The 139,946-nt window shown below is 49.0% G+C and overlaps 8 protein-coding genes across 15 annotated transcripts in view; 4 read left to right on the top strand and 4 right to left on the bottom strand.

The window, feature by feature from the left end:
- Window positions 1-19,577: 19,577 nt before the first annotated feature.
- On the top strand, window positions 19,578-34,723 carry WNT4 (Wnt family member 4). Of its 2 annotated transcripts, none has more exons than XM_054294435.1 (5): window positions 19,578-19,714; window positions 30,765-31,000; window positions 33,054-33,185; window positions 33,553-33,695; window positions 33,900-34,716. In XM_054294435.1, the coding sequence occupies exons 1-5, from the start codon at window positions 19,638-19,640 to the stop codon at window positions 34,365-34,367; spliced, it is 1,056 nt and encodes a 351-aa protein (XP_054150410.1). In that variant the 5' UTR covers window positions 19,578-19,637; the 3' UTR covers window positions 34,368-34,716. The 2 variants fall into 2 exon arrangements, with proteins under 2 accessions (XP_054150410.1, XP_054150409.1); XM_054294434.1 differs by lacking the exon at window positions 19,578-19,714 and adding an exon at window positions 19,831-20,249 and having other exon boundaries at window positions 33,900-34,723.
- Window positions 34,724-59,329: 24,606 nt separating this feature from the next.
- On the bottom strand, window positions 59,330-95,929 carry CDC42 (cell division cycle 42). Of its 3 annotated transcripts, none has more exons than XM_054294465.1 (6): window positions 91,186-91,268; window positions 78,402-78,542; window positions 73,768-73,840; window positions 70,782-70,891; window positions 70,489-70,686; window positions 59,330-64,841 (listed from the first exon to the last, which is right to left on the bottom strand). In XM_054294465.1, exons 2-6 carry the CDS (start codon window positions 78,504-78,506, stop codon window positions 64,752-64,754), a joined length of 576 nt encoding a protein of 191 aa, XP_054150440.1. In that variant the 5' UTR covers window positions 78,507-78,542; window positions 91,186-91,268; the 3' UTR covers window positions 59,330-64,751. The 3 variants fall into 3 exon arrangements, with proteins under 3 accessions (XP_054150440.1, XP_054150441.1, XP_054150439.1); XM_054294466.1 differs by lacking the exons at window positions 59,330-64,841; window positions 91,186-91,268 and adding exons at window positions 65,306-66,314; window positions 95,910-95,929; XM_054294464.1 differs by lacking the exon at window positions 59,330-64,841 and adding an exon at window positions 65,307-66,314.
- CUNH1orf50 (chromosome unknown C1orf50 homolog) lies at window positions 95,047-99,673 on the bottom strand. Its single transcript, XM_054294463.1, has 4 exons — window positions 99,329-99,673; window positions 98,351-98,437; window positions 95,910-96,041; window positions 95,047-95,246 (listed from the first exon to the last, which is right to left on the bottom strand). Exons 1-4 carry the CDS (start codon window positions 99,671-99,673, stop codon window positions 95,055-95,057), a joined length of 756 nt encoding a protein of 251 aa, XP_054150438.1. The 3' UTR covers window positions 95,047-95,054.
- Window positions 99,672-107,710, top strand: P3H1 (prolyl 3-hydroxylase 1). 3 transcript variants are annotated; one of them, XM_054294460.1, is made up of 15 exons: window positions 99,672-100,154; window positions 100,544-100,696; window positions 100,865-101,054; window positions 101,523-101,654; window positions 103,679-103,818; window positions 104,510-104,599; window positions 104,710-104,762; window positions 105,124-105,245; window positions 105,422-105,549; window positions 105,666-105,761; window positions 105,876-106,026; window positions 106,512-106,629; window positions 106,819-106,894; window positions 107,060-107,200; window positions 107,277-107,710. In XM_054294460.1, the coding sequence occupies exons 1-15, from the start codon at window positions 99,672-99,674 to the stop codon at window positions 107,388-107,390; spliced, it is 2,187 nt and encodes a 728-aa protein (XP_054150435.1). In that variant the 3' UTR covers window positions 107,391-107,710. The 3 variants fall into 3 exon arrangements, with proteins under 3 accessions (XP_054150435.1, XP_054150436.1, XP_054150437.1); XM_054294461.1 differs by lacking the exons at window positions 106,819-106,894; window positions 107,060-107,200; window positions 107,277-107,710 and having other exon boundaries at window positions 105,666-105,801; window positions 106,512-106,601; XM_054294462.1 differs by lacking the exons at window positions 106,819-106,894; window positions 107,060-107,200; window positions 107,277-107,710 and having other exon boundaries at window positions 105,422-105,565; window positions 106,512-106,601.
- A 1,391-nt stretch (window positions 107,711-109,101) lies between these two features.
- On the top strand, window positions 109,102-111,530 carry CLDN19 (claudin 19). Its single transcript, XM_054294452.1, has 4 exons — window positions 109,102-109,324; window positions 110,203-110,367; window positions 110,600-110,687; window positions 111,063-111,530. Exons 1-4 carry the CDS (start codon window positions 109,102-109,104, stop codon window positions 111,217-111,219), a joined length of 633 nt encoding a protein of 210 aa, XP_054150427.1. The 3' UTR covers window positions 111,220-111,530.
- Window positions 111,531-116,502: 4,972 nt separating this feature from the next.
- Window positions 116,503-121,259, top strand: LOC128949558 (claudin-16-like). The gene is made up of 6 exons (XM_054294432.1): window positions 116,503-116,544; window positions 117,897-118,069; window positions 119,086-119,188; window positions 120,129-120,293; window positions 120,443-120,634; window positions 121,162-121,259. The coding sequence occupies exons 2-6, from the start codon at window positions 117,905-117,907 to the stop codon at window positions 121,257-121,259; spliced, it is 723 nt and encodes a 240-aa protein (XP_054150407.1). The 5' UTR covers window positions 116,503-116,544; window positions 117,897-117,904.
- Window positions 121,260-123,222: 1,963 nt separating this feature from the next.
- Window positions 123,223-133,001, bottom strand: YBX1 (Y-box binding protein 1). Of its 3 annotated transcripts, none has more exons than XM_054294430.1 (8): window positions 132,694-133,001; window positions 132,287-132,350; window positions 128,514-128,547; window positions 126,367-126,456; window positions 125,844-126,146; window positions 125,411-125,490; window positions 125,043-125,320; window positions 123,223-123,593 (listed from the first exon to the last, which is right to left on the bottom strand). In XM_054294430.1, the coding sequence occupies exons 1-7, from the start codon at window positions 132,848-132,850 to the stop codon at window positions 125,074-125,076; spliced, it is 975 nt and encodes a 324-aa protein (XP_054150405.1). In that variant the 5' UTR covers window positions 132,851-133,001; the 3' UTR covers window positions 123,223-123,593; window positions 125,043-125,073. The 3 variants fall into 3 exon arrangements, with proteins under 3 accessions (XP_054150405.1, XP_054150404.1, XP_054150406.1); XM_054294429.1 differs by having other exon boundaries at window positions 123,223-123,598; window positions 132,694-133,000; XM_054294431.1 differs by having other exon boundaries at window positions 123,223-123,598; window positions 125,043-125,308; window positions 132,694-132,999.
- Window positions 133,002-136,457: 3,456 nt separating this feature from the next.
- PPIH (peptidylprolyl isomerase H) overlaps window positions 136,458-139,946 on the bottom strand; it is a 10,291-nt gene continuing 6,802 nt past the window's right edge. Inside the window, exons 8-10 of the mRNA XM_054294433.1 lie at window positions 139,416-139,456; window positions 138,159-138,247; window positions 136,458-136,573 (exon numbers count right to left, since the gene is read on the bottom strand). Coding sequence (XP_054150408.1) covers window positions 138,179-138,247; window positions 139,416-139,456 — 110 coding nt within the window. The 3' untranslated portion in view covers window positions 136,458-136,573; window positions 138,159-138,178. The remainder of the gene's footprint in view (window positions 136,574-138,158; window positions 138,248-139,415; window positions 139,457-139,946) is intronic.

Genomic DNA, 139,946 nt, shown 5'->3' with positions numbered 1-139,946 from the left:
GGGGCCTGGGTGAGAAGATGCTATGTGGCTGCAGTTCATCACCCAGTCCCTGCTGAAGAGCTCATGAAAGTCGCTGGCTGACACAGTTGGGCCATGGTGCCTGCTCATCTGCCAGGCATCCAGACAGATGAAATGAGCTGTAAGGAGACCCAGGCAGATAAATCTATCCCAAACAGCTTTCTGAGCTGACCAGCAGGCCCTGGCAGAAAGCAAGGCTGACAGCAGCTGAAGGGTCTGTCCTGAGCTTCCTTGGAGCTTTTGGAATTCCAGAAGCTGGGATAGGAGAGCAGAGCTCACAGCTGCAGAGAAGGATTGCCTCTTACAGTTGGGCAGAATGCAAAGAAGGGCAATGGCAGCCTTAGTGGTGGGGTAAGAGCAAGAGCAGCCTGTGCTGGACAAGAGAGGCAGGAGAACACGAACACGTGGAATGGAGCCAGCTGAAGATGGACTATGGGAAAAAATGAAGATTTGTCATTGCAGGTGTAGGCAAGGCAGGTGGGATGGGTACACACCCAGCCCTGCAGGAGGAAAGCAGTAGGTGAAGATGGCATTGGGATGGGTGATGGATCAGTGATCTTCCTGGGTCCATTTCCCAGTGAGGTGCTGCCCTATTATCCCTCCTATCTCATGTCCACCATGATGTAGCTTCTGTCATGAGCAGGGCTGGATTAGAAAGGCAACTCCCATGACGCCGGAGGCTGGAGGATCTCTGTCATGCATGCACCAGAACAGAAGGTTCTCTGAGCTGCCAGCAGATTGGAAGCTCTGTGCTGCAAGTTTTGAGCTATTTCTGAGATGGCAAGCCCAACCCAGAAGAAAACAAACCCCTCTCGCCACTTACAGATCCCAAATCCAGACAACTTTCCTGGGGTCTAAGCAGAGACAGCATCTCCCCAGGGGCTGAATTTCACCCCAGAGGGAGAAAGAACCTCTGAGGCTGGGTGAAAGTTAGTGGTGCTCCCCAGGGCTTTTTCCACTGAGCTTCCCACATCCAGAACCACAGCCAGCTTCTTCATGCAGCATCTCTTCACAATGATGCTCCCCTGAAAGAGCCCTGAGCTCTTTCCCCCAGGATTATTCATGAGAGTCAGTTGGACTCAGACTCAGAGGTCAAGGCCCCCTCAGATAATTCTAAACAAAAAGATAGAAAGCTGGAAAACTGGGCAGGGAGTTTTCTTTTAGAAGATATCCCTCGTCAATAGGCCCATGGACAAGCTACACAACGACATTTCCCTTTCCTCTCCCCTGCAGATGAACAGGTGCACAAAAGCCTCTTCCCTCAGCACACTGAAGGAAAGCAATGCCTATGGATCTGCCAAAAGATGTTTTTGGAATGGTCCTTGTGCAGCATTTTGGCAGTGGAAGAAGACTCAAATGGCTCTCAACAAGAGGGAAATGAAAAGAGAAATTGGTGTGACCAGGACAAAAGGTGTTCAGTGGGACAGTTCAGTCTTGGGAATATCTGATGGCTCTGGAGCCAGCCCTGAACAAAGCAGAATGGAAGCAGGCCTCCTCTGCACTGGCCATGAAAACGGACCTGGTGAACAGGGCTGGGGAGTTCACATGAGAGCATCCCTACTTTTGTGTTCCACAGCCATTACCGTGGCCATGGAGATGGTGGAGTGTGTCACCTGGTCCCTTTCTACTCATGATCTCAGGCTTGTGTCATACCTCCCCATCCACACACTGGGGCAAGGATGCTGCCTCACAAGTATGTGACCTTCTCTTCAGGCTCACTCTAACACAGCAGCAACACCAGCACCAGTCCTGCATCACCAGCTCTGTTGGCTAGGCGTCCAGTGTTTCCTCACACGTATCTGGAGGCAAGTCACTACCACATGGAACAGGCAGGGCCCAGGACAGAGAGGCACTCAGAGCGGATTAGATTTGAAATTGGGTTAATTGCGCCTTTCCATCATTTATTTAGCTTGGGATAGGTCCAAAACACATGAATGAAATCCCCCCATGCACACTACACTGCTGACAAGCGGATATTGCATCTGGTTTGAATATGGCGAGTGGCTGCAGAAGCAGAGACAGTGTGGATGTGCTTGAAATACAACACACACCTCCTCCTGCTTCCAGCACCCATGGACCATGTGCCTGCAGTTACATCATGCTGAAAGACCCCACCCTACATCCCCAAACTTTCTCCACCATCTTCACATGCCATCATCTCAGGCCACTGCCAGCCTGGCCCACATCCCTGACACTGCTGAGGAGTTCATAACCCTGGCCAAAAGCCAGGAGTGAGGCACGGAGGAGGAGGAGGACAACCCCTCAGAGCAGTAGGGGGTAACATCCATAGGATGGCTGTGGATAACACAGATGAAATGTCGACCTTCCCTGGAATTGAGAAAAATTAGGAGGGGAGATATAAAGGGAAAAGAAAGCAGGGTGGATGCCACAGTTTTATTTCTCTAACCCTCCCCAGAGCCCCCTGTCAGCCCATGAGCAGTGATGTGTCATCACTGTGGGGGCTGCATGAAAGCACTGGGGCCAATTTGTCCCCAGGATGCTGAGGCTTGCTTAGAGGAAGGTAGAGCCAACGCCAGGAGAATTTCATCAGAGGAAAGTCACCTTTGGCCTGATGTCAATGGGTGCAAGGTGCTGAGGGAACACTCTGGGGCAGCACCAAAGAACAGAAGATGCTCTTATTCCCCCTTTATTCTCACGCTGATCTGCAGTCACCACAGGTTAGGGATCTTGTAGGGGCTCTGGTGAAGCAAGAGACCCACCAGGACTCTGAAAGGCTGCAAGAAGACATGGGAGTTTGCAAGAGTTGCCTGCATAGAGCCCCTTGGCTCACAGTGCCAGGCAGCTGCTGGAGGCGCAAGAAAAGCTGCTTGGTGAATGGGAGGAAGGATGTTTGACAAAGGGGCAGCCTGGCAGTGCTAAGTGCATGCAATGCTTCTCTTTCTTGGCTTTTCAGGAGAAAGATGGGATAACACTGGCCTATGTTTAGGTGTCCCACATACATTCTCATTTTAGTCCATCTCTCAGGAAAACATGTCCTCGAGGTGCAGCAGTCACTTTGCTGGTCCCTGTAGCGGCACTGTGCCCAGAGGACCAGGGTGGAAACAGGCTCCAGCCATGAAGATGATGGACGTGCACTGGTTTCCCTCCCAAGCGCTGCTTCTGGCATGTGCCCCCAGTCTGCCCCTCCCTGAAAGCCTGGCTGCCTCCTCTCGACTCCTCTCACCACGAGCACCTACAGAAGACACAGATGGAGAAGCCAGAGGCTTGCAGCCCAGTGGTGTGTGGTCCCAGCCACTGCCGGGGGGACAAAGGGATTCCAGCAGTAGCCATTAGCATCTAGTGGTAGGTTTTCTCCAGTTCCTACCATGGCACAGAGAAATGCCAAGGTCTAGGCCGGGAGAGCTACATAGGACCCTTGCTCCTCCTTGCAGAGCAGCAGAGCCCTGATTTGCACAGGTGTTGGGCACCATCCATTCCCAGCAGCCTTCAGGGCTGTCACGATCACCCAGCCCATCCCAGGATCTGGCCTTTTTTCCTCTCTTCTTTTATGAAGACTTTATTTTACAGCTTGTTAATTTGTGCTTTTTTGAGTTTTTAACAAGGATCAGGGGCCAAGTCCTCAGGCAGTTCACTGGCCATGAGAAATCCCATTTGGTATCATATAAATTATTTCAGATATTATTAATATTGCATCTATTGTGTAAATACTGACTAAATGTTTGAAAAACACAAATAAATACGAGCTGAGCTGATGGCTGGAGCAGCTGCCTATGAGCTATTCTGGGCCCCCAGGGGGAAAGAATCCACATTTTAAACTAATGTGTAAATATGTAACCTGCCTCCATCCCCCACCACATCATCGTGAGCAGTCCTTGGAAGCGGCCCAGTCCCTCAGCTGCATGGCTATGATTTAACAACAGCTATAAATACATCTCATCCACTGGGCAACTGCACAAACAAGAGCTCACCTGGCAGCAAGAAGTCATCAAAAAGGCTCGCATGTGAGACCACTGTGTATGAATGGGTGCATGGTGAGGGGTGATGCTCAGTACTAGTCCTTAAAGCGTCCCCTGGGTCCTGGACCTCATCAGCCCCATCTCAGGGACCTCAGTGTTGCATGCCAGAGTCAAGTATGAGCTAATGGGCCACCAGGACCAATGAAGATTCTGCCTCCAAGTCCTGAGCTTACTTTCCTGGGGTAAATGCCTTCACTCATTTGCAAGCTTTTTACTCTGTTCCTCATTGTCGCAAGAAAGTCAGAGTCCTCCATAGTCATGGTCCTTCATCACCACCCAAAATTCCAGAGCAACATGCCCTTTGTCAGAAGGATACACCCAAGGACTGGGCCCCCACATTCCATGGCCTCTCAGCTTCGGATGCTGGGAGTTTCCAGCACTTTCTTGCAAGTCTCCAATACCCCCTGGGCTCCAATACACCCAGGGCTGTCTCTGAGTGGAATGAGGAACCCTGCTAAACCCTTCCCCACCCAAACCAGTGGCACTGTGAATTGTACTCCTAGAACAAAAAATGGAGCAGGGAACCACAGGCTGCAGGTGAGGTAGAGGAAACAGCTCACATCCCTGGGCTTTACCTTTGATGAACATGGGATGATCCTGGTGTAGTACATGGTAGAGATAATTCATGCTATTAATGTATAGAATATTGTAAGATCCAAGCTATGTCTTTTGACCACCCTGGCTGGGAGCAGAGTCTTATTCTTATTCATCCAGTTCCGGGACGTTAAGATAATATCAGGTTCTTTAACCTAAGAATGGAATCTTCCTGAGTGATGATCACTGACTTCCCTGGAATGCCAGGACCACTCAAGAGTGATTTTGCACTTCGAAGAGAAGATTGCATCTACCATGGTGATCACCGGTGCCACCCTGTTACATGTGAATGCTGACGACTTCTCCGGAGTACTCTGACAACATCCAGACACCTGGATTGGACTTTTGTCTGACTCTGCACATGTAAAGCCACGGTTCTGCATGTGAAGAGACACAAAAGAACATTCGGTCATCTCTGCCTCGGGCAGAATAAACTGTATAAGAACCCGCTGTGGGAAGCAGCACTCATGAACAGGGGAGACTGACATTCAGGTGTCAGGTCCATGTGTTCTCCCAGCGCCGATCCCGGGCTCAATGCTGACCCTTGCCTGTGGTGGTTTTTGCCAATCGAAATTCTGTTTTGCTGACAATCTAATAAATCATTGCTAAATTTTCTTATAAATTTGGCTCTCAATTTGATAACACTGGTCTTTACTTAGTATGGTTTGTGACCTTCCCAATCTTTTAAATTGGATTTAACCCACTTCCACTACTCAGCAAGGTACAAATACCTCTGGGTTAGTCCAGAGCCACAGAGCTGCTGCAGGGGACAAGAGTTGATGAATTGGCCACGAGTGACAGTGTGGGGAAGATTTCCTCCTCAGAGGATGAACAGCAGCACAGCAAATGTGCGAGGCTGCATCGTGGGCTCTGTCACACCAGACTGCAGAGAGAGGCATTGGCGGCCACTGGGCCCCCAGCAGCCTGTCCATGAAGGGGAGGGAGAAGACAGGATGGGCCAGGAAGATGTGAGTCAGGGCAATAAGGTCATTGCAGTGGGAGCCAGTCAAGACTCTCCTGGGAGAAATGCCTGTGTCCTAAGGCAAAACAGGAGATTTAATGCCATTTCTCTTGAGGAAGGTGAAGATCACAGTATGGCCGGCATTTCCAAAGCTTCAGGTACTTTTCAGGCATGGGATGCCAGCTCTGTCTTGGTCACAAAGAACAAAGCTAAACTCACATGATCCCTGCAGGACCAAATGCTGCAGAGAGGCTTTTCCAAACTTCTCCTGCCTCCTACCTCCTCTCTGGCACATCCGGAAAGATGATTCCACAATAATTTTCTTAAATTTTTTCCAGGTCCTGCAGATCATACTAGTGCAGTGTATACTCTTGAGCTTGAAATCTCCCAGGGCCCACCATGGCCACAGACTTCTCCACCACGTCTGACTCCTCCAGCCCCCTGCAGTTTCTAGAGGTGTCCGGACTCAGCCTAGCAGGAGCAAAGTCCACCCCACCAACCCCTGTAAATAACACGTTTTGGCTCTTATCTGTCACATCTCTAAGGCCTCACATAGGTCCAGTGCATCAATGCATCCAACAGGGACAAGCAGATGAGGGACTAGGGGAGGGTAGCGCAGGATCAAGTTGTACATCAGGGCTCAGCTTCCTCCCTGTAACTACAGATTAAAACAATAAACTCCAAAGGACCCAGCCTTTGGCAGGGACTATGAAGAACCAGTGTTTGACTGGCCCACAGTTCACAGGCACACCCAAATAAATAGCATTGTTTATAAGGACTGAAAATTAAAAATTAGGGGCTGTGATTTTCAAAGTTCCCCAAGGAGCCCTGACATTGAACTCCCATAAAAATTAATGGTATGAAATCCCAGCCTTGCATTTCTCTGGAGCGATAAAAAGAGCATTCATTGTGCAATCAATTGCTGAAATTAATAATAATTTATACTAAAGAATTCCTAAGTAATTTCACTGCTATGGACAGTTTCAGTTAGCAATAAATATACTAAATAAAATACCTACCATCTGAGTAGGAGAAATTACTGTAAAATTCAGCAAATTAGCTAAAACAATGCAAAGTAATTTCATTCCTTATTTTCTGCTGGGACTTGAAGCCACCCATTTAAATTCATGTACTCTAATTTGAATTTTAAGTTGTTTTTCCTTTCAGATGCAAAACAAAATTTGTGTGGCTGATTGAAAAACCTATAAGGAATATACAGGTGTTCCCATGTTTTTTGACAAAATCATGATCTGTCAGTCAAACTTCACAGACCACTGCTTTTTGCAACAGCCTTGGGTTTGGCCAGAGGAACACATAACCGGGGAGATGTTGATGCCAAGACTTTAGTCTTCCCTAGAGATCTTTGCTGCATTTCTGCATGTTTGCATGCACCTGCAGATGCCAGGATCCCCCACCATTGCCTCTCACCTGTGAGAGAATCATTCAATTTGATATCAGTCAGCTTTATCAGGCCTTTTGTGTGGTTTGCTGAGGATGAGATAACTGGTGCACAGGATTAGATATGCCACATGAAACTCCTCCACCAGAGACGTGCCGTGAGGTCAGTGGATCCCATCCAAGCACACACACAAACGCGTGCTCTTCAAGTCCCACGCCCACTCACATCTGCCTTGTCCATGCTGTCCGTGTTCAACAGGAGAACACCAAAGCCACAGATGCTCCACTGACACTCACAAGCAGCCAAAAGGGACACATCTCACCCCATCCTCAGACCTTCATCTGTCTGAACAAGCATCTGCAAGACACCCTCTGCATCAAGTTCCATGGTTCCAGCCTACATTCTTCTCTGAACATCCCATTCTTCTCCTCACTGCATGTCTATAGCTGGGATCACACCTCTGCCTTCACTCAGCAGATGGACCTTGCAGGCATGCAAAAAATTTCCTCATTTCCAGACAAACAGAAGATCATGAGCATAATTAGTTATAACTTTCATTCTCTTTTTGGGGGAATTTGATCCTCAACATTGTAGCTTTCAAAGTTGGTTGAAGAATTAAGCACTGATCCCATTACAATTTAGTAGGAATCTTGTTCCATCCTCTGACACTCTGCCCCACCTTCAGGCCTCAACAGAGGAGTACACCCAGGATCAAACCAGCTGTACCGTTAGAAGATACTGCAGCCCTCAAGGAAGATAAGAGCCCTCAAGGAAAGGTCTGCAAGCAAAAAGAAGCAGGAGGCTGCAGCTCATGAAACCAGACATGCATACAGCCTGGCTATCCCATACTAGTGACACCTTTTTAAAGAGATGCCATAGTAAAAGGAAAGATAAAGACAAAACTCTAGAAACTCTTCCTCCCATTTGAGCAATTTTTGGGCCTTCCCCACAGCTCATATCCCACCATACCTTATGCCCACTCCACATTCTGAGCAGACCCAATACAGAGTTTCCAGGATTTTCAGATCTGGAAAATGCCAACCAACCTCCAAAGTCAGACCAACGATGAGTGGGAAGAGCAAAGAGGAAGGTCAATGCATCCCACACCACAGCCATTGGCTTCACCATCAGAAGTGTCAGAGAGTCTGATGTGCATGTTTCAATGCTGTGGTTGAGTGTGAGCTGGCTGGAAGCAACACTGGCGATGGAGGTCCACAACACCTGAGCTGGTCATGGCACATGCTAAGCACCTGGTCACTGGGCCACCGAGTTTGCCCCCCAGGTGGCCGTGGCCAGGTCCTGTTCCATGTGGCTGTGTCCCCCTCTAGTGGCGTGTCCCAGCCAGCACGGCCCCGGCCAGCGTGGCGAGCCAGGCGCGCTCGCTGTGGCATGGTCACCATGAGTTCGTGGCGCCGTGACTCAGGTCCTGCACTCGTGGCAGCATGCACAAAAAGGACCTCCAAGAGGACACGCACAAAGAGGACCTCCAAAAGAACATGCTGCTGCTGCTCCATCCTCCATCAGTGTTGGCAGGGCAAGGCGTTCCTGGAGAGAGACACTGGTCCATGAAAGCGAGCAGGATGTTCCCAACTCCCCCAAACCTCTCCAGAGCTAGACTAGGAAGGGCCGGAGGATGGCTTGAAAAATCAGGACAATGCTACAGATACCAGCCAGAGGTACCAAAGTTTGTGATCTTCCCTGCCTCTCTGAAGGCCTTTTTTTCTGGGAGGAATGGGATGATTAAATGGAATTCTCTTCTGGCAAGTGCTGCCAGCAGATGGAGGGATAAGTGCCTGCTGCAAAGCCAAGAAGATGCCTCTTCACCCAAACAAGGATGTAGCACTCTTTATCACTGTTAATTTGGATAGATTTACTCAGCAGTTCTGGTTTCATTTTTTCCCTATCCACAGTATCACAACAGGGCCAGGATCAAAACTTATATCCTTGCTGCATTTATGGCTGTTGATTGTGTTTAGTACTGAAAAACACATCAGGTCTGGCTCCCTGTTAGTTGTGTGTGCTGTGGGACATCACTGTTTCTACTTTCCTAAACATTTAGTTGTTTTCTCTGGCTGATTCTCTTAAACAGCAATTCTTTCACACCTTCATGTTTCCATATATCCTGGTAGAGTAAAAAATGAAAACTGCCCTGGTTTGCCCAAGAGAGTTCAACAGTGTGGAATAAGTATGATGTTTCCTTTGGTGAGAGAGTAGACCCACTCTTGGTCTTGAAATGGTGCTAAAGCAAGTGACCATAACAGCCCTAAGAGAAGATGGGACACGCTGGGAATCTGCTAAGCATGCTGGACTATAGCCAGAGAGTTAAAAATTCAACTCACAAAAATGTGCTTCAATTTCTTTCTTAATTGGGGGCCTCAAACTAAGCACCCTCAAACACTTAGCATCAGAGGGTCCACTGAAAAGAATGCTGTGAGTGCTGCAGGCCCTGTTCAGTCACCATAAGGCTCTTGCCATCAACTCCTGCACCTCTGGAGAGGAACTGCTTCGATAACAGTGCTTCAAATATTTCTCAATTTTCTTTAAAAATAGAAATTCCCCAAGTGGCAGAAATCAGTAATCTGAAAAATGAAGAAATTACAAAAAAAATGCAGTTTGTCAAGGGGGGAAAAACCCTAATACTTTTGAGCATTTTTCTACTGATTTCAGCAGGCCTGAGTCCACATTATTCAGTCTGTACTGCTCATCTCAGCTTGGTAGAAAGCCAGAGAGATGGTTAAACATCTTCCCTATCATTTTCCCTCAATGCTAGATGTGCCCCAAGATATTTCCTGAGTCATGTAATATTTGTAGGCTATATGAGGCCCATAACTTTGTTCTAGGATGGGAGATGACCCATATATCAATGTCAACATCTACAGCTGGGAGTCCTTTGAGATTTCTGAGTCACCCATGGCTTCATTTACAAATTCTGGCATCAGTGACAGCAGTTCTATGGGACTGGATCTCTGCGTCTTCTGCTCTAACTTCCCTTTCAGAGACAACCGGGGAAAATGCCTCTGATCAGCAAGTGGTTCACAAATCTTGCTTTTGAGTCCTCCTCATAAGGGCTGACAGGGGTGAGCTCATCTCACCCACTCATACACCAAAAAAAAAAAAAAAAATCCAGTCTTTGGAACTTTGGCATAATCTTCTCTACAGCTTTGCCAAGCCTTGCGACAGCCCCTGCGAGAATAATGCGTGGGGGACAGAAGAAGGGGCCAGCATTTCACCATGGGTTAACAAGGGAGCCTGGATGATTATCTTACAGTTCACATCCATTCTTCAGGTAATTACATTATGGAAGATGTGTCAAACCCTTTGTGGTGGGCTGTCCTGCATGGGCTTCCCACGGTGTGCTGGGGATCTGTCTTTTGCAGGATGATTCATCCTCTAATCACAGCAAAGGACACATCTGAGGATCACTAAAGGATCCAGCAGGCCTACAATATCCTCTAGGCTATCAAGTGTTTCAGAGACAACGGTGGAGTGTTGCACATCTTAGCATGGCATTCCCATCGGAGAGCTCAGTGTCCCCAAGGCCTTCCTTCCCCTATGTGTTCTGCTATTTCACCCTCTCTAGGAGAAGGAATAGCCACCCATTTGGGGTAGGTACCCACTGGGGTCCAAAGCTAAAGGATACTGAACAAACCTTGGGAGAAGAAAGATGGCCACCTCTCAGCTTCGGTTACTAGGTTGTTTACTGTGCAGAGGGTCAGGACATAGCACATTTCCCTTGATGCTGAGCATCTGCCTCAGAAAACATCTGTGTTAGGGAAATCCTGTGCCCATAACATCCCTCTGAGACACTGCTTACCCAGACATCTAAGGGTGATGGGAAGTTTACATCCTCCATCTCCACTGCTGGACTTCTGTGCCATGCCTTTGTGCTCCTGACATCTCTTCTTCATCAGCTGTGACTCCAGAGCATCTCTGCTAGCATGTTCTGACTTGCCAATAACACCCTGGCAGGGGTCCTGCATTTCAGCATTCAGTGATCCACCCCATGGCTTGGACATTTTGCCATCTTGGAAACCCACAATGCTCCTCAGTCCAGGGCACAAATTCCAAATGTAGTCCCTTGGATGGGAGAGGACATTTGGTCCAGCAGGCCTAAAGCGTGTCTAGTTCCTCTGACACAGCCACCCTTCCACTGGCATTTGCCCAGAAGCCCCCAAGGAGTTACTCTGGAGGTGCAGCTCCCCTCATCAAGGAGACACAGTGTTGCTCCACCACCCATCACCATCCATCACCATCCATCATCTGGTCACTGAGTGCAAGAAACACAGGTACATGGACAACACCATCTCCTCCTTTTCATCTCCTCTCCACTTCCACTTGCCCATGGCTTGTCCCCCAAACATGTGGAGCTTCCTTGCTCTTTCCTCCAGCAGTTTCATTCTTTGTCACTAACCTGAGACTGTAAACATATGCCTTTCTGATCCCATCTCCTCCCAAAATTTCCTGCATCTGAGCCCCTCTGCATTTTGTTTCCCTGGTTCTCTGGTATTTATGACCTACCTCTTTATTCTGCTCTGGAGAAATCCCCATGCTGCAGAAGTCAGCTGGACAAGCTCCCTGTGCTGCAGCAACCACATTGTCTCTAGAAGTATTCCCCTTAGCAGGGGACAGGTGATGGATTCATCATTGCCAGTGTAGGATGATTTCTCATGCGACATTTTCCTGAAGTTCAAGCTGGATTCACAGATCATAGATCATACATACATACATACATACATACATACATACATACATTCACTGAGATATAGACAGAGATTTATTGAGATATATATGCATCATCATAAGTCAAACATATACAACTACCCACAACCATAATTTGCTTTAACAGTCCCATTCCTGCTGATCTCTGTTAGGAGTTTTTCTGATGCACACCTGCCTTAGGAACTTAAGAGCCCCTCTAAATTCAACATGCAAAATGACACACATCTGACTGATTACCTGTCTCCCATGTATCTCTTGCATCTGCACTTTTGAACTTCTGATCTGCAAATTCCTACTTATGCGGAGTCCACAAAAAGTAACTCATCAACCTGGAGTCTGTTATCAGTACAGTTAAGTTGCTTTAGAAGGGTCCGCAATGCCACAGGAAAATTTTTCAGACTCAGCAAACCGAAGCAGGTTGAAAATCACTGACCAGAGGTTTTGGGATTCTAGAGAATGTCTAGGATTATTTGGAGGCTCTGCACTTTTAGAGCTGAAATGTTAATAAGAAACTATTGACATTAGTTGGGATGAACACTGCTATATTGACATGAGAAGGAAGCACAGACTGAGGGGGAAAAAAAGGTCAGTGTTTGACAGGTGGGATAATGAATCGTGTTTTTATGACCAATGCAAAATGCAGTGGTTGCGTTGCTATATACAGTCCACCAGGTAAACCGAGCCACTGTGTTTCCTTTATTTCAATTAGCTACGAGTAATTTGCTGAGATATTCAGGGTAATGTGTAACTGAGAGGTTCTGAGGGCTGTTCCCAGCCTACGGCTACAGAACCTGACACCTCTAAGCAATGTGGAACATTTTTAGCCTCTGCTGGAGGCAAAAACTGAAAGTTAGACAGCACAACAATAATTCCTCCCCAAATTGCTGGGATGGTTTCTGCCAGGTCCTTGCCCCACAGCCACGCAACCTGGGTGGGAGCTGGGGTAATGAGGCTGCCTGAACGCCCTGGGGGAGGAGGCTGGTTGCAAGGGGAGTCTGTGCGATACCTCCTCCCAGCCTTCACAACCAGCTCCGGCAAACAAGCAGATCATGTTGGCGTGGAAAATTTGTCCAGTTGTCTCTGATCACAGAGTGACTTTTGTCAGATGGGAGAGCAGCGGCTGCCTTCCTACATGGGTGTTAGGCAGCTTTTGTGTCTGGTCTTCTGCACACCTCCATAGAGCCATAAAACTCTACCTTTCTTCCCTGCTATGGACATTTCAAGCTTCACTGATTAGGTTTGCATTGTATGTAGCTATTAAAGCCAAACATTTACAGTCCTTCCAGTTTTGCAGGATAATTTCAGAAGCAACAGCCCCAAAGAAATCCTTTTCTGTAGTTGAATAACCTGATTTGTAAAAAGATTTTAGCAAAAAATCTGGGCTATTCTGATTTCTATGTGGCTTCCCTACCTTCCTAAGAATAATTGTGCCAAATCCTCCAAGACACAAGATAAACACAGTGGTTTCACTTTATTATAACAAACAATAGATTTTTCAACGCTGCCTCACCAGGTCTCTCATACGCCTTTGTCTCCAAAAGGTTTTGTTTTCATCATTTTGCCACCATATTTACGTAGAAATGCACTGGACAGCTGAGGGGATTTTACTGTCTCTTACATTTCCTGTTCTATAGTTTAATTAGTCATTTCTGAAAAGAACTTTACTTAAAATAGGAGATTTCCCACCACAAGAGAAAATTAAATAGATGAGCCCCAGACAGCCAAACGCTTCTGCAGGAGCTTCATTCTTGATGAGCGTCAGGAGCAACAAGGACTTGGTTCAGGAATCAGGTTCAATTATCAATTGCATTTTGGCAAAGCAGCAGGCTCAAACTTGGTATGAGTGCAGCAACCTGTCCCTTGGGTATCTCCCAAAGCCCAGCTCTGCTTCTTCCTCCCAGTCAGGAGAGAATTCCCTATCCACACACCTGCATCACCTATCTGACACCAGCATGAAAAGTTGTACAGCCAGCACCTTGCTCCACACACATCCTCACGAAAGGAACAGACCTCCCAAAGATGCTGCTCATATCTCAGTTTGCATCCACCACTCATGGTGGATGCAAACTGAGCCAACGGAAAAGATGGTTCTACAGAAACACTAGGACCTCTTGAAGATGCGAATGGAGGGAGAATGCTGTCCCCATTTAAAACATTCACCAGTCAGGGCAGGGAAATGCAGCTTGATGTCCTCCAAACATAGCCATGCTCTGCTCTAACGCCAGTGTCTTGACATTTATCTGATAGCCAAATACAGGAAAAACTCTGTCCTTATTGATATTTCACATGGCTTTCAAATGGCTTGGCCAATGCAACTCTTCATCCTCTTTGCCAAATGAAAGAGGAGGAATTTACACATGGACAAGCAGAAACCTTGGATGACAAGCAGCAGAAGAATTTGGTCCTGGAGTTCTCCACTGGCCCAGACAAGTACATTTGTCTCTGTCGGCCCTTGTCCTGGGACAAAGCTTGGAATTTCTTTCCAGGCATAGTTTTTATTGCTTTCAGAGATTTAGAAGATTTTCTCCATCAGTATTTTATTCACTACCAGTAGACCAAATAATCTAAATCAGCACCTGTCTTTTCAATGATTTTCTTCTGCTCTTTCACACCTCTGGTTTGTATCCCCAAAAGGCCATGTCTGCATTACAAAAGCAGGCAAGGGAATCGTGGCACCGAGGGTGAAATGGCATGGAGTTGTTGGGGAACATATAGCAAAGCCTAAAATAAACTGGCCTTACCTCTCCTGTGGCTTAGGACAAGATATCCCTTGCTCTTTGCCTAGCCACTGTCTGCAACGTACATGTTGGCAGGGCCAAAAGCACACCAGCAAGAGCACCAACGGTGCAAGGAGAGAGATGGAGCAAGACACAGCCCTATGACCTCCTTGGTCACACACAGGAAGAAAGATGTGGGCATTACTTAGGCTGAGCACCTTGGCAATGGTAACGCCACCTGGGGTGGTTGTAGGTCTCATCGCTCTGGGGAAACATCATTGCAGCCTTCCAGTCCTTACAGGGGCTTATAAAAAAAGAGGAAGAATAACCTTTTAACACAGCAGATAGTGACAGGACAAGGGGGAACAGTTTTAAACTAAAGGAGAAGAGACTGGTTTATATATTAGGTAGAAATTCTTTACTAAGAGGGTGGTGAAGCCTGGAACTGATTGTCCAGAGAAGCTGTGGCTGCCCCATCCCTGGAAGTGTTAAAGGCCAGGTTGGATGGGGCTTGGAGCAACCTGGGATAATGGAAGGTGTCTCTACCCATGGCAAGGGGTGGAATGAGATGATCTTTAATGTCCTTTCCAGCCCAAACCAGTCTGGAATTCCATCATCTGCCACATCTGCTGAATGTGAAGATAAGCTGAAGATAACTCCACCACAAGTCATGAACAGTCCAAGGTGTTCACCCATGCCCTGTCCTCTCCTGACCATCCCTAGCCTGGAAGACCCTTTGCGGTCCTGGTGGCTTCCATCCCTCCTTTCATCCTGCTCAGCCGAGCATGGCTCTCCCAGCTCCCACGGTGGGGGATGAAGTCTCAGTGCTCTTAAATGCCTGGAGGTATAATGAGCACTGGAAAGGAGTGAATCAGGGTGTTATAAATCCAACCAGCCTAAAATCTCATTTTCTTCCTGGGCAGAATGAGTAGGGCAAATGTAGCTGTGAGCTGTCACTCCAGTGTCAGCTGTCTACATGTGCACTGCCAGGCCGGCACCTGGATCAAGGTTTGTTAGCACTGCTTGGTGTGGATGGCACCCAAGTGAGTGGGGAAATCGGCTGGGATATATTTTAAATGCCAGAATCTGGAACTGTGATAACAATCTCCTCTGAAAATAGTACAACCCAGGGAACAGTTCATTCACAGACCTGTGAAAAAGGATCTATCTGATCAGTAGAAAAGTTGGTTCTTTCTGCAATTTTATGGTTTGAAGGCATTCACAATATTTGGAGATGCTCTTAACTTCCCTCATGGACAGCACCCACAAGATCACCATAGCCACTCATTTTTCCCAGAGAAATTTTGATGGTGTGTTCAGAGACAACATCCAAAACAAAAGTCCCTAAATCCCAAGCCACTCTGTATTTTTTTCAGTGCCCTATTTGACAATAAAATTGGAGGAGTGAATCTTACCAGCCTCAGTGCCAGATTTCAGGCAATGCCACTGAAGATTTATTTTAACTGAACACCTGCTTCTGAAGACTCATACAAATATATGCACATTCCCAAGCAGGCTCTGGAATAGGTATGGGGCTAAAAGCATCCTGCTGCAGCTAAAAAGGCTGGTCTTGATGTTCCAGTGGCCACTGTGATGTGTCGAGCTGCCCAGCTGAGCAACTGCTCGCTCCCTGACTGTAATGGACTGGACACAGCTCTTTTGTCAGAGCAACCTTCATGTTTGCAAGGCTGCTTCTGATTGTGAACTGCAGTCCCATACAGTCCCTACTCTAACCAGTCATCAGTGCCACTCAGAAATGTTTGTGTAGTTTGAAATAAATTTTATCAGAAAAAATACAGGTTTCTGTAAAGGAGTACAACTGTCCTGTATTTTCTGGCATGGAGGCTCCCAGAACAACTTCTCCTTTCTCCAGGACAGGATTACTACATGTACTGTTGCTAAAGTGTCCAATAGGTATGTTCCATTAAATCCAAAATGGAATTTATTTCTATTCAGAGCCAACTCCCACAGCCTCAGATTCACCCATGAGTTAAGGAGAACTTTTTCTTGCAGTTCTTCTCCCACCACATGGTAGAGACTATTCTCTAAATTGTAGAGTACTCTACTTTCAATCCCATTTGGTAAGCCCATGGGAATCAGAAACGTGAAAAGAACCTGTAAAATACCTCTCATAACCTCCATGACTGATAGCACCGGTCAGATCCAGAAAATGAGGAAGAGTGCTACCTGCCTGCACTTACTCTTCAGAGTAGTTTGTATTTACATCACTTATATCCAGAGCCTGGCTACAATTTTGCATGGATTTTTGCATGCTTTGTTGCTTTCATATTGGTCTCTGAGTTGAAAACCCCTTCCTGTTACCACTGCTTGCCCTTTGCCTTGCCTGTGATATGGTGATGGTAATTTCTTTTTGAATAAATACCCACCTGGGCAAGCCTTGGGGTGCATTTCATTCCTCTTCCCATCACTGAAATATTTTCACATCAAAGAGAGTCTCCTTATCTAATGGAAGTTAGATGTTCATTAAGCAACACACAGTCAGTAACAAAGAGCGTTGCCTTGCAGCCTGGAGTAGCCAGCAGGCACTGAGCCCCAGCCCACACTGGCAGTGACAAGGGGCCTTCATCACCAGCTGCTGCCCTGAGAGGAGGACACAGAAGGGGCCCTGCTGGCCAAGAGGCCTCTGCAGCAATGCACAGGCCAGGAGACCTGCTGTGTCCCTTAAACATTCCCTTGGAATTGGGTCTTCCTCTCTTCCAAATCAGCTGGGCTTTAGGTTTTTAAAGAACATAGCATCTTCTGAATCAGAGGCCAAAAGAACCCAGCTTCCAGAAAGTGGTAGGTAATGACCAAGCAGTGTTTCATGGGCATCTTTGAAAAGATCAAGGAACCCACACCCTTGAAGTGAGTGCCCATTTCCATATTCTGTCCTCCATTCACACTCATCACCTCCTCCACCCCAGAGACTGTAAAATAAACACCCCTCATGTCCTGGTGCACTGTTACCATCTCCACAGGCAGCTCACACTGCACTTCCTGTCGGAGTGACTTACTCCAGAGGTGTTTGCATCTGCCTCCCCTGTGGCATGGGGGTACCACTCATCAGTCCATGGACACTCTATCCTCAGTGCATCCTGTGGATGTGACACTCTATCCCCAATGCACACTGTGACTGCTGCAATGGTCTGGCTTTCCTGTTCTCCTGCTGGTTAAGTCAGGACAGTCCCCTCTGTTCCACCTGCTACAATGGAAACAGGACCTGAAGCTGCTGCAGAACTAGGTGGACATGATCTACAACTCCTCACCCAGGCCAAGAGAAGTCTCAAGAGGTCCTCCAGATCAATGTCAAGCACCCACTGCACCATCCTGCCGCCACAGCTACCCCAAAAAGAGCAGCAGGGTGCCCTGAGCCTGCCCGCAGCACCACCAGCCCTGGCACCAGGAACATTTCTGCCAGGAGCGCTCCGTGGGCTGCAGATGTCCATGCCAGACAGGACCCCAGGATTCATGCCCACCCCTCTGGCTTCTGTCTGACATTTCTCCTTGGAGGGGAACAACACATGAGAGGCCCAAAAGTATGACGTTCCCATAGACCCACGTGGCTCTGGCCAGCCAGCCACAGTCCTCTAACCTCTCATTCCCCTTAGCCTCTCAATTAGTTCTTGCCTTCGTGACAAGTTCACTCAACACCCTGAGCAATTAGAAGCCAGAAGGCATCAGCTTTGTCTCAAATGATGAGCCAGATTAATCAGCTCCAGTTGCACTGAATTACCCAGACAGGGCTCACGGCAACAACCTCCAATTCACCAGCAAAGCAGCCAGAATCCCATTTTCACCCAGGATAATCAGCAAGGATGTGAAAGCCAGATGAATGACTAGGTGAGGGTGGGCTGCTGCCTGTCAGGAGCTGGAATATAAGTCAAAGCACTTTGAAATTAAATCCTCACTTTGACAGGGAACTAATGCAGAGATTTTAAAGTAGGTGTAATAAAGTTAGACAGGCATATGCAGCCTAGCGCAAGTTGCCGTGCTTTGAATAAGTGTGCCCCAGCTACAGGAAAACGGAGTTTGAAAAGACAAAGGGAATCTTGAATAGCTCCAAACCAGCTTGGCAAGATTTTAGAGATGGTAGCAAGAGGTTTTAGTAATGGACCTAAGTAACAACATTGTCAAGAGGAGATTTGGTGCACAGTTGTGGCTGCCTGGGATCTTGGATTTCACACCAAGCAGCCAGCTCATGTTGCTCCTGGCTTTAAATTAAGTCATTTATGCCGATATGGACAGACAGGGGCATAGTGGATGGAGCAGGGATAGGGATCCCCACCACACCTCTTGTTCTCGGGGTGGTTAAGACATGCTGTTAGGAGCTCTTGGGATTACTCAAGAGTTGACTTTTCCAGAGGTGAATTTAAGCCTTGACATTTGTTCAAGCATCACCCTCCATCTGCACATTCTAGAGCCTGCCACCAGCCACTGGCAGCTCTCCACGGGGCAGCCCTTATTGAGATGCCAAGAGGGTTTGCAAACTTGTCCCTGTTCCATCTCCAAATGCTGTTCTCCTGATAGAACCCCCACACAGAACCCACCCAGACCCCTCTCCTTAGTTGCAATTTTCAGATGCACTTTGGTATTTACAGTGAATTCTCAGAAACTGGAATTTCGGAAATCACTCCACGTCAAAGGGGTGTTTGTTGAAGAAGGCAGCCTGGGCCATGCACTCCAGGCAGCGCCAGGACATCTCAGAGCTCTGCTGCTTCATAGCGACCAGGAAATTACCCCAAAAACATCAAATGCGGAAGCCCCCGCCCCTCCCCTTTGCGAGGTTCCCTCGTCTCTCCCCGCACCCAGAGAACCCACCCAGAGGTGCCGCTTGGCGGGTGCAGCAGCAAGGTGGGGGACGCTGGCGGATTCCCCGCTGCCCTCCACGTCGCCGGAGAAACTCCCAGTGCCCTCCCTGCCGGGGGAGCCCCTGGTGCCCTCTCCGGTGCCCTCCCCGCCACCGGCCCGCCCCGGGGATGTCCCCGGCAGCGAGTCCCGCCCAGGGAGCGGCGGAGCCGGGGCGGCCCCCGGGGCTGCCTCCGCCCCCGGCCCGCCTCCGGCCCCGCCGCTCCATCCCGGGACGGGCCGGCCGCGCTGACAGTCGGGCTCGGCGGCCGCCGCGGGAGCATCAGCCGGGCAGCGCCCGGCGCTCCTGCCCGCGCCCACCTGCGGCGGCGGCTGCCCTGGGCGCGGGGCGGCGGGGGCGCTGCCGCCGCCGGCTCCGCGTAGTCCCACCCCGCCTGCCCTCCAGGATGAGCCCTGAGTATTCTCTGCGCTCCTTGCTGCTCATCATCCTCGCCACCTTCTCGGCCAACGCCAGCAACTGGCTGTGAGTAGCCGCGGGGCGAGAGGGGGAACGCGGACGCGCCGCAACTTGTTGGAAGCCCGGGGGCGCGGAGCAGGTGCCGCGGGGTTGGGCAGCACCGGGCGCGACCCCCGGCAGCGATGCTGCTCGGTCCCCGGCCGGGCACAGGGCGCCCGTCGCCATCGCGTCCGTGCCCTGTCCCCGCTGACCCTTGCCGCCGTGGCGGTGGGCTTGCAGCCCTCATCCGCAGGCAGGTGGGCGGCAGGGGATGCCGGCTCTGCCCAGCCGCTCAGCGGCGGAGTGTTATCGCGGTTGATGGGAATGGGGCTGGTTATGTAGCCCCGTCCCATTTTTTGTCCTTAAGTTATGAATCCGGATCACACCGGGATCACGGGTGGAGGTCAGGACGTCGGGTCGGAGCGGGGCCTGGGTGTTGGCGAGATGCCACGCGAGGGCCAGCGGTCCAGGGGAGGATTTGGCAGAGCGGGAGCGGCCAAACGTGCTGGGCCCGGGGATCTGCAGCGAGCAGGGCTGCCCACGCCTCGGCCCCCCATTCCCGGTAAGAGCACGGGTGTCGGGGGGCTGTTGCACGCCGCAGAGGAGCCCGATGACATCGGGAACCCGCTGAACAAACACTGAAATAATGTGTAAGGTAAACAGGGGCGGAAATCGTTCTGGAAAATTCCTACGTGTTTGCCAAGGCGGTGGGACTACTTTCTGAAGAGGACACCCCCCCCCTTTCCCCCTTCCCGGGTCAGAGGGGATGGAGCATGACAACACTTTCCCACCTAACTTTGAAGGAAGGCATCGGTTCTTCCTAATAAATCTGCTTGGTGGGAGATGGTGCTTCCCCCGCTTTGCCGTGTTGCCGGCTGACGGGAACTAATTCGTTCCCGTGCACGCACCCAGCAGACCCGCTCTCCGGCTGAGGAGCGTGGGCCGCCTCCATCTCACCTTCATGGATTTCTCTCGGCAGGGGCAAGTACACCACACAGGTTAAGGAGTTCCCAGGACTGTCAGCATGAAAGGTCCTGAGTGTCGTGTATCCCAAACACAGGTGCTCAGATGGGCACACATCCCCTGTGCAAAGAGTCCTCTCTGCATCCGGATACAGCTCCTGCCTTTACATTTTGACTTGCTGGAGGCTGTGGGATGTAGGTGTTTTTTGGAGGATGCTCACCAATGCCTGGGGAAAGTGCCAGGTCAGCCGCACTCTCCAAGTGTCCTGCCTGTGGGAAAAGGTGCCTGCCTAGGATGCGTTAGTGCTTAGTCCTTCTCCCCTCCTTCTTTGCCAGATGGAGCGATTTGCATGCCGCACGTCTCTAGCAACTAGTGGGTGGATCATAGCAGCTATCAAGGTGGTCTTTTAAGCTGTCATGCTTCTGGTGAAGGTATATTGGGAACTGTGGGAGTGTTTTTCCTGCAGGAAGAAAGTCCTGCTGAGGAAGCTCTGTGAGATGATGGCAGATCTCTAGAGAGGAGCAGCTTCGGCTGCCCTGGGACGGGCACGGCGGAAAGTGGGGATTTCATGAGTGAGGTCGGCAAGCTGCCCCGCACGGATGTGCAGAGGTGGGACTCCCCTCGGTCCCCGGCGCCGCACGCAGCTGGAATAGGATTTGGGAGGCGAGGCGGAGTGGTGATTCGCCGCACTAGTCAGGGAGGGCTGTGTGCAGCCGTCCGTGCTGGCAGAGCAAGGGTGGGCGCGGGGGGCTCATTCCTGCCAACAGGGGAGGAAAAGCAGATACATTTCAGTGCGTTTCAAAGGAAGGGGGTCAACTTTTTTTGATGTTGCAAATGTATCATGATAAAAGGATCGTCCCCCGCTCAGTGCTTTTTATTCTTTGCCTTTAGGATTAAGACAATTCCCATTGTTTATCTTCTCACATCAGAAACAAAGACTGCTGGAGGCAATAAACAGAGTTAGAAGGATCCCAGGAATTATCAGATATTCGAGGAATGAGTGTGCCTCATATGTCTTCACGTGTGTGGGCTCAGCATGCTCGGCGTTATCCCAGGGCGCTGCCAGCTTGTGCCCAGCACACGGGATGGACCCAGCCTCGCCGGGCACATAGTTCTGCACAGAGGTGTGTGCACGGAATGGCAGCGTGCAGTGAAGTTTGCTTTTCCAGAAACCTGCTGGATTAGAGATTAAGCTCAGTTGTGAGGTTTTTTTTTCTCTCCTCCTAAAGCTCTAAAGCTTCTTTCGACCTGTACAGACTCGCATTCCCCCAGTGCTTTGGAGATACGCTGCTTGCAATGCTTGAGCTAAGGGTTTCTGTAAGCCTGACTCTGTGGGGAAAGCACTTGTTTTGGCCAGGCAATGAGCTGCTCCATCCAGTATAAAAAGGAGATGATGTAGGGGTCTCTCAAAGGGATCACTCTGCTACAAAGGCCATTGAGCTGGAAGGGATTTCCCAAGTCTTTTCATTAAACAAACCAATCTACTTTCTCCCTGGTTAGGAAGCAAACCTCAGGTGGTTTTTATCAGTGTTTTGAGTCTGGGGAGTTGCTGCTTGTTGCCTATCCAGAAAGCCTTTGTTCTCCAAATCTGAAGAGATACTCTGTTCCCACTTTTTGTGAAAGCCTCAGGCTTGCTCTTCCTTCTGCCTTTGGAGGCTCTGATTTGCCTCCCGCCTCTTCAGGCAGAGGTTTGTAAATTAAATAAAGGGCTGTAGACAGAGCCTTTTACATCTTGTTGGCTGTGCGCGGGAAGGTCCCTCTGGCTTCTGCCTTATCTCTTAAGGAGTCCAGGGCTGTGCTTTTTACAGGGGAAGCAGATGAGTTACTTTTCAAAACAACTTGCACTTCGTAGACACTTGAACCCACATGTGCAGTGATGTGGTTGAATTTGGAAGCAAGGCCTCTTCTGCTCCAAACTCATCCTGATGCTGAGGGTGTGTCATAGAGACTTCTAGCCAAACAAGCATCATTCCACAGCTGGCACAGGACTGCCAGGCTTTGGTTTTAGTCCAGTTGTTTAGTTAGTTAGTTATTAATTTATTTGCCTATTTTGGAGAGAAGGAAGTCCATGTGAAAAAGTGAACTAGAAAGTGTGCAAAGTGGGTTATGGATGTAAGCATCCACTAAATGCATGAGGCACTGGGGCCCACAGCCTTGCTCTCTAGCTGTTCAGAGAGTCTGAATGATGAGAGAACAGAAACAGAAAACATCAGATACAACAGAGTAGGGTCCTTTAGGGGTGAGACCCCTGGTTATCAAACTATCTGGGAATCATTACAGCCTCTCTCCATTTTCTTGTAGTTAAAACTGGCTCTGGAAGAGGCTCTCAATATGGACATGCTTGGTCTGAGATATGGTCATGCCATTTTAGAGCAGGGTGTGCCACCAGCAGCTCTGTCTACCCATTCTTTACAGGGATTTAAAATCTCCATCTGGGCTTGGAACTTGGCTTAAAGGGCCAGGAGCACAGATGGGCTTTTAAAACCTTAAAAAAAAATATGAGTGCTCTGGGAAAGCTTGAAGACATTGTGAAGGTCCAAACAAGCCTGGCTAAGCAGCTGCTTTCTAACCACTTCCAAGGGCTGGTGAGGAAGAGATAAAAGGAATTTGGATTTCCCTGGCCTCCTTTCATCAGAACATCACAATGTGCTTTCGGACAGGCGGCCCAATTCTCTGTGCCCATCTCTGCCAGCTTAGGAGTAGGGATGTCGCAAGAGCAGCCGGAATGCTCGTTTTATTTGGGTCATTATGCATTGCAGAAGATTTGAGAGGAAGCATGCCTGGGTCCTGCATTGCATCCTTCTGGTTTTAAACCAGGCTTTATTTTTTCAGGTGAGTCTCCACAGCTTTGATAGTGGGGACAGATCACTTCACCTGGATCCTGACATAGTTTAATTTTGTACAACATTCTTTGCATTGCCATTGCAATGCTCTGTCTTTCACGTGGTGAGGAACCGGTTCAGTATTTTCCCTTCAGATGCCATGCTGCCACGGCACAGATTTGGCAGGTGCTCTAACGCAGAGCTGTTCCTGCCAGTCTCCACTCCCTTCTCCATGCTGCATGGTTTCTGCTGTGAGGACAGTGTCCGGAAGGTTCCCTGGTCACATCTGAGCTGGTCCCAGCAGCCAGGGTGGTGAGTTGCACCATTTGGGTTCGATGAGGAATTTCCTTCCTTTGAGGGGTGCTGTGGGTTGGACAAATGGCTCTCCACTTCTGAGATGCTCAGGGCTCCTTTGCATTGCTCTGGGAATCCTGTCAGATCCACAAGATTGGTGCATGAACCTATGGAACCTGTTTCCAAGGCTGTGAGGTAGGAAATTGAAACTGCTGGATATATATTTTAATTTTTATTTATTTGTAAGTCTTGCCACTTCTGACAATACCAGCTAATTTTATCTCAGTGATGAAAATGGACTAGTTGTGGGTTGCACCCTGCAGGTTGCACCCAGTAGTCCTGGCACTGGACTTCCAAACAAGTTTGGCTTGTCTCTGAGCAATGGTCCTGTCTGGCAGACACCCTTCAGGGCTGTGTTTGCCAGGGTGTAGAAGGGCCCCGTGCTCTCTAGCTCCTCGGTGGTGATGGGCATTTCTGTCTTTTCCTAAGAAAGCCTCAAGTAAAATTATACCCCTGTCTTTCACAGCAGAACCTAACTCTAGGGAGGATGGACAGGAAGGAGATAAAACCACTCTGCATGCCAGGCTGTGAAGAACTGGATAAGCTCCAAAAATGAGCAACTGCAAGAGGCAGGTTTCTTTTTTGCAATGGCTTGATGTGACTCCATGAATCAAAACTGGACTTTTGCACGGAAGCAAAAAAGTGTTTATGTTACTTTGCTGAGAGCTACTGTCTTGCTTGATTAATTCATCCTTGTAGATGTAGAGAAATGCATTACAGCCACTCTCTTAAAATTATGAAATTGCTGAACAATCCTGGAGGTTAACAGTTTCTAGAAGATTCTTCTGTATTTCCTTACAAGTGCAATGACACTGGCTCTTACAATAATTGGTGATTTTTTCTTAAAGCTTGAAAACTTGCAGTCATCCAAGGCTGCTTGAATGGTAGACTCTGCTCTGCATATTCAGTGCAGGTAACCTCAGTGCAGGTAACCAGGCTTTCCCTGCCCAGGGGTGTCTGTCCCCAACACCTGTGGGTGAGCCCTGGCAGCATCCTCCAGGCTCTCCTGGAGCTGCTGCCATGGGCTGTTGCACTTCACAGCCAGGAAGCTGCCTTGCAGGATCTGGCTGGCTCAGCAGAACTGGAGCCAGTATTGTGCTTTCATGAAATTACTTGGGGAAAAGTAATTGAGTCTCTTGGCCAATGGAGAGCAGCCTGGGGTCTGTTGAAAGTTGGGTGAGATCAAACTAATACTGTCGAAGGCTTTTTGTGTCACATATTTGCAAATTCTGATCAAAACCTTAAACTCATCAGATTTTCCGCAATGAGGTCTAGCCTGAAGCGCTGCAGAAGTTGGCCGGCACTTGCCTCCCCTTGCAACAAGGCCTAGGTGTTGTACCTGAATCCAGGAGTAGCTTCTATTGTCTTATAAAGGAAGTAAAGGAAATTTCTTACACATTGAAAGCAGATTTCCAAAAGAGATGCTGTTCGGGCTCTTCCTAGCTTCCATCCTGCTCTGCCCCATTAAAAAGGGGAGATTTTGCCCCCGTGTGCTCAGAAAGCCAAAAAGCAGCACTGGCTCAGGACCAGCAGCTGGCCATCTCACTGTCCCCAGTCCCCAAAGACTTGTGAGGGGGGAGGTGAGCCACCACCAGGGGCTGGGACGTGGGTGTTTGCTGGGTGCACACGGTGTTAGATGCAGGGTCCAAGGATGGGGGACAGGAAGTGTAGACTCACCCTTGAGGTAAGGGATGGAGGTATAGGCATAGCACTGCCTCCTCCTGGGTCACTCTCTCCAGCTGTTAATTGGAGGTGAAGAGTAGGTGTGAAAAGCAGGTTTCAGCCAAGAGATGGTGCCCTAACTGTGACACGAAGGACTGAGGCAGACCGCTGTATTTTTTCCAAGGAAGAGACCAGACAGGTTCTCAGGTGGTGACTTGTAAATCATAGTTTACACTTAGAAAAGCAGGATGTGTAATCCCAGGAGGGGAATGCCTGGTCCCTAGGAGGGCCAAGTCTGCTACAGAGCCAGCAGCTGGACAAGGGCAACCTTGCAGGTCTCCTGCAAATCCTGACAGGAGCATTCCCAAGCTGGCACGCTTGAGGAATCATGGATGTGGTGGGCCCTACTAGCCTGGAGCTGTTGGAACACGGAGACTGGCACTCAGCCCAATGTGGGACACCATGAGAAATCATGGGAGCTGTATGGCCTGCATAGAGCATCATCTGGCCTGCCAGACTGAGACATCTTTCCATGGCTTCACTCACCCTGCTTGCTAGGAGAAAGCAACAAGGCAAAGATAAAACACTTCTCTGTATCTGCAGGATGGCTCCTTGTAAGGAGCCATAACACTGGTCAGTAACTCTCCCTGCATGGATATATCTATGGAGACAGATAGATGCGTGCAGGGATGCATGGGGATTTTCCATGGATTTTTCACATTATAAACAATCCTTTAGTCCTTCCCCAGAAGAAGCTTGCCTGCTTGAGCTGACTCAATCCTTAGGACAATCCCAAGTGCTGACTGTCCTTGCACCCTCAGGAGGAACAGATATGTTCTTGCTGACCCCTCCACAAGCACAGGGGTGTTTGCTGCCTCTCAGACAGGAGCAGAGCTGAATCATCTTCACAGTTTAAGGTTTGGACAAGCTTTTTGTGGCCTTGGCCACTCAACCTTGTGGGAAGGTTGGGTATTCGCTGGGCAGGGTGAAGCTTCTGAGCCTGATTTCAGAACATGTATTGAGTGGTTTATCAGGGATGCTACTGGCCTGGGTCTGAAAATTATCATCTTCAGGAAAATATTCCCAAAATGAGACAATACTAAGAGTTCACACTTGAAACTCATTTGTTTGGAAAAAGGAAACACTAGGGATCTCTGCTTTCTCCAAGGTACCCTCTCTGACCCACTTCAACTGAGCATTTGTCAATGACTGAAATTCCCACACCTTTCCATGGCAGGGAATCTTCTCCCCTCTCCTCCTCGCTCTATCTGCCAGATGCTATGGCTCTTTCAATGTCTCCTTGTCATTTCACTAATTAATCTTCCTCATGGAAGTATTATCATAATTTTTATTTAAGCAGGGCTTTCTGACATCCCCCACCTTTCCAAAGCTCACTGAATTTGAGATTTACTTATTTGCCATCTTGCAGAGTGCATCAGCTGCAGCTGCCTTAATTATGGGCTTCAATCCTGGTCTCAATACTTCAGATGGGAAAAAAGAATCAGTCAGTTTTCTCCTAAATCAATGACTCTTAAGAGGGAGTCTGTTGTGCAATTGACTTGCCTGGATTTAAAGGCGGGAGAAAAGAAATATACAAGGCCATGATGAAGCAAGAAGACAGAACTTTAAAAAATGGTGCGGGCAACAGCTCTCCTCTTGAAACATTCTTTGCCCAGTCTTGGAAAAGGAAGAAAATACGCCATTGTTTGAGTTTGTTTTCCACAAACAGGGCTGTTTTGAGGCTGTATGTGAGACTTAAATTATAACCTAGAGCTCTGCATAGCAATCGAGATGTGATGTCACGATGGAGGATCTGCATTGAGACTTCGTAGAGGGCAGGAGCTGTTTGTTGCCTTCCTCCTGCTGTGCCTGTCTATCTCTCTGTGCAGGTAGACAAAGGCTTTGGCTGCAGATTCTACCACTTCAGCCCAGGGAAACAAAGTTTGGAGCAAAGTTCTTGTTAATGACCAGACAAAGCGCTACAGTCAGGTTTCCATGGGGACCGTGGGATGCTGCAGATGTGTTTGGTTCCTGACAGCCTTGGTGCTCCACAGGCCTGAGAAACATGAGATGGAAGCACCTCTGAGTGCTGATAAGGGCAGAGCATGTTTCCCAGTTCTTACCTGACTCTTCATCTGCCCCAGAGAGGGGAAGGGGATAGGGTAATTCCTACCTGGTGCTCCTGAATGTGGTGTGATGAGATGCCATGTGAGAGCCTCAAAGCTGAGGTCCTCCAGCAAAGTCCTTCCTTAAATCCTTGCCTCAGCTGCTGGATCCTGAATCAGGGATCAGGATGTGAGCCTCCTCCCCATCAAAAACCTTGTCTTTTGGAAAGCAGTGATAGTTCTCCTGGATGAGTAACAAACTAGTAGCATGACAGGGCCACGGCATTTTAGGCACAGTTGTCTCCATCTCCACAGAGGGGCTGGCAAACATAGGCCAAGGAGGGGTGATAGGACACAGGACCTGTCAAGAAGGAGAGAGGCCAGAGCACTGTTCTGGATAGTTTCATCTTATTTGTCTGCATTGCAAAACAAATTACCAGACCTGTTCTTGAGAGCTGTACCTATCTTTGAAGCATCCTTGGCCTTTGTTTTATAATCCTAAATAGCATTAAATGTGAGTTGGGGAGGCACCTTATCAGGTGCATCTCCTTGGAAAAGCTTGAAAGGCTTTTGTCACACTTCACTTTATGCATGCTTTGAATTTATTACTGCACATTGCCCAGAGAATCTCAAGCTGGGAAATATATCAGAAAAGGAGATGATGCCCCATCCTGAGCAGAGCTGATAATAATGCAGATGCTACATCTGTGTCATAGAATTCTTCCACCAATGTGTCTGCACTCAAAGCAGGCACTGACTCATCTGTAGGACCAGTCTCACTGGCTTTGAAGGAGCTGCTTGCCTGACATGATAAATGCCAGGCAGAGGGGGAAGCCAAATCAGCACAAGGAGTTGGTACTGGAGATAGATTCTGATTTTCTTGGCTTCCAGGCTCAAAGCTGATCAATAACCCACATTGTCTGGAGCTGAATCTTACCACTCTGCTGTGTGTCATCTTCCCCATGCCCAAACTGGAATGATGGCTGGACCTGGGAGGGGACAGCTGTTACAGGCACCCTGTGTGTGCTCAGCATTCAACATCCTCAAAGCTCCCAGAGGTGGTTTGGTGCCTTCACACCAGGTCAGCCCAGAGCAGCAAGATGGGAGAACAGCAGTTGTTGCACTCCATGTCTGGGACTGCACCACAGGGCTGGGGACACCCATTGCATGGTGTGGGGGCCAGCAGAAAGGTGACAGTCCTGTTTCACCACAGTGGGTTTTTCAAGCCACCTGGTTACATCAGGTCCTGTCTTCTGCAAGCAGGGCTGTCCCCTTGGAGGAGCAGGAAGCCTTGGGCAAAGATGATTTGCTGGTATAAAGGCTCTAACAGGCACTTGAATCTGAAACCCCAGCAGCCTGCCTCTTCCCACTGTCAGAGAAGCATTGCCTCCATGATCATACACAGGGAAAGCTGAATACTTTTGACATCTCGCCACGCAGACTCCCCACGGACACCATGAGCCAAGACAGCTTTGTCCCTGGCTCCCACGGCCCCCCCCAGTTGTGAGCATAAAACCAAGCTGGTGAATAATTCTGCTGATGCACAGCAGAGAAAATCTTGTTTTCCCCTCCTGGGGCAGACTGGCAGGGTTAATGGGAGGAAGAGGCTGTGACAACTTGATTTTGTGGCTTAAGTCAGCAGATATGGCTCCTGGGACACATGGGAACAGGCAGGGAGCAGGAGCCACTTTTGCACAGTCACTTCTCGAAGACAAGCAGGGCTTCAAAAGAAAAATCCTTTGCAGGATGTTGCAACTTGGGAGGAGGAGTTAAAAAAACACACAAACAAACCCACAAGTTCTGTAGGGCTGGGAAATGCAGAGTCAAGGAATGAAGTTTCTAAAAAGCTCAGTAGTTGCAGCTCTTGGTGCAGAGAAGGTAGCAGTGTGAGACAATGCTGGCAATTCCCAAGGACACTAAAGCTCAGTGTGGATAGTGGATGGATGCAAGTGTGAGTTACACCTGTCCCATGCAGGGGACCCTCCATGTCCACAACAGGTCAGGGCTCCACTATGGCAGCGTCATCTGAAGTGGCTACCAGCAGCCACAGGAAGGAGGGAGTCTCATGTACACCCCTGCCAACACAGTCACCAGTAGTTGTAGAGGATATTGAATTCTCACACAGCCTCATTGGAAAATCTGACTGGGACTATCTTAAGCTCCTTCTGTGTTCCAGAGGTTGGGGCAGGAGGATGGAACTGGGAAATGGGCAAGCATGGACACCATGCCCACAACACAACAAGGGGTGGGAGGTTGAGTTACTAGGATGTGCAGCAGGGACCATCATACCCACACACTGGACAAGGAAATGCTGAGAGGTATTGAGGTGCTTGCTCCTCAAGGAGTTTGCTTCCTCATTCCCCTAATACTGACACCCAAGAGCAGCTCTGTGACTCTTACTGCTGAGGATGGCACTATGGAAAGCAGAACACATGGTCCCCTCCACACAGGGCCAGTCTTTTCCAGATCAGCAAAGACCTCATGGCCCTATTCACAAGCTGGGCTGGTGGAGGAAGTGCCCAGCCTGTGCAGTTTTGCCCTGGTAGGTTCCTGATTCTGCTTCCTTGCTTCAAATCCTGCTTGAATCCCAAGCAACACGAAACCTGGCAGCTCCCAGAGGCCATCCCTGCCTGTTGGGGTCTGGGGCAGCTAAAAGCAGCCTCCAGGAGGGAAGTGGTTGGGGGGGCAATGTTTGCCAGTTATGAGCACACAGCCACGCTGTGGGAGCACTGTGGCAGATGGAGCTGGCAGCCAAGTGCCTGTCCTGCTTGTTTTGGCTGACTTTGGAGACCTCTGGCTTTTCCTAGTAGCACTTGGATATGCCAATACTCAGGAGACCTGACCAGGCACATTCAGACAGCGCTGAAAATATCTTCCTTGCAGGCAACAGAGGCAAAGGGGAGCCAACAGCTGGACTCCCCAAGAGACAGGAACTAGGCTGCAGAGGGACGGTCGTTTTGCTTGGGCTTGTTCTCTGTCAGCCCGAAATGCATCCTGCAGAGTCACTGCTGTGATACATTTAAAGGTGACCCAGATGGGCAGCAGGTCTCAGCTGTGGAGGGGGTACTAGGTTCAGTCTCCTTGCTTTCTGGAAGGCTGAACATGGGTCCCAGATGAATATGGGCTCCCCCAGTCCTTGCCTCCTAACCTGTTGTGCTGGTGTCCTGGCAGGTACCTGGCAAAGCTGTCTTCAGTAGGGAGCATCTCTGAGGAGGAGACCTGTGAGAAGCTGAAGGGCTTGATCCAGCGCCAGGTGCAGATGTGCAAGAGGAACCTGGAGGTGATGGACTCGGTGCGACGCGGAGCCCAGCTGGCCATTGAGGAGTGCCAGTACCAATTCCGCAACCGCCGCTGGAACTGCTCCACACTGGATACCCTGCCTGTCTTCGGCAAGGTGGTGACACAAGGTGAGCTGGAAGGGACGTGTCTGGGGTGATGCTGCTGGGGGAATGGCTAGAAAAGCAGCCTGGTGGGCTGCAGGTGGGATTTTGCCTGCTTGCCCCTGAACCAGTGGCTATATAATGTCAGGAATGGCCCATCCAGTGTTGGATCTTGGGGTGGATGGGTCCCTGTGCACTTCAGTGGGGCTCTATTCAGTTTGCTGGGTACAGCATATTCAGACTCCTGCTGCTCCTCAGCTCTCCTGAACTTTTTCCACACCAATTGACAAGGACATGCCAAGTTTGAACAAAGGTCCTAAAGTCACCCTGGTCTCATCTCTTCCCCACCAAAGCTAGGAGCTCCACTCCATAAAGCCATGAGTGCATTTACTCAGTCTCTTTCTGGGCAGTGCTGAAGCAGTGACTGCTGCCAGACTGGCACATGGCCACTCTTGAGCAGAGTATCAATGGGGGCAACTGTCAGGAGGATGGGTTGGTGCTGCCTAGCATGGGAAGAACATGTGGCAGCATCATCCCCCACCACCAGCCTTCAGGGCTGGATATGGCCAGGGCAGCCCCCAGCTGCACCCTGACTTCCCAGAAGCACAGGACTGTAATGCTGTGGAGTGAGGATACAGAGGGGAAAACCCCTCTGCAAGCCCTTAAGATCACTGAAGCATCGCTTGCCTCCCCTCAGGTGCTATCTCTGCCTCCCCTCAAGCACTATCTCACCTCCCATCCCAGGACTCCTAAACCAAAGCATCCCCCTGGCTCCTTTTTTGACTTTCCTCCCCTCAATGCAGGGGTGAAGATCTCTTCTTGTGAAGGTTCAGGGACTGGAAATACCAGAAATACCAGAAACTAAAAGTCGTCTCTTTTTAGGCAGCCACAGCACAAACCGACCAACATGATCCTACTATTAACCTCGATTAACTTGGAGGCAGTTCAGTCCCACACTGGCTGGGTCCTCCCCAGCCACTGCCAACTGGGCCACCAAAGTCTGGGATGCGACCACCAAAGTAGCTGCCCTCTCTCTGACTGGCAAGCTGAGCGATGCCTGCTCACAAGCCAATGCCCCTCTGTACCAAACATGGGACCACCCCAAATGCCAGCCCTCCTTGCTCAGAAATGGAGGGTTTGTGCCCTCAACCAGCCTCAGAGGATAGTGGGCATTGTGTGTTGCTAAAGCTGATCCCTGCCCCTGCTACTCTGTGTGTTCATGCCCAGGAATGCGCCCAACTTCCCAAACAAGTTTTTCTCAACCATGTGGCACCACATAGGTAGACACAAAAACTCGGACTGCACTGCACCCTGGACACTAGTGGGGTTCTGTGAGGTGCTTTGGGAGCAGAACAGGGTTTTGCAGGGTAGTTTGGGAGGCATTGCAAGCTACACAACCCTGTGAAAGAGGATGGCAAGGATCTGCAGCTGCAGGGAATGTTCCTGGATGTGGAAAGCAGACAGGGCAGCTCTGCCATGAAATCTTTCCTGCATCCAGAATAGATGGATGCAGGAAAGATTTCATGGCAGAGCTGCCCTGCAAGCACAAGGCAAGACAGTCTTCCCATATAAGCTAGAGCTCTGCCCACATTAGCAGTGCAGCCTCTGTCTCTCCTAGTGCTAAGTTTTATCATTCATCCATCATTCATATTTTTAATGTTGTGGGGCAGTTCCCAGCTTCTTCACTATTGCAGAATGGGCTCTCACTTCTGCAAAACATCTCCCAGCACCCAGGGGTCTCTGATGAGTCAGGTCCAGGCTTGGCACTAAGCAAACAGCATCCCCGGGGGTGGGGACAATGAGGGTCCTGCATGTGCTGCCTCTATCTTAGGAGGAAGTGACAGAGCAAAGGGTTTAGCCTGATAGCTCTGTACAGCGTGTTTTGCCAAGACCTGTCTTTCAGACCAGATTTTCAGGGGAGTTTATGTGCCACACCATAGTTAAGAGGGGAGAGGAGAAGAGATACATGTGGCAGTCTACCAAGAGCCTTTGGCCGCCGGGCTGCATTGCCTCCAGAATTCCCGCTCATGTTGCCTCAGACTTTGTGCCACCTTTCCCACCATGGTTTGTGCCATTGCAGGGACACGAGAGGCAGCGTTCGTCTACGCCATCTCTTCAGCAGGGGTGGCCTTCGCCGTGACCCGCGCCTGCAGCAGTGGCGAGCTGGACAAGTGTGGCTGTGACCGCACAGTGCAGGGGGGCAGTCCACAGGGTGAGTGTTTGAACAGGGAGCAGCTGCAGCTGTATGGAGACGCAAAGTAGCCAAAATACCTGCAATTCAAACCCACTCTCTGAAGCCATCCAGAAAAAAGGGAAAAGTTTAAAAAAACAAAATGCTGGTTAGTTCACGTGACTGCCTCAGAAAGACACCTGAGTGCATCACCCACTGGACTGAAAACATCTTGTCCATGTGTTCCCTAGGGCCACACTCCCTAGCTTCCCCTGGTCCCGTGTGGCGCAGACTAGTAGGCAGCAAGACAGAGAGAGGGCAGGCCAGCTGGATTTTAGGAAGAGTAGGGCTGGAGAGTTCAAGCACTACGGGGTGGCAGTACCTGTCTCATCTGTGCTCTCTGCCTCAGGCTTCCAGTGGTCAGGCTGCTCCGATAACATCGCCTACGGTGTGGCCTTCTCGCAGTCCTTCGTTGACATCCGTGAGAGGAGCAAAGGGGCCTCTTCCAACAGAGCATTAATGAACCTCCACAACAACGAGGCAGGGAGGAAGGTAATGGCAAGGAGAGAACCTAGGCAGCTGGCACCGCTCTGCAGCATCCCAGCCATGGCTTGAGCCATTTGGGCTTCTTTTAATCCCATACCCACCCAGCAGTGTTTTCTGCACAGCGTTCCCAGGCCCTATCCATTGCACCCTCCCTGCTATGTCCATCCCACACTGATCATCCCATCTTGTTCCTTGGGTCTGTTCCTGCAGGCGATCCTGAACAACATGCGGGTGGAATGTAAGTGTCATGGTGTGTCAGGCTCATGTGAGTTCAAGACGTGCTGGAAAGCCATGCCCCCCTTCCGCAAAGTGGGCAACGTCCTCAAGGAGAAATTCGACGGTGCCACAGAGGTCGAACAGAGCGAGATTGGATCCACCAAAGTGCTGGTGCCCAAAAACTCCCAGTTCAAGCCACATACAGACGAGGACCTCGTCTACCTAGACTCCAGTCCTGACTTCTGTGACCATGATCTCAAGAATGGGGTCCTGGGCACCAGTGGACGGCAGTGCAACAAGACCTCCAAGGCCATCGATGGCTGCGAGCTGATGTGTTGTGGCCGTGGCTTTCACACGGACGAAGTGGAGGTTGTGGAAAGGTGCAGCTGCAAATTCCACTGGTGCTGCTCCGTCAAGTGCAAACCCTGCCACCGGGTGGTGGAGATCCACACATGCCGGTGATGCACGGGGGAGGGCACCCACCTGTATCCTCTCTAACTGACCCTGCTTCTCCCTTGCCCCACAGCCAGGACTGAGGAAGTGACCCAGATGCTGCAGGGAGAGCACAGCTCTTTACAGAGACAGAACCACAGAGAAAAACAGATTTTAAAGAAAAAATATTTAAAGTTTTAAAAAACTGATCATTGTTGGCTTTTTTTATTTTGTTTTATCTGCTTTGCTGTATGTATTGCTGAAGCCAGAGCCCCTTGGTGTCCTGCGCTGGCAGATATGTTTGCTCCCTGGCTGTCTGGGGACCTGTGTGATGCCAGCTCCTGTCAGATGGGCTCCTGCTGCTTTTGGAGTGCTGCAGACAAGAAGTGTTTAAGGCAAGGGTAGTACAGCATTTGAAATCTTCACTTTTGTTTGTTTAAAGGCATGTGCTGCGCATCCTGGAGTGCCGCTGGCCTGGCTAAGCCTCAGGAAGGGAAGGAGCACAGCCAGCCTGTGCAGCCAGGTGCACGGCAAGGGACAGGCAGGTGGTGACAGGCTGGCACTGTCCTCCAAGAGTTAAGTCCACGTGGAGCTCAGCCGGGGTGATCAGTTCATGAGGGCAATGTGAGACACTCCTGCACCCCCTTGTTGTGGGATGCTCGAAGGCCTCCTGAGAATGGATGGATTTTGGAGCAGCTCCAGGGACTGCTCTGATTTACAGAAGCTCCTCAGTGGCTGCCTAGGGCTATTGGAAGACACGATGGTCCCACCATGCTCCCTTTCCCCATCTCTTCTCCAGTACCCGGCTCCACTGGAGACAGTGAAGGGCAGTGATACCTGCAATCCACTGACATTTAATGGAGCTGAGAGCTGATGGGAGAAAAACGAAGTTGATTTCTTCTCCTCTGTCCCATAATTGCCCCCACCTCACAGGCATCCCACAACAGGTCTCCTCTTTCTCCTCCATGTGCCTGTTCTCCTCACTCAGGAAGACACTGGGGGACAGTTCCTATCCTGATGAATGCTGGGAAAAGCAAAAGTATAAAGTGGAGCAATTGGGGGTGAAGGAATGCTGGTGCTCTGCCCCTATTGCTGTGTCACCCTTAGGAAGCCACAAGAGAAGGACTCAGCCAAAGGAATGCTGCCATGTGTGCCCAGAAATGACAGAGATTTAGTGCAACAGGGCCGCAGCAGTCCTGTCCTTCTCCCTGGGACACTGCCATGAAGATAAGGTGCTGTCCTGCCTGCTCTGGCTTCCCTCTGCCTAGGACTGGGTTAGTGCAGAGTCCTTGCTGTTGGGCTGTAGTATGAAATATTTGGAGAACTAATAAGCAGAGGGACATTATGAGGGAAGGTGGAAAGTGAACCAGTTCCTCTCTCCCTTACCCACTGGTATATGAGTCAAGAAGTAAAAGGGAAGCAGAGGAAAACCTCAAAATGACACCTCAAGCCAACAGATGGGGCTCAGCATTGCTGAGCCCTCCTGTGTAGGAGGGAGCTCCCTGCATGGTCCAGGAAAGCCCAGAGCTGTGGCCATCACCCTCCCAGCTGAAGAAGGGGCTCTCTGCAAAACCTGCAGTTTTCCTGCTCTTCCCTGAGAGGGAAGGGGTTGGGGGAATGCACAGGCATATGTGAAATCCCATCTGTGCCATGGTAGCTATGGGCTGGGGGAGAGCCTGTGGTCACTGGAAGGTCTCCAGACACCATCTGCTGACAACTGACTTGAAGCAGTGCAGGGTGAGGGAGGTTTGCATTAGGGCAAACCCAGCACAGCCCAGCTGCCTCTCTCCTGCCTGCTCAGCACCAGTTCCAATAAACCTCCAGCGAAATGTGACAGATGGTGGGGAGGGATACCCTAGGTGGGTCCTGAGGTGGAGCACTGTGGGTTGATCCATTTCAGTGCAAACCAGAGATCTCCTCACCAGAGCAAGGTTTGCCTCTCTCAGTTGGTCAAGGGTACAGCATTAAATCCTTGGGGGGGGGGGGGGGGGGGGGGGAGGGAATCTGAGGTTTGCCTCCCATGGTTCCATCTCATGGAACCCCAAGGCTGCAAATCCTCAAATACCTTAGAGACAGTTCTTCCCTTTCCAGTTAATGCAGAGGAGGTCACAGACCTCAGGCCATTGGCCAAGTCTTCTGCTCCTTGTCCATCTAGGATGAGGGCCAAAGCTGAACAAGACAATTCAAAACAGCATAGAGATAATCTCTGCACATGGGATTTTTTCAGACTGCAATGAAAGCTAAGCCCTGCAAATGCCACCCAGGGTTAGTTTGGCTCTGCAGCGCTCTGGTTCTTCTCATTACTAAGTTTCAACACCACAGGGGGGTTTAGAAATGCATTTTCATATTTACTTTGTCTATTAAATAATAAGTTTGTGCTGAACAAGCCATGGGGTTTTCCTGTCCTGAAATCAGCTCCCCTGGGCTGTGTAAAACCATAATGTGCTGCAGACACCTCATGGTGGCTGGTCTCCTCCCGAGAGTCCTTAACTGGGAAGAGAGGTGCCACATGGTGCCTCCTGACAATGCAAAAAGAACACTAAAGCTCTCTTTGTCCCTCCTCCGGTCTCTCCTCAGGAGATGCTGGTGTTTGGACCACAGATGGCATCCCTGCTTTCCCATCAGTGGAAGTATAGCCTGCTTCTGCCTTAACCACTTGACACACCACTGGCTTAAGAGGCAACTTATTTTAGATCTCAGTAAGTCTGTGCCTTCCTCCTGTAGAAAGGGCATCAATATGCATCTGCTTAGAACAGTGCTCCCCTGTCCTGCCCACAGCCAAGGAGCCCCAGCTACCTCGTGTGCTGCTGAAGCATCCTGCCAGTGGGCTTGAGGTGCATTTGATCTGGGAGGGGGCAAGAACTGCCCAGAGATGCCAAGTCAGGGACCTGCTGCCTTTTGCCTCCACCGCTGTGATGCAGTTTGCTGGATTTGGAGTGGATGCAGTGCCTGATACCCAGGTATGCTCCAAGCTGCCCACAAAGTGCATTTTGCTTGTCCCTTGTCCTTCCTCCAAGCCAGAAGCATTGGCTGCATCCTTTTCACACTGCTCCCTACAGTCTGGAGCTTCTTGCTTCAGCAGGTGCTGCTGCTGGATCCAGCTGTACACCCTGCCTCGTCTCCTTTCTTTAGCTGTAGCTCTCCATTTGTGTGCTCTCAAAGCTCACCTTTTCATAGGCTCATGGTAAAACCAATGTCTTCTCTCCCTTTGGCCTCTGTGCTGGCAGGGCTTGAGGGATATGTTGTTAAGTTTAACTTGTTGCAGAAAGGCCTCCCATGGTAGGATGGGAGAAAATGATGCCTGAGCCTCTGAAAAACCTTTACTTCCAACAGCCTCTCTCTTCCCCTGAGGGATCCCACTCCTCCAGCACTTCTTTTCCCCACTCCAGCTTCAGCCTCAGGTAAAGAATTGTCTCCAGCGAAAAAAAAGATGCCTCACTCTTCTCCTGAAACAAGGTGTATGGAGACACTAGCTTGTGACCATAGAGCAAGATATCTGTGTTCTCCTCTTCCAAGGCCCTCCACCTACTCTGTCTGTCCCCTGAATCCCACATGCATCAGACCACATCACACTATGCCTCTCTCCACCACTGCATCCTGCCACATGCTCAGCCCCATTCCAGCCCCACAGGCCCAGCACTAGGTCCTCATCCTCAGTCCCCCAACACCTTCTCCTCAGTAAGCTCATCCCTCCTCTGAGAACTCACAGGCTGACATCTCCACCCAGCCTCTCCCCCTCATAAACCTTTCTGGATGTCCCACTGCCAACTCGAGATCATCATAGCAAAAAGAGGACATCACCTCCAAGTCCTCTCCACCCTGCTCCTAAGGGTAAATTCATTTTTTTTCCCATTCCCCAAACTCACAACTTTACCACCATGATCTGCTTCTTCTGTTTTCTTTGCCTTTTCTACTGGAAAATCCACCTAGGTGTCAGGTACCTTCAGTCTCAGCTATTTGAAACTCTGGGCTTCGCATTTCCCAACTCTCCATCCCAGATCCAGTCCAAGCCCAGCACAGCCAAGCACATGTGCAGAGCTGGTATTTTTCTCCAGCTGTTTTGACCACATCACGCTTATGCCCTTTACTAGGCAAGGACACTTCCATCACTCCCAACTATCTCATTCTCCCTCCCTGGGCATGTTCAGCCTCACCCACTGCTCCTTGCAAAGCAATTAAATCACCGTGGGTGACATTAATGATGCTGACAGAGCATAAGTTAGCACTCACATCCTTTCCCTCCCTCACACCATCAGTGAACATTACGGCAAATCCCTTTGCATATTCCTTCAGCAATGAGCACAGTAATTCTCCTGCATCTCCTTCTCTCCCTTTATCCACATGACTTTACCAGCTGGCTGTAGGGAAGCAAGGTAATGGAGACAGTAGGAAAGAAGTGTCTAGGACTACCAAAGAGATACTTCAAGGACAGAATGGTGTTGTACTGCATGGGCAGGTAAAGAAGAGGATGAGTCCTCCTTAGAGTTGCCACACCACACACATCATGCCACTTGTAATTGGGCATGATGGGCCTCACATCAGCCTGGCACAGGAGAACCCACACTGGGGCAACCATCACTTCCACCTGCACTTGCTGAAGATGTCAGTGGTGCCTTGGCCATGCAGTGTGTCCTTCAGCAGCACTAGGCTGCAGCACAAGGCCATGCTGAAGGACAGACACCCAGCAGAAGCAGAGCCTTTGACAGCAGCATGATACCGTGACAACAGGAGGGCGCCCAGCCAGCGCTCCTCAGAGAGGCCTCCCAACCCTGACTGCCAAAATCCTACTTTAAGCACAGGAAAATAAATTGTGCAACCTACCTTGGACTGAGTTGTAACACTCAATGTGGGTGGAGGGGAGAAAGGGGCAGGAGCTGGGCTGAGGATTAGGCCCTGCCTCACAGCGTTTAGGCTGGACCACACTAACACCTGGAGCTCGAGCAGCACCTGCATTGGGCTCTGCCCTTCTCATCCCTCACAGGTATGCCCAGGGTGTTTCTGCAGCCACCAAGCCACCAAACTCCTTAGCAGGGATCCAGAGATGCAGGTACATGCAAGTCCCATCCTTGTGCCTGTGTTAAGTCCTCAGGACCTATGATCTCTCCTAGGCTGGCTTCCAGACCTGGCGACACATTCCTTCTCCAATCCCAGATCTGACCATCAGTATTTTCTCAAGTGCATGTGCAAGGAGTGTTGCCTAGGTGAGCTCCATACCATTGTGGATCCCCAGACTGCTCTGGCAGCACCTCAATGCTAGATGTTTGGTCCAAAGGAGCTAAATGATCCACCAGGATCCTCTCCTTCCAGATCTTCATCACCACAAATGAAATCACAAATGGCAAGCCTTAATTAGAGTCATTTGCTCAGCAGTGCAAAAAAATAACCTACCCCAAACCCCTCAGTGGCTGTTGAGCCTATTTGTCCCTCTTGGTTCTGGTCTAGGACAGTTGTTGCATTATCACAGCTTTGCTCCCATAATTTACATGGGCAGATAGTGATGGGACCATGGGAAACTATTTTAAGCTAAAAGAGGTGAGATTAGATTGGGTGTTAGGAAGAAATTCTTTACCCAGAGGGTTGTGAGGCTATTACAGCAAGGCTTTCTAAGAAGAAGTGGGAAAATGCAATAGCCTGTATCTTCAGGTGTCTCAGGTTCCTGAGCTGGGGGTGGCCAAACGCAGCCCATGAGAAAGTCTCACCACCACCTCAAGGCCCTTCCAAAGGAAGACTATAAGGCAGGGTGGCAAAGCAGCCAACCAGCAGGTAGGTAATCTGTCTTCATTGGTGACTATTCTGTAGTATAGGAACTGAAACTATGATGGCTGGTCACCTCTCACCTATCTTATCATCCCTAGGTGCCCATAAGTGATCTCATAGAGCTACATAAACCACTGCCAGAACAATGTACCTGCTGTTTGCTCACCAGGTCAGAGCACGATGCACTGTGACTTCTTCCCTACAGCATAATCTGAGAAGCCATCAACTTCTCCAGCTCCCATCCTTTGGTCTACAAGATCATTTCAGCTACCTTCATGTACATCATTGTTTTGCTGGTTAAGATACAAGAGATGCACAACCCCACAACATGCCAAGGAACTGTCAGAAAAATTGCTGTGGCCAGGAAAGGATGTAGGAACCACAAGTGCTGCTGCATCTTCCCTATTATCTACAGCTTCCACCAAAGACACCCAGGACAGCAGCACCTGACATCATCAAATTTATAGCCTCAAAGTCTTCACTTTTCTGAAGGACGGGAAGATGGTGTATAGAAGTTTATCAGAAAATAGCTCATGAACCCAAGAATTAGAACTTTCAAAAGGGAGTTTTCAGGCTGCTTCTGAAAAAAGACAGTCCGGGAATCCTGTTGTACTTCAGAATTTCTTGTTAAGCTACTGTCCAGGAAGGAAGTTGCTGCAGAAAATTTAATGTAGCAGGGTTATAGAGGCCTTGGCTGTAAAACAAGATGTACAAGAATGACCACAGAAATATAGAATATGCTCAGAACAGAGCAGAGGGTCTAGGCACTGTAGTTACTATGTAGCTTAATTTGAAGTGTGAAAAAACATGGAACTCTGGAGGAAAAATAAAAAGGAATCAGTATTCATGTGGCATCTCAGAATTACCAGGGGTAACAGACCTTGCACAGACAACCTCTATGAGACCAATACAAAGTGATGGTCTGCCTGCAGCCACTTTCAAGGACACCATGAAGATTACAGAATCACTGTGGTTTGGGCAGGAAGAGACCCTAAAGCTGATCCAGTTCCACCACCTGCCATGGCAGGGACACCTTCCGCTAGACCAAGTGGCTCCAAGCCCCATCCAACCTAGCACTGAACATTTCCAGGGGTGGGGCAGCCACAGCATTTCCAGGGATGGGGCAGCCACAGCTTCTCTGGACAACCTTGCAGAACGATTACACTCTCAAGGGGTCTGGGACCACAAGGGAAGAGTGGGACAGACCAGACCTCCAGGATGCTGTGAAGAACAGTGAATTTTAAGATGACTGTGGGAAAAGGCAGAACAAGCAAAGTAAAGAAGCAGCAGTGGAAGCCCTGCAGATAGCTCATCTGAGACCTGGCCTGGGGTGAGTACTCTGCTACCTTGACCAGCTGAAATATATGCCAGCATTTAATTTCCATCAAGAAACCTAGCAAATCTGGGAGGGCCTTAGAGCTGAGTTAGATGCAAATTAAATCAGTCCTTTGTGACATTTTTTCTCAATAAAGTCACTTCATCATCTCAATTTTCCATGTGACATAGCTAGGAAATGTCAGGCTGATAAGAAATGTCACTGGGGTTATGGTGACCTTGGAGTCCCTGCTCTGGGGAGCCTGCAGGTTCAGGGAGTCAAGGCATCAATTACTCATTCTCGTTAGATTTTTAGTTTTACCTTCTCTTGGTTAGAGAAGGCTGGTATCTGTCACTGTACCTGTAAACCTTACAAAGGTTGGGATACAGTCCTGGTCTCCTTGGTGAGTGCCAAAGTGCAAAATCATAAGTGCCATGATAAGAAAATGCACTTATGGAATAGGAAAGCATCTTCCAACATCACAGCTGTGAGCTGCCATCCAAGGGCTTTGTCAGATGAAGATGCTGGAGGCAACACCATACCATTTAGGGGAGCAGAGGTGAGGATGAAGATGTGGCTGAAGAGGGAGAGATTTCAGAGCTATCCAGGCAGAGGCAATGGTGGAGGTGTTGCAACTTCTTCTGGCACTCTCTGAGTTTCTCAGCCAGCCTGAGCTGGAAACGTCCCAGAACCAAGAAAACAGCCCAGGAAAAGTTGATCTTTGGGCTAGTGGGGATGGTGCCTGAAAACCAGGTGAAGACAAAGTTGTAGAAGGCAATTAAGGGTGAGGGCAGTGGGATACACTTATTTTAAATCCTCCTGCATGGCTCTGCCACAGTTTAAGAGCAGCCCTTTGGAAGTGCCCAATCTCTCCTAGCAGAGCACTTTCCCAGCTGCATCCCACACATCTTCCCATGGTGCCAGCACTCTTTCACCCACATGCTTCCCCATGAAGAAAACCTCCTCATACTATGCAGGCAAGAGCAGAAGCACCTGGTTGGGCAGATGGAAAGCTGTTGTTCCAGCACTGCTGAAGAAGTGCGCAGCCACCGGAGATTTGGGGGAAACCCAATTCTGCCATGAGGCTGAGCACTCACAGCACACCGAGGAGGAAGCAAAGGATGCAGCACTCAGTCAGGAACGGCACTGGGTGCTCCACGGGTCATCTGAGAACAAGGGCTGTTCAGGGATGTTCTGAGCACAGCAACAGACTCTGCACATGTTTTTCAAGCCAAACCCAGCTCAGGAGGGTCTGTTCTGCATCCTGATACAGCAGAGACCCTGAGCTTAACTATAAAAGTATAATAAAAAGCCCTTCTAACTGACAAATTCACAATGGTCCTAATGATACCAACCCCTTTTTTTTCCTTTGCACTAACCAATGGGAAAGCCACCTCAAGCTGGTTTTGCCACATCCTATTTCTGTCTCCATCTCTCATTTCCTTCTATCCAATATTACCTTCCAAATTCCTATTCTGATCCTTGGATAATTCAAACATATTGCATTGCTCTACAAACTGTGTTATTTTATCCCTTTCACCTGCCACTTTTCTTTTAGATAAACACTCATAACTCTCAACATATCACTTTAACTCTTTGACTGTCACTAGAAATTGAACCAGCTGAGACTTTCACAGGGGAAATTCTTTCTTCTCCTTTTCTTCTCTGTTTTGTGTGTTAAGCCAAGCAAAATCTTAGTTGTCTTAGCACTGTCTTCAGATAATTTTACTTAAACTCTGCCTAATAGTTTTACTAACTTCTGGCCCTATTGTATCTGTCTAGGCCTCACATGTGGTAAAGCTGTCTTCATCACAGTTCCTTGTTGAGACCTGCTTGTTTCTTGTCCCAGCCATCACCTCTCAGGATGTGAAGGCACTGAGCTGTGCACAGAAGATGAGATTCAGATACATGCACACCCCCAGTATATATCACACCAGTTTGCCATGCCAGTGCAGCGAGCATGGACAGCACCATGAGGAGCTGGGCAAAACACTCCCAAATGAGGAGCATTTTCCTGATGCTCCTCCCACACCACTGCCATCACCCAAAGTCCAGGCTGCCTCCTCCTTGCTGTTGGATCTGAGCTCAAAGATGCTCCAGCATCACGTCTTGCAAATCAGCAGAGTTAGGGCAAGCTACAAACAAGCCGTGGTGGAGCTGGAGAATGACAAACACAGCAAGCAAAGGGAAAAAGTTGCAAGCTACAGTTTTCCTACAAACAAAAAACAGGAGCACTTCACTCCTCATCCTCACATCCATCACCCAGGGATCCCTGTTTCATTCCTTGGGCTTAGTTGTGCCTGCACTCCTCAGGACCTAGATCCCCCTCCTGTAACCATGGGATCAGCTAAATCATCTCAAATCCTTCAAAACATCAAATCCACTCAGTCTTCCCAACCTTAATCTGTTTTGTTTCACCTAACTTTCTTCAGGACACAGGATCAAAGGGGGTTTTTGTTGGACTTTGCTAAAGCAGAGTTTTGCTTTTGATTGCAAAACATCCTGCTGCATATCCTACTTTGACCAAGTGCTCCTCACTGCTGGCCCACCACAGCCAGCAGCCTGGTCCTCTGCCTCCCATGCACTACTACTATGTCCTCAGTTTGGATGCCATTGCAGTCCCAAGGGGCTACAGAAACATGTCATGTACAAAGCAGGTGAGGTGGTGTGGAGAGAAGGGACTTGAGCACTTTTCTGCTCCCATGAGAGACATCTCCCAACATCCATCAGTGGATGCTGTCACCTTCTCCCAGGGCTACCTTCACCGATCTTTGGTCACCATTTTGAGGAAAAGGATCACAGCATGAAGGTCTTGGGAGGTCACACACTAACCATGAACCTTCCAGCCTGAGCGCTCTGCCATGAAGCCCACGTACTGCATCACCTCCTCACCAGCACCGCTCCAAACCAGATCTCAGGGTCTAACAGTAGGACCAGATGGACTACAGCTGTGCCATGAGGGATGGCTGTTTGGAAACAGCTCACAAATCAGGGGGGATCTCACAGCACTCTGAAAACTGCTGCTGGCTGCTTTGCCATGAGCCTTAAAAGTCTGCTGGGAGGTTCCTGGGTTAACAGGGCTGCTCCATTGAGATCCTCTGGCTCAGCCAGGGTCACTGATGATCTGTGCCACAATGCCTCTCTGGGTCATCTGCTTCCTTCCAGTTACTGAAAATGGCCTCAAAGTTTGTGCAGATGGTGCTTAATCCCCATTCGGACAATAGGTGTTTGGACTTTTAAAGGACAATTACTGAAGGAAAGCAGGGGCAAGGAGAGAAGGGTGGGAGAGGGCACAGGTAGGATGACAGGATGCAGGCCAGTGGGGCAGCAAGCCAGGCAGGGCTAAACATCCAGGAGAGATGAAGCCACAGGACAGGCATCCTGCTTTAGCCCACAGAGGCTCAAAAGCAACAGTCATTGCTAAATCTCAGAGGCATGAAGACCAAGGGACCATGCCCACCCCAAAGACCTGAGTCTGCCTGGGGTTTCAGTCCTTGACCTGGCACAGAGCCTTCTTCCTGGACACTGCCCTGGGGTCAACATGCCTTGAGTCAGCAGCATGGTCATGGCTGAATGAAAGATGGTGGTAGGGTTGGTAGCCTCCCCCAAGGCCAGGATAGCACCTGCTAGCACCTCCTCCTGCCCTAGATCCCACCCAGCTCTGGGAAAGGACATCCTCTCCCACCTGGATGGACAGCTGATGCTGCAGGAAACAGCGGTGAAGCTGACCTGCTCAAAGGGGAATGGTGGTGTGTCCAGCGTGCAAAGGCAAATGCTGAGCAGCCCACAACCAGCATCCAGGGTTTGGATGCTAGCATGTCTAGAGGTCCCAGAAACGCTCTGTACAACACACAGGGTGGTGCTTTCAAGGCCTCTCCACTCCTCCTTGCCCTATCAGCTGTGCTCATATCAAGGTGAGTGAACTCCACCACCACCCCAGCACTGAAGCTATGGCAGGGACCAGGTACAGTGGAAGGACAGGAATGGAGGGAATCAGCTCACGCTTGAGCAAGGGAGAACCCTTCTGTGGCGCAAAATCCTCCACTCCCACCAGTGTGAGCACTGTGGAACTTACAAACAAACATGAGAGCAAACCTGGGTGAGCCAATGCAGGAAGAATCAGCAGGGCTTAGCATGGGGATTTGGGGCTGGGAAAGCCTCTTGCCCACCAGTTCTCCTCTCCATCCTACAAGAGATGATGTGCAGTAGGGAAGGGGGTTGCTCTCTCTCCACCAGAAAAAGAGCATCACATCACCATACTGAGGTTTCTGAGAAACAGGGTCACAGCCCAAACACCTCCACTCCCTGCAGATTCACCGGGGCTGGTGCAGCCAGGAGAGGTGAGATATCAAAGTCCTGACAGTGCTGAGCAAAAACAGCATGGGGCCAGCCTTCCTCCCCAGCCATGCTTGCTGTCCCTATCATGCATCTGTTTGACACAGCCCCACACTTCTGAAGCAATTAGCAGCTGAACTGAATTAATTCCTAGCATGCTGGGTCCAACACAAACAGCACAGGCTGGCCCATGCCCCACACCTCCATGCATTTTGGAGGGCCTGGGTGTGCCTGCCAAGAGCAACACAAATAACCCACTGCTTCTCCAGGTTAAGAAGTGGCCCTGGAGGACTGGAGCACGGTGGCTGAGGCTGAACTCTGCTGCCGGCTTCTATGCCCACAGAAAAGCAGCCTCTGTTAACCGGTGGGTTAGGAGGGAGGCAAGTACAAGGGTCCATGTATGCAGTGCCTGTCCCAGGGGCCTGGGGAAGAGGCGTGAGGGCGGGGGGTAGGCAGCAAGGGAACCCCGAGCCAGGGCACGGGGGTATTTCATAGAGAAGGTACTTGCAAACGGCACCTGCAGGGTGTTTATCAGCCCTGCCAAGGCTCCAGCAGCTGAAATAACAACTTGGGGAAAGGGGGAAAACACTGCTGGGCCCCCTTGCCTCAGCCCTGCTTGGCTAGGCACTGCTGGGATGCAGGCCAGTGGGTCACCACAAAGATCAACGCATCCCCTCTGGAGCCAGGGATGTTCCTGGGCTTGGTGACAGTTCCTGGCAGGGTTTTGGGACTCAGCCAAGACCTCCTGCTCATGTTAGAATCACTGGAATCAGCAGCGCAAGCAGGGTGGACAGGCTTTTCTGAGGCACATCACAATTTTGGATGAAACAGGTTAAAACCAGGCCCCTCCTCTCCAAGGACATCATGTGACAACAAAGGGACCCAGGCTGCTCTCCAGGAGACTGACAGATGAGGACAGGAGGCACAATGGCAGCAAACCCTGCCCCTTGGCATGCCAGCCTGCATCAGGCCAGCTCTGCTTGGAGCTGTTTGGCACCAGGCACTGTGCAGCTGCTGCCAGGCCAAGATGCCATTCATGCATCTCCAGCAGGTCAGAGCTGCCTGTATGATCATGTGTGCTGAGACAGCCACATGGCAGCAGCCAGCACACACCAGAGCTGGCACACCAGGAGATGTGTTGGGAGAAGTGTGGGAGAGAAGTCGGTGCGCTTATGGTGATGCTGAGAACTGTGTCTTGCCTGCAATCAGCAGGTACTGGGGATCCCAGACGGCATCAGAGAAGCTGTAACCCCAGTGTGCCATCCTCCTCACCTTTCACTATATTGGAGCTGTGCTTAGCCCACCCAGTATCCATGGCAGGACACGGACAGGATCATGCTGCAGTCATCTGCTGGAGGAGAGATGAGAGCTATGTCATCAGGGAGTGTCCTCCAATTCACATTTCCCATGTATGGCCAGGGACAAGCCTCTCCTTCTGTGGGGTCCTTTCAAGTACACTTGGACAAGCAGGGGCTTGCTGCCCATCCACTCCCCATCCAGCTCCATGGCCAAACAATGGAGTAGGATGTAGGAACCATGACGCCCTGAAGAGCTGGGTTCAGACAGCCCATGTGGACACTCTGCTACTGTGTCGCAGTGTCACAGTGCACACACAAGCCCTTGGCCCACAGACACTCAGTTCTCTGCCACGAGCCGGGGTCTGTCCAGCCCCTCTTGCAGCACATGGCCAGGAATTCACTCCAGTGTCCAGCCTGGCTAAGGAGACATTTTCACCCACACTGTAAAATCACAGCTGCTGCCCCAGGGGGGTAATGGAGATGTCCCAAGGTCAAGCTGTTAAGTTCCTATCTGTGTGGAGCCTTAAGCTGTCATGTCATCCTGGCGAGAAGTCCCCATGCTGGAGCACTTGGTGGCATTCAGCAAACTGTGCCTCAGTGCAAGCATCTCAAGGAATGGGGGTTCTAGCACCAGGAGGGCCCAAAGGCTGCCAGCAGGCACAAAGCAGCCCCTTTACCAACCCTGCCTAGCCCTTGGGCTCCCTCCTATTGTGCCTGTGGGTACCCAGAAGCTTCCAGCCCCATAACGCATCTGCAAAGACACAGAAGAGGGAAATGTGAAGCAACCAGGGCATAAGCTGGCAGATGGATCAGGGGCTGAAGATTTGACAGTGGGAGAGCTAGATCACTATACCTGGCAGGACCAAGCTCTTCCTGAGCACTTACCCAAGGCAGATAGGCTGGGAAGAAGAGCTGGAAAGAGGATCTGGAAAACGACAGGCCTGCCAGCCTGACCATGGAGCAAATCATCTTGAGTGCTATCACACAGCACATACAGGACAACCAAGGGATCAGACCCAGCCAGCATGGGTTTAGGAAGGGCAGGTCCTGCTTAACCAACCTTTCTTCTTTTTATGACCAGGTGACCCACCCAGGGAATGAGGGGAAGGCTGTAGATGTCTACCTGGACTTTAGCAAAGTCTCTGACATGAGACTTTGACATGAGACTGACATCAGCCTCTGACATGATCTTCCATAGCATACCCCTGGAAAAGCTGGCAGCCCACAGCTTGGACAGGTACATCTTCACTGGGAGAAGGTGAACTGGCTGACAGCCAGGCCCAGAGAGTGGTGGTGAATGGTGCTGCATCCAGTGGGTGGCCAGCCACTAATGGAGTACACCAGGGATCAGTGCCCAGCCCTGTTTAATATATTTACTGATGATCTGGATGAGGTGATCGAGTGTACCCTCAGTAAATTCATGGACAAAACCAAGTTGGGTCAGAGTGTTTATCTACTGGAAGGTAGGAGGGGCCTGCAGAGGGACCTGGACATGCTGGATAAATGGGCTCAGATCGCTGGCATGAGGCCAAGTGCTGAGTCCCACACCTTGGCCACAATAACCACATGCAGCACTACAGGCTGGGGCAGAGTGGCTGGAAAGTGGCCCAGTGGAACAGACATCGGGGTGCTGGTCAACAGCAGATAAACGTGAGTCAGCATGTGCCCAAGAAAGCCAACGACATCCTGGCCTGTATCAGGAATAGTGTGGCCAGGAGGACCAGGGAAGTGATTCTCCCCTGTACTGGGCACTGGGAAGCCAAACCTCAGTTGCTGTCTCCAGTTCTGGTACCTCAATTCAGAAGGGACATTGCAGAGCTGGAGCAGGTCCAGAGAAGAGTAGCAAAGCTGGTGAAGAGTCTGGAGCACATGCCCTGTGAGGAGCAGCTGAGGGATCTGGCGGGGCTCGACCTGGAGAAGAGGAGGCTCAGAGGGGACCTTCTTGCTCTCTACAACTCCGTGACAGGAAGGTGTAGCCAGATGGGGGGTCAGGCTCTGCTCCTAGGCAACCAGCCCAGGAAGGTGGTGGAGTCACTGTCCCTGGAGACGTTTAAGGCACTCGTGCCATGGTCCAGTTGACGTGATGGTGTTCATAGGTTGGACTCGATCTCAGAGGTCTTTCTAATTGATTCTGTGGTTCAGTGTCTTCTCAGTGTATTCCAGTGTGCACAGTGGCTGCTGCCATATCCCCAGACAGGAGAATGAAGGAAGCCGTAAGTACAATACATGACCAAAGATTGTGTATACAAACGCCACAGCAGTGACAGCTTATTTTGGGAATGTTTTGTAGGCAGCTGAACTCCTAGGGCATCTACCTTTCAGATTCTCACCCTTCCCATGCAAGGTCTTCAAAGACAAGGAAAAAGCCAGGGACGCAGAGGAATAAACCTCCAAAAGCCATGACTGAACAGAGTCTGCCCCAAACTCCAGGCCAGCTGGGACTGACCCAGCACACCATGGCAGCAGCGGTGCCACAGAGCAGACTGACCCAGCATTGCCACAGCTGCAGACAGAACAATTCCCTTGGAATTAGGGCCCTACTGCAACCATTGCTCAGGCTCATGAGAGCTTAGAAGAAACAGTGTTTCCATTTTGTCGTGGCTCCCCAGATGCCTGCTCCTCCCCAAAACAGACGAGAACCTCCCAGCCAGAGATGCCCATATGCAGCCAACCAGTGAGCTGGGTGTCAACCCCTGGTGCTGGATGTGTTGGGAGTGTCTGGTCCTTCAAGCTTTGACAGCACCTGTAGTGACCAAAATGATCCTTGTTGTCACTGCAGTGACATCAGGACAGATTCCTTCTGCCCATACTCATGCCTTCCAACCAGCCTGCAGGAGGGAAGCATGCAAGGAGCCAGAGCTGGCAAGCTCAACAAGCAGATTCAGGGGCTTTTTGGATAGGACAGTGTCAAAAGACTGACAGACCAGCTGCATACTAGAGGTTTGGTTCCCTGAACTGTTCCAAAGAATGAAAATACAACACAGACCTTCCCAAATCAGCATCCTGGTCCCAAGACATGTCCATGGGTCACTGGAGTCAGCAGTAGCTCCTCCAGTGTCACTTGCTTTCATGTTCCCCCCTTATTCATCCTCGTTTTCCAAGACTCCAGGACCCAGTGGTGGTCTTTGGATACATGCATCACTGATGCAAAGCTGCAGAATTGCTCTGGCGGTCCCCCCAGCTTTCTTGGTGTGCCTTGGGGGTTGATACTGAGAGACAAGGGGGTGTGGCAATGAACATACAGCAGGTGTATGTGTCTCCCCTACAGCTCCAGCTGTGGCAGGACCTGCAGGGTGCACTATGCTTTCCAGCACTTCCTGGATTGCTTTTCCAGCAGTTCCTAACTCCACCCAAGACAGTAATAAAAGGCATCTGGCACACTGTCCTGGTTTAACCCCAGCCAGCAGCCAAACCCCTTGCAGCCACTCGCTCACTCCCCCACCAGTGGTATCGGAGACAGAATTTGAAGGGCAAAAGCTGGAGAACTTATGGGTTGAGATAAAGACAGCTCAACAGGGAAACCAAAAGCTACACACACAAGCAAAGAAAAACAGAATTAATTCCCTGCTTCCCATGGGCAGGCAGGTATTCAACACCTTCAGGAGAGCAAGGCCCCATCCCATGGAACAGCAACTTGGGAAGACAAGCGCCGTAACTCCAAATCTCCCCTCCTTCCTCCTTCTTCCTTCCAGCTTTATATACTGAGCATGATGTCATGTGGTCTGAAATACCCCTTTGGTCAGTTTGAGTCACCTGTCCTAGCTGTGCCTCCTCCCAGCCTCCCCTGCATCCCCAACTTCTTCCCCAGCATGGCCTTAGGAAAAGCAGAAAAGGCCCTGGCCCTGTGTAAACCCCACTCAGCAATAACAAAAGCACCTCTATATTATCAACCTTGTGTTCAGCAGAAATTCAAAACACAGCCCCACATCAGCCACTATGACAGCAGTTAACTCCATCCCAGACAAAAGCAGCACACAAAGAAAAGGAATAACCTGGCTGTAGCTCAGAGGCTCCATTATCAGTACGCAAATAGATGTCCCCCTCAGAAGCAGGGGGCAGGCAAGAAATAGACTGTAAATCTGGCTTCACTCGTGATACCTATGGAGAGCACACCTGGAAATAAAACCAGGGCACTGGGGCTGAGCTGTGATTCTACCAGGCAAGGCAAAGGTGGGAGTCAGACTTACCTCCATCTCCAACACAACCACCATCTTGGCATCACTGCATTAGCAATGAACCTCTAAGTACACAAACAAGTCCTTCCACAGATTTAAAGCTGGGAAAGGGCATTGGACATCATGCTTGGCTGTAATGGATGGCATTGTAGTTGGCTCAAAATGTTTTCAGCAGCTGCCATCACCCTGGAACTCCCCTCAACAGAGATGGTCAGTGCTCCATCCCCTTCCAACCCTAAAACTCTGCCTTAGAAGCAGTGTCCTGAGTCTCTGTGCTTCGGGAAGGGAGGCCACAGCCTCAGCTAACCCTCAGTAACACAGCAGGGTGTCTGCCATTTGCTGCTCTCTTCATCAGGATGGCCCCCCACAGGACAGGAGCAGCAGGCTGAGCAAGCAAGCACCCTCAGCTCATGGTGTGTTGTGAGGAGTTTTAAATATCACAACCGTAAATTGCACCTTCTGCAGATCTGGAGCCCCCTATGCAAACTTGGTTATCTTTACAACCAAAGCTGCAATCTTCCTGAGAATGAAATCAGGTCTGTTAGACCAGGACTATTGTTTTCTAACCTAAACTGCTGTAGGTCACAGGAGGGTAGAGGAGGCAGAGATCCATGATCATCCATTGTCTGGCTGGGCTTGTTAGAAACAGTTTGACAGATTAACCCATGTTGGAGCCAGGCTGAAGCCAAGGCAGGATGAAACTAGAGGGGAGCAGAGTAAGGGGAAGACAGTTGAAGGAAGGGAGGTTGAGCCAGGAATCAAACTGCAGAGGCAGAGCCTGCACCATGCAGTGGGCCGGGACCCCAGGTGAAAATGGCTTTAAACGGAAAGACAGTAGGTTTAGATAAGGCATTAGCGAGAAATTCTTCCCCACAAGAGTCGTGAGGCGCTGGCACAGGTTGCCCAGAGAAGCTGTGGCTGTCCCATCCCTGAAAATGCTCAAGGCCAGGTTGGAGGGGTATTGGAGCAACCTGGTCTAGTGGAAGGTGTCCCTGCACATGGCAGGGGAGTGAAACAAGATGAGGTTTAAAGCCCCTTCCAGTCCAAATTAGTCTGGATTACTGTGAAAAAGCGGATGGTCATAGCACTATGTGAAGGCTTTTCGCATCCATTGTCAAGTTCATCACTGAAGGATGGCACAAGTACTATATGCACTCCACAGGTCCCCCTAGCACTGTGGACACACCACAGGGCCCAGACCCTTCCTCTTTCCTACCAGGGTTACAAATGTATCTGAACATACACTTCAGTCAGACCAGGTCATCCCAGGCAAATTATGCCCTGTTCTGTCTCCATACAGGACTGAGGAACAGGACAGGCTTGATCAGGGCATGAGGTCAAAGCTCACACTTCTAAAGGCCCATCAAGCAACATAATCCCATCTTCAAAGTAATACTGCTATCTAATCATGGCAGCTGAGCTCCAACCAGACACCACAACCACGTTTTCAAAAGTATTTCAGTTCCTCATCATACAGATTACAGTCTGGAGGGATTTTCAGAGGCACCTTAGTACATGTATCCATCAAGTTCCTGAATTATTCAGGCATCTCAAAAGTCTCCTGCTCTGCTGCAGCAACAGCCATGTCCCCACATTCCCTGGCCAGTATCTGTAAGTGGCAGCAGCTCTTCCATATCCCATCATACCCTGGCAGACTCCAGCTTCATCACTCTCAGCAGACAGAAGATGCTCCCACTGTTTCACTGAACTGCAAAGGAAAAGCCCCAGACTGGAAACTCAAGCGGTACCTTCCGTTCATGCAAGAAAGACAAAAGGCCCAGGAGCCAAAGCTGGGCAGTGACTGTCTCAGACAGGTTTGTCCTACCCAACTTGCAGCAGTTTCTTTGACCAAAGAGGCCAAAATGCCCCAGGTTGACCAGTGCTAAAGACAACAGGAGACAGCACTGAAGGGACATCTAAAGAGAGAGGGTGTCTGGGAAGCATTCTACCCACCCTGGACCATGGAACACCCTAAGCAGGAAGGCATCCACAAGGATCATCGAGTTCAGCCCGAGTCTGCACAGGACATCCCCAACAATCCCACCCTGTGCCTGAAGGCATTGTTCAAACACTCCTGGACCTCTGGCAGCCTTGGGGCCATGACCACTCCCTGGCAAGCCTGTTCAGTGCCTCACCACCCTCTGGGGGAAGAATCTTTTCCTAACATCCAGCCTTAACCTCCCCTGACAGAGCTTCATGCCATTCCCTCAGGACCTGTCACTGGTCACCAGAGAGCAGAAATCAGCCCTTGCCTCTCCACTGCCCCTTGTGAGGAAGCTGTGGACTGCCGTAACGTCTCGGATCGGGGTACTAGAGAGGGATTGTGCCCGTAAAGCACTCAATGGGGACAGTGTCAGGGCAGCCGAGGATATGCTTGCTTAGCAGCCAGGGAAACCCAAACTGCTCAGGATAGTCAGTAGAATAAACTATCCCACTAAACCCCCAAGCCTCTGTCCTCTTCCTCCTGGTCCTCTGTTAACCAGGGCTGGGTTCATCCGGAGGAAGCCAAAACCAACACCAGCAGCAATGGGAGCACAGCTGGATGTAGCTTGCTCAGCCGATGCTGCAGCTCTGGCACAGCTGTAAACAGCTCAGCAGTTAGTGCACGCCCCAGTATTGATGTTACACAAAGGAGCTGGAAATGTAAATGACTGCACTGGACTCACAGCCGGTGGCTGCTGGTGCAGACGGCACCAGCAAAAAGAAATTCAACTCCTCTTGGCACTGGAGCCAAGGACCGGGCTGGCCAGGAACGAGCAAAGCCTTTACATGTTTGCCATCTAGTGGGCTGGGAACAACCTGACATGGGCTGTCCTGAGACAGCCGGAACTCACCTCTGCCTGAGGCACGGCGGAGTCCCAGTTCAGCCCCCTGACGCTCTGCGGTGCAGGCAGGACAGTGAGGTGGACCAGCACCTTGCAAAGCATCCTGCCAATGAGAGCCCAGCTCTGGGAGAACGTGGCTGAGGACAACATCCATCAAGGCAAGGGGGCTGTGCTTATGTGGTGTGAGCCAAAAATCCACCCCAGGCAGCCAGGGTGGTGCTGTCACAGCCAACACCACAAGCTGGGTGGGAGTGGGATCTGCTGAAGGGCAGGAAGGCTCTGCAGAGGTATCAGGACAGGCTGGACTGATGGGCCGAGGCCAACTGCACAAGGCCAAGTGCCAGGTCCTGAACTCGGGTCACACCAAACCCAGGCAGTGCTCCAGGCATGCAGAAAAGTCTGGAAAGCTGCTGGGCAGAAAAGGACCTGGGGGTGCGGAACATGAGCCAGTGTGTGCCCAGGTGGGCAAGGGGCCAAGGCAAAGCAGGACCAGGGCAGTGATTGTCCCCTGTGCTGGGCACTGGTGAGGCCCCACCTCAAATCCTGGGTCAGTTCTGGGCTCCTCATGACAGGAAAGACCCTGAGGGGCTGGAGCGTGTCCAGAGAAGGGAATGGAGCTGGGGAAGGGTCTGGGACACAGGAGCAGCTGAGGGAGCTGAGGGCTCTCAGCCTGTAGAAAAGAAGCTCAGGGGTGGCGCACTCATCCTGCATGTGACAGGAAATGGAAAACTACCAACCCAAATGCTGGATTTGATACTAGATAAAGCCCCATGACCAGAGGAGGGGACCCCATGATAAGGTTGTCTACACAGGCCCCAGAGACACACATGCTGAACAGCAGTGAGAAATTCCAGACTTCCTGCAGCCAACTCCATCTCCACCTGTTTGCCCACCGCACAAAAGTGACAAATCTTCATGTTATCCAAACACATCCCAAACCAGTGATCAGTAAATCAAAGCAGGAAAGAAGAAGATGCTGTGCAAAACATTTTCAGGTTTATTTTAAACAAGCTTTAGCTATCAGCCAGCACCTTTTGGTTTGCTCTTGTTTGCCATAGACTTATTTTTCTTTAGTTTTCCCTTTTTCTTTTCCTTATTTCAAAGGAAGTAAAAAAAGGCCTGCAGCCTCACAGCATCCCTGGAGCTTGGGTACCACCACCAGAATCTGTGCAAGAAGCCCAGATTTATCTGCCTGAGGCAAAACATACAGCCAGCCACCCTCACTAGGGCTTGGTGGGCTCATTTCTTTGTCATGAAATCAAAAAAAGCACCCCAGCCCTGCAAATACCATGCCTGTACCAATACCTACCTGGTTTACTGCTGGAGCTCTGCTCCTGGTGCAGAAGATGAGATGGGAAATGCAGCTTCATGGAAAGAGCTTTTTCCTTGTGCTTCAGAGGCAATTCCCTGGAAAGCTGCAAGTTACTGGTAGACACTTCTGTGAGCTGAGCTGAACAGAGGCAACACAGGACAAGACTGTCCCACCCACAGTAAACCCTGACAGGGAGTAAAGGGTCCCATGTCATACCAGTTGTGCTCACAAATCTCTGATTCACTCTATAGGAGCCACTGAGCTCCAGTTCCTGTCACACAGCAATCCTGGAAAACTGAGCAGACCTTACCTTCCACCAGGATCCAACCCCAGACAGTCATGGCTGAATCAACATTCATTACCTCACCCTTTGCTGGCTCAAGAGACTCCAGCTCTGAAGCACGGCTAAATGCCTCCAGGGATCTGGACAAGCTGTGGCTGCCCCATTCCTGGAAGTGTTCAAGGCCAGGCTGGACAGGAGAAACCTGGTCTAGTGGAAGGTATTCCTGTCCTGGCAGAGAATTGGAACTAAATTATCTTTAAGGTTTCTTCAAACCCAAACAATTTTAGGGTTCTATGATCTGCCATAACAATGTCCTCAGTTCCTGAGTATCCCCTGCCATGAACAGTGACTTCACCAGCCACCTACATATCCCAGCACTGTCACCACCAGCAATGAGCCAGGGATGCTGTGCTCTACAGTGGGCTGCCAACATCTCTTAAAGCCACATGTTGGATAAAAGCAGGGAACAACCACACAGCCCCATCACAGCCCCTCCAGCCCATCGCCCTGCTCTCCTGCCTCTGCCTGCTCTGCTTCCCAGAAAACAAAGTGGCTTCTCTGCAGCAGAACCACTCAGACATGGCCAGATCTCAGAGCTCACCAGGCTCACAGGAACCAAACCTCTTGGCTGCCAGGATGATTCTGCAGCAGTTTCTGAAAATGATGCCCAGCTCAGACTCTCCACAAGAGAAGGGAAGAAGCTAGAGCAGGTTTCCTAGACAAGCCCTTTTCATGCTCTAAGTTCCCACATGTATCCAAGCATCTTCCATGGACTCAGCACAGTCCTGCACCTCTGCAGCACACACAGGCTGGAAGGAAGAAGTTGGTTGCATTGCCAGGCCATGGCCAAGGGGGCTGAAACGCTCCTTGAGGTCCAAAGCAGCCACTTACCTTGCCTGGAATGTATCAGGTCTCGACTCTTGCAAGCTTCCAATCATTTGAGTTTTGCCCTCACTAGCCCCAGCTGCATTTAAAAGGAATTGCTTCTCACCCTACGCTGACCCTGGGATATAAGGTCCACAGCCCAGAATGGCATAAGCAGGTGACAGACAGCCAACAACTCAGAAACCATCAAGGAGGAGTCCACCCCACTACGAGCTCTGGGAAGTGGGCAGCATTGTGCTACCATCTCCAGTTCCCCTTGGATAGCCAACAGTGAAAGGTAGGAGGAAGGAGATTTGGGAAACATATGATCCAAGTCAGGACTAGCTACAGATCAGGAGCACGGGACTTTTTGACAGTTCCCACCTGATGGGAACCAAATCAGCAGAGAACTATAATGGAGGAGGCAAGATACCCATGGGCTTCACCACTGTCACAGCATCTGGCAAGGGAACCTCTACTCCAATCTTATCCTCCCAAAACATTCTGGAAGGGCCAAGAGGCGTGTTTCTCCTGGGGTAAGCTCCCTCCAGCTGTAACTGTCACTGGGAGCACAGGGAGGTTGTCACAGCTATGCATGGGACAGCAGCCTAGACCTAGGTCCTACACTAAATTCAAGGAAGGCGTATGCAGCACTCTGCTTCCAACACCCCCATCCTTCCAGAGCTGGGTGTTGGATTAAGTAACCAACCTTTCCCTGCTGTGGAAAGAAATCCTCTCTCCTCCTCATACAATTACAGGCAGACTTTGGTGAGCACCATCACCCCAAAATAAGCAACACTAACCCTACACAGTACATGTCCAACTCTGGATAGGATTTCCAGGGACTGTACAGACAGGACCAGTACAGCTCTTGTATTATGGAGTTTAGGCTTCTCCCTCATGCACTGAAAACACCATTTACACAGCCACTTCAGGCTGAGAGTTGCAGCACAAAGAGGCACAGGGGTGTCACCACATTTCTCTTCACAGAGAAAAGTGAGGCACAATTCTTCCCAAGAATATTTCTGGGTTTCACATTCTCTGAACCTCAGAGAAAGGAAAAACAATTCTTATCTCATTTGCTGTGCCTGTGTTTGTGCAAAAGTAGAATGCAATATGGAGACTGTTTCCCAAAGGGACAGTGTTTTGTTTCTTCGCCTATCAGGGCCAAGCGTGTGTGCGTGCCGGGACTACGAGCTGACAGTCACGAGATGCTGTGCAGTTGGAGTGCAGTTGAGTGCTTGGCAGATTCAGTTTCAATGTAATATAACATAGTATAGAATTATATAGTATAATAAAGTAATTAATTAGCCTTCTGATAAGATGGAGTCTTCCTCATCATTCCTCCTTCGTCGGGGGCAAAAATATCCACTATATGGGGAGGTGAGCAGATGCACATACGCTTCCCAAAACCAAGCAAGAGCTGGAAATTCAAAACTAACAGAAGTATTTTCACACACACATTAAGACGAAAGGTCAGGAACTCAGTATATATCTAGTTTAATTTTATGTAGTTTATTCCAGCACTAATACTGATGGCAAGATTAAAGGTGATGGCAAATCTGTCAGAGCTCACCCCATTTCTCACCAGAGCCCATGGAGACGTCTCCCCCGTAGAGACTTTAGTCTTCGTTTTCCTGCTCCAGAACTCCATCCCCTCACCTTGGAACATGAGGCCAACTCCCATGCAGGAACCAACTTGTATGATCCTTATAGTCGATTCGTCTAGCACCTCATCAGGCTTTATTAGCAGCTGTGACCCAGGCATCACTGCAGGTCACCCAGGAGGCCTGGATGGCTGCATGAGCCGAGCCTGCCGTGTCCCCTCCTGCAGGCTCCCGCTCCAAGGGTCACTCAGCTCCGCAAGGTCCCATTGGCCGCGGAGGCTCTCACGAGCATGCGACGCCAGGAACTGGGGCCAAGTTCCAATCTCAGCCCTTCTGTGGCAAACCACCAGAGGGCAGCTGGAAACGCACCACAGACAAGCACACAAGGTGCAAAGTTCCACGCTGAGCATTCCCCTTGCCCAGCTACTGCACCACAGGAACTGACAAGGGCCCAGCACACACACTGCCCTCCAGGGGCCAGGAGCTGCCCTCCCATCCATGCCTCAGGGAAGCACTCTGCCAGGTGCCAGGAACCTGACAGAACACATTGCACAGGGCCCGTGTTCAGCTGGTCCTTAGCTCACAGGGCTCACATTAACAATTCAAGCCAAAAACCTCCCTGCCATAACTTAAAAAAATTACTAACTTCCAGGGACCACTGCATTAGGGGGTGATACGATAAATATACCCCCTTGCTTACTCTTCTGAAGCTGAGCAGTAAGCAGAGGGTAGCAGCATCAGGATGGGTTGAAAAAAAATACACAGACAGAAGTCCAGATGTAGATCAGATTTCCCGTGCCCCTCATCCAAGCTCCTCCATCTCTTCTACAGTCAATTTATTTTGCATTCAGGGGCTTTTTTCCTAAGCCCATGATAAGCTGTATTTTCATCTCACCTTACTGTACCGAGGAATTGGTCAGTCAGCACCAGCTTCCAAAGGAAAAAGAGGGAGGAGCTCTGGACTTGCTGGTGTGTTTGTGGCAGGGCAGCAGGATCTCTAGCTAAAATAACCTTGTTGTTGAGCTCCAGCCCGAACCAATGCTGCCAGGTTCTTGTGCAATCCTGGACAAGTCATTTAGGGCAGAAGTTCACAGAGAGCTCCAGCCAACTCCCAGATCATGGTTGCTTTATTCCAGGCTCAATTTCAGGAACTGATTCAGTCCATGAAAGGGACAGATCACCACTGGGACCAAGGTGACAAAACTAGCAGAAATTCACGAGTGCATTTCAGTAGCTAGAACTTGTTTATTTATAGTTTAATCAGTTCAGGATTATTCTTTGCAGTTTTTGAAGCAGTAATTTCCTCTGTCATGCTTGACCTTTTTAAAGAGCAACAATACTGAGGAATATTCTTCAGAGGATGCAGAGTGTGGGCAGCCAGGGGAAGCAAAGTAAGACACCTTCCAAGCACAGCACCCCAGAAGCACCCCATGGAAGAGTTGGACAGGAAGAGTGAGAAGGCTGGTTAACACAAGATAAGGCAGCAGGAAGGTTGGGTCAGGTCAGTGCGACAATGCTTTTGCAAGTACCACTCAGACTCTGGTTTTAAAAGGAGGCAGCTGCTGCCATCTGCAAATCGAGACCTAGATGGTGGCAAAGTACCAGAGGACACTGCTGTCTCTTGGAAACATGAGAGAATCATTGGTCTGTTTTTAGCTTCAGCAGCAGCAAGCAGCAGAGGCAACAGGAACAGATCCACCAAGCAAAACCAACCCAAAAGCAAAACTGAGATTTTGGGAGCCCTTCAAACTCCCTCCAGTCAGGGCCCAATGACCCAAATTGCCATTCTGAATGGCAATATCCACTTACATTTCACCTAGTGCAAATCTCAATACCACACTCCAAAACCACTCTAGGATGTGAAACAGAGCACATAAAGGACAGAAAACTCAGGAGATTTGTACATCAATCTAATGTAACACTAAAGGAGCTTCACAGCTGCATTCTAAGATCAAATCTCCTTTTTGAGAACCCCTTACGACAGGAAGGGCAGACACATAATCAAGGCAGAGACAGTGAAGCACAAAAGGGAACAACCATCCCAGGCCAGATGAACTAACACAATCCTCGGAAAGCCTTCAAGGCCACAGTCAACAGCTAACTGGGGCTGCATGACAGGTTTATGTAATGCCATGAAACTAACTGCTCAGAAGCCTGGGTGACTGAGTTGTGTTGGGGAAGATGCCATTGCTCCTGAAAGCTCTTCTCTCAGAGGTCCTATCAAATATGCCCATCTCTCCTTACCTGATACCCTCCCCATATTTTAATTAGGGCCACACTATGTATAATGCCCAGCACATTACTGGGAAAGAGAGACAGGAGAGGAGTGAAGAACACAGCTGATCAAAGAAGCTGCCTTCTGGGAAAGTTGCAGAGCTCAGCCTGTCTCACTGATCTCCCAAACACCTCAGTAAAGATGACCCTCACTGCATCTGATGCTCAACAGTACCATTTCTTCCATGGCATAACAGTTTCCCATTGCCCCACAGGGAAACAGGCAAGGGAGAGCAAGAAAAGGCTCAAGACTCCAACATGATAGTAGAGCACAGGAAAGCTTGGAGAGAAAAAATGGCCACTAGTTTAATACAATCTTAGCACCAGTCAGCATTACAGCAGCCATGCAGACGCTATGTCTGCACCAAAAGGTACAGGAACAGCAAGATTAGCTGAATCATCTTTATATATAGTGGAAAATTTCCATATACCATCTAAATCAGCAAGGGAGGGACTAAGCTTAGGGTATGCTTAAAATTATCTTCTGCTCAGGAAAGCAACTGCTGCCCTGGAGCACTCTTCCCAACAGTAATCAACCTTGGAGTCCAGTGTCTTGGTTTGGATTTCAGGTGCAAGTATGTCCCCTACAAGAGGCAAGGTTTTTCTCCACATTAACTACTTCCGTGTTTAGTCCTCGATTTCCATACGTCAACTCCACTGACAACAGCACAGTGGGAAAACAAACTGATTCATGCTGTTTGTCACCACAGCACACAGGAGTTTACCTGACACAGCTGTAGTGGTCACACTGTGGGCATGCTCCCATCTACTCCCTAACCCTCTACAGCAGATTTGCTCTCCTACCTTGCACTCTTTTTGGTATCAGCTTGACCCTGAAAAACAGGGTCCACTAGTTCATCAAGAAAATATTGTGCAAGATGTCAGATCTCCATGCAATGAATGTAACTGTGTCCCTGTACAGGAGCTGATGGAACTGATGTGAAGGACGTGTGGGAACACACAGCCCAGACAGAGAAAAGAGATGATTCCTGCTTCAGAGACAACAACCAGCTGATCAAGTGCCACTTGTTTTGAGTAGCCAACAGAAGCAAGAACCCGATTAGGAACTAGTAGCTCACAATGAGAGCCAACCAAAACCCTCAAATCACAAACTTAATCCTTCTGCAGGAAGAAGTGGCTGTTTAGTAAAAGACTTATACGAATAACCCAAAAAATTTAATAAGAAATTGGAGTGTCTCGGCCAATAAAACACAAAGCTGCTCTTCAGCCTCCATGTAACCCTCAGCCCAAGCCTGATACAATTCTCAGGCATCTTCCCATCAGAGATGTTTGGCCCTTTACACAGGACCCCATTAGCACATGTAGGGCCAAACTGTACAGGACTTGGAGCTACCAAGTCTAGTAGAAGGTGTCCCTGCCCATGAGAGGGGGTGGAAAGAGATGGGCTTTCAAGTCCCTTCCAACCCACACCAGTTTGGGATTCTGGGATTTTATGTGGCAGCTGGTTAAGCAGCCAGTCAAAACCTCCTGTCCTATTTGTACGCATGAGCTGCTGCAGGTACCTCAGCAGCCCTCACGGGTGAGAGGACAAGAGCCATTAGCCACAAGTATATCTGCAGAGGCAAATCCTGTGTCAGTAACATGAGAAAATCCCAGCTCACACTACAGACTGGTTTGCCATTCTAGGACAAAAAATGTGCCACATATTCCCACCTGCCTCCAAGCCCTGTGCTCTCAAACCCAGTAGCTGAAAGTGGCAGTTCCAGAAGGGGAAGCAAGTGGTGGATTTGCCTGCTTTTGACAGCTTTTCATGCTTTTATACGGGAAGGGAGACAGTCACCACAGAGCTCATTCAAGAACCTGGCAAGAGAGAGCACATCTCACACATCTAGCCTCAGACAAACCTCTCCACCACACTCCAGAAAAAACCAGGCAGAGTGTGAAACGGCATGAGAGCTGTTTGAGCTTGTTTAACCAGTCATAGGCCTGGGACAGCTATATCCTAGCAGATCCAGGGAGCTATCAGACTTCTGCAAAGCTAATGAACACTAGGAAGAAGGAAACAGCATCACTCCTTGAAAAGTATGTTTTTCCATCTAGCATTTCCTGGATTCCCTCCAGAGTGAAGTTTAACTTTGTGGCCTTGATTCAACAGAACAGACTTGATTGCTTGGCCAAAAGGGCTGGCACAGATCACTGCCATGAAGATGTATGCAGAGGGACCACTTAAGAACATATCCAAGACAGAAAAGCCTTGACAGGGTAACCCTGAAGAAGTCATGAGGGTTCTCCCTCCACTCCAAAGGCAGTTTCCTGCAGGCAATCCCTTGGTCTTGCTGCTGGCTTTAGACACAGGAATTAGGATTAGCTGTTAGAAGGTGAAGAAGCTGTAAGAACAGCCACCAACACATACCAGCATAACCTTCTCCAGGAAGCCCAGAGTTCCAGCCAAATCTCCCCACAGAAGGCAGCAATTAAAACTGAATTGCAAAGTTGAACAGCAGCACTAATCACTATGAAAAATGAAAAACCACACATTTTACACTAAGATTCAGGATTAGAGTGCCCAAAAATCAGCTTCTTAAAAGAAAAGTGAGGTTCTTCCTAATGTGATTTAATAATAAATACAAGTTATTATGAACAGTGTTAAGACTTCACTATTCTTCTCAAGCATGAACAAAAAGGTGTGATGAAGTGCGTGCAGTTTTGGGATAGGTATGACATCATTTGTCCCTTTAGGCTTTCTGCTATCTGCCCATGAGCAGGGAACAACAGGAAATTTCTTGACAGAAGAGATTTTGGAACCCAATAAGCCCCAAAAGACAGCTTTTACTATTTGGGAACATGCACACTGACTATTTCTTTGTTTAAGAACTACCAAACCCTCTTCTTCATGGGGTCTGACAGGAAAGATGCTGCATTAAAGATCAGAGCGATTTTGACAGGACTGAGGCCAGAAGCAGACTGACAAGGATTAAACATTAAGGAAAGGCTAGCTCACAAGAAGGAAAGGGGGACTCACAAAGGATAAAAGCCATATTTACAAGTCCTTCACACTCAGAAGAAAGGCAAAGGAAATAACTACCCTCAGGCAGGCTTGTGAAGATACTTTAATACATCTGAAAAGAATGCATATACAAAGAACTTAGACATGAAAAAGCATTGGTTCAACACTAATGAGTCTACAAGAAATTTAAATTGTGGAAGATAAAGAAGATTCCCTAAGTTTTAAAATTTTTTGAATTTGCAAACCAAAATATATTTTTGGTAAAATCCTTATGATACTCCAGATGGTCTATGTAGAGACACTGCACATGATCCTCAGGGGTTGGAGCCCCTCTTACAGGTTCAAGGTTACTCATGAGCGAAATGCAGAAAAAGGGGTTCCCTCAACTGGTCCCAATATGGTGTCACACCAAACACCAGAAGCCCCTCCCTGCACTTCTTTTCAACTGACACAGGTCTATCTTTCCACCTCTCCCTGAAGGATGCCAAGCCATCCAGCAAGAGATGCACCATCAGAGCCAGCTCCAAAACCCATTGTAGCACATCCCAGGTCCCTTTAGGGTGTCCAAGCAGCCGTGTATGTGCTGGTCATTGCAAGCATTTCTCTAATAATTAAGGATTGCCAGAAGGTAGATTCAATAAAAGCCAACTGACCCAGCTAGGCGTACTTCCAATGGGGCAGTTATTTCTTCAGCACGAGCCAAAAGAATGTGATGGCAAAGATTAAGGAAGAGACCGGCAAGTTAGTCTCAAGTCTGATGGTGCATCCAGAGAAAATCATTCTCCTGTTCCTAAGGCTTCGTAACTTAGAGGATGGGGTATAAATTTATTACTTGCACAGTTAAAAAGCCAGGGCAAAAAGATACAAGGCAACTTCAGAGAAGATGTATTTTCTACAATCCTTCTTAGAGGAGCACCAGCTTGGGACATTTTGCTTTCCTGACTAAAGTCTGCTCATACCCAGGCTGCTGGCTGGCTGCAGAACAGCCCTACAAGGTCTAGAAACCAGAACCAAGTCTTGCCACACCAGCGTAAGGGGCAAGACTTCAGTTAAACAGCCTAAAATTAGTCTGTTATAGAAAAAGTCATTGAGCATGCCTTGATGTTAAACAAAAAAAAAATTAGAAACAATAAACAAAATAAAAAAAACTAGTAATGATCAGTGTCTTCCGATAATACATAATTACTCAAAATTAACTAGTTTAAGTGAATTGAGGGGGCACTGGGGAATAAACACTAACATTCTCATCTCACACAGGTATCGTGTGGGGGAGATGGGAGTGCAGGGAATTTGTCATTATTGCAAAAACAAATTTTAAAATTTTATCTTTAGTTTGATTTTAACATTGCTTTTAGTATGACATCAAACACCAGCTTTGCAGAAGGGGCTGTGGAGGGACGTTCATAGCAGCACACACCTGCGAGTCTTCTTCGGCTCCGGGGGCTCCAGGGCAGCCAATATCGCTTCGTCAAATACATTCTTTAGGCCTTTCTGAAAAGGGGCAAAGAGAGAGAGGGGCAGTTTCATTTTTGATTTTTCACACATACAAAACCCCAGAAAGCCAAGTGGCAGCCACACCCCTCTAAGGACACATGGAGATTTGCCATCCCTAAAGCCTGCCTGCCCAGCGAAGCTCTGTACCACTGCTCTCAGCAGTTTCTCAGCAGAGCATCTCATTTTCAGAACAAGAAAACTAATCCCCAGAGAATGGACCAGTGTGCTTCACAAGTAGCAAAACACGTGCACCAGAGTAATTTCCTTAAGGCAACTTTTATGACTAACTGGCTACTTTTATTTCACGTGCTAATAACAAAGTAGAAAGTGCTGCATTCGGATGGAAGAACTTAACCTGGAGCACAGCTGTGACAACACACCCCCGTGTGTCAGTGGAGGAGAGACAAGGGAAGTATGCAATTATAACCTTGTCCAGTACATGCTCTGGTCGGGTATCCAGCCCTAAACACCTCGGGGTTAGAAGCAGCCAGGCAGAGCCCAGAAAGCTGCCATGGTAACAGAGAAGTCAAGCTGGGAGGAGTACAGAGGGGTATCATACACTCTGTTGAGGATTAAACTGGAGCCAGGAAATGCAACTTGAATAAAGTTTCATCAGTCATTTATACAAACAACTGCAATTTTTAATTTCAAAATTTAAAGACAAGCTACAATCGATATTTTTTCCTTAAAACAATAAAAATCAGAAGCACGATAGTAAGCAGCAGCTTTACATCTTACAGTAACAGGCTTTAAGAATCTATTATTGAAATGAAGAGCTCTACCATGTTAATGAAAGCAATAATTTTAACAGTTCATAAAGCAGTAGCAAGTACATTGATATTTCCTTCCCCCCAAGGACTGACAGATACTCCACTAAAGCACAGACAGCCAAAGCAACAGCAAACATCTCACTGCACACAGGAGAACCAGAAAACCCTTCACTTTACATCATCATTTGCAGATCACCAGTTCAGGTACTTTTTTCATGCAAATACAGTTAAGAGTCACAAGCAGAAATGGAAAACACACCCATTGTTTCTTCCAGTTGGATTCAGGAAGATCAAACATCTCTCATTTTTTTGGTCGTTCTTTAAATAACAGTGTAACCAAATCCTTTCCCCCAACAGCCTGAATTATAAAGCTAGCCACACCTGGCAACCCAAGCAGCAGGGAGTTAAGCGAGTCCAGTTCATGTTCCACAGTCACAATGTTTTACTAAAGATCTCAAGTACTGTTTTCAGTCCAAGAGCTAATACAGAGGTCGCTCTAAGATGGCAAGCAGGCACAACAGCTTTCAATCAAGATGGTTTGACTCATTTTTAACCGGGTTTCTACAGTAGTGGGACAGAGGAAGCAGCAGCAAGAGGGGAAGAAGAAAGTTTAGAATATACAGCACTTCCTTTTGGGCTGAGTTTCCGGAGGCTCGAGGGCAGCTAGGATAGCCTCATCAAACACATTCTTCAGACCTCTCTACAAGACAGAGGGGAGGAGAAAAAACAGCAGCCAGGTTAGAGGATTAGAGAAAAACAAGCAGATACAAAGAGCATTCAGGAGCAGGCTGAATTCACAGAGGCAGTAAACAGATTTACTTTGTAAAAAAACAAAGTAGATCCCAGGAGAACATCTCATTTAGATAACCCAGAAGTCAGTGACAGAGACAGAACAAGTGACAGGCCAAGTCGGACAAAATCAACACTCAGAAGGGCAGAGGCACAAACACAGCAAGAACGTGGGGCAGGGAGCCACACCAATGGTGACGGTTTCCGCTCCACTGCTGTACTACACTGAGGGAGTTCACAGGGGAATAAATCAAGCACACAGCAGCTTGCCCCAGCAGGGAGACCCAAAAGGTCAGTTAAACCTTTTGTCGACACCTACTGTGGATAAGTGAAGACCTCAGATGCACAGAGTATTTCTCCCAACTCCCCAAGTCCAGAGCAAAGGCTCCAAACAACTCCTCTGCTTTGTGAATTCAGCCCCTGAATAACTGAAGGTCTCCAAATGGCTGGGAACACACATTCTGGGAGGGAAGCAGGACCACCCTGGTAAGCCATCATCACTGGCAGTCACTAACTCTCAAGTCTTTAGAAGTGATGCAATACCTTACCAGTGCTACTCTGACACTGGGAGCCAGCATGGAAATGGTGCATTTCAGTTATTCAGTTTAGTTGCCAAAGCAAGTGTAACCACAGAAAGACAGGAACAGCTTTATGAGTGCAACAATTGGGATCCAACACCAGAAAAGCAGTCACAGAGCTGCAGGACTCTGCAGGGGTTACACCGGAGCACAAAGTATGCGCTGCATTTGCTGTAAGCACAACAGGAACAGTGCAGGGCGTTACCACTCCCACCCAAGTCTGCCAGGTTACACACCACACCAGAAGTGAAACCTGGCTCAGTTTAGACTAACTGGACTCGCCTAAATCTACTGTCATGAGTGCACCCTTCAAAAATTCAGGAGAACTGCTTTATGATAGCTGAAAGCAAACAGAAAAGCTTCAATTACATCCTGTAAACAACTGCAATCTGTGCAAAAATTAATTTCTTTTCAGATCATTCAAATGTAACTGGTTTTTCCCTTACAGGTTATACTGGATATATCCCTTTTAGAAGGTCTTTAATCTTATTTTACTAAAGCACATACATAGGAGACCTCTAAGGCAGTGCCATCTGGAAGCATTTAAGGCCATCGCATAACATGCAAGATTATACTTGAAAGAATAACAGTTTAAGGAAACCACGATCTACATTCTGTACATCCTCCCCAGAAATTTTTCTTTTTCTTTGAGTGAGTTGCAACTCATGCTCACAAAAGAGCTTCCGATAAATAATGCCTCTGAAGTCCAAATAGTAATTAGATTTAATTTCTCTGTGAGAATAAGGCTGCAACATAAAATCAATTATGTACTGTTAAACACATTAAGAACCCAGGCAGGGCAAGAGCTAAGAAAACAATTTTACTTAAATTCTCCTATTCAGGGATTCCTCTTATTTTTGTATCACCTGCAAGAAATTTGTTCAGCAGTGCAGAATTTGGGATTTGTTTTGAAGGACCTAGCAAAAAAGGGAAGAGGATAAAAAAAATGACTGGGACAAAATTGTTGTGAAAATGGACCAGGGTTAAAAGCCTGGATGACCACGAGTAACAACATGAAGGGAAGAAATTGTGTTCAATACCACAGACACACAGGCCTGTTAAAATCATGACTTTTGTGTTACACTGGAAACAGGCTGAGATCAGGCTTCCTCTGTTTATGGACAGCTAAGCACTTTATATATCTGTGTCAAAACTGGCAATCCACCATCAGGAGAAAAAGAAATCAAATTCAGCATTCTCTCTGATGTGAGGTACTAGGATTGGGCTTCAGAAAGTGTAGACATCCATGCCCAAGAGTAACAGAAGTAACAATCACTGTAGTTGCAATCTGTCAGTCACCCTTTCCTAACAGCAAAACCTCACCTACTTGTCACAGTAGCACTGGGTGATCTTGTAAAGAAAGGCTGGAGACAGACACTGAAAAAGCCTTCATCCCAAAAAGGGATTCCACAATCTGAGGAAAGGGGGATAGAACTGGCTCTCCAATAGAGCAGTTATCCAAACTTGGGGAGAAACTCTGTCTTTACAGAAAAAACTCAAAACTCAGCCTCTCATGACTCACACAGTACAAAAACAAATAATGCCAGGTCCATGATTCTATGAGTATTAGCTACTGTGGTGTCAAAGTAATTTGTAGATTAGTTGGGAAGAAAAAAACCACCCTGCATTGCTGAAGTGAACCACACAGACAGCATCCAAGGCAAAGAGAGACTGAATACCCAGTTGAGTCTCACTTCAGCTAAAATCAGCTACTACAGCATCACCTTGCAGGTAGGAAAATAACCCTCCAGGCCAGGGAAGCTGCCTTCTGTGTTCAGCAAGCTGCCAGTGAGATCACTGCAGGAGCTTCACACAACCCTTTGCAGGTCAGTTACAACGCTGTTCACCAGCTACTGATGACAGACCCAGGAAAAAAGTGTTTGGTGAGTCAACAACAAAGGGAGAAAAATGGAGCAGATGCAAACCAACTAGTTGTCCAGGTGAGAAGGCTTCTGAATCCTCCTCCCAGGTCACTCCTGACCACTAAAATCATCACTTGGTATACAAGCACTAACACTCTGGAAGAAAATTCAGGCTGAGCTTCCAAGTGCATAAAGTTGTTCACTGCAACAGATACAGATTAGTCTATCGGGAAATAGAAACAATGGATAAACACCAACATTTTTTGTCATATCAACTCTTGCTGTAGTAATTCTAAGTGATTCCATGCAATTTGAGCAGACACAAGCTCAAGTCCAAAGCTACAGAGGAAAGGGTCTCAGAGAGCAATACAGGACAAAGGCCCTGGCAGGTATTTACCCAATTAGCAGGTTCTACAACCTAGTTAGCAGCAGCATTCAGGCTGTGCCAGATACCATCTAAAACAGTATTTTGGGGCTGAACAAACCCAAGAAAAACTACAGCTCAAGCATAAACAGCCCTCAGCTTGCCTGCGGGCAGTTACGAAGCATGGCCAAGACCACCTTCTGATCAGGGATTCCCAGGTTGAACAGCAGCATGCCTCACCACATCACCTCCAGGGTCAGTGTCCTGCACAACTCCAGCAAAGTTCCTTCACAGGAGACACCCAGGCAAATCTTTGTTACAAAAAAAGCGTGAGGATTTTAAATTGAAGAGTAAACATGCAATCTGGAAAAAAGGGGCAAGATAAGTAGAACTTCAGGATTTGTGAAGTTTGGTAATAGCTTTGTGCTCAAGGAGATCAATGAACAACATAACTGGAAAGAGTGAGGAGCTTGATACTGTGCACCCCTGGTTCCATGCACATCAGAGATTAACAAATTCTTTACAGACCAGCATTAAGGAAGCTGTTCAAAGTGTTATAGTCAATTCTGCAAGAGTAAGAACCTAGGATTAAGTTCTCAGAGCATCTGAAGTCAAGGCAACAGGTCAGCTAGCCAGAAAATGGCTCCCACTCTAGTATTCCTAACTGAAAGGGAAAAGATAATTGAGTTTCTTGCTCTCAAATCAGCTACTTTAGTTGGCATTTGATTCACATTCACAATTCATAAACATGATGTAAGAACTGTCTTAAGAACTATTTAACTGTTACTTTCTGTTTTAACAGAACTTCTATCTGAAGGAAGGACACAGGAAACAGCCGACCACCAGCTGCACAGGAAGAGAAGGCAGCTATCAACTATGAAGGTTTCCAGTCTGCAAAGTACCAGCATTAACTTTATCGAGAGGCATTTTTTCCTTTGCCTGCTTGTTTCAGCAGTGACGTGCACACAGTGTCCCAACCCAATTATTGTCCATAATGTACCTTCTAAGTTATCAACGGTTATTTTTCTCCAGCACAGAAGTAAACACAGTAAGCACATCCTCCTCCATCACCCACATTAGGCCTAAACCACACAGGCTGATTTTCTTTGTACCACTGCCAACTCTCTGTGCCTTAGAACAACATGACAAAGAGAAAGCTACACTGTAAATAGCTGAAACAGAACTTACACCCCTTCACATCCACACTGAGTTGTTTTTCCCTGGAACTGAAAAAAAGCATGGAATAAAAGCAAGCAAAAATGGTGAAAGACCAACCCTTACCTGCGTAAGTGCAGAGCATTCCACATATTTTACAGCCTTCAGGTCCCGGGCCAGCTTTTCAGCAGTCTCTGGAGTTATGGGCTTCTGCTTGTTCTTGGCAAGTTTCTCAATTGTTGAGGGATCATCTCTTAAATCAATCTGGGTCCCAACAAGCAGAAAAGGAGTCTTTGGACAGTGGTGAGTAATTTCCGGTACCCACTAAAGACAGAAGAGACACAGCATTTGTTACTAACTACCTAAGATAACTCCTGACATACTTCAGCAGCTCCATTTTCATGCAGAGTTCAACCAACCTTTTCTTTCACATTTTCAAATGAAGAAGGAGAGACCACTGAGAAACAGACCAAAAATACATCTGTCTGTGGATAGCTGAGGGGTCGTAATCTATCGTAATCTTCCTGACCTAGAAAGGAGGAAATTAACACTGTATTAGACCCAGACGACAAAATCCTGCCCTTTACAGGGAGTCAGAATTCACATTTCATCACAATAACATGGCTGTGATTAATCCTAACTCTGAAGCAAATAGCCAGCACATAGCGAACTCAAACATTTGAAAAATCTATGTTTCAAATCCAGAATTCATTCAGTTGCTATGTAACAGTGAGCCGCTGAAAGTCACAGGAAAGCTGGGAAGCCTCCAATACATTTTGAGATCAAACCCCCTCGGACTGCATAACACTCTCTTCAGTTATGAAGGACAGTTGCAGAACGTCGCTCCAGTTATAGGTGACCATTCATTACAAGTATTATGCCATCAAATTTCATTACCCTGCAAAAAATCCCCTCCTCTCAAGAAGGGAGAAAAAATTAGTTTTGTTCTGACTTATGTTGTGATTCACTGAAGTGTCTCCAGGCATGAGGAGGAGAATGTTGCTGGTACACATGACTGCAACCAGGCCACCCAGCAGTATTCCCCTAAAACCTCACCGAAGTCCCAGCATGGGCTGTGCTTTGGAAGAAGCCAGCCTCCTCCCTTTGAGTCCCTATGTGCATGGAGTCTCTGCAAGGCACCACTAGCACTGATCCACCAGCCTGACTGTCAAATTTCATTCTTAAACCTCCTCCTGCATAATTCAGCGGCACTACTTTTAGAAACCCAATTTGGCAATGAAGCTGCTGCACTTACCGGTAACAAAATCCAAGACACTTGTTTAAGATGTCTCAGATTCCAACTAATGCTGTCTCACTCATCCTACAGGACAAAGACCTACAAGATCTTGAAGGAGTCAACACAGCAGCTGGGACACCTCAATGGAGAAGACCTACAGTTTGAAGATGGAAATTTAGACATCTCGTCCTGTCTACTGTGCTTGGCTGGACAGAGAGGAGTGAGCACTGACCAGAATCACAGTCTCATGGTTTGGGGTGAAAAGAATCTTGAAGCTCGTCTCGTTCCAACCACCTGCCATGGGCAGGGACACCTTCCACTAGGATCAGGTTGCTCCAAGCCCCAGTCAATCTGGCCTTGGACACTTCCAGGGACCCAGGGGCAGCCACAGCTTCTCTGGGCAACCTGTGCCAGGGCCTCATCATCCTCATAGGGAAGAATTTCTTCCTAGCATCTAATCTAAATCTGAAATAACATGTTGCAATTAACAGACTACTCCAAAAGTCTATCTTCCAAGTACACGCTCAAAACAAAGACTTGGGTTTTAATCTGAGAACCAGTAATAGGGGCTTCATGCATCCTTAAATTTTGTCACCTGTGCTGGCTGGTACTTAGAAAAAGCAGGCAACCATTAAGAACACATACTTTCCCCTCAGCAGTCCTGCTCAGGAAAGAAAGCCTTTACATTCACAAGTGCACAGAGTCACCTACATGCATTAAAGTAATTTGGTAACTTCTCAAAATTACTAGCTGGATCACTGCTCATGTTGATAACAGAAAATGTGTGTAACTACACACACAACACTTCTCAGAGGTCTGAACCCTCAGCCGGAAAACAGGCAGAGAAGGACCAACACAATCACCCACACAGGGACCATGCAATGCTAGAACTGCTGTAGGACCACCAAGATCCCTACAGCAGACCACACAACATATGTCAGGAAAGAGTCTCTCTTCTCCACCTAACTCCTCATCCATGAACTAGGGAGCTTACAATAATGGGAACACAAATCACATTTGGGAGGAGAACATGGAGAGCTAAGTGAAGCCATGCTGAAGAATACATTCAGTACAGACAGCTCAAGGTACAGATGCAGTGCCAGCTGCAGGTTGAGCTCTGGGTGCCCAGGAGCTCCAGAGGAGCTGGCACTGACCCTCTGCACAATGAAGGGCCCAGGGACCTGTGGCACAGCCAGCTGATGCACATTCAGAGATACAGCAGGAACCAAGGACTCAGCTGGAAGCTCCCAGACTTTCAAACACATGCTGTGAGGGGCATAAAAGCCCACGGTTTGCTTTGTTCAGTATCTCTTCCCAGAGGCACTAGCTCAAGCTGTTATTTTGATTTCGCACCACAATTAAATTTTAAGGTCCTGGCTGCCTGAGACATCTATGGGAAATCTGGGGCTGAGGCAGTAAGGAGACCTTGTCTGACTGTGGAGTGTGGTGCACCCTGAGAATCAAGCGAGGCCCCACTGCATCACTGGAGCTGCCACTATGAACAGGCTTCAGTCCCAGCTCAGGTGGTGAAGTGTGACCGGATGGCCAAAAAGGAAAGTTCCTTTAACACCTATAGTGCTTAACTGGAAACCCAAGATTGTTTCATTAATAAAATTAGACATTAATGATGCATGTAAGAACACAGCTGGAAACAGATTAAATTTTATCAGACAATTTTACATGAATGCTTATGGACTAAGCTCTCCAGAAGGGCTCTTTTGAAGAAGAGTTTACAATACCAGTTGCTGCCACATCACTTCAGTATTATTAGGTGGTAGGGACGAGTATCCAGCAGCTGAACCAGTTTCTACCATTTCTTTTCACACATGCAAAGCCTTGTTTAGCTGTTTCATCATTGCACATTTCTCCAGCCTAAAACTGAGATGCAGCTTAAACAAGAGGCCAGCAGATTTTTAATTTTTAAAAGCAAGCAGTGAGAGGGCTTATGAAATCCACACCCTGACTTCATCCACATTAAGGATGCAGAGGCATACAACACATTTAAGAGGTTCTAATATTAGTCATTCTGTCTTGCCAGAATCAAGAGATTTTCCCCTTCTATTAAAAGAAAATCTCAACAAAAAAAACCCAACTGTATGTCTTCATGTTCAACATCACCTCAGGTAAATCTTGGTCAAGTACAATGACAAAAGCACTTGGTTTCTCACCTGCAGTATCAAAGAGGCCAAGGGTGTAAGGCTCTCCTCCAATCATCACTGTTACAGCATAGTTATCGAAAACCTGGCAAGAAAAGAGACACATGTTTCAAGGAGACATGATTCTCAAACCATCATCCTACCCCCTTGCCAGAGCACATCTAATTTGAATAACAGACACCTCTAGAGGAAAAGAGAACCATCAGGCTTACAGTGCTATTACCACTAATACTATTAACAGAACAATTCCACATGTAATAGTAATACTCCAGCTGTTTCCACAACATAGTCAAGCAAAGGCATACAAGGTACACCACTGAATAACACACAGTAAAAACCACTGAGCAAAACACCTACAACAGTGTTTGCCTGTTACTGCAAGGAGGTTTCCCACGCTGCCACCGAAATTCCAAACTTCGACCTTAGTCTTAGACACAGTAAACACATCCTCACAAGGACAGAACAGGTAAAGTCAGCCCTGCCATTCAAGGGCATGGAGCGATGGGGCTGTATCTCACAGTACCTAAATCCTCTCAAGTCCAAATTTCTGAGTATCTAGGGAACTCTATTATAGAGTCCATCCTTTCAAGAGAGATTTATCCTCCATCTTTGAAGGAAGCAGTATCTGGTAAAAAAATCAATCTGTGTCAAATCCAGTCTGAAAGGAGAGTCTGGCTCCAGATACCAAGCTCTACTGCCTCTGCAACAGCACCTGGTACAATAGTACTGCCCTCCAGGACGTTGCACAGATCAAAACCAGCACTACCCACTAGTGTTTCACCCACAAAGTGACTTACAGTACAACTGAGCACAACAACCTACCCAAAAGCTCAACTCCTCCACCCATCCACTCACAGAGCACTGTCTGAGGTCAGCATCCTTCATTTCAGTAACAATGTTATCTTCAGAACCACAACAGACAATACTGCAGAAACAACCTATGGCAAAAGATCCTCCCCACTGCAAAAAGAAAACCAAAAACCCACCACCTGCCCCTGCAAGGTGCTGCATGGTCACTTGGGGCAAGTCAGGATCTCCAGAGAATGATGAGGAAATTCTGCTTCCTCACAGAACTGCAGCCTGAGCAGCTCTCACAGCCGAAGTAAATCCCAACAGGAAAGATGCCAGCAGCCACCTCAAAGGCTTTTCAGGGAAGTGAGCAGGGAGGGATGTGGAAAACAAGTAGTCACATGCATCTGTTGTTAATAAAGTAAGAGCTCAGGTCCTTGGAAAAAGAAAAAAACAACAAAAATTGAAGAGCAGTGAGACTGCACTTCAAAGCTGCACTCCCCAGAGTTCAAATGTCTCCTTCCCACCTGACTGCCCTGGTTAAAGACAGACCCAACACTACCCTATTTTTTTCAGCTTTTCAAAACTTACAATGACTGAGAAAGCAACTATGACCACTGCACACTGCATATCCCCAGAACATCATCCAGAAGCAGAAATCCACTTCTCACACTATTTTGAATTAGCACATTCAAGATTTTAAAGCACTGCAAGAGACATCACCACTCGTCCCCACTACCTGCAACTCAATCCATCAAACACTGCACTGGGTTTGCCTTACTGAACACACAAGAAAGGGTCTAGCTCCAAATCACACCTTGAGGTTGAGGGATGGTTGAAAGTATTTTCACAGGGCACATTCAACATCTCATGACTGTACTGCTTCAAGACCCCAAAAGATTTATCAGGATGAGAACTCCTCTGTTCCTAGGAACAGAACAAGGAGCCAGAGTGATGAAGGTCAGAGCATTTCCTCTTCCACATGTCAGAAGATGGTCAGCAGCTCAATCCCCCAGCAATATCCCCCAGTTTTTGTTCAGCTGCCACCTGCAGCTGCCCTTTCAGGGCAATTAGCATGTCTCCTTTCTCATCTTGTTTTTTGTTTTTAAAGCTCCCTATCTGCAAAATGGGATTTTTTAATTTCAATTTTTGTGTTAAGGTATAGTTTCTATTGAAATGTTTGGGGTAGAGCCCTAAGAAGGCCAGGGTTATGAGGCTGGCCTTCACAGAAACCAGACTATATAGTCTCATAGTACAATTCACAGACAATTTCATCCTCAGTTGTGCCAAAATGGCTAAAAAACAGAGCCCAAAGCAGTTCCTGCCAATGCCAGGCAGCCCACTACAGCAACTGGCATGAGCTCTCACTTGAGCTGTCACAACCCAAACATTGCCAGTCTTTCCAAAGACGTGCCCTTCACTGCCTTGATTTTTGAGAATGGCAACAAAATCAAAAACATACAGGTAACAAACTATGTGCAGTACCACCATGAAATCCATCTTCCACTGGAAAACATCCTCCATGAAGAGAAAGGATCGCAAAACACAGCGCCAACTGAACAGAACTATCTATAGGACTGAAATGGCGTGCTCTCCATCCATACTGCAGCCAGGCCACTGCACAGGAACTGAAGTATCCCATCTCTTTCTCTGTCCATTTATTATTAGAAGCATTAGCTGGAATATCAGAGGTGATGTACCAGTTTCCAGAGTCTGAAGTATGCCTCTAGGCTGTTCACAGAATTAGGAATGGGCCTCTGATATCTCCAGAACAGTGAGTTCCTCAAGCCACGAAGTTCAGAGGTAAATAACATCTTGGAAACATGAGGCAGATTTAAAAGGCACTATAGAGAAGCCTTAGCACACCTTGAACACAATTCACTGGCAACTAACCTTTTCGCATGTTTTCCACATTCCTTTTTAGCAGAGATTTACAGGTAGCACTACTGTGTGCAGGACAGGATACCAACTTGAAGGCTTTCAAAACATACCTTTTAAGATTATAACATTTTTCAGCTCTATCACTTCCCTTCAGGGATAAGTATAGAAACACTCACTGTTGAACTCACTGATCAATTTCATTTTGCCTTGACTATAAAGAACAGCTTAAATAGGACAAGCAGCCTTTCACAGGTTCAGCACAGAATGTAGCTGCCCTACAAGCATCACATCAGGATATCTGACACCATTGAAAAACTTAAGAATGGCAAAACAGTTTCAAATGCCTCTTCTCTACCAATCCATAACAGAGCCCATGAGAGAAGCTGATCCTGGGTCTCTGTGCCTACAGCACAATCCACAAGTTCCCACTAGTGACCACTGCCTCTACCCTGAACACTAGGAGGTTTAGGAGTCCTTTCATGTTCAGCTCCTGATCTACAACTAAAGACAAACATTTTTATTTTGTGGAAGTCTGTCCTCCCCAGGACAAACCTCATATTTGGTAAATTGAAAAATTCTGGATAGCATATAAAGCCAGTATCTCAAAGAGACATGATGATGTCTACTGCAACTTCTTTCCCACAAAGAGAAGACATTTTCGTAAAGTCCTATTCCAAAAGAGCTGTCAGGCTGAGCTACCTGCCATCTCAGAGGAGCTACCTGGTCTTCTGAGTTACTTTGTAACACAGAGAATATTACCAACGCTTTTACTGGCAGATGTTCTCTGTGATGCATTTCCACATCCAAATTTGTTTGGGATACATAGATAAACTCTTCAACTTGTATATTAACAGAAGATGGGCTTTTCAGACCATAACAGAGAAAATTAGTAAAAAGAGCATCCAGCCATAGTAGTATAGTAGGAGTCCCTGTAAAATCTATGTACTGTATAAGTGGCCTTGCCCCAGTTCTAGTTATTCTAAATGAGCCACAGCTGTGAAGTCCTTAGCTGGGCAGCAGCTGCGGCTCGTGAAGGTTACTAGGATAAAAGGGGGTGGGTTGAGAGCCCTGGAAGGAGCCCTGATGAAGCCACAAGGAACTGCACTGCTGAGAAGAGCTGCATGTGAGGAAACCACCCAGAAGGTACGGACTCCAGAAATATTATAACAACAATATGATTACAACATCCAGCTGCCAGTCTCTTGCAGCAAGCTCACTAAAAACCGACCCACCTCAGTGGCAGTACACCGATCTCGCGTACGCAATATCAAGCAGAAAGGCACTTTTCTAACAGGAAGACTGTGCACGTGCCTCACAGGCAGTCAAACCGCTCTCACTTTGAACTCTGGATAAGTCAAGGGATTCAGTATTTCAGAAAACTGAGCCTGTGAAACGCAAAACAGTTACTTCAACGTAGTTAAGGACTATGCATACATTTGGAAGTACAAAAGAATGTGTCTGCATCCAAACATGCTCCTCATACTTAGCTGAAGTTGACAAATCACCCTCCATAGTGAGGGTGAGAAAATGAGCCTCAGAAAATGTTAACTGTCGTCACTGACTATTCTAGCAACATGAAACTCTCCCTTCCCTAAAAACAATGATGTAGCAGGAAGTGAGAGCACAACCAAGAGAGCAGGTGTTCCTACTGCTTACTCTCCACTGATCTGCAGTTGTTCACACTGCTTATCTCACCCACAGAGTCCATCCACAAAGAGAATACAGAATCTGCACAGCAGTCAAGTAGCAAGAACTGACCATACACAGGTGAACTGACTAGCACTACCAGGTGATATGGAAGGTAACAGCATGGTGTCAGACTGATTCTCACTCTTCCACGCTGTATTAGTCAGTCTCCAAGAGGCTATAAGAACACGTATTAGGGAACGCATGCCATCAAGGTTAGTTTGAAAAGGAACTCATGCTACCCCGCCCCAGCAAGCCCAAAGAAGAGTTTGAGCCATTCTCACACTTACCGTTGGTACATATTCCGATGGGAATTTATTTGTTGTATAAGAAATTAAGAGACAGGTTTTACCAACAGCACCATCACCCACTACTACACACTTGATCGTCTGCATTGTTGAAATCTACTAGAATATCAATCCAAAGAGAACCTAGAAGAAAAAAAAAGATACATATCTTTAGATGTTTTCCAGATGCACTCGATAGCCACGCATATCCCCTTTGACATGAGCCCAAACCACTATAGCACATGTGAGACATGAAAACATGACATTCCTAAATGAGTTGGTAGATCCTTTCCCTCCACCACACACACAAAGCAGCTCACATTCATAAGCAGAAGAATTTTTGCCTAGTTACCCAGAGATGGGCAAAAATATCTTTTGGCTCTTCCAGACTCGATTGTTATGCATGGAAGTATCTAGCCTCACATGCACTGGAAGCTGGAAGCGTAAGCTCTGGTCTTGAGAGCTGCTCAGGAACACACCTGCCTTCCAGAGAGCTCCCACTGGAGAGCAGCTCAGCGCAAGACACACCAGAAGTGTTTGTGGAATAGAAATTAAGATGTACAGACAGAAATAAACATGATTATTTTCTTCTCTCCCTGCCTTTTTTAAGACCTAAGCATCATTTTACAATTTTCTGGTTAAAGTTGCTAGTTAACACATACCTTTATGCCTGCTGTGAAGTGTTTACAGCACTGAGAGCTCAGCAGGGCATTCAGATCCCAAGGAGACGGGATTACTCTTCTGACATCACAAAATCTAAATGCACCCAGTTACTCCAACACAGTCACAGCAAAAACTTCAGTACATGAACTAAACCAGTATGCATCACCAATATCTCCTCCAAACACTTGCTGGCTATCTCCAGTGTTGCACAGCTGTCTTTCATTTGTGTATTACTTTAATTAGAGGTGTACCAGGCCTCTGGTCATGCATTCACATAGATGTGTGAAATCCTGACCCCAGGAAATTAGTGGCAAAGCTCTCACTGACTGTCAGCATAACATCATCCAAAACACTTTTATTTACAGTAACAAAGACTTGCCGCAAAGTCTCTGTAAAGTCCTGAGGGGAGCAGGAGGTGTTGCAAGCAGCAAATTTGCCATCACAGGAACAGCAAAGCTTTAGCAAGCAAGGATGTTGCCACGGTTCTCAGGTCTGGGTAACTGCAAGTCAGGGTAACTGTATTAAAAAATCCGAATCAATCCCTCCTGAACTATTCATTTGGTCACTTCCTGAAGATTTCACTTCTTACAGTAATGTAAATATGCAAATCCAAATTTTTGAGGCTTTAGTCACAGCCAGCAACATGATTTGAAACTGTGTATCATACCATCGTGCCTGCAAGGAAAGGAAATTGCTTGGGACTCAAAAGAACCCCCAGCTCTTCTTTGGATACCACAGGGTTGCTCTAAGATTTCAAGAAAGAGAGCTACCTTCATAATAAACATCCTCAGAAGTTCCTAAGAACAGTACTTGTAAGGGAATACTAGCTACAACCATTCCCACAAGACCTGGACAAAACCACAAGCAGTTTTAGGAAATGGCAGCAAAGATTCTCAGGGCAGGCCAACAGCGAGCACCTGGTACACCAGGCACTCACACTGCCATCCTCACCTATAATTCTTCTTTCAGCAAGCACAGAGATAATAACTTATGTGTGTAAGCATCAGGTGTTGCCACCAGTGCCCCATTTCAATATCAATAGAATCTATTGATTTATGCAGATCTCAGTTTCCCAGCAGACATCCAGAAGGATGCACTGCGCAGACGTATCAACAGGCCCTTCATTAATACAACAAAAAGCTCTGCAATTTAGCCCTGAAGCAAGCACATATTTACTCAGAAGGAAAAAGCAACTATTTACATTTCAAAAGACATCTTTCTGTGTTCAGGCCAGTTCAACTGTTTACACCCAAATACTATTATTCAACATTGCCTCAGTTGTGAAGGGCTCCCACAGTTCTGCCTTGCCATGCTGTTGGCACTGACTGACCCCAGAGAAAGTCCCATTTCAGAAGAAAAAAAAAACCAACCAGACAGAAAGCAGGCAGTGGAGCAGCACAGCTCAGGCCCATATTAAGAAAGTTTTCATGCTCAGAGAAAAAGTGCAAAGGGATGAGCCACTCATTAAGGTGATTTCAAAAGGAAAACATGCCAAAACTCAGGCAGAAAAAATGAACCCAAGTGCATTCCAGCTAATCCCAGACACAGTCAGCAGTATGCCCTGCTCACATAGGCAATACAATTCTACCATCTACCTTTCGGTTTGGGCAAAGCCCAAAGCATTCAGCTCTGCGGCTGCTCAGTGCGGGTAAGCTGCTGCCTCCAAGAATTCCTCTCAGAGTTAGTAAATGAAGTACAAAACAAATCTCCAGACTGGGTTTCCCAGCCACTTCTCACATGTTTTTCCAATTTCCACTCGAATTTGTTACACTGCCCAGCCAGTCCCTGGAACCCCTGCTCCAGCTGTCCTTGCTCACCCCAGGGCTGGCACAAGAGGAGAAACATCCCTCTCACGTAACAGCACTTACAGTCAAACCTTTAGAGAAGCACTCTTTCCAAGCAGCTCTCTCCTTGGCAGACCAGAACTCCTCCATGCTGCAATCCTCCTTTCCTGTTCTACCTGTAATTTGCGGGTTACACATCTGCTTCAGACCATCTGTCCAGAGCCCAGAAAACACCCAATGACTCTGAAGCATTCCCTGTGCTCACTGCAACAGACCAATCCATGACTCTCCATAAACTCAGATTTTGTGTATTACCAAAAAACCTCACATACACCTTTGTAAAAAGAAAAAGCATTTTACAGCTCATTACTCCAGAGAGCATCAAGCAATCCACAGTACTAGAAAGTGTCTCAGGTCACAGAGTGTGCTGCAAGCCTTTGCTGCTTCTCTGTCCTTGGACACAGGCAAGTCCTCCCACACTGACACTGGGAGAGAAGATGCTGTTCTCTGGCCAGGGCTCAGGTCAGAGTCTGGGGCTGACACAGCACCAGCTGCACGCATCTCAGATCATGCCTACCACAGCTCCGACTACGGCAGTGAGCCATCAGCCCTATCCCACACAGCTTCTCTCGAACAAACACCAGCACTGCAAACCAAAAGCATCTACAGGAGCGCTGCTCATTCATTCTCTCTGCACCTCCAATTCCCTCCTGAAGCAGAGCACTGGTGTGGTGCAGATCAACGACCCAAGCACACAAGCCACTGCACGGGATGAGGCAGCACACACTACTGCTTTCTACCAGGTGACCTGATCCTTATAACCCAAAGCCTTGCTCTGGAACCTAAAGTAGACTTTGAATGGCACAACAGGGGTCTGGAAAAGCCCAGGCAGGGCTGTTTTCTTTCTTTTTTTGTTTTTTCCTCCTTTCTAAAACACAAAACTAATAGCATTTACCATGAAAACAATTGAACTGGATCATTGGAAATTCTCTATGAAACAAGCAAGTACCACTGCTCTCACACAAGTTGTTCAATTCTGGTTGCCCCCACCACAATAAGACACTTCAAAATTACACATTAAAAGAAACAAAAATTTGGGCATATCCCTTAGGTAAAGAGATTCCCCCTACATTTTTTAAATGGATGCATAACTTTATGCTTAAATACTGAAATAAAATGGTGTAAGTTTTAAATAGATTTAGAGTGTTCAGCACAGGCCTCCAAAGTCTTAGCAGTGGCAAAGTAGCTGGATGAGCTAATGTTTTGCACTTGTAAGAAGTCCACAGCTGAAAACAAGCTCATTTCTAAGGAGCTTAGATTCACAATCCTGGGACCTCCTCTTCCATAGGAATGGCTTTAAGGATACATACATCATTGACTTGTGGTATAAAAGTAATTTAATCCAATTTAAGATTAACCACAGAATAACTCATCCCCAGAGTGCAACGACAAGGGCAATAGAAACAAAGAAGTTACAGAGGCTTTGGGCTTGTTGCCCCCCAGAAGTCACCACAGTCTGTATGTTCAACACCCAGCAGAGAGAGCACTCCAAGCAGTTTTAAATATCTGAAAGAATTGAAAGAGACTGGAAAGCATTGAAGTCATCCCAGCCTGAGGGCAGTGAGTGGATTTCGAGCCATGTAATTGTGTGCCATCTGGCCAAGCCCAGACAGAAGAGCTGATAAAGACCAGGAATGCAATGCAGGTCAATATGACTTAGTTCTGTTCAAGGAGCTCTGAAGACTTCTTAAAAACATAAAAAATATTAAAAAAAAAGAAACAGAGCATTGCACTGATTTGTTCCCTCAAGCCTCTCTGTAGCGTAATCAAAACCTTCAGCAATTCAGTAAAGTACATGTTAACTAATGATACTTGCAGTATTTGCTGGATTTTAACCTGCTCAGCATGTGACCACAACAGCAGGATTTCAGAGAACTCAACACTGTCCTAGAGAACTGGGACCTGGCATCTGGAAACAGTGGATTACACAGCCACATAAACTCTATCAAATTCATAGGCACATTTTACAGAACTTTTCTTTAAAGCTCAATTTCACTTTTATGGAAGACAGCTGATCTGCATTCAGGATTAATTCCAGAAGTGTTACCAGAGATGTGAGTAATACCACAAACAAGGAACGGAAGTCTCCAGGGGGACATTCTGGAGCTCTGTAATCCTTCCTGGAGCAAAGGAAATGCAGGAGGGACGCACTTTGGTCACACAGGCCTTCAAGCACCAAGACACTAACCGATCACAAGAGGCTGAAGAAATGCACGGTGCCTAAGGCAGGTTGCCACTGACTAAGCACTAGCCATACCATCCCAAACACACTTGCATCTCCTGTGCAAGTCTGACTTTCCCATCCTAAAGGCAAGAACATGAAACATGGCGGTACTATGGGAGCACTTGGCTTTCACAAACTTTCTGTAACTTAAGAGTAGCTCCAATCTGTTCCAGCACCTATGTGCACTATTAACTGGAGAATTAAGTGAAATTTTGTGCGGTTTTGTACACAATCAGTGTTCCCTACTAAGAATTCCCACGATCTCACCTTCACTCTTGCTTCCCATGTAATCTGAAGAAGAAATCACAAGCCTTCAAGCGTGTTAAAATTTCTCTAACTTTCAAGCTACTGAAGTTTGTTCTCAGGTTAAAATGTGCACATTCTCCCAGCTAAAGGAAACTGTGCTGTCAGATCTGTCTGCTTGTCCTGAACTCACTTCCTGCCTGGGCAGCACCACCACTTCCTCTATCAGGCAGGACTGAAACTGCTGCCATTTCATCACTAGGACTGGCTACCTTGGCTCACTGCAAGCTACTGCCAACTAAGAACCAATTTGTGGTGCTCTCTGGGATACACCATTAGCATAAGAGTTGAACCTTAACCAGTCAATCACAGCTTCCAGATCCTGTTTGAGCACCTGCTCCTCATTCAAAGAAAACAAGCAGCCATTTCTGAAAAGTAAGGTTTTTTTTTCCCCATCCAATGTCATTTTACAGTTAACAGTTTATTCATCCAACTCAAAGCACTCAAGGAGTCCACAATGACAGGAACAATATTCACAGGATTTTATTCATGATCTCAGGTAACTACTTTTGCCCTTCCATGGTAGTTTCATTTCATATCCTGTAAAACCGCACAGTTCTTAACCAAGTCCTTCTTTGTACTTGATAATTTCTTCCCAAATTAATCTAATCCATTTCAAGGTCCTTACCCTCAGCCACCTCTTCTAGCCCTACTACAAACACTTTTGCTTTTCAAAGTCACAAATCTCTGCAGTCACAGGGGTACCAAGGAGAGGTACTTGGCTGCTACAATCCCAGCAACCTGATTTGCCTCACCAGAGATACCTACCAGCATTACATGGAAGAGGCACTCTATGCCTGTATTACAAACACTACATGACAAAGGTTACCACGTACAATACACTGCTTCCCTGCACAGATCCCAAGCCATTAAGGAAGGGACCACATGGGCTCAGCTGCCAACCACACAGGGAGAAGACCTTGGACCTCTTGGTACAGTCACAAACCTGTGATGTAAAACACAAACAGAAGCCACACTCTGATTAAGAGCTAACTATAGAAGGACGAACTGGCACAGAAAGCAAAACTGGTTTTAAGAGTAGTATCACCATGGCCAAAATTCTCCTCTGCACACGTGCAGCAACCTATCTACAGACACAATGAAAATCCTCCAACCCAAAGCCCACCCCTTCCAGCTTGCTAGGAATCATCTTCTTCATGAAGATCTCGCCCCAGAACTAAACACATCTGCCACTTCTATGCTAGTAAAGTGGTAAATGCTAGTAAAATGACACATAAAGGAATATATTAGGTTCTAAACTACCTGGTGCCCAAGCTCAACTGCCCATCCTGCCCAGAGCTCAGGCTGCTGCAGACACTTAATCTCTATACACAAACACACTTGTTACCAGAGGTTCCAATTCAAGCTTATCACCGGGGTCTTTAGTTTCTCAGGTGAGGCTTAAGGCAGCTGTTGAACTACAAGCCAGCACAGAACTGGAGTTCCACTCCTCTAGAACAAGGAAATCATGAAATCCAAGCTAAAACCTGCAAAAGTACAACGGACGGACTTGAGACACAATCTTGTACTCCATTACTTCAGGATCTTGAAAAGGCTATCCTGCTTTAAGCACTGTTTTGGGATTAACTATCACTAACAGATCAGACACAATCCTTTAAATACTACCAGTTCTCCCTGCAGAGTACAAATTCTGTCTCCAAAAACCAGTGTTGCTGTTTACCTTATAAGTGTGTCTAATTCCAAGACAGAGGCACAAAAGTTCAGTTGCACTAGAAGCTTTGTCAAGATAAACACAAGAATTCAGGTAAAGACCTGGATCTGCAGTGGGTGGGTTTTTATCTGAAGTTGAACAGAACAACAGCAGCAGAGCATACTGCATGGCTCCATCTACATGCCTGCTCACATCAACAGTCTCAACCTGCTGTTGGATGTCAGCATGAGAAATCTGTGGGCAGGCACACAAAAACAAGCAGTGGGAAAAGCCACAGGATCACCATCACCAACAGAGCTGGATCAATACCATGACAGCCCTGGTTTATCTCACAGGTTCCTGTTGCTCTTGAAACCCACTAAGTTTGCTATCATCACAGGAATCCCTGTTGGAAGATAAAGCATGTGTCTGAGGTCCTCGAGCATCCCTCAATCTGCAGATTAATGGACTCAACAGAGCCTGAATACCCCAGCACCTCTGCAGGTTTGAAGTCCCCTTTCTGGACAAATTACTATGAATTGCCAAAGAAGCACTAAGAGATCTCTTCTCAAAAGGCAACTATCATAGAGCTATCATAGAATAGAACAGAATATGCTGAGTTGGAAGGGACCTCACTGTTTGAGGTCAACTGATATTTTCTATACTTAATGCAATTTTCTCTCTCTAATTCTGCAATATTTGAGAGCTACTTTGCACATCTTCCTAAAGACTCCTCACAACCGCCTGGTACACACACACAAAACAGGAAGAGAAGACAGTTGGGCAGGGGAATTTGAATAGCCTGAGCCCAAACTACCAGCAGCACTGTAACACACATTCCAAGTTTTGCAACTTCAAAAAAAAGAAGAGGAAAAACATGTCATCCCATTTTAGCCCTAAATTCAAAACCAGAAAGCTGACCAGCTAGATAGTGTGACTCAGCAGGCTCTGCTGCCATATCAGTTACACTGCAGCTGTGCCTGCACCTCCTTAGCCACAGGGTCTGCCCACTATCCCACTTCAAGGCTCCAAGCAACCACCTTCAACTGAACATAAACTCCACAGAAAAAAAGTGACAACTTTCCCATTATTACTCTGGTTAAGGTTATGATGTCAAAAGTAGCATCACCACTGGAAAAACCTGCCCCAGATTAAGCACTGGGATGTGTGTGGGGTTACATTAAGTCCTTTTCTGCCAAAGGCATTTTAATCTTATCTTATTACTCTTCACTTTCACACTCTACAGGGGGCTGTATTCCTCAACCATGCAACAAAATCCTGTTCAATATTTTATTACCACTTAAAAACCCCTATTTTCACTAACTTTGTTGCATACTGATAATATTTAAAAATACAAGCTGCACCTACACTCTTATTTGAACACAGCATCCAACCAAGGCCCACATGGCCCTGATGGTTCTCCCCACTTTCCCGTGGCCAGCTACATTCAACAGAGTTGGAAAAGATACTGGGAGAAGTTCCTGTATTTTGAGGCATGTTTTCCTCCATGAGAAGCACCCTGTCTTGCACACTGCAGCAGATCCTGCTTACCCCTGTTTTGCTCAGGGAACAGGACAGCTGCAGGTCCTCCATGCACACAAACAGAAAGTTCCCGGGAAGACACACTGTGTTCAGGGAGAACAGCTCAGGCTGCGTACCAACATACTGTCTGAAGACTCCAAAGATAAAGCCTGGTTAAAAAACACCGCAAAAGCAACTTCATCCAGATACTGAGCTATCCTGGATCGCTGTTAAAATAAAGTAGCTGGAAGGCTCACCAACACCATGACAGCAGCAGGGGAGCTGCCCTTCATTCACCTAACCAACAGAAGGAACCAGAGCAGCTGGAACCACCCCACTGCACCGAGCCCACGATGAGCCCCAGCAGCCCCGTCCTCAGGACCTGCTGGGCACCTGGCACTTGTTCAGCTATCGCCAGATGCACAAGCGGCTCAAAGCAACGGCGTTCCAGGACACGGGAGACTCAGCAACACTTCCCATGCACTAACCCCAAAGTACCACTGAACTCAAGGTAAACTGCTCAAACACACTGATGCAGTCAGATCCAGGCCCCACACAAGCCCCTCAGCATTCAGCTGTTCCCCAGCTGCTCTTTGGTGCACACAGTCATCCAGCTCATGGAGTGGCAGAGGCCTTCCTGACTTGCATGCAAAGCTGCAGGAGCGTTTTTGTCATTATTTCCCCAAACTGAACACTCATCATTGGCCAGAAACACAGCACAGCATCCTTCAACTTGAGACGAGCTGAGCAACTCAATCCAGCTTGCTCCAAAGCAAGACAGTTCTGGCAGTCTCAGCTACTGCTGTGAGTCCAGCAACACACGCCACAGCAATCCTCTGCAGCTCCCCCAGGGCCTCTACTGGTCCCAATCCACAGCAGCCTAAGGCTTGCTCTAACACCACCTCAGCTCGGTGAAAACCTTCACCTGCCAGAGCTTGGTCTATGCTGGAAAACACATGTGGGTGTGTCTTCCCATGCAATCTCATCACAGCCATGGACAACTTGGCAAAAATGTAGCTGGAAGCACCTACAGGAAACAAGTAGTATCTCTCCAGACAAAGGCCCCAAGGAAGCCCCCATGTTACTTTACTAAAAAAGCTTCTGTATTTTTTCATGAGACAAGAAAATGGTGCATGGACCAACTCTCCTGGTAGGAATTATGCCATAACACTCTACAGTAATGGGGTGAACTGGCAGCACAAGAGCTTAAAACATAATAACAGCTTTTAAAAGCTTTTCAAAACAAATTCTTTGTTTTCTCTTTATAAAATATCACTTGTTTGGAAGAAAAATCAACATTTTCAATGAAAGAACAGCTGCTCTACTGAAAACAGGCCAATTAGTATTTTGAAGTTTTACAACTCTTTAGGTCAGAGTCATTCTCTGAAACTCCAAGGGGAGATTACAAAGATTAATTACACAAACTCTGCTTCTTGTTCTCACTGTTTGCAGTTTTCTGCACACTCAGGGCCAGGTAACCAAACCCAGTTCATCGGCTCAAAAGCAACCTAAAGGATCCCCCACAAGAAGCTGGAAATTACCTGCCTCAATGCCATTCCTGTCACTCACCTCAAGCACTGACATACACACCGTGGGCTGCAAGAGGCAGCTGAGCACCATGCTGGGGTGGCCCAACATCCTCAGGGAGGGAGAGCTTTTGTGCCAGGCTTCAACCCTTGCAGAAACTCTGGAGAAAGGGATTTCTTTACCTACCACTCCTAATAGCAGTCCTTCCTGATGGATATACACTTAGTTTGTATAGTGTACAACCATAATAAAGTGTAGGGTCTGGAGGAAGCCAGATAATTAAATGGTGACAGGCTGCAGAAATGCAAAGATACTTAGAATTTCTTTTAAAATTTTGCATAAAAGCTTATCTGGTCAATAAGTTGCTTTATTTGTCATATATTAACAAGGGTGCTTTCACCTACATTTAATGCAAAGGAGTGAAAGGAGCCAAGGAAGAAGACTAAGTGGTTAAAGAGGGCTTCTTGCTACCTGAAGCACCAGAAACCAATTTTACTTCCATTTGATTTGACAGAACTTTCATCTTCTGAAATTAAAAAAGATGTCATTCTTTTCTTAGCAAAGAATATTTTCCTAAAGGACAAAGATAACTACACCCCCTACAATTCCTCCTGTCTCTTGTTCCAGAAACTAATATCATAAATTCATGATGGTGTCAAAGGCCAGCAGGAGAGCTCAGCTGACCACAAAGAGCAGGCAGAGGAATGAGCACACACAAGCCCACAGACAACTTTCAAAGCTGAGAGCCTCACACGGGCATCAAGCAGATTACACACACCTCACCTGCAACACCTTACATAAACTCCAGCTGTAGTGCTGCACGTTTGTTTATTGTCCAAGTCTTCCGGAGCTAACAGCAGAGCTGGAACGCAGCTACACCAACCCCTCCATGGTAACAAGAGAGTGGCTGAAAAGGTTTTAATTGTAAGGTCCAGCTATCTATGCTCATAAGACATGGAAAATTATTTTAGTACTACAGCACCATTTTAACCAAAAAGTCAAACTTTACATCAAGATTAGTGGCCAGCTTCATGCTACACCTTCCATCAGCCACACGCACGGTTTAGAGCAAGGAAAGCCCACTGCACACTTAGGAGAGAAATCCCTGGGAGTTTCACAGGGGCTCCATTTCTGTTTACTGTTGGTTTTTAGCAGAAGGACAGTTTCCCACAATTTCCGTTTTAGGTACTTCACGCTCTAGAGCTTCCAGAGCTTTTCTATTTAAACAGTAAAAACATCACTAACTCCCCAGCCCGACCATCAGTTTTGGGCAAACAAACAATTCTAAAGCAGAGCACTTAATGAATTCAGAGCATCAGTTGCAGGTCATGAATAACCAAGTTCAAAGTATGCAAATCTAGTGATTAAAATTTCTGCCTAGGATATGTTACCGAAGTGAAAACATGTTTTATCTTGCACCACAGTAATTTTTTATTCCCTGCCAAGACTTTTTTTTTTTTTTGTTACTGAAGCATAAATGAGGACTGTTTAAACACCAAATCATTTTTACAGTCAGCAATATACTCATTCAAACCTTACATGCATGTCTAAGACCTGACTCAAATACACACTTGCCAATACTATCTTCCTCAGAACCTTACATTAACAACAAGAGTTTACAAAGCAGAAGTTTACAACAGAAGGGGAGTTTACAACAGCTTCCCCACATACAACCAGCTGAATATAATTTGCTTACTGAAAAAGAGAAGCTGTAATGCTTTACTGAGTTATCCCAATCAGCAATACAAAGAGCTTGATCCAGGTTTTAAATGCCCCCTTCCAAAAAAAAAAAAGGTGTTTGGGGCACTGCAACTCAATACTTTGAGCAACCCACACCTCCTTCCTGGGAGAGAAGCACAGATGAGAACGAGACAAAGACAATCACAGATGGCCAGACCAAGCAATCCACTTCTGATCGCCCAGTTGCCATCTAACATGGCCTCTTCGCCAGAGCTTTTCTTCCTCATGCTGCTGTCAAGATGGGATCTCTGGCTGCCCCGGCCACAGCATCCACATAGAAAGGACACCAGGAATCCTGAGCACGAGAATGTTCTTTGTTAAGCACAGGTTTCCAATGCTGGCTGTTGTGCTCACAGCTACCTGTGACTGGCCCTGTGACTGTCTCCTACTGCTGTCACCAGCGGCAAGTTCTATCTACTTACAAATACACAACTGAAGTCTAGATCACTAAAACAAACCTTTAAAACACAGGCAAGCGTTATGTTGCTGCAGTACATACATTTTATGAGATTCCCAAGGAGAATGAAGAACACATGACAACACGAACCCTCGAAGCAGTGTTAGCTGCTGCCCTAGCTACGGCCAGGGGCATCACGCTGTAACGAGAGCTGTGGGACGACTCTGGGTAACCCACAGCACTGGAGCTCGTGAGGCAGATGCCCAGAAGAGTCTGCGACTTCTCGACTGAGCGCTGTCTGTGCAGGGCACGTAGCTGGAGCTCAACCCCTCACCATGCCCGCACCCTGCTGCGGTTCAGGGCTCCTGCGGCACGGCACACCTCGCTCAACCCGCAGCCCCCTGGGGCTTCTCCCACAGCCCCGGGCGTAGCCGGGCCGCACCAAGCGCGGAGGGCCGCAGCCGAAGCCGGGACGGGCAGGGCGGGGCTGGGACGGGCAGGGCCAAGGGAGCACGGGCGGGCCCCGCCATGGCCGCGGAAACGCTTCCTGCGCTGCTCCGAGGGTCCAGTCCGTCCGCCGTCAGGAGCGGCGGGGGTGGGCAGGAGAAGCGGCGGCCATGCCCACCGTCTCAACAGACCAGGCCCACAAAGGCAAGCGCCCGCCAGCAGCCACCGAGACCCGCCGGGACGAGGCCGCCCTTCCCCCCGGCAGGCGGCTGCCGGGGAGGTTCCGCACACCCAGCGGGCCCGGCAGGGCGGCTCCCGCACAGCGGGCGCTCCGGCCGAGGTGAAGGCCAGGGCTACGCTGGTGGGTGCTGGGCGGAGATCAGGACCGGTCGGTGGTGCCGGGGGTCCCCGTGCTCGGCCGGGGGTCCCGGTCCCGTCTCCGCCCCCCTCCCCCCCGCCCCCACTCTCACCTCGGACGCTCCGCCGGGCGTTGGCAGCTCACTGCGGGGTCTCCTCGGCGAAGGCACAGGGGCAGCCGATTGACGTCACCGCGCAGCGTGCCGGCGAGGGGCGTGCCAGCTACAGCGCCCCCTGCCGGCCACGCGCCGCCGCCCGCAGGGCGCTGCACGCACCGGCAGGGGGCGCGCGCGGGCACGGCCTGCCCCACCGCGGGGCCCGCCCGGGCAGCGCCCAAACTCCCTACAGGGTTTTTTTTATAAGGTTTTTTTTGGGTTTTAGTTTTGTTTGTTTGTGGTTTTTTAGTTTTGTTGTTGGTGGTTTTTTTGTTTGGTTTGTCGTTTTGTTTTGTTTGGGTTTGTTTTTTATTTTTGTCTTTTCTCCCTGGACCTGAGGCTGACATAAGAAGGGCCAGAGACCCACAGTTCCTCCTGCTGGGACACTTCGTGGCTGAGAGATGACACCCCAGAGCAGTGGGCACTTATGGCAGGTTCAATCCCCCTAACCACCCACATCGTTCAGGAATAAGAGGCTAGAAAGAAAATCTCCAGGCATGGCTACTTTCAGAAGCAAAGCAAAAATCTGGCCTGAAACAGAAAACTCCAGGCTAATTCAAATTTTAAAAGCTGGGAAGAGCTGCAAGTACCAGTGCCAGCAGCCTCAAGTTACCAAACACTGGCTCTGAGAATGGGTCAAACCCTCAGAGCACCTTTGTGGTGGACCTCTTAAATGAGCCCTGGTTCATCTGCATGGCCAAAAACAAAACAAAACCCACTCTGCCCAATGTAATGGTGTCAGAAGCACATCTGTGCCTTCTGCAAATATTGGACATCACTGGGGATTTTGGAAAGAGCCATTCCTTCTGAATATGCTTATTGCTGCCCTGAGCACTCACAAAAGAGCAAAGGAAGAGGAATCTTTTCATAAGAATTTTCAAGATGAAATCATGAATAGGTATCAGTGTCTCACTGTTTCTTCCAGATGAATTTCAATGAAATCCCTGCCCTGTCAAGCCCAAAGGCACCAGCTGGGTAGAGGCTGAGCCAAGTGGATGAGATCAAGAAGCCGGAGAGACCCTGGAGTCTCCCACAGGGTACCATCTCTCATTCCACCAGAAATTCATCCTCGCCACAAGCATCACAGGAGGCTCCACCTCAATCAGCTTCATCCTTGTCTGTGTTCCAGATTATGTGTTGCTTTGGCTTTAGAGCACCTTCCAGTATTTCTGATGATGCCTCAGTTCTTTGGCTTTAATTAGATCCCAACAATGCATAAGCAATATTGGGGGAATGGTTCCCCCTTTCCATCGACCCCTCCCTGCACCAGCCTCATTCCCCACTCCCCACAGTGCCAAGAACACTGAGCATCTCTATGGGCTCATCACCTCACGTCCTGGCTCTTAAGCCCTCCTTTGTCTTTTCATACAAAGCCATAGTGGTTTTGCTTTTTGGGAACAAATCCACGAGAAAGACTTGACAGTGCCCAGAGAAACTGCAGAACAGGGGTGAGCTGTGGGGTGTGGAGGGCCAGCAGTGTCTGCTGGACACACAGGACATCCCACCAAAGGCTACAGAGGCCCACAGCCACCACCCCCCGTCCTCTTGTGCGTGCCATGGTACAGATATTAATGATGGAAACAGATAAGACCGGGGCATCCCCACTTCTCAGAGGAGCATAAATCAGCACACATGAAAATCTGGTGTTGCTATAATTAGCAGCACACAAAGTCCATGCAGTAATTAACTTTCTCCCTTCCAAGTCAAGATATAATAGCATGCAGTAAAATCAAACTCAAGGCAATGAAACAAGCAGAGAAAAACCCTGTCAAATTTGGCACCTGTAACTTGATAAGGAATTAATTATAGCCTGGTCTGATACTACTACTACTACTAATAATAATAAATTGCTGTTAATATGCCCTTGTGCTCCAAGTGAGGAAAGATATTGAGAAAAATGTCCCATATTGAATCCAAGGAACAGGTTTCTGTCAAACAGAGGCTCTGCCATGGTGGGATGTAGGTGAGCTACTGCACTGGACACAGCTAGAAGAAAATCTGGGACAAAAAAAATCCTGGGCTGCTAGGGAGCTGCCCCAAACCTCCCAGTCCTCTGTAACACCAGCAGGAAACAGCTCTTCCCATGAGGAACTGTCACTGCCAGCAGCCTTGAGCATCTCCCAGTGCGTGGGGATGAGGACAGAGGGACACTTGAGGCGCGGCTGTGTCCTGCAAAGGGGGAATAAACTGCAGCAGTGACAAAACACAGTGACAGTGCAGGTCCCCAAGGGTCTCGTTTTTGCAGATGCCCTCACAGCTGGGCTCCACCAAGAAGCACCAACTCCATCCATAGCCAGCCCAGAGCCGAAGGTCAGAATTCAGCTCCTACAAGTGGACACCAACCCTCCCATGTTTTCCATGGAGATGGCAAGGCAGTTGTGTACATGTAATGCCTGGAGCAGCATATAAGATCATCTTGTAATGTCAGGAAAGTGAGCAAGTCATGGGAGAATCCAACCAGATCTAATGTTACACACCAGGATCCAACCTGGACATCCCCTCTGTCAATAAATTACAACTTTGGCTCCTCACAGAAAAGCAGGCAACTTCCTGAAGAATCCCCATGTGGCTGAGCAGAGAGAGGGTACCTCCTCAGCAGCTCTGATCTTTACTTCTCCTTGGTTTTCCTAGGTGGAAAAAAACATGCTGGAAGTGTCCTACCAGCTCCACGTGCCACTAAATCTTCCTGACAAAGCTAAAGGTATTTTTGCCATGCAGGAAAAACACCAGGCCTGTCTTGGTGGTACATGTGAGATAACAGTTGATTTATTTTACTCTCCCCACTGCTCTGGCATAAAGTCATCCATTATCCTGCCTCTACCTGGCAGCTCATGCGCTCACATCCAAGGGGGAGTGCACGAGGATGTGTGTCGCAGACATCTTTTTATGAAAATCCTCTTCTTAGGATTTTTTCCTGCTGGAAAGCTACAGCAACAAAATGTAAACAACAGTTATCTGCTGCTGTGGAATGCATCAGGTGTGACTGTGATTGGCCCATCTTGAATGGCCAACCACAGACCAGTTAGCTTGGACTCTCTGTCTGAGCCACAAACTTTTGTTATTCATTCCTTTCTATTCTTAGCTTAGCTAGCCTTCTGAGATGAAACTTCCTTTTATTCTTTAGTATAGTTATAATGTAATATATATATCATAAAATAATAAATCAAGCCTTCTGAAATATAGAGTCAGATCTACGTCTCTTCCCTCAGCCTGAAAACCCCTGTGAACACTGTCACAGATGTGAAACACACATCATCTGAAGAGCACCTGAAGCCTGCATGGCACTTTGAGAATGCTCTTTCCAGAGAAAAGAGCTTCGGGTCACCCCACGTTTCCAGCTCAGGGATTCAGACCAGCTAGGACAGAGACCAGAAGACTCATCACAACAGACCCATTGCACAGGCTTTTGACTACCCTTCCCAGGCCACAGAGCTCTTTAAACATGTGGATTTTAATAAGGGGGAAAATCCAGGCCCTGAGATCATTACCTGATGCACTCACAGTGAGGTACACCAGAGCCAGGCAGATAGGAGATATTATTTCACAGCATTAGCACATCTACCCCAAGCATTTCTGCTTTTTGCTCCAAGCACTCTTGGAACTGACAACTCCTGGTACAGGTCAATAAAGTAAATTATTGACATAGGTCAATAAAGTAAATTATTCAATTACTATAAAATCCAGTAAGACTGAATGTAGAATTAGTCTCCTTAAAGCACAAAAACAATCAGCATTTTTGTTTCTTGGTCTCTTTCCACCTCGCCTTTGGCAGCATACAGGCACTGTGTCCCCTCACTCAGGGACTCTGCTCAGGGGATCCTGTGGGGTCACTTGTGTGACTTGGCCAGGCCCTGGAAGTTGGGCTCCATGCACAGGGGCAGTGCTGCCTGCTGGTTCAGCAGCTTCTCCAGGACAGTTATTTCAGCATCTCGTCTCTCTATGTCCTCAAACGGAGTCCAGGACATGTCATGCTGGAGCTTATAGGCACCAAGAAATTCATGGGGAGTGGTACCCCATTCCTGGTGGAGAAAAGAGAGATTCCATCAGTGTTCAGTTTCCCTTGGAGGTGGGCTGTGCTGTCCTTAAGCCCTACTACCTTTGAAGCAGTCCCAGCTACACAACCATACCATTTCCTAACCTAAAAATAAGCTCAGCTACCCCAAGTCCAAGATCAGGTTGAGCTCCAGCACTACTGACAGAGGAAGGCTTTTGGACACAAGATCTCCCTGACCTGCCCTGAAGCCTTCACCCTGCATGTAAGAATATGGGTAGTCTGGAAGGAGGAGATCTCTAAGACCAGCACCTCAGCTGCAGGCAAACTCAGTTCCTGGGCTGAAGTACCTAAGAGACTGTCCTACCAGGCAGCCACACCAGCCAGCGAAGGCTCAGGGCACGTTGGCAGTTCTTTCCTCCCAGACAAAGAACCACAGGTACCAAAAAACAAAATTCAGATCCATGCTCCAAAGGGCTTCTTGCCATTCTCCATCAAGAGCCAGAGAACTCTGTAAGATGGCTCTGGCTCCAGCAGACTAACCCAGAGCAAGGGCAAACACCAAACCTGAGTAGGGACAAACAAATGCCCCCATCCAGCTGGTGCTTTTGCCTGAGCTTCATATGTTCCCAAGCACCAGAAACACTACTTTTTTCCCCTCCCTGCTTCTTCATGGCCTGTAACCACCCACCTTAGGAGACAGAATGGAGAAATACCGCTGCCCACTCTCCCGCCTGTACATGTAGTAAACGTTTCCTGGCTTCTTCACAATGTTGCAGGCTACGTGGTTCAGATCAGCATCCCTGTTAGCTTCATCTAAGACCTGGAATAACAAAACATCTTTACACTTGAAATAAAATGACAACATGCCATTGCCTCTCAGCCATAGCCCAAGACACATCACTCGACCTATGGGTCACAAGGCCTTGATCTCCCTGCCACACAGGAAGGAGACGTTTTCCAGAGATAAAGTTTTTTCCAATTCTTCCCTGTCAGTAGGACTTCAGAGAACCTCTCTACAGAGGTGGAGATACCTCTGCATCTCACCCCAGATTCATCTCTATACTTGATGCCACCACATATTGGGCTTATTCCTCATCTCCACACACAGCTGCTGGACTGGGGCCTTGTCTTGGTTTGAAAAGACAGGTCTCTGCTAAGGAAGGCAGGAGCCTCTCTTGAAATGGAAAATGTAAACCTCCTCCCTCCAAACTGTTATAGTTTTGAAATTAAGGGGGCTCTGAGGCAAAGATACGGGAGTTGGAATAACAGTTCTTTATTAAGAAAAAAAAATAAAAATAAAAATGCAGTAGTACAAAACAACACTGATGGAGTCAGAAATATGACCTCACACCCTGTTGGTCAGGCTGTTGGTAGCAGTCTGATTAAATAATAGCTGTAGCCCTCCTGCAGTGCCAGCTGTGGTTCTGTTGAAGCAGTGATCCTGTAGAAGGGTGGAGTTTTCCTCTGAAGGTCCAGGGGTGATGTAAATGGGCCTGGTATTTCTCTGGAAATCCAGTGGAAAAGAAAGCTGCTCCTCTGGGAATCAAGTGGGAAAAGGCTGACTGTGGTGTTCCAAATCTCAGATTATATTCAGGTAGGAATGCTTGGCTCCTCCCCCTGGGCAGAGCATCTCCCAACGGGATGATGATAACTTTATCAGTCATGCAGTGACACTCAATGCCAATTGACAGAAGACATCTCCTGGGAAGGAGGATGGGTCACAGCAGAGATAAGGAAAACTGCCCCACCTGGTTTTAACAGGTGGCCCAATTAACAGAAGATAAGTGCCCCACCTCTAACAGATGGTAATAGAATACACACCCCCAGCCACAACTTGCATTTGCAACCAAAGACAGGCCTTCCTGCTGTGCCCCTGAAAGGGAAGGGGCAGCAAACAAAAGGAGAATTCATCTCCCCAGTTCCACCACCTGACTGCTCCAGCTCCACCAGTTAATGATTACAGGATGCAATGGCCTCAATGGCAGTGGGCCAGTTGCAATGACTGGCAGATCCTTCCTCACTCTGGCTCCTGATTTTACTATGAAGAACGGAAAGCTAGACTGATGAACACAGCCAAGCGCTGCTGTGTACTCCTGGGACCACCCACTCCAGCAAACCCATCCAGATAAACATGAAACCAAGCTTATCACTAGATAGAGAACTCATCTTTCCCAGTAGGCAGGCCTGAGAACCAACCACTAGAACTATCATCCCTTAAAGAAGGCAGGAGGCAGAAGCAGGCAAGGAGAAACACCCCTCCTAGGTTAGGGTGAGAAGTACCTCACTCCCATAAGCCTTTGCAGGCACATGTGAATATCTTAAGTTCCATTGGTTCATACAGTTGCTCCACCCCAGTTCAGTCCCTATTCACCATATTTGTATGTTCCCTAGAAAGTTCTTCCCTCTCCTGATCCCCATTGGTCTCAGTTTGATTCAGTGTTCCACCCCTGTTACCCTATTGGTTCCCCTGGTGGGCTGCCCCTCCTCTGCACCATTTTCACTTGTTCCCATCGGACCTTAGCCCTCAGAGCCACCCCTTTTTCACCATATAAAACCCTGTGCCCTCAGTCCAAGTTTGTCCCTGTCCCTGGATTCCCTTTCAGACTCCACAGACTGTCCCTAGACTTCCATACAAAGACCTGTCCTTTGCCTCTGTTGTCAGCTCTCACAGCGAGCGTGCTCCAGGCCCTGAAAGCGCTAGTCGCTCACAGAGGAATCCACTGAAGTGCACCACTTCACCCCAGGGCCTCAGATCCAGCTAGGGCCACATTGTCACTTCATCAGATCCTTCCAAGAGCATAGTGCACACACAAATCACCAGTTCCAAAAGCAGAGTCATCTCTTTCTGTCCTGATACCCACGAGCTGTTTTGGACCACCTGCCCTTGCCCCCCTACTTTATTCATAAAGTCCTTCCTGGTTTGGTGAGGACACAGGGAAAGCACAAAAATCAACCCTCCCCCATCCCCCTTGACACTGGACAATAAATCTCCTTATTTTTCCACTAAATCTTCTCTGCTCAGCTCCTAGCCCCAATTCACATGTAGGCCACAGCCCTTCCCAAATGCCCAGCAGCGGCAGCAGATGCTCATCTCCCAAGGCAATGAGCCTTCTGCCCGTCCTTACTCACCTTCCGCGCCTGCTCCTGCAGGTGCCGGATCTGCTCAGCGATGACTGTCAGTTTGCTGCAGGCATTTGCTCGGATAAAGTCATCGGCCTGGGAGAGAAAATTGGGCAGGTCAGAACAGGAAGAATGACAGCCCTCTGGACTGTGCTGAGCCAGCTGTGGTCAAGCTCAAGGCATCCACAGAGTTGGGGGGTGCAGGAGCTGTCCTGGCACCCCTGGGCAGGAGCAAGGACCAGGAGCAGTCTGGATAGGCTGAGGGGCAGTGAGAGGGAGCAGCAGGACATACTGGGAGGCAACGGGTTGGACTGGGAGGTAGTGGGCAACACAGGGAGCAGGCAGTAGGACATACACTGAGCTTTAAGGTGAACTGAGAAGCTCTGAGGAACATCACCAGAGATCAGTAGGATGTACTATGAGGCACTGGAGGAATAGTGTAACATACTGGAGCGCACTGGGAGGACCAGTAGAACATATCAGGAAAACCTGGGGAGGACTGAGAGGCAGGATGGACCGAGAATCACTGAAGCAGTCATAGAACATACCAGGGATGCTAGGATGGAGGCAGCATGGTAGTGGGAGGCATCTGTACATGCTGCTGTGAACTATATATAGGGGGACATACTGGGAGGCAGCAGGGCATACTGGAATGGGACTTCAGTGCGATGCTCTGAGTCACTGTGGGGCAGCAAGGCACAGTGGGAAGCACTGAAGTGCAATGAGAGGTTCTGGAGACACCAACAACGTGGGAACTCGGGAAGATACCGGCGGGGCACAGCAACATACTGGGAGGGGACAGCGGGAGATTGTGGGAATCAGCACAGGACACACCAGGAGGCCGCCGGGGTCACCGGAAAGCAGCGGGACGTGCTGGGAGGCACCAATGCCGCCGCCGCCTGAGAAGGCCCCGGAGACGTCCGGGAAGCAGCGGACAGCGAGCCCAGCCCTGCCCCTGCTGCCCCGCCGCTGGGACCCGGCCCTCACCTGCTGCACCTGCTGGGCCAGGGCCACTAGGTCACCGGGGTCCCCGACGCGGCCGGCGCGGCCTGCGCTGCCCTCGACCAGGGCCAACCCGGGGCCGGGACCCGGGCCGGGGCCGGGGCCGTCATCCCCAGGCTCCGAGCCGCCCTCCGCCATGGACAGCCACGACCCACCGCTTCCGCCCGCTGGAGAGGCTTCCGCTGCAGCGTCAGCACGCACGGTGAGGGGCGCGACCATGGCGGGGCTCTGCTGGCGCTGATTGGCCGGCGGCGGGGCGGAGGGGGCGGAGTTAGTATCGCTCCGGCGCCCGGGCTGGCTGGTGCCGCGGTTCGGCCGGCGTTCGGACATGGCGCTGTCGCCGCCGCTTTTGCTACTGCCGCTGCTGATGGTGCTGCTGGCGCGGGCGGCCACGCCACCGGAACCGGTCCTGGTCCCGGTCCCGACCCTAGCACCGGGCGACCCGCCGTTGCCCGCCCAGTCCCCGGACGCGCTGTTCGCCGCCGGTGCCGAGGCGTACGCGCGGGGAGACTGGCCCACCGTAGTGCTGCAGATGGAGCGGGCGCTGCGGGCGCGGGCCGCCGTGCGCTCCCGTCTGATGCGGTGCCGCCTGCGCTGCGCCAACGCCACAGCGGGGCCGGTGGAGGCGACCGAGTCCCAGCCCGACCCGGTGCTCCGGGACTTGTGGTTCTTTCGTGCGCTGCTTCGCCGCGCCGCCTGCCTGCGGGGCTGCGGGCCCGCTGCGCCCTCCCGATACCGCCTGGGCGAGGAGCTGGACCGGGAGTTCAGCCGGCGCAGCCCCTACAACTACCTCCAGGTCGCCTATTTCAAGGTGCGGCACCGGCGGCGGGGAAGGAAAGGGAAAGGGGGAAGGGAAGGAAAGGGGTGTCCCGCTACGACGGGTTTTGGGACGGACGGGATGCACGGAGGATCCCGGAATCAGGCGGGAGGATGGATGGGTGGGACCGGGTGAACCGGCCGGTGGCGATCCCGGTCCCGGGCCGCCGGGAGGGTTCGGTGTCTGCCCCGGCGGAGTGGGGTTGCCGGCCGGCAGTCTCGGCCTTGCCCCCCCGCCTTCGCGCCCCCCCACCAGTGCCACGTCGGAGCTCGCCGGAGCCGCCCCCGTCACCGCCCTCCGCCCTGGCTGCCGAGATGCCCCGGGGACGGGTGTCCGCTCCGCTCTGCACGGGATCCGCGCTGTCTCACCCTCGTCCCACCCAGATGAACCGGCCAGCGCAGGCGGCGGCGGCCGCTCACACTTTCTTCGTGGCCAACCCCGGGCACCAGGAGATGAGGCAAAACCTGGAGTACTACCAGGCCATGGTGGGAGTCCACGAGGATGACTTCACTGACCTGGAGGCCAAACCCCACCTGGTGAGAACCTCCCTTCCCAAAGTCCCTATCCGCTGTGCAACCCAGGGCAATCACACCACAGCTGCTAGCTCAGAGAGCTCGTGAGGTGCCATTGTGGTGGGGATGAGACGACCCATCACAGGGGGGTGAAGCACTGAGATCCCCTCATCGTTTCTCATCCTTCCGCAGAGCGAATTTCAGCTGGGCATCCGGTTTTACACAGAGGAGCAGCCAGCTGCTGCCATCCTGCACCTGGAGAAGGCGCTGGAGGAGTATTTTGTGGCAGACGCTGAATGCCGCGCTCTCTGCGAGGGACCCTATGACTACGAGGGTTACAACTACCTTGAGTACAACGCAGACCTTTTCCAGGCCATTACAGGTGGGAGCCATGCCTTCTGTGTCCTGTCACAAGAGTTGAGTACAATTCTCAGGAGGTTGGTCCACAAAGACCTGGGGTGGGGGTAGGGGGTCCCTGAAGAGTGGAAACCCCGTCCTAGCTTTCACTAGGGAAGGTGTGGCTAGTAAATGGCAGGAGGTGTTTACCTACACTTAGCACTGGCACTGAAGCCCAGGAATTCTCCTAATTCCAGAGGAACATGGAAAGACAGAAGAGAGACCAGTAGAGGGTCACCAGGATGTGATGGGAGGCTGATGATGGCTAGTCTGTCCTGAGAGAGCACCACAACCCCACACTGGTCAACTCTGAGGTGGATGACCCCCATCCCTGAGGGTTTTCCACTACCAAAAAGCTTGCAACAGCCCCAGTATGAGCAGGAGATTGAATACCCCTCAGGGTCCTGCCCATCAGCCCGTGGGTGACTGTGAGCATGGTGTTTTTCTCTTCCAGATCACTCCATGCAAGTGCTAAGCTGCAAGCAGGGCTGTGTCACAGAGCTGGCCTCCCAGCCTGGCCAGGAGAAGCCTCTGGAGGATTTCCTGCCCTCGCACTTCAACTATCTGCAGTTTGCCTACTACAACAGTAAGCAGCTCCTCACCTCGTCCTCTGTGGTTGTCAGCACTCGGCACCCTGCCTGAAATCATAGATCCTTAGAGTGGTTTGGTGGGGAAAGGACCTTCAAAGATAATCTCATCAGTACAACTGAAGATGAAGGGACATCTAGCACTGGTCACTCAGATCTCCCAGAGCCCCATCCAACCCAGTCTCTAACACTCTGGGCAGTCTGTGCCAGGGCCTCACCACTCTGATGAGAGTGGTGAGGCCCTGGCACAGACTGCCCAGACTAAAATTCCTTCCTCATGGCCAGCCTGATTCCTTCCCTGGCACAGACTGCCCAGACCTAAAATTCCTTCCTTATGGCCAACCTGATTCCTTCCCTGGCACAGACTGCCCAGACCTAAAATTCCTTCTTTATGGCCAACCTCATGCTGCCCTTCTTCAGTTTAAGACAATTCCCCTTGTCCAGTCACTATAAACCTTATAAACTACAAAAGTTGTCTTTATCTCTCTTGTGGCCACTCTTGGTATGGGAAGGCCATCAAGATCTGTCAGGAGCCTTCTCATGTCCAGGTTCAACAAGCCAAATTCTCTCAGCCTTTCTTCACAAAGAGGCTCCAGTCCTGTGAGCGTTTTGGTGGCCTCCTCTGGACCCGCACTAATGAGTCCATATCCTTATGCTGGGGAACCCAGAGCTGGACGCAGCACTGCAAGTGGCATGTCACCAGAGTGGAGCAGAGGGGCAGAATCCTTCTCTCACCTGTTGCCCATGCTGCCAGGGATCAGCCTGGGGAGAGGGGGCTTCTGAGCTGCTAGTGCACATGGATGGGTCCTGTGCAATTTTTCACCCACTATTAACTCCATATCCTTCTCCTCTGGGTGCTCTAATCCCATCCATCCCGCTATCTTCTCTGATACTGCTGGAGAGCCTTCCACTAGGCCTTGTACTTCATGAGGTTCAACAGGCATGTTCCTCCTGCCTGAAACATTCTCCAGGAGATTAGATCACTCCGTGCTTGGCTGCAGTCCCTGTCCACGTTGCTTTATTACTGGGCAGCTTCACTTTTCAAGTGAAACAACTGCTGAGAGAAACATTTATTTTCCTCCTTGCCAGCTGTCCACCTCTTGCCTCAAATCACAGCAGCACACTCCCACTGCAGAAGAGTTACAACCCAGGAAAATACACCTGATTTGATTTCATTTTATTTCATATATATTCATTTATATATATGAAATATAAAATATTTCATATTTTATACTTCTTTAGAAAAGTATAAGATGTTTCTGTGTGAATTTCTCCAAAAGGAGGGGAAAAATATGAAGTCCAAGAGAATAGAAATCCTCAAGAAGAGACAGCTGTGAGGGGACCTCATCATTGTTTGTCAGTATCTGCAGGGTAACGCTGGAGGATGTGATCAGGCTCTGCTCTGTGGTGCTGAGCAATAGGACAAGAGCCAGAAACTCATGGCTAGGAAGTTCCATCTGGATATGAGGATGTTTGCAGCGACTGAGCACTGAAGAGATTGTCCAGAGAGGGTGTTACATCTCTCTCACTGGGGATATTCCAGGCAGTCTGGACACAGTCCTGTGCTGTATGCTCTCGGAGGACCCTGCTTGAGCAGAGAGGTTGGGCCAGATGACCCACTGTGGTCCCTTCCAATCTGACTCATTCTGTGACTTTGTGATGCTGTGAAAGACCACATGAAAGTGGGGTAGGATGTTTCAGTGGCTGGAAACTGCAGGTTTGCCAGTAAATGGTTGGGTCTGGCTCCTCTAAATAGGCTTTGTCATGTTTTCCAAGTGAGAAAAGTACCCAAGCTGTACAAGTACCCCTGGTTTCTGCTGTGATGGTTTCTGGAGAGAGGAGAGCACCACAGAGTCTGAATTTTGCCTTTGTGGCAGCAGTTATCCTTGCCCCAGGGGATCTGCCCTACTTGTGACACAGTTTGGAACACAAGGACTATGTCTTTCATCTCTCCTCCATATCTGTCTTTGTTCTGCCTCCAGTGTCCTTGGACGTGCCATTAACAGCCCATTTCTCATTGCAGATGGGAATTATGAAAAAGCCATTGAATGCGCCAAGACCTATTTGCTCTTCTTCCCACATGATGAGGTGATGAACCAAAATTTGGCCTATTACACTGCTGTCCTGGGGGAAAACCTGGCCAGACCCATCCAACCGCGAAAGGTGAGCAGTCAGAAGGACGAACGATTGCAGGGACATCTTCTCTTCTCGCTGGGGACTTTGCAGAAGCTGTAGGTTCTCTTCCGTACCAGATACCAAAGGTGGACAGGAATGGGTGGATTTAAGGTCAGACAACCTGGAAAGTAGCTGAAAAACATCACTGGCAAAATGTCTTAGGCCAGGTGAAGTTGGATGACAGGCACACATGGACGCTTTCTTGATAGAGGGGGCTGTGAGAGGCAGGTGGACAATCTTTTTAGGAGGATCTGAGCTACCTCTGTTGCACTTTTCCACAGCTGAAGTGAAATTGCTTAAAAAGGAGAGGATTTGGCTTCAAAATAGCCAAATCTGGATGGCCAGGTCCTGCCGGGGATGTGATAGGCATGGATGGGAGTATCTGCCCCACACCAGTTGGAGTAGGGGAAGGGAAACTGCTCCTAAAGAGCTTCCTGCAGAGGAGACACACATGTGCCTCTGCTCAACTGTCATCTCCCCAGGGCTTGTCCACAGGGAAGTTCAGACAGGATGGGAAATGCCACTTGCTGCCCACCTGCCAGATGGAGCAGGAAACAAGGCTGCGGGTCTGGAGCAAGGACCACAGGAATGGTGTAAACCTGCATCTTCCTGCCCACATTCGGGGTTTTTCAGAATCCTCCTGCTCTACCTCACCCCATCCCTCTGCCCCTTGCCACAGGAGATCCAGGCATATTACCAGCAGAGTCTGATGGAGAAGGAGCTGCTCTTCTTCAGCTATGACGTCTTTGGCATCCCTTTTGTGGACCCGGTGGGTGATGTGAGACCAGGGTGATGCAGTGGCCAGATGGAATGCAGATGAGGGATCTGTGTCCTGGCCAGGTCTTTGTCCAGCTCCCGATGTTGTTCTTCTGGTGGCAGGACACATGGACACCTGAAGAGGTGATACCAAAAAGACTGCGAGAGAAACAGAAGTGAGTGCTGTCCCCAGCCAAGTTCACCCAATGGGGGTCTGACAGGACAAACCTTTCTTCCAGTGTGGGCTTTGGGCTAAAGGACATAGCATAGAGCTCCTGCCAGGGGATGTTTTGATGCTGGGACTGGAAGAGGCTGCTGGAGGGCAGAACTTTATTTCCCATCAGCCCATGGGATGATGGGCATGTGTAGGTCACCCCAAACACCTCAGAGTGTGGGATGCATTGAGGTGACTCTCCAGTCTAGGTGCGAGCTTTGTTACGAGCACCTGAGACAGCTTGTCCTGCCCTTGTCTTAGTGGCCCTCATTTCTGGTGTGGGGACAGTGGGGTGGTGGTGCTGATGGCTGCCGCATGCCCAGGGTGGAGCGGGAGACTGCAGCACGCATCTCTGAGGAAATCGGCAACCTCATGAAGGAAATTGAGACACTGGTGGAGGAGAAGGCCAAAGAGTCTGCCGACATGAGCAAGTTCATCCGAGAAGGTGGAGAAGGCCAGGAGGGGAGGTGGGATGGAGACCTTTGTGACCCCTGCTGCTAGTTCACAGTCCCTCTACACATGGGTGGCAGCAGGAGCAGGTGGAGGGACCACAGCTTCCCCCAGCCCTACCAGAGCTGGTGGCATCTCTCCCCACATCCACCAATCCCACTTGTGCCACAGGTGGCCCTTTGGTGTACAAAGGAGCCAGTGTCACCATGAACTCCAAGGCCCTGAATGGCTCCCAGCGTGTCGTGGTGGATGGAGTCCTGTCTGCTGAGGAGTGCCGAGAACTGCAGAGACTCACTAACGTGAGTGCAAGAACAGGTAGAGAAGGCAGGGATGGATAGAGGATGCCATCTATCCATCAAGGGGTCCCATCCAGCAGCTCACACATCAGACCAGTAACACAAATCGGGTTTTACAGGCGGCTGCCTCGGCTGGAGATGGCTATCGGGGGAAGACCTCTCCTCACACTCCCAGCGAGACCTTCTACGGCGTGACTGTCCTCAAGGCCCTCAAGGTTGGGGTGGCTGTGTGGAGAAACAGGCTGTGGGGACAAGGTAGGGTAGTTTTGGGGGAGATGGTTGCCCATGCCCATATGGGGCTGAGTCCCTGTCCTGTCTGTCCTCCACAGCTGGGGCAGGAGGGGAAGGTGCCCCTGCACAGTGCCTACTTGTACTACAACGTGACAGAGAAGGTGCGGCTCATGATTGCGTCCTACTTCCGCCTGGAGGTCCCACTCCACTTCTCCTACTCCCACCTAGTGTGCCGCACAGCCATTGATGGTGAGTGTGGCCCAGAGGAACAAGTCTTTTGTCTTTTCCTGTCTGGATCTCCTCTAACAGCTGGAGTGGCGTAGTCTTGGACCTTTCTTTGGAGACCTTCTTGCTGCTCCCTAACCCACTCTCCTTCCCAGGAGGGTGTAGGAAGCTTGTCGCTAAGCCCAGTTTGGGAAGATGAGCAGCAGCTCTGCTGGTTGCCTCTAACAGGGCAGATGGCCTCATGCCATACAGGATTTCATCATTCTGAGGCATTTTGGGATGGGTGCTGAGAGAGGTTGTACCTGGGGGTGGAAGAGGGCTGTGGAAGTGCCATGGGACAAGTCAACAGTGTTTTATGCCACCCAAATGGCCTTGCACGATCCACGCTCCAGCAAGTGGAAGTGCTTTAGGCTAACGCACTACTTTCTTGTCATCTACAAGCACGGGATACTTGGGAAGGGACCCTGTTCTTGCACAGAGGGCTCCTGACATGCCCTCTTCTACCCTAGAGAAGCAAGAAGGCCGGAGTGACAACAGCCATGAGGTGCATGTGGACAACTGCATTCTCAATGCAGAGGCACTGTTGTGCGTGAAGGAACCCCCAGCCTACACTTTCCGGGATTACAGGTACTGGTGGTGGCTGTCAGCTGCAGCTTCCCCACCTAAGGGTACCATGATTTGGTGGCACCTGAGTTGGGAGGAGCAAGGTAGGAGGTACACCAGACCTGAGCTTTCTTGCCTCTGGCTCTTGCCATGGTGCTGGAGAGCTCTGGTGATGGTTACTTGTCACCTCCACTTGTCCCCTGCTCCCTTTAGTGCAATCCTCTACCTCAATGGGGACTTTGAAGGAGGAGCTTTCTACTTCACCGAGCTGGATGCCAAGACTGAGACCGTGAGTAGCTCAGCTCCAAGGATCCATGTGCAGCACCAAATCTAGCTCCTGCCTGTTGGCCCTGTGCCCTGGGAACATCCCCTGAGCCACTGCAAAAGATGAACTTGGGTTGAGGGGAACCAACTCACCCCTGACTGGGGTCTCCTGGTCTCCCACCCTTGACAGGCAGAGGTCCAGCCGCAGTGTGGCCGTGCTGTGGGCTTCTCCTCTGGCTCAGAGAACCCCCACGGGGTGAAAGCTGTGACCAAGGGTCAGCGCTGCGCTATTGCCCTCTGGTTCACCCTGGACCCTCGGCACAGTGAGCGGGTAAGCTCCCTCCCAGCAGTCGTAGGGGTTTTGGCTGGGACAGTGGCTATGCTTACCACTATGGGTCTGCCCACAGGAGCGTGTGCAGGCAGATGACCTGGTGAAGATGCTTTTCAGTGTGGAAGAGGGGGATTTGGAGCCAGAGAAGGAATCACCAGCTGCCATTGCGGTCGGGAAGGATGAGCTGTGACATCCTACAGGGACCGGGACGTCTCTGCTGGGACTAGTCATGTCAGCATTGTGGCTTCAAGCTGCATAGTCATAAGGGTAACATAGGGGATCCCCTCTGCCCCCAACCCAGTTGGAGTGGGGCTTTGGGGAATGCTGTGTACTACCCCTGCAGCATCCAGTATTCCCCTGTGGAGCTGACCTGGGGTGTGTGATGGAGGCTCAGGGGTGGGTGACATGGGGACAAGGGAGGGATGCTCTGTTAGGGGTGGGGTCCTGGTGCCAATGGGTGCAGATGTGTGCCTTTCCTGAACTTGGAGGTATATAAGTGCCTTCTGCAGAAAATGGGTGAATAAAGGTATTTTTTTTCTAAGCTGTTGCTTTCCAGGTGGGGACTGAAGGCTGGTGTCACCCTTTGGCTGTTGTCAGTGTTGGGGTACAACCTTCCCTCCTGGCAAGCATCTACCCAGGAGTATTGTAGCCCTGTAAGCCTCACAAAGGTGTTTATGGGAGACAAGGTGTCCCAGGGGCAGTAGCAGCAATGCAATCTCTGGCTGAGCATCTCCTGGACCTCGCTCCCATAACGTGGGAAGGAACCCACCATTCCAGTGAGGAGGGAACTGTCCTTGAACAAGAAGGACATTGAGCATCCTGGCACTCCCGGACAGGGCATTGAATTGTTCCTGCAGATGTCTCGCCATTACCATAACCATCCCGGGAATGTGGGCAAAAAAATCCTGCCCCATGTGCAGCCACCCAGCACCCCTATTTCACTTGGAGGGCCATTCAGCATTGGGGTGGGCAAGGGGGGATCTGGAGGATGTTTTCTCCAGGATGAACATACAGTCCCAGTGTAGGCTGCCCACCGTCCCAGTGTCCACCCCCAGCTGCCTGAGTTCGTGAGCAGACTGCTGATGAGGCCATGGCAGTTAACGATTGCCAGGTCCTGGGGCTGCAATGGGCTTGGTGTCACCAGGGTGGTGACACATGTTCCCCACACCCCCGCAGGCATACACCACTGACAATGGCTTCTCTTGTTGGTGCCATGGTGGCATGGTGTGCCTGAATTCCCTCATTGAATGAACTGTTTCCCTGCTCCCTGCTGAATTCCTGGAGTGACCCCTGGGGCCTCCGGGGGCTCCCCGTCCACGGCAGGGAGTCAAGGATGGTAACTTCACACTAACCCCCTCGCTCCTCCTGTCCTCCTTGGACCCCCTTTTTCGCATATTCCAACACTGTCGTTGGGTGGTTTCCATCTCTCTCCAGACCCAAATCTCTCTTGTAGGACCCAAATATCTTCTATGCCCCAAATCTTTCCCCTAAGACCACATTCTTCCCTCTAGGATTCAAATCCCTTGCCTCCAACCCCAAATCACTCTCCTCAGATTCAAATCTCTCCCCCTCAGACCGAATGCTCTTCCCTGGGCCCCAGTGCCCCCGCCCCCCACGCTTTAGGCCTCTAATTCCCGCTTCCCGGTACCCAATTCCCTAAGCTCCAGGTAACCCACCCCCTTGGCCCCAACTCTCCCACTCGAGACTCAAAAAATCCCCTCTGGGACCTAAATCTCCCCGCGCAAGACCCATGTCTCTCCCTTCCCCTCAAATCCTCCCCGACATTGCCCTCCTCCCCCCGCCCCGACCCGTGTTCCCCCTCAGAGCCGCCCCTCGGGCCTTGTCCCTCCTCCCACGGCCGCTCTCCGTCCGCCGGGGCGGGCCCGGGCGCGGCGGCGGCGATGGGCGGCGGGGCGCGGGAGCTGGCCGGGTACCTGGCGGCGCTGGCCGGCTGGGTGGCGGGGCTGGCGGCCGCCGTGCTGCCGCAGTGGCGGCAGAGCTCGTACGCCGGGGACGCCATCATCACGGCCGTGGGGCTCCACGAGGGGCTGTGGATGAGTTGCGCCGCCCAGAGCACCGGGCAGGTGCAGTGCCGCCTGCACGACTCGCTGCTCTCCCTCGAAGGTGGGTACAGGGGCCCGGGGCCCCGTAGGACGAGCCCCGCTTCCTTTCCTGGATGCAGTCCCCGCTCCCCGTCTCTGCCTTGGTCTGAGCTCCCCTGGGATCCTGAGATGCCCTTGCCCCTTTGTAAGTCTGAGTCTCTCTGTGTTTGAACCCACCTGTATGAGTTTGAACACACATCCCGAACAGGTCTGTACCCTCTTCACGTCTGGATGCCTCCTTCCCCTATGCATCTGAGCTCCCCTGGCTCTTCCTGGAGCCTGAGTCACCTTCAGATCCAAGTCCTTCTTGCCCCCACCCCTATTGTAGATCTGACCCCCCCTCAGAAGGGTCTGAGTCCACTCATCCACTGAGCTGAGCCTTGATGTGGGTCCAAGCTTCCCTCTCCATCTGTGAATCTTGGGCCCCCTCCCAGGACTGAGCCTCTCTTGGCCCTGTGGGTTTGAGCCCATTTGTGTGGCTGGGGTGCTCCTGGCCCCAGCAGGTTTGAGCCCCAACGTGGGCATCGCATTTAGATACCAACAGTGCCCCATGGGGACATCAAACACTCCCCCCCACCCCTGCTCCATGACCGTGCATCACCCTTTTGGCATTTGGTGACTGTGGTGCTGCTCCTGGCAAGGTGTTTCCTAGCCCAGCACAGTCATGACCAGGATGAGGGTGGAAGGGAGGAAGGTCAGGGAAGGCATTGAGAGCAGTGCCTTGAGCTGAGCTGAGGTCCCCATATCTACCAAGTGGGGAGGATATGACACAGGAGCTACACAGCAAGGACAGGGTTAAGGACAGATCCATCACCAGCATGGAACACAATGACCTTGCTTCCAGTGCCCGGCTGTGGTCAAAGGCACCTGCTGGGAGCAGTTTTTCTTCCCCCCTTGCAGTTCACATCCAGACATGCCGGGCTCTCATGGTCGTTTCTCTCCTCCTGGGCTTCTTTGGCATCATCGTGAGCGTGGTGGGCATGAAATGCACTAAAGTTGGGGAGGAGGATCCTGTCACCAAAAGCCGCATAGCTGTTGCTGGAGGTGTTCTCTTCGTTCTCTCTGGTAAGGCAGCTCTAGCCTTCATACATCACTGGTGCAGGAATCCTCAGATACCTTTCAACACCGATAGAGGAAGGGGAGCAGTTTGGTGAGGGCTGGATGTCACTGACAGCCAATGTTTGATGTCTAGTGGAACAGCTAGGCAACCATCTCACTGCAGGGGCTTTGGACTAGGTGATCTTTAAAGGTCCCTTCCAACCCAAAACATTCTGTGATTCCACGATTCTGTGCCCAGGTCTGTGCACACTGGCTGCCGTGTCGTTGTATGCAACGCAGGTGACCTATGAGTTCTTCAGAGAGAGCACCATCCCCATCAACACTAGGTAAGACCCTGGCTCAGGAGGTGCCCTTCTGAATCCTGTCTTGTCCCTGCACTTCCCATTGGACCTTTCCTTTCTGGTTTTGGTGAGGCACAGCATTGTGGGCCAGTGTGCCCCATGGGTGGGACCTCTGCCAGCCCTCGCTGCCAGCTGGGACTGGGTAGTGGTGCACGTGTGGAATTTCAGCCCAGGGGAGGATTATAAGCTGGGGACATGTGGTAGCTGGATACAGCCAACAGGAAAGATGAGGATGGAGAGGGAAGAACTAAAATCTGCCTTGATCACCTCATCGGAGCTTCAAGCATCCTGTTGCCCATCTCAGTTTGCACCTGTGCCCCTCTGCCCCTCCCTGATGCGCCCTTACCCCTTTCATCGCAGGTACGAATTCGGCTCTGCTCTCTTCGTGGGCTGGGGGGCCGCCAGCCTCTCCATGTTGGGGGGGTCCCTCCTGTGCTGCTCCTGCCCTGCCAAGGAGCGCCGAGGACAGCAGTACCATCAGCAGGCACAGCCCTCCACAGCCCGGGAGTACATCTGAGCCCTCGCCCTGCGCTCCTGCTGCCCAGTGCCTCCCCTCCCTCCCAAAAAGAGGCAAGACCCTGGTGTTCCCACCCTGCCTGGACCCTGAATGTCCCGTGAGACCTTTCTCCTTCTTATCTTCCAGGTTTCAGCACCAATTTCAGTGCCAGCCTCTAAAGTAGAGGTTTGAAGTGTCACACCTGTCACATCCATCATTGCTGTGTTCTCCTCAGCGGGGCGGGGTGGTACCCCCAGCCCCACATTGTGGCCATGCCATCTCTGTCTGTCGCAGGGGTTCTCTGGGGGTGCTGCAGGGAGGTGATGCCAGTGGCAAAGGGGCACAGAGCCAGTTGGCCAATCCCACAGGGATTGTACCATGGCCACCCCTCTGTCACATCCTGTTTTCAGGAGCAAGTGGGGAGGAAAGCCAGTGTTTGGTTTTCCTTGGATGAAGTTTTTGCTTCTAACAGCACCAGCCCGACTTGGGGTTCAAGCATCCCTACACCCCGTTCTTGGCAGAGGGATGCTTTTAGGATGCAGCATTACCCTTCCTCATTGCTACTGAAAAGCAACAGTTTAAAATTATTATTAATTGTTATTGATTCCTTCCTGGAGGCCAGTTGCTCCAGCTGAGCTCTGCCAGCCCAAACCTGCCTTGGACTCATTCCTGTCCAGGACCAGGCTGTGCCTTGTTAAACAATGAATGGGTTTGGGCAAATTAAAGCAGCAAAAAGAGGGTCTGAACATAAATTATTTGGTTTTGGTTACAGATGGACAGAGCCCTGAATTTTGGTGCCTCCCTGCTGGGTCCAAATCCCTCTTCCCCTGCCAAGATCCCCTAGAGCAGACAGTGAAGGTTCCAAATACAACCTGCTAATTGCCTCCACCACTTTGTACCTCTATTCTACTGCTACTAATTGTTTTGCAACTGCCAAAGCTCCAATTTCACCTGTAAATCCTCCAAACTCTCTGTACTCCATCCCTCCAGCCCTGCTGCAGGTGTTGTGCCAACCAACCCACAGGGAAGGACACTGAAAATTATCCAAACAGCTTCATAATCTATTTTTTAATTTTATCTTTAAACCCAAATATAAAGAGAAAGCTGATTTTTAAAAAATTTTGGGTTGCTCTATTTAATTTTGTTTATGTTATTTTGCTCTATTTTGTTTTATTCTACTTTTCTCGTTTTTATTTTCTTTCCTTCTGTTTTATTTCCTTTCCCTCTATTTGATGTTATGCCCATGCCTGGCTCTGGGTCCCTGGCTGTGCTGGAGGAGAAATAATGCTATTTTTTCCCCGAGGGGGCGCGTGATTTCTCTCTTTCTCCCTGGCATGAACTGTCTTTATCTCTTTTAAGTTGCAGTCCCCCTGTAAAGCTGTCCTGCACACCTCATGGGAGAGCAGTGCTTGTAGGCTGGCATCTCCCATCAGGTGCTGAACCCAGATTTTGGGGTTCGAAAAACAACAACCAAAGCCACTGCAGTAAGGATTGAAAAGGACTCTTATGCTTTAAAACAAACAAACAAAAACACCCCCCCCCCAAAAAAAAAAAAAAAAAAACAACAAACCACACACTAAAAAGGCCTTTTTATATTTCAGTGTAAAGAATGTTTTTTATTCTATTTATATAAATTTCATTAACTTTCCCTTGGGATGCATGGCGTTGGATTTTTTTGTACTTAAAATTGTGACTTGGTGGTATTACAATATTTTGAATCATGGGCATCTTTCTGGAACTGTCTCTTTGATCTCCCCTCACTCCCCATCTGGACCAGTCCCCTCCAGTGCTGGTTCAGAGCCACTTCTGCAGTGTGGCAGGAGCCTTTCCCCCATCCTCAACAGTTCTTGCCCTCCTGGCTAAATATATTGCATCTTCTGCCACGTGTTGCTCTCAAAGGTGGGGATGTGGTCTTACACAAGTCTCTTCCCAAGGCTGAAATGCCACCAGCATCTTCCACTTATAGGCCCTCTTACGAACCCTCATAGCTGAAGTCTTCCTGTTTTCTCCCATTTGCCATTAATTCAGAGCTGACTTGTGCCTAATTGGGTATTTACTAATTTAAGCCGATTTTTATTCCACTATGTGGGACGTGGCCCCTGCTGTGCATGTTTTTCTTTAGAGGTCATGTTTTCCATCCAGGTTTTTGCATGGCTCCTGTGTCGTCTTAGCATCCTCGTCTTGCCTCCTGCATCTAGTCCAGAAACACATCCCATCCCACCTCAGACCCAGGGATTTGCTGTCCTTGGTGGCTGCTGCGACATCTCCAATAGTCACCTGAAGGCTTCCTGGGGATGGACACCCAGGCTGGAAGCACATCAGAGAGGGGGATCTGCCTTTGGTCACAGCACAGGCAGGCTGAAACAGTTTCCCCCCCTCCAACGCACTTAGTAATTAAACCAGTTGTTGGGAGTTGGGATTTTTTTTCCTTTTTCTTTTACTTACAGATTTTTCTTTTTCCCATAAATTGCTAGGAAACTAACTACTGGGGACTTATGGATACTTAGGGGTACTTAAGAAAGACAAAAGACTGTGCCTGAAGTCGGGAGAGGAGTGGAGCATCTGGGTATACCTTTTTTCCTTCGGGGAGTTTCTCTCCGGGGGACGGAGATACCTCCAGACTGGGGGCAGGTAAAATAGATGGGGTTGGAGGCAGCTGGGTGCTCTCGCTTGTTGGCATCAGAGGAGGACAGCCAGGCTCTCCCTTCCTGCAAGGGAGAATCCACCGGCACTGAGGGAGCGATCACCATCTGCTCGTGTGCCCTGGCAATCCTGAGCCTCGCCTCTCGGCCCGCGCTGCCCTGGCCCCGCTGTTTGTTCGGTTTCTCCACGCTGTGGCCGGCGCCGTCCCTGAGTTCCAGCTACCACTGTGGAACTCCTAATACATCTAGTCCACCACCCCCGGATTTTTTTTTTTGCTCATTTCTGCCAGCTGTGACGGTAACTGCACCAAAGTGGAAAGTGCCAGCAGCCCAGAAGGCTTTTGCTGTGTCCCTGGTTCTGTTTGTTGTTAATGTTGTGGTTATTGTTTTGTTTGCCTTGTTATACATACTAGTAAAGAATTGTTATTCCTGTCCTCATATCTGCCTGAGAGCCCCTTGATTACAAAATTATAATAATCCAGGTGTCGGGGGTTTACATTCTCCATTCCAAGGGAGGCTCCTGCCTTCCCTGGCAGACACCTGTCTTTCAAACAAACACACCAGATTAATGAGCAGTATTGAGGTTTTGGGTCATACCTCTTGCTTTCAGCCAAAGCCTTGTGAAATAACAGTAATTTTTTAAATAGGCAGAAATGAGGGAAAAGGGAAAATTACCCCCACACATAGGCATGCAGAAGGGCTTTTCTCACACATCTGAGACATGGTTGTTTGAATTTGGTGGTGATTTTAATAATTCTTATTCACTGTCCTGCCCCTACAGCATCTGCTGAGTCCTCTCTAGTTCTCTGAGATCAGCCCATCTCAGAAAACATCTTTTTTTTCCCCTTCCAGCCACAGCAGGTTTTTTTAGTAAAATATTTGCTGAAGTTCAAGGTTTGGGTCTTGTTAGCACGTTTTTAACACATGGCTGTGACAAACCTCATCGTTTTGACAAACCAAAATTTTTTTGACAAACCCAAGATCCGATTTTCACTGTCATTAACCCGGGAAAGGAGCTTAATCATTTGACCACTGTTATGTGGAGTCGTGGGCGGGAGACAGACACACGACACAGCACAGAGTCACCAGCAAAGAGCGCTGAGCTGAATGCGCTGCCCTTTCTGTCGGGTGTCTGAATCTCCCGGCTCAGATGGCTGATTGGATGGGACCTCTCCCCCAGCTCTCTGGCCAGTGGTGTATCTGCATCTGAGCTTGAACAGGATTGTTGTACTGAGGTCTTCGTTCCCTCTTTTCTAGAATGAGCCAGGTCAGACGACTTGGATTTGTTATGGCCAGGTTTACCTTGTTCAGCTACAGACTAGTTGTGCTGTGACAGACTGCTCCTAGTTCTGCTCCTCCACCTGCCTCTTTTCACCCCCAAAAGGGTTTCAGTTGGGGATTAACAAAGTGGATTTGTTTGAAATATCATAAACTGAGTGTTTAGACAGAGCAGAAAATACAAATACACCTATTCTATAGGTGTTGCCAAGACCATGGAGGTACAGTTTTGTATCACTTGGGGTCGCACAGTATTTCATGCGTCATAGATGTCCAAGAACCATTCTTGATCTGTAAAGGTTGGAAAATGAAGGTTCACAAACCCTTCTGAACATTTTTGGCCTTAATTCACTGCTGCATTCCAAAGCATTAGGCTTGCCATGTGCCAGAATTCTGGGAAAATAGAATAACTCAAAGCCCCAGGAATGTCACACATCAGGCACCTGGGCATCTCTGCAGGGCTGAAGGATTTGCCAAGATTGGTGTTTTGCCAAAATGCCCACAGTAAAATGCTGCAGAGGATTATCTAGAGGGAAAAAAAAAAAAAAAAAAAAAAAAGCCCCACACAACAAAAGAAAGCAAAACCCACCCTAAAAACCCAAATGCACCTCAACTATGACTGACGAATGGAAATGAGAGATGAGGGTGAGCGGTGGCAGAACCATGAGGCGCAGCCGAGCCCAGGGATGCTCGGAGGATGCTGTAACACAGATCCTGTGTGATCCCCAAACAGTAGGGGATTAGAGAACACACCTGAAGCTTTTAGGGCTGCTCCAAGTGCCAGACGGCTGGGGTGCTGCTGCTCAGGTTCAGAGGCACCTCCTTGGGGGCTGACCAGACAGGTACCTGAGCCATCGCTGCTGCAGGGGTTTTCACTGTTTTCTGCTTAATGGGAAAAAAAGAAAGGTCTTAATTACCAAAGAGGTTCATTACCACCCTGACATTCCAGCTCCTTTCTTTGGCCCCTTCCAACCCTCTGAACTCAGGTACCACTCCTGGATCTTACTCCATTCCAGCGTCTTAGGCCACTCATTCTTAGGCAGTAATTGAAAGGTCTAATAAAAAAACGATTATTTGTCCAGCACACATAGTCCCCCACCTGGGGAGAGCTCCCAGCAGGTTTCCACTGGTTTCCTCATGTGACATTTTTGGGGAGGCTCCATTCCCAGCCTATGACTGCTCTAACTGCAGGGATGCCCATCATGTCTCAGAGCACAAAACCCAGCTGACATACCTTGGACAAACCCTAAATAGCCCAGCACAAGCTCCAGCTGTTGCTGCTTTTCCCTGACTCCATTAGATGAGTCAGGGTCCAATCCCATCAGCACTTAAGAGCCTTCCAGACTTACATCCCTTATCCCAAATCATCAGCAACAAAGAGATTCTGTCATCACCCCCTCTGAACAAGGATGAGCCTGCAGTGAAGGTAAATAGTTCATGCTCTCCATGCACACCTTTTATTATTAACAAGGTTTAGAGCTGATTTTTCCTAGCATTAAGATTTTCTTTCTCTTCCTTTTTCTTGATTATATAACTGAAGTGGTTGAACAGATTTTCTTCAAAGGCTCCAAAACAGCTAGGCTCTGGCAGAAACAAATAATGCTCTGGGGAATTAAAAAACTTACTGTAAATTGGGGTCTAAGAGACTGCCCACTTGGAGTGAAGCTGATGGAAGTGCTCAGAGATGATGGGAGAGTGATGCATTTACTGCCAGTGAGATCCCAAGAGGGGATGTGGGGGGACATGGGGCACATTGGGTGTGGGGACAACCCTCCTTCCGTCTTTGCCCCACAGGGAGCCTGTGCCATGCCAGGGTGGGCGCCCTCTGGCTGGAGGTACTCAACAAGGATCATGATGAGTTATCATTTCGTGGTAATTAACTCATGTAGCTCAGAAAGTCATCTAGTGCTGCTAATTAACTCATTTGTATGAATCCCTGTCCAAAGGGTTGTTGCAGTGGTTGCAAATTCAGGCAGTAAAGTATTTGGCTTTTTGGGTTGCAAAACATGACAAAATAGGGTTCCTGTCCAGGGTTTGCAGACACAATGTCCCCAGCTCATACCTTGGGCACAGCTCTCCTCTCTCCAGAGTCCCTTCACCTAGGCATGGAAAACATCCATCTAGGACGGAAAACAAATGGTGCCCTCCCTTCTCCTCTGTGGAAAGCCTTGGCAGCTCCTCAGGACACCCACATCATGCCCCAGCAGCCTTTGTCCCCCTTGGAATGGGAGATATGTCTTTGAGTTTGTGCTTAAGATTAGGACACCTCCATGGGACACTTGTTTGTACTCCAATCTGGACGTTTAACACCTCATAGCTTTTCTTGGAGTGAAAAGCAAAAGCAAGAAAAGGCAGAAGATGTACCCACCAAGTCACACGGCAGGGATGGGGGTCTCTAGAGGTTCTCTGGAAACATGCTTAGGTCACAGGTTTTCCTAGCAGCAGTTATTTGACAATGGTTTCCAGCATCTATTGATTGCCAAAGGGCAAGTAATGATGGTTGGCATTTTCTATTTGGAAGAAAGGGAACCAATGTGGGAATGTATCCACTACAAAATTACTGTGTGTCTAAAAGCTCTCTCTACATGTAAACCTCGTGGCCCAACCTTAGCCGAGGATATTAGAGCGTTTTGACAGCAAGTGAGCACTGTGAGACAGGACCCAGATGACTCCTAGGTACCCAGAGGATGCCTGGCCTCGGTGGCACCTTGTCCTTGTAAGATTGGGTGTCTGGAAGTAGCCAGAGCAGAGTTGGTGAACATCTCTGTGCCCTTGCAGGTGTCCCCATGAGTGCAGCCCTACAGGTGACAGCATTCGGGCTTGCTCTTCTCTCAACACTCTTCCTACTCCTGGCCACATGCACAGACTGCTGGATGGTCAATGCTGATGACAGCTTGGAGGTGAGCAGAGTAGCCGCCTTTAAGGTGAGCAAAGCAACCATCATCCTCAAGGTGAGCAGCTGAGAGCAAGGGGGTGCCTTGCCATCCATGAGTGTAAGAGTGACGGGGGTCACGCACGGTAGGGATGGACGGAGACGAGATCTCTTTGAAGCCAAGTCGTATAACTTGTTTATTGCAAAGGGCGTGGGTGCAGGGCCCTGCTGGGAGCTGCCAGCCGCAGCTCGGAGCAGGGCCAAGAGAAGGGAGGCTTAAAGTGTAAGAGAGTCAACGGCAAAGGTTTAAGAGCGGAGAGCATGTAGAAAGGAGGGGGTGAAGAAGTGCAGAGGGAAGACAAAGAGACAAAGAAAGAAAAGGGCGCGAAGAAGAGAGCGAGCAAAGCGATAAGGGAGAAGAGAGATAAGAAAGCGCCAAAAGAGAGCGAAGTTCCCGTTACAATACAATAAATCGTCTTCAGTGTTGAATATGCAGATTCTCATTAACCAATCTACTACAGCATGCATATCTTATAACATTTCCACATAATCTATTAGAATCACTACATTACCGTACTATGTTTACGTGTTAAACCCTAAATCTTATTCTTTGGGCCCCATCTGCCAAGCTGCAAGGCCTGCTCTGACTCTTAGGCCTGCCTGCTTGCAGAGGGAATTGTTTCCTCCAGGGGAGATTACATTCAACTGGTCACAACTAAAGTATCTCAAAGGTTGCTTTCATTTCAATCTCACTTATAGTTTCTATATTCTCAAAATCTTTTGCCAGGCAGTCATATGTAAAAGGCTTTCTTGTTTCATCCTCCCCAACACATGAGGTTGCACAATGGCTCCACAGGCTTGGAAAAGGGACATGGTGGGGCAAAGCCACTGCTTTGTAAGTTGAAGGATTAGATGATTATGGAGGCAGAGGAATGGAGCAGGAGAAAACAGAGAGCAGGTATGGGCAGGGAGTCACCAGGACATATCCAGGTGTAGTAGTGGGAGCCTGAAATCTGCCTTGCTGGGCTGGGAGATCCATGGGAAGCTGGGGAGACTCTGGTGCTTTTTGCATGAATGCCTTTCTCCTGCTTCCAGGTAAGTCACAAATGCCGGGGCCTTTGGAGGGAGTGTGTCACCAACATGCAGGACGGGGTCAGGACCTGTGACCAGTATGACTCAATTCTGGCTGACCACCCAGGTGAGCTGACCTGCCCTGGAGGCATTTATTAATTTCACAGCTCAGAGTCTTCTTGAAAGGCAAGAGGGAAAGTGATTTTCATTGCACCAAGCTGCCCTTTGTCAGTCAGCCACACCAGCCTGTCTTGATCTCTTGATCTCCTGCCCCAATAGCCTGGTCTTGGCAGAAACTTGGCAGTTAGACCTGCCATGGGGTCATCAGGCAGGAAAGGTGCTGTGAAGCTGTGCCACCTCACAACAAACATGCTCCAGCATGTAGAGCCTAGGATTTGCTACCCACTATGCTGCAGGCAGAGCAAGGACCATTCCCACTGGCCAAGGACTCATGCCCACAGCTCAGGGACAGTCACATCAGGGTAGGGACATTTCTTCTGGCCTGCATAGGGCATACCAAGCCCTGCAGAGAGAACCTTTGTACTGGGTCATGACAGGGAACAACACAGATTCAGGCAGTGGAGAAGGAAAGTAGTTGGTATGGACTAAGGGGGACTGCCACCTTGCTCTGGGGGAGAAGCGAGCTTTGCAGGGCAGTCCCATCACAGCTAGTGATATGATCCATGCCAGCTCTAGTTTTTCACTGGTATATTGACATTTGCTGTTTAAAACACCTGCTACACAACTTGGAGGAAAAAACAGTGTGAGCAGCAGCGTCTTCTTCTCAAGAATGGCTTGAGCAGGCGACTACACACCAGGTGGTGATGGGTATACCTTGAGCTGTTTGGTTTCTTGAGCTGGTCTAATCATGGGTTTAAGTCCTTATTAATTTTCTGATGAACTTTTTGAGCACCTTCCCTTGGCAGGAATGGAGTTGGTGGATTCCAGTGTGATGGCCACTGGTGAGCTGAGTGACTCAAAAAGGACATGGGCAGAAATATGGAGACCCCTGTTCCTCTGGTAATTCCTCATTCCTGTTTCTGGTTGTTTTTAACTTTTCTACCCAGTGAAGATTGTGGTGACACGGACCCTGATGATCACAGCAGATCTCCTGGCTGGCCTGGCTTTGGCCACACTGGTCCTTGGGCTTGACTGCATCACCCTCCTCAAGGAAGATCCTTGTGTCAAACTGAAGATGTGCTATGGAGCTGGAGCCATACTCTGCGCTGGCAGTGCGTGACTGGGAGAGCTTTGGAGCAAACAGACTTCCTGTCCCACAGGGAGCTGGGGAGCATGCTGGGAGCTGGTGGCACCCGCTCAGCGGGGCTTGGGGAGCATGGGGTGTTGTATGGTTGTTTTTAACAAGCCCCTTTTCTCCTAGGCATCCTGGGTCTCATAGGCTCTGTGTGGTATGCAGTGGATGTCTACGTGGAGAGGGCCATGCTGGTGTCACACAATATATTCCTGGGAGTCCACTATGACTTTGGGTGGTCATGCTGGCTGGGGATGGCTGGCTCCATGGGCTGCTTTGTGGCATCTGTCCTGCTGACCTGCTGCCTCTATGCCTGCACAGGTCAGTCTGTCTCATTCCACCCCATCTTATCTCAAGCAGCTTTTTGCCCGGCAGATCTAAGGGGTAAAGGACCAGCTCAGAGGGCACAGAGGCTTCTTGCAGGGCCCAGCCTAACCAAGGGGGACTCCTCTGTGCCCAACCTGTGCCCCTTGGCTGGGAAGGCTACACAAGGCAGAACAGGGCTGAGTGAGGGGCCCCATAAACCCTATAAGGGCATGAAGAGGGTGCAGGGATCCATCCACATCTGTGGGCCTCCAGGTCCCGATGAAGGTGTGCTGATGTTTACTCAAAGCAGTAGCTGTGCTGAAGTTGAATCCCTGTCATCAGCCAAAGCCTGAGACAATGGCTGCAGGGATGTGCTGGTTGAAATACAGCCCTCCCACCAGGGACATTGGGCAGATGATGCTTCTCCAGACGTCATCTCCAATCTTTATGCCAGGTCCCATGGGCTGGAAGTTAACCTTGCTGGCTGTCTCAGTCACCCTGCAACTGCCAGCCATGACACAAGCCCAACTCTTTCCTGGTAGCCCCCAGCAGCCGCTGTCAACCCCAGAGGCATCCCCAGCCCCGAACAGCCACCCGGACAGCCACCAGCGAGATGTACGCCATGGATTCCCGCGTGTGACGGCCGCAGCACCTCCTGCACCCGCCCTGATACGGGACCTTCCCCCTGCCAGTCTGACCCCATTAAAGCACTAGCACCTGTACTGAGACATTTCTGCAGCTGCTTCCAGGTTCTGATGTAGCCGGCTGACTGCTAAAAGCAAAGGTACTGCAGCAGTCAGCCAGGGAAGGGTTTTTTCCCCACTTCCAGCCAGGTTTCATGAAGATCAATCCCAGAAAAGTATTGCTTTAAGGAAAGATGCCCCTGTTCCTGGGAAAGCTGTCAGAACACTGAGGGCAGAGTAGCTCCTCTGACATTGCTCAGCCCATGCTTTGGGAGAATTCAGTGGGAAGTGTTTTCCAACGGAGCAGCACTGACTCCATGTGGCTGGTGGCCTTCCCACACCAGCCCCACTGCAAACCTTCCCTGGGCTCGGACTCAGGGCAGTATGAGGCTTGTGCTCAAAAACTGTGTAAAACCAGGAGTCTGGAATAGTTAGTTATCCATGTTTTCATGGGGAATCATGAAGGAGCACCGAAGCCATACACACAAGCAGGCGAGTCAGTCTGAAGCCTGATGGAGAACTTCTCACCCCAAGCTAAGCACACAGACACCTTTGCAGCACAGGGAAACCAAGCAGAATCTCCTCGGCACTGTCACCCTGAGAGGAGGAAAGTCAAGCTCCAGGCCCAAGCAGATGGTGCTGCAGGGACACAGTCAGTCCCCAAAACAGATGGGTGTGAAGACTCACAGTCCCACTCCTGCAGCCCAGCCAGGCTGCAAAGCACCGGCATCCAAAACCTAGAGAGCTGTAAGGGTCTTCTTGAGCCATCTGCCCCCTCACATCAAGTCAAAAGGCAGCAAAGCTGTTTTTTAGTGCTGCTTCTCACACTTCTGCAAGATGGAATGTCTGGGGCAAGTCTGTCCTGTTTCCCAGGACCCCAGGAACCTGGGAAAGGAGAAAATCCAAACCCCGAGTGGCAGGAAAGAGCAGAGACGGGATTGTGCAAACAGCAGGGTCTGGAGGGCAGGATGCTCACAAATGGCACAGCCAGGGGATGAGCACGTGTAAGCATTAGCAGGTGTAGAGAGCAAAGCCTGGAGCACTAGGATTGTTGGGACCCCTGGGATGACTGGGACACCGGAGCCCACAAGAAAATTATTAAGAGCACAGAGCTCACTAGTATGCAGAAGGGTCCCAAAAACTGCCATTGGACAGTGACCCCCTCGTGCAGGTGCCCTGCAGTGGTTCTGACGGGCGCTGTCAGACCATGGCACAGTGTGAGCTCCATGCTGAAGGAGCAGCCCCCACTCACCGAGCTCTCACCATGGCAGTGCGGTGCAGCCAAAGGCAGCTTTGTCACAAGGCGCAGCCCCATCTCCACGCTGCTGCACCCAGCTGGCTCTGCAGAGCATTCATGGAGCAACAGTGCTACAGCACAGCCCCAATGGCAAGTTTGGGACGTTTTTGGTATCTAGAACCTGGCACAGGCTGCCCAGAGAAACCACGGCTGTCCCATCCCTCGAAGTATTCAAGGCCAGCTCGGACAGGGATTGGAGCGACCCAATCTGCAAGCTGCAAGTAGAGGGTGTCCCTGCCCCACTGACAGGGTAAGGGATGGTGCGAGCTTTAAGTTCCTCATTCCTCCAACCCAAACCAATGTGTGATTTTACCATTTTTGGGGGAAGGTTTCCCCCCTTTTTTTTTAAGCACCATCACACCTTGCTGTTTTCCAGGAAGGACAAAGCCAAGCTGTACCAGCAAACAGCTCCTGGAAACACACTGGGCTAGCACTAGAAACTCCCACCCCTCTGTGGCTGCCCATCATTCTCCAATGTGACTCAACTGCACCATCATTGGTTTTTTTACTTCAACTTTTCTGCTTTACCCCACCAGCCTGTATGCCCAAAGAGTAAAGCAGTCATTTTTTTGCCAAATCTTCTATGAATACTGACAACCTTTAAAACACCTAAGCACACATGGTAACTCTTTAAGACCTTTATTAACAGATGCTTGCAGTTTGACTTGAAAAAATCAGGCGTATATTTCATACAAATTAAAAATGAGGTTCTTAAAAATCTCAACGTGACCAGATATGAAACAATTTACAAACTTTTAAAGGTATATTGAGAAAAACCAGGCTTTTAAAAAACGTGTTTATCATTTCCAAAAAGAGAATTCTTTAGGTAAAAATAATAAAAACCCCATGCTGCATAGATAATGCAGATAGTTCTAGTAATCTGGTCAACAGCAAAAAGCAAGCACTTAAGGTCTTCAGTTCCAATTCTTTTGTTCATTTCTTATTGCTGGAATTTCATTTTCTTCTTCATTTCTTGAAGTCTTTTCTTTGATGACTAAACTGAAAAAGAGGGAAAAAAAGGCTGATCAGACAGGTGTCAAAGGGTTAAAGGGGTGCTTTTTGTACCAAGGCTCACTTGCAACTCAAAAATTCACCCTAAGCTGCCTGTCACAAGCTCACAGCACAACACTCACCAGATACTTCTCCTTATCCCCCACAACCACACCAGCCACCTCTGCAAAGGAACAATGCCAAGGACTCCCAAGAGTCAGTCAACCTAAACCCACAGGGATCCCTCCCGTCACGGGGAAGGCTGCCTCCCCCAGGCTCTGCCAACATTCAGCCACTGCTCAAAGCAAGAAACTAAACCCAACGTTCTCCAATGATACCAGACAGCAAGAGGAACAAAGGTGACTTTGTCATATTCTTCTTAAGCCTACGTTTTAAGAATTCATCCAGGAGGTGCTGACCACAAAGATGAATACTAGGATACAACAATGTTCACCAAAAGTGCACAGAGATCACTGCAGCACAGTCTGGACAGTGAGTGAAAGATTCATCTGCAAGAGGAACATGAAGCAGTAGAGCCCATGCAGATGAAGTCCCCAAGCTCCCACAGTTGGGAGAGGCGGCAGCTGCTCCAACACTGAGCCACCTCCAGCCCAACTCCTCCAGCCCCTGCCCATCCCATCAGTGGGACCGCTCAGACTGCTCCCACTACAGCCTCAATGCTTCTTTCACCTTCCTGCCCTCCAATAAGCAAGGAACAAAACGAACAGGATACACACATGGGTGACAAGAAATGCAGAACAAGTAGAGTCTTGGCAATGAAAATATTCCCAAATTAGCAGAACTGTCTCTCAGGAGTCAGCACCAAACAAGCCTCAAACACAAACAGGTTTCCTTGCAACTAACCCAGCCTCTGGCCCCTGCCCTGCACACAACCCTTCCAGAGTCCACATCTCAGTACTGCAACAACTCCCACGTGCTCTGACAAAGCCACAATTTCTACCAGTTTTTTCAGCACTTTGATTAGATAAAAAGCTGCTCCTGAGACACTCCTGCTAATTCTGCATCACCTTTGTAGAAATGGATGCCAAGGTCTCAATGCCATCCACCTCCCTGTAGGGACTCAGCTCAGGCACTGATGGAGCTAGGTAAATCCTAGCATGTAATTCCCAGCTTCTCCGGACTACTTTCAAGTCTTGACATTTGCACTGCTTGAATTTCTGGGTGAGCAGAGACTGCTGTACACCTGAACTACTGCACACAGCCAAGATTTTAAGTGTAACAGTATTCCATCAATAACAATTGAAGCTTGTAACTAAGTCTTCCCAATTAGTCAGCATTGATGCAACAAAGCCTCACAATTCAGTTCTGCAGACACAATCACAGATCAGTTACAGCATGTGTGAGCAAGAAGAATCCAGACACTGTAAGGCACAAATAAAAAGCAACAAAAGAAAAAGTCAACAAATGGCATCCCCAGGCCCCTGGCACGCACCCGGATGATGGTAGAGATGTTAAGCCGGTATTTACTCAGCCCCGCCCTGCTCAGCCTCGGGAGCGGACGTGTTCTCAGCTGGTGGCTCGGCTGTCTTCGTCTCTTTGCCATCTTGTGGTTTAGGGTTCTCTGGGCGTCTGCGTCGGTAGTTGAAATTACGGCGGTACCGACGTTGAGGTGGCTGCTGACTTTGGGTTTCATCCCCTTGGTTCTCTTTATCTTCTTCATTTCCATCCTCTCTAGGCTGTCTTTGACGAGGAGGACCCCTGAAAGTCAAGCTAGGCTTTAACTATGCAGCACCTGAGCATCGCCATGTCCCGGCTCTGTCGCTGAACAAGGCTAAAACCAGCAGCTGATCTGCAGCATACCTGCGAAATCTTGGTCTGTAACCCCGGTACATGTTTTGCCTGACTGGTCTGCCGTCTCCTGCACCCTGGTTGTCAGCACCCTGCAAGACATCAGGCCACAGACCTCCTCAGCCCCAACCAGAAATGTGCTAACTCCACAGCTTGTCACTCTGTGAGAAAGGAGCTGGAAGGCCGTCAGTTCAGTCAAGGTGGACAGCAGTTCTAGGGAAGAGGTGCACACATGATGGAGAATCCTCCACTTAATCATACAAACTGGAACACTCTGGTTTTTAGAAGCTATAACATGAAGACCTTCAGCTACTTCATCTCACGCTACTGCCAAACCTTACCAAATTCAGCTGGAGTACCTACAAGAAGTGTCAAAAGCTGCCTCCCATCACCCTGCTCCAAAGCAACCGAGCCCGTTTAGCGTCATCTGTCAGGCAAATGTTACCTCCACTATCTCTCCCTGTACGGGAGGGTTGGTGTATTGTGGACGACGCCCGTAGGGCCTACGCATATAGTAAGGTGGGTACCGCCGCCTGCGATAGGGACGGCGTTGCTGGGCTTGGCCTTCTGGTATGTTCTCTCCTCCTTCATTCTTCTCCCCACTCTCACTGTTCTGGTAGTTCTGCTGATAGTTGCGTGGAGGACCCCTACGACGTGGATATCGTCTGTAATGGTTACGATCTGCTGCGTATTTACTGCCCTGCACTGGAACTCCACCAGGTCCTGTGACATTGGCTGCCTCCGCACCCTAAAGAGTGGAAACAGCATTAGGGAAACAGCCACCATCCCACCAGCTACAGCGCAAGTCTAGTACTGAGCAAAGATTTATTACATCCACATTGTGAAGAAATGAAAAACCATTCACCTCCTTGGATGTCATCAGGCATCAACTCAAACCACAGGCACCACACCAAAGCCTGCAAACTGAGTTTTCCATGTGCGCTCTGACACCCGAGAGATGTGTTTACCTTTTCTCCCTCAACCACATCAAACTCCACGGTCTCTCCATCTCCTACGCTGCGGAGGTACTTCCTGGGGTTATTCTTCTTTATGGCAGTCTAACAACACAACAGTGCAGGCACAGCATAAGAATACAAAGGAAGAATTTTTTTTTTGTTTTAGATTACTAAATATTCAAGTTTCTTTATCTGAGGAGAAAGACCTGTACTTCTGAAAAAGCAATTGAATAATTGGGAAAATCCAGGAAGTCATAAAATGTACCGGTATTATGCTCTGGACTATTTGAAATGTGCAACAGCTTTACCATTAACTGGAAGCACCTGTCAACATGCTGTCTGCTGGCTAAAAAGGCAGTTTGAAAACAAAGAGGAGAACTCTCACACCACACACTGGCTAAAACACTCCTATAATCAGAGTTTAAAATTCAATATCACTATGATAGTTATACATTCCTCTGATGCCTATACATCAATATATCACAACCTTTCCAATCACCCTCTTGGATTTCCAGCCCTCCATTATTTCCTACACATCACAGGACACAGCAGCTTCTGTGTTCCATACTCTGTAAACATAAAAATGGCCAGGTATCAAGAGATCTCCTCCTGCAAGGCTTCCAACACCATAGTTTCTACTACAGGTCTAACCAATTAATCCTAAATCTACTCTGGTTGTGCATTGCACAACAAGGATTGGTCTTTTCCACGCATCAGCACCAGACATCCTCTGTATCAGTGGCCCACCTGTCAAACATTACTAGAACAGACTCAGTTGTCAGTGCTCTGCTGTACTGGATGACACCTTCAGCAGACAAGTCAATACTCAATGCACACCTTGCTCAGGCACGTCCTGCTTATCAAACACTTTAAATGAAGGGCAGTAACAGTGTAACAACTTTAATATAAACACCTGCCACACAATTTGATTGGATGTCTTCTGCCCAAATTGTACAAAATCAATGGAAAAACATGCCCACAAGTCTCAGTAACTTTAAGGAAAGACTTATTACAATAAGCAGCCAGTCCAACAGCTTTCTGTGACACCTGAAGTATGTAACAGGGACGGAGAAAAGCATACACAGCTAGACTTCTCAAACAACCTGACTTCCTTCTGATTAGAGCCCTATAATGGTTTAATTGTAAAAATATTACACTAAAACAAGTCATTACCAAACTGTTATTTCAGAAACATAGATACCAGCTACATGACAAGTCCTGTAACACAACCAGTAAGTCAAAGTCAGTTACAGGTGGCCCTACTTGCCCATTGGGTCTGAAAGCCTCCCCTCAGGGTATGTATAGCCTCTCACAAACCAGTGCCTCTAAAAGCTGGTAATTCATACAAAGAACAAGCATGAAGCTGAGAGATTATAAAAACAAAACACTTTCCAGGCATTGTTTTTCCCTTCCTTTGTGTTAACATCAGCAGCACATCCCTAACTTGAGACAAAAGAATGATTCCTAAATGCCAGAGTAAAGCAGGCTCCACTAAGAATTCTTTCTGGTCTGCTTACTAAGGAGATCCTGAGCCAGAAAGGGCAAAAAGCAAATTGCTGATCACAGCCTCTCAATTAGACAAAGAACTAAACCAAGGCAAACCTGCTCCATAAAGTAAGACACAGGTGTGGTGTGCACTCCTGGTCTATTTGCCAGAAGCTTACCTATTTGCCACACATTATACCTACAGATACATATCAGTTACATTGAAAAGCCTGTACTAAAATGTTGGTAGACTTCCACGGAAAGCCTAGAGCAATAAAATCTGTAATTCTGCCTAGGAAAAAAAAAGTTTCATTGTCACTTCATCCCTAAGTTCAATTCTCTCCCTGTTGCAAGCTATTCATTTAACTTTATTTCCAGATGCTTACTTAACCACTGTATGTATCCACAAGGTGATTGAACTCCAAGCAGTTATCCCCAAGCCCATACTAGCATTGAGTGCAATTCTCATCACTGTACAACCTCAGCCCACTTGGCTGATGTGCAAAATCCCAAAGTGCAAGCAGGCTCTTCTTGCAATGCAACCCAGAATCAGTTGTTTGTGTTCAAGTAACAGTGAAAAGGCAAGGCTCTTCCACAACTTCAATCCTACTTAAATGGGTCAGGAACAGGCAACTTCTGAGAGAGAATATGTTTCAGTTTCAAGGAAATCTTACCTGATGGACAAACACATCTTCCTTGGTGTCATTCCTGCAAGACAACAGGAAATTGAACTTCATTAATAAAATGCACAGTAAATTAAAAATTCAGTTGTTTGGTACAAAGGCAAAATATGCAGATCTATCACAACAGGCTTTCAGCATTACTCCTCAACCTGCTCTCAACTAGTTCCTATTAGCTTACTGTGTGTAGGAAAGAGATCAGCTTACACAAAGTACAAAGCACATGCTGAAGGCATGCGTCAGTACGGCACATTCCTCCTCACTGCTGCACACCCCTCTATCCTTCCCATCCCATCACCAGAGATGTCTGAACACCTGACAGTGACCACTCACTCCTCCTAGCAGTGCTCTGTGGGAGACTGCCTCCTGCAGCTTTTGGAAGCAGCTCTGCCCTTGCCACTGCAGCCTCAGCGTTTCACTTACCTGAGGAACAGCAACACCAGCTGCCAGGCAGTCATATGTAAAAGGCTTTCTTGTTTCATCCTCCCCAACACATGAGGGTTGCACAATGGCTCCACAGGCTTGGAAAAGGGACATGGTGGGGCAAAGCCACTGCTTTGTAAGTTGAAGGATTAGATGATTATGGAGGCAGAGGAATGGAGCAGGAGAAAACAGAGAGCAGGTATGGGCAGGGAGTCACCAGGACATATCCAGGTGTAGTAGTGGGAGCCTGAAATCTGCCTTGCTGGGCTGGGAGATCCATGGGAAGCTGGGGAGACTCTGGTGCTTTCTGCATGAATGCCTTTCTCCTGCTTCCAGGTAAGTCACAAATGCCGGGGCCTTTGGAGGGAGTGTGTCACCAACATGCAGGACGGGGTCAGGACCTGCGACCAATATGACTCAATTCTGGCTGACCACCCAGGTGAGCTGACCTGCCCTGGAGGCATTTATTAATTTCACAGCTGGTGAAGGCAGCACAGCTGGTCAAGCCTCAGTCTCCCCTCTCAATGAACAGCAAAGAGCTCAGGTCTGTATCTATAAGGACCCAAGAGCACCCATCCTTCAGCGTGACCCTGGCAGAGCTTTCGCAACAGCCACAGCTCAGTACCAGCTTCAGTCAGAAGTTTCTTTTCTGCTCTGAAGAGGTGCAACGGAGACAACCTTGCGCTGGGGAGGGCTGCACAAGCCATCTCCCCCACTCCTGAAGCGTTCCAGCTCCCACCACACCAACCCACCCTCACTGCAGTGTTAAGTTTCATCACAGCATGGAACAGCCTGAATCAACAGCAGTGTGGCTTTTATTTCCTAGTTAAAGACACAAGTAAGCTTGTGTGAAAACATGCTCTGAACTGAAGTGCTCATGGCTAGTGGTAACAGAATACTCGGGATGGTTTTTAGTAAGATAAAGCCAGGTGCGCCTTACCCCTGGCTTTAAAAAGTGAGATTTGACAATTAAACTTCTTGAGAAACTCCATCCGAGCTACAGCTTTTCCATCAGACATCACCAGTAAAAATAAGTCCCCTTGTTTCCTCTTGAAATTGATGCCTACAGACCACAAAGGTTACTGGGAAAAGGCAGCCAAAAAGCAGAGCCATTTCTTTGTCATCTCCAAAGCCCCAAGAAAGCAGCACTAAGAAGCCCTTGCAAACCCACAGCTGAATGACTCTTCTTCAAAATAAAATGCCCAAAATGCTGAAAACCTTCACAAGAGAATAGTAACATGCTTCTAGTAAAAATGCTGAGCACCTCCTTTCATCCTCAGCTGAAAAACGGTGGTAGCAAGTGCTCATCCACAACATGGAGGCCTTGTACTTTTGTACAGGTTCAATTTTGGACAACCAGACCAAATACTTGTTTTTAAAATCCATTTGCAAAGCAATTTCCATTCAAGAGGACATCGGAGTTTTGGCTGGACAACTAACAAGGTCACACAGAGCTCAGTGAATCAAGTGAAAAACACACCATGTCATTTTTACAGCCTCATGCCACTGGCAACATCACTCCCAATGCTATTTTCCAGCAAGCACATCTGGAAGCAGCAAGCATGCTGTCACATGTGGATGATGGAACAACAGGACCATCGCTTTTTCAAAGAAAATTTGGAAGGGTACAAGAGAAACATCCATTTTGAAGGCCAAGCAAATAATTTAACTGATCTTTGCAACCATGCCACTCTTCCATTCACATCTTTTATCCACTAAAATGTATTAGAAAAAGGTAAACAGGCAAGCAGACAGACTAAGAAGATGCCAAGTTCAGCACAGCCCCAAATACCGTGCCAGACAGTGCAGCTCCAGCCATGGCACAGACCAAGCCAGCGGCCCTTGCACATCCACTTGTTACTTTGGCAAACACAAGAAACAACCATCAAAGACCCAGAATTCAAACTCCTTCCTATTTTGGAACAGAATCACACCTCTAACACTAAGAACACACAGGAAACAACTGAAGTGAGCATGCAACTACATCAAAGCTCATTTCAGTTCCACAGCCTCATTTTATCTGAAAGCAGACCTGGCTAAAACAGAGCCATGCAAGGGCAGGAGCTCCCCACAGCTTCCCTACAGCCAAGCAAAGATTCCAGAGCTGAGGAAATGTCCTCCCCTTCAGTTACCAGGCTCTAATCTCTTGATAATACGAGATCATGCTGGGTTTCTCATTACAAATGGCAACCTCAGGGATTAAACAGCTGCCAAAGTAATGACTGGGGAAGCTGCTCGGATGTCTCAACTAGCTGCTGCTGCTGCTTCCTTGCTTGACTGACATCACAGAACATTTTCACTGCCGAGGAAACAGGAAAAGCCTTCCCTCGAGGTGGGGTTTGTGGCTGGGATTTGGGAGGCGTTCCCAAGGCAGCTCTCAGCACTGGTGACTCCTCAGCACTGGGAGCTGAAGCATGGCATGATGAGCAATGCCAACTGGGCAGACTGGGAGGCAAGTTTGTAAAGCTGCAGACACAACACCAATTCAGGAGCTTGACAGACAATTTAGGCTAGTTCATAAAGTAACAGGCAGTTCAAAAGGCATTGTTTAAACCAAACGTAAATAAAAGTTCCAATAATAACACTATACTTACTTGCCTAAAGGGAGATTTTCCAGTATGCAGCCTCATTCTGAGACTGGGAAGTTTAAGTACCACGAATTAAGGGAAACAGCTCTGGCAACACTCCGGGGAGGCCCCCCCAACTAATGGGGCCAAGAATTGCCCATTTTTAAGAAACTTGTTTGCAGAGCACTTCCTCTCCTTGACAGGCCTACTTCAGGTACTTATTTAAGTCCCAAAGCGTTCAAATTATTCTTTCACATCAACCACTGTCATAAAAAGAATCTTCTAGGCACTTGTTTCATGAGACCAGTCCATACACTGGAGTGTGGCAGTGGGCTGTGTGAACTGTGCTCCTTTCGCTCATTTTCCTGCTTGTTGGGGGTGTCCCCATTAGAGCGTGTTTTAACTACCAAGTGCTAAAAGCAATTTTTGCTTCCATTGACTGAACTTCATGCAGTTTAAACAAATACTATGTGTGCTGACAGTCAGTGTACTTTTATATCCTTAAGGGAAAAAAAAAACCCAAACATCATAAAAGGATGGACCATAATGTCAGACACATCGCCGTGAAAACAGACTTGCTTCGAGAGCGCAGCTCTTGCCTAGGTTAAAGGAGTCAAAAGCCAACCAGGCAAGCCCCGAGCAGGTCAGAAACCCCGGGGTGGAGAAAGGGCGCATCTCACCAGCTCCTTCTACCAAGAAGGGCGAGAGGCGGCAAAGGCACCGCCGCCCCCTCCCCGGGCCTCCCCGTAACAAGGCCCGCCGCGTCCATGCGCTCACCTGTTGATGAAGCCGTAACCGTTCCTCACGTTGAACCATTTCACTGTTCCCAAAACCTTCGTTGCTGCGGGAAGGGGCAGAGTGAAGCGGGGAAGGAGGGGAGGGAGCGGCGCGTCAGGGGCACGTGGCGGGGCGCGCGCACAAAGGCCCCGCGTGGCGGACATCTTGCGCCGCCCCGCCCCCACCCGGCACGCGGGGCCGGCGGCGCGCGGGGAGGCGAGGGAGATGGGGGCGGCCAACGGCCCCGCGCGCGCGGGGGAGCGAGCGGGGACACGAGCCGGGGGCGGGGAGGGGGCGCGCGCCGCCCCTCGGGGGGGAAGGGAGCGCGCGCCACCCTCAGCCATGGCGGGGGAGGGGCAGGGGATCGGGGCTTCCCACCCCACTCCGGGACCCCAGGCCGCCCTCACCGATGACCTTCTTGTCCCCGCCAGCGGGAGGCGCCGCCGAGGCCAGGCCGCTGCCCCCGTTCCCGGTCCCGCCGTTTGGCTTGGAGTCGGCGGGGGCGGCGGGGGCCGCCGCGGGGACGGGGGCGGCGGGCGGCTGGGTCTCGGCCTCGCTGCTCATGGCGGCGGCTGTTCGGTGCGGACGGTGGTGGTGACTGCTGTTTGCGCCGCCTCCCGCGGTGTGATGGTGACTGAGGCCGGCCGTGGGGGGGCTGCTCCCTGCTCCGGGCTCGCTGAGCTCCGCTCTCCGCTCCCGATACCGATCGAACTGGCCACAATGGCGGCGCGCACCGGCTAGCCACCCCGCGCGCCCCGCCCGCACGCGCCGCAATTCGCCACCCGGGCCGCCCGTTAAACGGAGAGCGACCCCATTGGCCTTTCCTCAACCCGCCCCCGCCCCCCACCGAAAACCTATTGGCGGTGACGCCTGCCTTTCCTCGAGAGCGAGCGCCCATTGGTTGCTTCGCCCGCGGCTGCCAAGCTAGCTTTTCTCACCGGCCGACCCGGGGTCCCCGCCCCCGCCCCTGATTGGCCGTTCCGGCCGCCGCTCCCGCCCTCAACGGGCACGAACGGGGAAGTGCGCGCGCCCATGTGGCGGCGGCTGCTGTCCTGTGTCGCCTCCGACCCCGCTTCCGCTCGCCGCCAAGACCCAGGGCAGCGCGATCCTGCGGGCGGCTCCGGCCCCAGCGCTCCAGGGGCGCGCACGCCCGTTAGTGAGTGCCACAAAGGGCCCGGGAACGTTAAATTCCAGCGGAAAATGACGGATTTGGAGCCGTGTCAGAGCTCCCCAGTCCACGTACGGACACGCAGTTACAGCACTGAGCCGACCCGCGCGGATTCAGCTTTTCCCTAAGCATCCCATCCTTCACTTCCCGGAGGGGCGGGGGCAGCTCCTCACCCTGAGCCCTTCTACCCACGCAGGCTGTCGGGAAAGCATTACTGCTGGGTGCTTTACCCTGCTGGAGCCTTTCTCCAGCCACCACCTCTCAGCTCCTCTTCGCCTCCTTACCCCTATGTCTTCACCTTACAGTGCACCGGAGATACACGACATCTCTTGCTGCATTCCCCAGAGGGAAGGTCGAGAGGAAAACCCTGTCCTTGTCCAACAATTAAATTTTTCTTAGGCAGCTGAAGAATGTGGTTGGTGGCCAGATTGCTAGCCCTGCTTTGGCTATATCGTTTGTCTAACATGGCAGGAGGGAAAGGTCATCAGCAACCACCCAGAATATCTCTGGGAGATGACCCACCACTCCACCATTTCTGCAACCAACGTGTGTCCCCTGGGATCAGCTCCCTCAGCACTGCACACAAATCACTGCCGTTGGCCATCCCAGTTCCCCACATTCCACCCTAGCCAGGGGAGGGTCTCCAGGCTCAACCCACTATCTCAACCTCTTAGGAACACCACTCTCATCCTGCTCTCTTGGGAACTCTTTCACCTAATCTTCAAATCAGTTAATGAAGAGAAGGGCTTGAAAACAATAACGCGATCCCACAAGGACCTGCACCAGGATGATGACCTGGATAAAGAAGCTAGAATGATGTAAAAATTGGATGCTGCTTGGTGACTGTCACAATTCTCTATGAGAAAAAACAAAACAAAAAAAAAAAAAACAACCAAACACTATTTTTAAAGTAATAAACTAACAAAAAATTTAAATTTTATTTCCTTACATTATCAGTAAAAAAAGTTATGAAAGAATATTCTAAAGAGTTTGTTTTAATTCTTACTACTTTTTTATCTTAATTACTGTTAATAAAATTTTCTTTATATCCTTTTAAAATTTTAAGCCTACTTTACCCTTCTCCTAATCCTATCTTCCTATGTCACAAGAAATAAGTATGTAATTAGCCAACACTAAAACCCATCACACTCATCAACACATTAATTTAAAAAATCTCAACATTAAAGAAATCTTAAATTAACAAACCAAAACCACTACAGTGAATCACCTGAAAAACAGTCTTACTATAGAATCAGAACTAGGGAATACACCAGGCAGTCCCCCATGAGGGAGAAAACTCCAGGGAGGAAATCTGTGGGGATGTCTCAGGGCCATGCACCTCCAGCCGAAACTCTGGGACCCAACAATGTCTTTGGGGGGGTAACACTGTGGGATCCAGAGGCAACTCAGACCCCCAGGGAAATGCACAGGCCATCAGAAACACCATCCCCAGCTGCAGCGTCCACAGCTGGAGGAAGATGCTGGAGCTGAGAGGAGGTCCATCATCTCCTCTACAGGGCATTCCAGGATTTGCTACATACAACACAAGGGTGACATCTTCATGGGAGAATTCAAACAAAAAATGTGGTTTTTGAGAAGACTTTCAGCCAGCAGGTAAAGAACGTGGCACAGAAGCTGGAATCCTGCACACTCCATGCTGAAGGGAAATATAATGGGATGTAATTAGCCATTGTAACAACAAAGAGGTAGTAATGGATTTGCCAGTCTTAATCTGGCGAAGCTCTGTGACCCCAGTATGCAGGAAGTGAGGCCAGCTGATGGCAGTGGTATAAATTTTTCAGGCTGAAAAAGTGCTGCTAAGCCTGGACCAGAAATAAACTGGTTTCCCTGGTGAAAAAATGGTGAATTTGGGTACCAGCAGCCAGTGCAAACCGCAGCACAGCACTGCCAGGCATAGCTCTCTGAGGCACCTGAGCCAGCCTGTTGAGAATTTTCAACCCTCCTCTTACAGGAGAGCCTTCTGCAAAGCATGTGTGGGGCTGGGGAAGAAAGGACTGGGGTGTCTGTGTCTCTTCTATCACCTGATGTGCTGCAGGTACAAAGCGATATATATGCCTCAGGCTGGAGAGAAGCGAGCGTTCTCAGCTGCTGTGCAATCCTAGGAATGAGGACATAGGAATCCTGACAGCCAGAGCCTGCTGCCACGATTTCAAAGAGCCATGAGAGAAAAGAGCACAGCCAAGCCTGTGGAAGCACCCTCACGTGCCAGAACAGACTCTGTCCTAACTCCCATCAGGTGCTTTACCTTTAAAGAGCTGGATGAAAAGCTCCTGCTGGAACCCAGCCCTGTGCAGGGTGCTGGCTTGTCCCCTGCCAGGAGGGTGAGCTCTCAGCCCTGTTCTGGGAGAAGAAAGACAGCCTCAGCTGCGCTCTCCTCAATACACAGGACAAGCAGCCCCAGTTTCATTCCTATAGCATCACCATTCTGGTTTTCCCATATGACAAGCCTGCTCCAACACCTTTGTAAGTACCCAGGTGAACCCCTCCTCCAACACGTGGCACATAACACCTCAATGGCCTGGTGCTACCATGTGCTGGGGGAAGGCTGAAACACACCTGCTTACATCAGAACTGTCCTCAGAGCACAGCACTCATGGTGGTGGAATCTGTGCTACACCAATTCCTCAGCACTCAGAAAGGCTGTACACACAAAGGTTCTGGAGATTCACAAGATGCCAAGAACCTTTCTGCCAGCCAGGCAGTTGTAGTTACCTGCCGAGGGAAAGAGCTGGTGCATCACAGCTCTGCCAAGCTCCTTACACCCCTTCTTTCTCTCAATTCCATGCAGTAAATGTTCCTGACTGAACCAGCCAGGGATAACACATGTTGCTGAAGATGTTACAGCCCTTCTCACCTAGAAAGGAATCCATTCCCACTAATGTTAATTGATGTGCACTGCACATGTTTAAACAATTCTTTATTTACATTTCAAAACGTAAAAAAAAAACAAAAAGAAAAGAAAAAAAAAAGATGCTCTAATTTCAGGAGAACCTCAAGAGGATGGATCTGGCCTGTGCAGAAGTCTGGGGCAGTAGGTGAGCTGGCTGGAATTAGAATTGCACAGAGCCAGCACAGGTCTAATCACCAGTAAAGGAACACTGAAAGGAAGAAGAAACAGGTAAGTCTAAATGCTGGACAGCCATTCCCAATAGATCCTACAACAGCCAGGCTGTGCAGTGACGCTGGGGGCCACACAGTGATTTAAGTGCATGCCAGCTGCTACACACACCAGCTTTCATCATCCAGAGAACTCAGGACTCCTAAGTCTGCCTGCTAGCCAACCCATCTACTTCTGAAGTTAAAAGCAACAGTGCCTGTTTCTCCCAGCTGATTTTCAAGGGTCTTGACAAGTAGCTGATGTGGCTGTGTGACATCAGGCAATGCAAAAGCTGTTCTCATCTCCAGTCAGATGAGAGACATGAGAGTGCAGCAAGGCTGCAAATAAGTAAGGTGGCACCAGCCTTGCACCTATGAATGAAAAGCTTCCAGGCTCAAGCTGGGCATTGGCCAGAGATGGAGTACTCCAAACCAAAATGATAAGAAAGTCTGGTACTGAGTACAGCCCTAAAGGGAACCCGACCCCTCAGCACAGCTCTGCAAGAAAAGGAACAGCCTTGCTAGCAGGCTTTTTTCAAAAGCCTGTAAATGCCACCAGAAGTACCAGGGGAATGGAAGAATGATTACATTCCCTGTTGTCACTTCAACAATTAGCAAGAGCTCCAAAGAGTTTGAAGTGCTGCAGGTCTCTAAGACTTTATTACAAAAGAAGGAACATTGTGGGCAATTCCAGTTGCCTTTAGATATCATTTAATGGAAGGTCAAAAACGGTGAGTATGTGCTTTTGTCCAAACTGCCTCCTGAAATGTGGAAAAAATCAGCAACCAAAAGGCTAATACAGCACATTTTTGACAAGCTGAAGCCCAACACACTGAAATCTAGACAGATTTGTTTAAATACCTGTAGTTTTTACAGTAAATTGAGCAGACAAATGGAAACAGAATACTTACTGTATGTTAGCCTGAGACTATTGGTTTGACCAAAATGAAGCCTGAATAACAGTAAATAGTGGAAACATCTCTCTTCAGATAAAGACAGTGGTACTCTTTTCAAGTCATGGTAAGACTATGCAAAATGGTATTCCTTGGTCCTTCAGTAATGTTGGTCCTACAGCTATATTGGGCAAGGAGGTTTAAGTCCTCCCTTTCTCTTCTCCTTTTCTTGATCCCTGCCTGTCCCACCCATGGATAATCTGCTTTTTGTAGCTGTTGGAAAGTTCTCCAATATGCAGGTCAAAGTGAGGCTTCCCACCAGCTAGACTGCCTGGGCAATGCCAGAGGGATTACTGCTGTAATTCCCTTTCATCCACTTTCTACAATCGAGGCTTCAAGGTAGCCTAACCCAATCCAAGAAAAAGTTCCCACAAACCCATCTTCTCCTCAACTACAGCTGCAAAATCTTATCCCTACTGTGCTGCCTCTGGTGTTTGTGCAGCTTGGAGGGAAGCCAGTTCTGGGACTTCAGCTGACAAAAAACAAATGCTGTTAGAGAAGCACTCTCTGGTCTTTCAATGAGCTGACACAGCTCTCTGCAGGTTCAAAGAAATGTGAAAATAAATCAAGAGAAAAGTAAGAAGCAGAGCAGCCCAGAGTTCATGGCACTGTGCCTGTGAAGATTGAGACTTACCACATTGCTTCTTCATCGCTTCACATTTCCCCACACTGAGAGATCACAACTGGCAACTTGGGTTTGTTATTGGGACCTGTAGGCACGTTCTGGGGACAAACAAATACAGAACATTAAAACTTATAAAAGCACAGCAAACTCAGGCAGTGACAGGTACTGGAAGATTGGCTAAGAGAGATCTCTGTAACATGAGGAACAGGGAATTCCAGACACAGCTCTGAGGAGCAGAAAAGCACCATTACACATTTGGCAACAGGCCCAGCCATAAGCTGGTGAATTCCCTCTGTAAGCAGAGGTTTGGAACACAGACCAGACGCTGGAGGGAAGGAATAGAGTAAGAACTGGAGAGCTCCTCATGGACATACTTGAGGCTGTTCTGGCTTTGATACTAAAAGCAGCCGCCACAAGCAAAACAAACCTGTGCTCACACAGAAAGGAAAGAGACCGTGGCAAAGAAACCCTCATTCTGAACCTCCTGATGTGCTAGACTCAGCTGTTCTCTGAATCTCTAATTTTCTTTACTTTGGTCTCACTGTACCGATACCCAAAGCAGGCTCACCACAATGCTCCAGCAGATTATACCACGGTGCTACTCCTTCCGTGTAACCTTGTCTCAAAGCCCAACAGCTCTGTGTTTTGCCCCATTTTCTAGATTAGAGACTCTTATGCACATTATCCCACACGTGTCATGGAGTCAATGCTGGCTGTCTCAGAGAACTTGCTGCTATTTGTTAAATCTACTCATTATCCTGCCATGACACCCAGGCCTGATGTTGGCAGCAATCATCACCTGGACTGTATTTATCTTCAGCTCCTGGAAGCCTATCAGGAGATTAGCTTAATTTTTTCTTATTAAACATGATCGTAGATCAGCAGAACTGATGATTTTGCATCCACTGAATAATCCCGGTCAATGGCAAAGAAGTGAGATGCTTTACGCTCTTGTCTGAGCTGCTGATGGAACAACTTTTTAATTCAGCCTCTGAACAAATGCAAAGCAAATAAAGCCAAGAGCACAATCCCCGCTCAAAGACTATCACAGTCACAAGATCCTAGCATTTTCAAAGCCAACTCATATGACAGCCTGTGCTTCAACAGATTTCCTGCTACATTATAATGATGACAACCAATAATGCCAGTTATCAACACTGGCATTCACTGGCATCCTGTAAATAGACAGCAGGACAACTCTACTTAATCATGTACATAACTTTCCAATGCAGACATTCACAAGGAAGTAGCCATATTCAAACTTACTTCAATTTTTCTCATGACCAACAGCCCATCGACAATTTTACCTAGAATGAGAAAATTTATCCACTTCAATATGGCTGATTTTTACCTTTGTTCCCCACCACTCATCACAGGTACACAAATTTTTGTCCTTCCTGAAAAGCCCTGGGCAGTGTGTAGCTACTGGGCACTTCAGGATTTGTTATAGATCTCTGAACTCATAAAGGAAACAATCCCTCTTCAAACATTCTCCACATTCAGCACAGATTAAGTGCCTCTTCCCATCACAGGGGTAGTGTGTCTAGAAATCTGGGGGTTGAGACACCAGCTTAAGACTGGTCTGGAGCTCCTACAGTTCAACCAGCAGTAAATGCAAGTTAGCAGTTACGGTTTCACAGAATTACTGTCCAAAACTCTGGTGAAAGCTCAGCCCTCTCTGATAGTGGAGAAGAAAGGAATCCTTCCGCTCATCGGTGCCCTCTGCACACGCACAATGATTTGTGCACAAATACAGTACACTGAACACTGATCTGGATAAAAGCTAACCTGTGAAAA

Source organism: Melozone crissalis, unplaced genomic scaffold, assembly GCF_028551555.1.
Source record: "Melozone crissalis strain CALT ecotype California unplaced genomic scaffold, PUWL_Pcris_2 ptg000251l_1, whole genome shotgun sequence".
Taxonomy (NCBI): Eukaryota; Metazoa; Chordata; class Aves; order Passeriformes; family Passerellidae; genus Melozone; species Melozone crissalis.
The sequence above is the reverse complement of the archived record's forward strand: the minus strand, read 5'-3'. Positions and strand labels throughout refer to the sequence as shown.

Coding starts and splice junctions, on each gene's coding strand:
- WNT4 (XM_054294434.1), top strand. CDS start 19,831: ATGCTGCTCGGTCCCCGGCCGGGCACAGGGCGCCCGTCGCCATCGCGT. Junction 20,250..30,764: donor GCCTCGGCCCCCCATTCCCG/GTAAGAGCACGG, acceptor GTGTCCTGGCAG/GTACCTGGCAAAGCTGTCTT. Junction 31,001..33,053: donor CGGCAAGGTGGTGACACAAG/GTGAGCTGGAAG, acceptor GTGCCATTGCAG/GGACACGAGAGGCAGCGTTC.
- CDC42 (XM_054294466.1), bottom strand. CDS start 78,506: ATGCAGACGATCAAGTGTGTAGTAGTGGGTGATGGTGCTGTTGGTAAA. Junction 73,841..78,401: donor CATCGGAATATGTACCAACG/GTAAGTGTGAGA, acceptor TTTTCTTGCCAG/GTTTTCGATAACTATGCTGT. Junction 66,315..70,488: donor AATGCTCTGCACTTACGCAG/GTAAGGGTTGGT, acceptor TCTGTCTTGTAG/AGAGGTCTGAAGAATGTGTT.
- P3H1 (XM_054294460.1), top strand. CDS start 99,672: ATGGCGCTGTCGCCGCCGCTTTTGCTACTGCCGCTGCTGATGGTGCTG. Junction 104,600..104,709: donor GCATCCCTTTTGTGGACCCG/GTGGGTGATGTG, acceptor TTCTGGTGGCAG/GACACATGGACACCTGAAGA. Junction 105,246..105,421: donor GAGCAAGTTCATCCGAGAAG/GTGGAGAAGGCC, acceptor CTTGTGCCACAG/GTGGCCCTTTGGTGTACAAA.
- CUNH1orf50 (XM_054294463.1), bottom strand. CDS start 99,673: ATGTCCGAACGCCGGCCGAACCGCGGCACCAGCCAGCCCGGGCGCCGG. Junction 98,438..99,328: donor TGGCCCAGCAGGTGCAGCAG/GTGAGGGCCGGG, acceptor TTTCTCTCCCAG/GCCGATGACTTTATCCGAGC. Junction 96,042..98,350: donor TGCAGGAGCAGGCGCGGAAG/GTGAGTAAGGAC, acceptor TTGTTATTCCAG/GTCTTAGATGAAGCTAACAG.
- CLDN19 (XM_054294452.1), top strand. CDS start 109,102: ATGGGCGGCGGGGCGCGGGAGCTGGCCGGGTACCTGGCGGCGCTGGCC. Junction 109,325..110,202: donor CTCGCTGCTCTCCCTCGAAG/GTGGGTACAGGG, acceptor CCCCCCTTGCAG/TTCACATCCAGACATGCCGG. Junction 110,688..111,062: donor ACCATCCCCATCAACACTAG/GTAAGACCCTGG, acceptor CTTTCATCGCAG/GTACGAATTCGGCTCTGCTC.
- LOC128949558 (XM_054294432.1), top strand. CDS start 117,905: ATGAGTGCAGCCCTACAGGTGACAGCATTCGGGCTTGCTCTTCTCTCA. Junction 119,189..120,128: donor AATTCTGGCTGACCACCCAG/GTGAGCTGACCT, acceptor TTTTCTACCCAG/TGAAGATTGTGGTGACACGG. Junction 120,294..120,442: donor AGCCATACTCTGCGCTGGCA/GTGCGTGACTGG, acceptor CTTTTCTCCTAG/GCATCCTGGGTCTCATAGGC.
- YBX1 (XM_054294430.1), bottom strand. CDS start 132,850: ATGAGCAGCGAGGCCGAGACCCAGCCGCCCGCCGCCCCCGTCCCCGCG. Junction 128,548..132,286: donor GGTTACGGCTTCATCAACAG/GTGAGCGCATGG, acceptor GTTGTCTTGCAG/GAATGACACCAAGGAAGATG. Junction 126,147..126,366: donor ATGTGGTTGAGGGAGAAAAG/GTAAACACATCT, acceptor TCCACTCTTTAG/GGTGCGGAGGCAGCCAATGT.